The sequence below is a fragment of the Lytechinus pictus genome, chromosome 3 (assembly GCF_037042905.1).
Source record: "Lytechinus pictus isolate F3 Inbred chromosome 3, Lp3.0, whole genome shotgun sequence".
Lineage (NCBI taxonomy): Eukaryota > Metazoa > Echinodermata > Echinoidea > Temnopleuroida > Toxopneustidae > Lytechinus > Lytechinus pictus.
This window is the reverse complement of record NC_087247.1, coordinates 25,018,468-25,162,646: the sequence shown is the minus strand read 5'-3', so window position 1 is coordinate 25,162,646 and position 144,179 is coordinate 25,018,468. Positions and strand designations below refer to the sequence as shown.

The 144,179-nt window shown below is 35.9% G+C and overlaps 1 protein-coding gene and 3 long non-coding RNA genes across 4 annotated transcripts; 3 read left to right on the top strand and 1 right to left on the bottom strand.

Annotated features, from left to right (window-relative positions):
- The first annotated feature begins 17,002 nt into the window (after positions 1-17,002).
- LOC129256434 (uncharacterized) lies at positions 17,003-23,221 on the top strand. The gene is made up of 3 exons (XR_008584010.2): positions 17,003-17,107; positions 18,588-18,633; positions 20,732-23,221. It is a non-coding gene; the product is annotated as an uncharacterized LOC129256434 (long non-coding RNA).
- Positions 23,222-67,006: 43,785 nt separating this feature from the next.
- LOC129256435 (uncharacterized) lies at positions 67,007-76,311 on the top strand. The gene is made up of 4 exons (XR_008584011.2): positions 67,007-67,044; positions 71,782-71,890; positions 73,263-73,320; positions 73,635-76,311. It is a non-coding gene; the product is annotated as an uncharacterized LOC129256435 (long non-coding RNA).
- Positions 76,312-83,700: 7,389 nt separating this feature from the next.
- Positions 83,701-119,123, top strand: LOC129255756 (semaphorin-5B-like). The gene is made up of 15 exons (XM_064095934.1): positions 83,701-83,730; positions 84,696-84,838; positions 96,824-96,894; positions 97,355-97,434; positions 99,663-99,710; positions 104,196-104,272; positions 105,265-105,339; positions 108,182-108,243; positions 108,558-108,770; positions 110,126-110,272; positions 110,756-110,950; positions 112,510-112,671; positions 113,442-113,630; positions 114,324-114,545; positions 116,133-119,123. Exons 1-15 carry the CDS (start codon positions 83,701-83,703, stop codon positions 116,465-116,467), a joined length of 2,049 nt encoding a protein of 682 aa, XP_063952004.1. The 3' UTR covers positions 116,468-119,123.
- Positions 119,124-132,715: 13,592 nt separating this feature from the next.
- LOC135153094 (uncharacterized) lies at positions 132,716-137,357 on the bottom strand. Its single transcript, XR_010293002.1, has 3 exons — positions 137,136-137,357; positions 135,259-135,442; positions 132,716-134,180 (listed from the first exon to the last, which is right to left on the bottom strand). It is a non-coding gene; the product is annotated as an uncharacterized LOC135153094 (long non-coding RNA).
- Positions 137,358-144,179: the final 6,822 nt, after the last annotated feature.

The window sequence follows — 144,179 nt, the reverse complement described above, 5'->3', positions numbered from 1 at the left end:
AATGAGGAATTGTATAGATAGGAGAATATTGGCCTTGAAAGAGAATTGGACTGCGGAAAGGAATTATTCCATATTGGAGGCATTTTAGTCAATTTAGGAAAGAGCGAAGAGGGATTATAGCCGGGCGACATGATGATATGTAAACGATGTTGGAAAAGGGTTGATATATAGTAACTCAAAAGGATGGCCCGAAAGAAGATTTTAATATATCTTTTGTTACTTGTCCATGAAATCTGTTTGGATTTATTTGTAGCTACCATTATGCCTAAAGTGCTTGCAATATCTGTATAAAACCTCGTAGATGTGCCATATTAACTAGATTATTCTCCCATAAATCATACGAAATCCTCCCTTTATTGAATCAATCAAGCAAATTGGAATGAACTTTTGAACCCACCATCATTGTTTAATTGGTTTTTACTCGATCCGAAGGAATTACATTACACACACCTCTCACAATTTCATATTTGTATGTAGAATTCATAGAATTCTGATATTCTAATGGAAATTTTGTTAATTCACTCATCTACAAATACTCCAGTCTCTTTCAATGGATTAGGAGTAACAATTTGCATCCTATGAAATAATATCACGAATCAGAATTGAAAGGGTCAAGTTGAGATCCCTAATTCCCAACAGGAAATCGACGATTCTTCCCACTCGTACAAATGCTATTATACGACTGATCTTTTTAAATGGCAAGATGTTTGCCTTAGTTGGTTGGGATGCTAAGCCCCTTCAATTAGCCCATCCTGATGTAAATAATTAATGGAGTTTATCAGTTACCAATAGAAGCATGCCAATAGAAGCGTGCAAACAGAAGCATGATGGGATGAAACGTGGCCTTGACTCCTCACCAACCTCAAGTTGAAAGGCCTTGGGAATAGGAAGGTGAGCTTGAAACTCAAAGGAATTAGACAACACATTACATATATAGGTACCTTAACTTTATATTTTGTGGCTACATGTCCACCCTTTCGATATGTAACTATGAGGTCCCTTTCTACCTCCATGATATACTGTAATTTCCATAAGTTCACTTCATAAAGCTGCCCAAGATGATGACAAGAAAAGTTGCTGCATACAATGGATGATTTTTTTTTTAAATAGGAATTTCAATAACCACTTTGATTGAAATAAGAAGGCAGACCTAATATGTTAATAAACCCTCAAGTCTCAGAAGTGCATCTTATTATTTGCATCTTCATTGTGAAAATGGGTTTTTTACCTCTAAAAAGAAGTAAAACATGTTCTTCATGATGTGTACACATCTCATAGAGAATAGCATGATGATTGTTGAAAAGAATTGCCTGTTTGCGTATGCTTCAGGCATGTCAGGGAGGAACCATTCCTTTGTAGATTCTTCAGGGCCCCTTTGCATAAAAGTTGCCATTACGGTAACTTTGCTGTGCATTTGTAACTTGCATGGAATCCTTGATTTTGATTGACTATTGATCAGCGTTACTATGGTAGTTACCATTGGAGGGCAATGGTAACTTTTATGCAACAGGGCCCTGATCCCACATTCTGGCAGGGAACATGATTTGGTCCCAAGAGAAAACAATGTACCCCTGTTACCTCTTTGAAGCCATCATGATGTTTGCTAAACAGCTCAAGGAGTTGTTACTACTCTGTGAGAAGTGGACCCTGAGAGGGGGATGAGTGCAGGATTTGCTGGAGATGTTGGTGTTGTGGTTTGCATGGAAGTGGACAGAGGCCAAGGGAGATGAAAAGAAAGAGGGTATACACAGTAGAACAGAAGTAGTTTGCAGTCTTGTAACTTCGTTTTGAATGGGAGACTTCCTGATTTGATTGACGCGTGCTCTCTCCCCCTTTCCCTTACTTTCATTTTTTTAGATATATAAAGTTGTGTCATATAATTCTTGGAATTTTGATTTTTTTAAATGTCAAGTTAGATGCTATCCATGTATTCTTTCCAACATGTCAATAGGCCAAGTGTAGACACCGTTTTTTTAGATTGTGTTTCACCTATGTTGGAATGATTCCTGCCTATTCTGTTTGCTTCAATTTTTTAAAAGATATTTGAAAATCAAAGTGTTTTGTATCATAATTATAGATTTTTATTTCTCCTTGTAGAAAATGCATTTATTGGTAACTTAAATGAATTGTTGGATTAATGAGTGATATTTAGCTCTATAATCCCTGCACTAGATCGGCTACTTCAAAATTGCTTTGTGTACACTAGAACAGCACTAATGGTAGGTAGATGTGGTAAAAGAATAAACATAAGAAGATAGTCACCATGAACATTATGCAATGATTATCTCTGGTGTATTGTGATTATCTTGTAGTATGTATACTGTTTTCCATAGAGGGTATTACTACTGTAATACCTTAAACAGCGCCGATGGGTTACATTTGGGATTGATGAGGAATTTATGATAGCGAATGCAGCCAGGATGTCTGCATGTGTCTGAAGCAAGTTATATTGTTACACCATTCTATCTTTCAAGATCATGCTTGTACTGTCTTCAGTTACAAATAGAAAGAGGCTCTTGAGTAAAGCAGAAAAATGGATTAAGATGAATTAAAATGTTTTCCTTATGATATCATGAATAAATCCTCAGGATTGATATTGGTATATTAGTAGTGTTTGTTGCAAATTAGATATAAAAAAGAAGTGATATAATGTAGATCCATGAATGAGTAGTTCTTCATATTTTTTATATTTCCACTATATGTATGTGTGTAAATACATTGAGAAAACATGGAAATGGAAAAGATCAAAAGCTTGATATCATGCAGATTCAAAATTTCTGACAATTATGAGACGTGACATTTTGAGGGCGATTTGATATACAGCTTTGTTCATCCATCTTATTAGCGCATCAGGCTTGTCCCACTCTGATTGTAACTTTAAATCTAATATTGCGAAGGCCTCCCTTTTCATGGCAACATTCATAATTCTTTCTGCTCAATGTCCTGCTTTCCTTTCCCATCGTTCTCTTCAGTTCTAAGAATGGAAATGCAGGCTTTCGATGGGCCTCTGCCTGATTAGATAGTTACTTTAGGAGCCAGGTAGAAGGGGGGGGGGGGGCAAACCAACATCCAAAACTATTACTCAGAGATGTCTTTCCTAGTAAATGCATAGGCCTTATATCTAATATAAGTGCCAGAAGAGGCAAAGGGTTTGTGGGGCTATTGAAAGTTTGCTTTTCTGTATTCCTCTTGTGTTTTAAGTTTCCCCATCAAAGAGCATCTAATTGGCAGTAAAGTATCTATGCTTTTAATCTTGACATTTGTGCGCTACTTAACCACTTGGAAACATTTTAAAAGCAGAAAGTAGATTTGTCGGAACATCTTGTATGACGAGGTAGATTTCACTACTAGAATTGCCAAGTTATAGTCATTTTGCAACCGTAATACTCCACTTATGGTAATATGGCTTTTATAAAAGTTTGTGTTGTATTATCCACCAAACCTGCTTGTTTGAATATCCATGTATAGATTTAAATTACAATATATAGAGAATAATTAATTCCCTTAATGATGTAGCCAAAAGGACTCTTGATACGTATAAATGATACTACTTAAATGAGTTATGTGCTGTAGGTATGTTATGAAAATGGGTAGATTTTAATTATCATTCAATAAATGTTAAAATTAATTTTTGTTCACAAAATCAGAGTGCTAGTTGGTACAATGTAGTTTATTTATAGTGCAAGTATAGTTTCAGGGATTCTCCATTTTAGTTGTGTCATGTTCACTGAATCATCGTTGCCAGTTGATACAATGTGGCCATGTATCAAGAACAACTAGAATACAAGGCAAGGGAGAAGAGGATATCTGTTTTCAATTTGATGCTAGGAGACAGGTAGCTTCTAAATGAATAAGGGAGAAGGGGTTTATAGGGGGCAGGTTTACAGACATTACACTATGTGACTCATGAATATCCAGTGTCATGGGCAATGCAACTACCCCTAGACACAAACCCTTTTAGTCTTTTTGATATCTCTTGAAACCTTATACTTTGATGCGATCGTCTATTATGATTTATTTTTCTTCCTTAATCTCTATTTTTTCCTGGATCATCCTGTCTTTAAATACTAAGGAATATTTTAATGCACTGTACAAGATACGCATACCTTCTTCACCTACTCTGTTCTATATCTCTTCTTCCTCAAAGCACTTCGCAACCTTTTTTTTCTCATTAATTCAAATATACTCAGTACTTTATTCGGTTCTCCCCCATTTCAGCTGATTTATTCACGGTCATCCCAAAACCTAGGTGGACCGAAAATCTCCAATCACTGTCTGTATGGAAATGTTGGCCTCTGTTTCCTCAAACCTACTTTTTTTTTCATTTCCTTCTATAATATTACCCCATTTAAATAGACTCATACTCTATAACAAGATTACTACACAAACAGGTGGCCAAAATGGAACATTTTATGAAGTCCTATAGCAAGGCCTACAGCAAGTCCTAGCTGACTTGGACTCAAGTGGACAAAACTGAATGATTCACCAAACTTATTTGATTCAAGCAGGAAATTGTTCATATTCAGTATTTCAATTAGGAAACTCGATCAATTGGTGTATCTGTCAATGTAGGATACACTAGGATATAGGGCAAACACTATTCAGGCATATATATTTCCAAATATATGCCATGATATTGTGTGCAGACTCTACCCAGTATTTCCATGTTTTTGATTAATAATATATTTGTTAAAAAATCTTTTAATTTTTTTTAATGTTTAAGGTGTGGGAATCAATTTTATCTATAGGCCTATTATATTATTTCAGCAATTTATATTCCAAACACCACACATAAATGCTCAGATAGAATTATTATTTTATTATTAAGTGTTGTCAGTATTATTATTGTGATATTTCATTCTAAAGAAGAAATTCATTGTTTACTCATAACTTTCGTTGAAATAAAAAGGGATCATTATTCCCCCCCTCCCGGTCATCTGCATGTCTCTTTCCCTGTGTATCTCATCCATGCACTCTTCATGCATATACCTTTGATATCAAAGCATATTTTCAATTAACCTTTGATAACAGAAAACCCCGTCTTGCAATATTTTACATCGTAATTGATTAAAATGATTATTAATGACTGTCCTTGAGGGAACTGACAGTGAACACTGGTCAGCATTATAGCTTCATCTTTGAGGAGGTATTTGCCTTCTGCCTTGTGATATTGTGAAATCCAGGTGATATATGAAACATTTTAATATATATACATTTTCCTTGTCTGACCCTCTCAAATATATAAATGGGTCTTATTCGGTTTACATTCAAACAGTATCATCAAAGGGAACAAAAAATAACTTGAATTTGGTAAGAATGAAGTTGCCCATTGAATTGTAATATTTATTTTATGTGTTTGAAAATAGAGGATTTGGCAGACACTGTTTTGTTGTGATAGCAATGATAGTTTATATAAATCTCATTCAACTGTCAAGGAAGTGGAGACAAGATTTTGTTAATATGTTACATGAAAGAACAACTAATCAAAATGATGAAAATAGCATAATTATGTTGGGAAATATTAGTCATCTCTATTCGTTGAAACCTTATCAATTTGCAGTGTTTTTGAATGATTTTTTTTATCGAATAAGAAAGAAGTACTTGTGTCACATTTTCTGAGCTGCTTGTTTATTGATTAAAAAATGAAATTGCAATTGGATGAATAATTAGAGTTGAACGTTGTCTCCAATATATTTAGGTAAATGCAATTAATTTTGAAGCCATTTCAGTGAACACAATCATGCACGGATTTATTTTTCATCCATAAATGCCACATGATTATCGTAGATAATCTTGCTTATGATTTTCTTATTTCAATCTCACATGATTATTATTATAATAATAATAATAATAGGCATGTCCATAACATCGTCTATCTAGAAATATTTTATTCTGATGTGCACAAGAGAAATTAAAAGTTTAAGAGAATTTTGATCATAGATATGCTGGCTCATGATTTGTACATTTATATATGGCAAATACTGCTAGATATAAGCTTGCAGTGCATATACCATTTGGCATTAACATGTTTAAGTGTAGAGCTATCTTTAAGCGAGTATATTGCTGTTTGATCATGGCTTGGCCACCCAATCTGAATATCATACTAAACATTACTTTTTAATGACACCAAGGAGTATACTGATTGTGAACTGATAGTGTATTATTCAGATCACTGATGTACTGTGGCCGAGGATGAAGATATACAGATGTCGTCACAATTATTAATATTCTCTTACCTAGTAGGAGGGAAGTATGGATTTGTGTAGGATTATTGTAGGAAAATCTTGATTCATACACTGTGTGGATGTATTATGTCGTGATTGATAGGCATACTATTGTTTTGTGAAAATGATCTCATACATTCATGATCAAAGTTACCAAGGTCACATAAAACCACAAAAAATATGAATTGTTCTACATCTACTTAAGATGATTTGTCTACTGAATAGAACTCCAATCCTATCATCAATTTGTATCAGTGTGATAAAGAGATTTTTTTTAAACATGAAATTGTAATATATTTAAGGTATACATGTATACATTTTAAATAAAATTTTATGCAAGAGCAAACACTTCAAATATGACATAAAAAAGCCTAATAGGAATGGGGAGGGGGGAAATGTTCCCACTCACATTGGTATGCTCAAATCATTTATTGAAATAAGCGGAATGATTTCTACCGCTGCCAATTTCAGCAATACTTTAATTATTTTTGCAAAATGTATCTATGCAATAACAGGAAGTCTTTAAGTGATATTATGTGAAAGGATATCTTGAAAATATTTACTTCAAAATAGAGCCTCCTGTGCAAACCATGGCAACCAAAACAGACATGGTTGGTTTGGAGTTAAGATTGGGTAAATAATTTTATAAATATACAGAAAGCATGTTAGTGGGAGTGGGGAAAACATGTATTTTATATATATTGAATAGAATGAGACAATTATGTTGAGGTTAATGAAACAATGAAGACACATAGCTAGTTCCTAGCCAATTGAAGATAAAATATTTTTGATTAAATTGAGTTGTCATGTCATACAGATTAAAACTCTGATAGTCTCGATTGAAGGCATATTGTGGGTGCATAATTTAGGAACAGTTAGGAAAACAAGTTACAGCAAATAAGATAATCCTTTGCCTGTAAACAATCCAGTGATTGATATGATATTTATTATTTGCTGAAGAAAATGAGGTTTGCAGATTGACTCATAAGAACAATGGGAAACACATTTTAGCTGCAATAATTACACCAAAGATGCCCAGATTACAATCTAAGACACCGCTTGGTGTTCATAGTGGTAGACACAAGATTGTGATATGATCTTGATTGTTGGCTCGTGCATGGTAAATAAACTTATAGTTTGATAGAAAGGATAACCGGCTGATGGTTATCCTCATTAAATTGTCCAGTGATTGACAGTTTCAGAGGCTGTCAAGATTTTATCTGAACCAGAGTTGCTTATGAGATTAACCTTCGAATTACTGATGTAATGATAGATTGTAAATCTGTAAACAAATTATATTAGTGGGACTGTATAGGTGCATCTACCAGGAAGAATAATCAATCTCTTCCTCATTCATTCCATACATTTACTGAAGGTATCTGAAACAAAAGCTTGTTTATTGAATTTATGACAATGTTTGTGCCATGCACACATCTTTCAGACAATCAAAACAAAAGTACATTACTCCATAGCAGTGTTTAGTATTGAAAACGAATCAGGTTTTTATGAGATTTGCTTCTATGTCATTTGATTTTCTTTTTGTTTGTATTGACAAGGTGAAAACCAGCCAAGTATCCTTGAAAAGCGTGTTTGTTATTTCATGGTGTTGCTGGTTTGATTACTGCTAACAATACAGGGATTGCCACACATGAGTTGAGCTGTGTTTTGGTTTCCGACAAACTATTGGGGTGGAAATGGAGAGAAATAGGAAGAATGGGAAGGGGAGAGAGAGGAAAGGAATGAGAAAGAACAAGGAGTGGTGGGAGGGATAGGGATGGGTGGACTGAAAAAAGTGATTAATTACATTAATCGGAGAAAAAAAGATAACAGGTTAAACACCTTTGTGCAATGCCTATGACCTAGATATGCTGGAATAGTATGTGGAAATATGAGTCACCCCCTCATTCATATGTCAAAGCATGTCTAGGCAATTAACATCATGGTAAACAGAGTCCTTTATTCAGTCAAATGAATGTTCAGCATTCTTGGGTGTTTTGAAAATAGCAATCTTGTAGCTAAATCAGAAAACCATGCCCGGATCTGTCAGAAAGTTCATCAATCTTTTTTCATTTTACTCACTGTTATCAGGAAAGGTGATCTTGCCCATTACGCCCACATTGTGACATGAATGATGGTATAAATTCTCTTAAATATATTACAAGGTGTAAATATGGTATAAAGACAGTGTTGTTCAAATATCTATACTTCTCCATTAAACTTGCTTGACATTACCCACTCTCAAGGCATATTTAATCCATCTTTGATGCAAAGCAATTCTAAAATCGATTGACATCAACTCACATACTTTTTCACTAGTTTGTATCACTTCAGGAGTTGAGGGGTTACAGCACTTAGGGGTACAAAGAAGGCTTTCTACTAAGATAACTAACATGCCTTTTACTGCAATGTCATTCATCTTTGGATGCACACGATCAAACGCCTTTCACCATCGTAATCAAATCAGCTATCTGTGACCGACATTTCTCTAGCTATGCAGGAAGCATTACTATTTCACATTGGCAAAGAATTCATAGTTATTTCTAAGAGATGTAATCAGATCATGATAGATTTTAATGTAAACTAGTCTAAAATATGATTATTGGAGCAAATGTTTGTGCTGCACTTTTATCACCCAAACTGCTATGTCACGATGTCACCATTTGCATTTTTGTGTCGATTCAAGTTAAAAAAAACTGATTAAGATACTAAAAAGTACACATTTACATCTATGTTATATAAGGCATCTTATCAGAAGACAAGAACATGTTTTGAAGATGTTGTGAAACTATTTTAAAATGAATTTGAAGGTTGTGATGAAACTTCAACTTAAAGTTTTCCGAGGGTAATGTTCTTCAGAGGAATCTTGTTACCAGACAAGGTACATCAACAGTTACAGGAAGGATCCATCTGTATTTCAGGATAACGTTCCAACGAATGTTAAATTAGATTTAATGGTGTAATCAATGTAGTTTCCGGTATTCAATTCACTCGTCGACTCTTCCTTCCCCTGGCTCCAGCGAAGGCAAAAATCCAAGCTTTAATGAAATTAATCTACCTGAGTTTCTGCAATGCATGACGTCATTGGGCGATCAAAAATCCTTTCTAAAACTGTTGCGATCAAACGAGCAGCCTGGCCTGTTGCAGTTGGACAGTTTGGCCCGGAGAATCAAAACGTTTTTCCGCATTCGGGCAGATGTTCTTTGCGTCTGAGTGTCCACATATCTCTCATATTTCAGGCTGGAGGATTTGCGCTTGTGTGTTTTGCGGTTAGACTTCCTCCATCGTTCAATCACATCTGGTATTGGCATCAATCTTTTGAAATGAATTATAAAATGTACTGTGGTGATGACCAGGAGTAATAGGAGAGGGAGGGGTGGGGATCAAAGAGGGGGGGGGGTGCCAATAATATATACATGATTGGCTCATAATGACTCTGCATTAATTATCTACCAAAGCAACACTAAGGAAAATCAGTGATTGAAATATGAAGTAGTAGGCTTATGAAGTAGGAAGCTCTATGTCAATTAATTGAGTATTAAGAATTTTCCTAAAAGCTTTGTTGGGGAGAGGTACCCTGATGATAATTTTACTACTATATGAATAACACAAATGTTGCAACTTTTAAAACTTTCAGTGAATAATTGAAAAATAGGATAAGGTATGAATATATTCCAGTACCGGTAAACCCATGCCTACTGCGCCCAATTCTTACCTTTTCATTCATATAATCTTGTTGGTTGTTTTCGGGTCAGGCAGTTTGCGCAACAAATTAATTGGCAATGACAGCTCTACAGAGCGTGACACATCGGAGAGAAGCAGAACTATAAGGAAAATACATCACACGTAGGGCCTACTCTTCTCTAAATAACCAGATTGAGTATGATGAATGCATGGCAAAGTGATTGGCAGAAGATGTCTGTAGAAACAAACTATGCATGGATTCTGGGTTTGGGTTCTATTTTCAAACAATTTCATTGCCGGTTTTAGCCCGGTAATTCGTGCCGGTCGAGCAAAATGTAATTTGTTGTGGGAGATCCATATAGCCAGGGGTATATAGGCTGGTAGTGTGATGTCTTTTTGGCAATTTTATTTGATTATTGGTCGTGCAGTAAAGCTGTTTGTAACAAATTCATTGCATTCCTCTTCATGTGGTGTTTGTATCTGGTATGAGTTTGTTCTCTTTGGATCCAATAAACATTGATTTGTTCTGTTTGTAACCTGCAAATAGAATGAGGAAAACCGTTTGTTTGTGTAAATGGTTTGAATTTGTTCTGTTCCTTTTGTCTGTCAGACTCCAGGATCAAACCTTTAGTTACACTCTCATCTAGGTTTAAGGCAGCTTTAAAGTGTTAATTTGTGTATTCCTACACTTGATAGAGAAAGAACTGAGAAAAATGAGCAGACTGTCAATAACCCTTCAATAAGCTAACATGGTTGAAAGGTTTGAAATTCAATTGAGTTTCAGAGAATGGCAGGCGCCAGTAATTCACCAATACTGGCCAAGATCTACAAATTTTACTTCATGCAGACAATGGACAATCTAACATAAGAATAGCAATCTCTCTAAGAGTTCCAAAAATAGACCAAGAGAGAGTGGACGCAGATATTGAAAGTTTATTGAAAGTTTGAAAGAAATTTATGGATACTTAAATACTTATTTATACCTAATTCTTATATGTCTCCAGAAAGAAACAAAAGCTTTTTCAAGAAAGAAAGAAATGGTTGCAGTGTTAAATCTCTGCTACATAGTTTTGGAGATTGTGTGTTCATGCATTTGACCAAAAAAAAATCATACGAAAAAATAATCATCGAACATATTATCAATTCATGTGGGACACACAAAAAAAGGAAGATATGAGATCTTAATGAAAGTAGTATTAGCAAATATCCATGATGTGGATAGGTTGAATGAATAGATAGATAGAATTAAATAATGGTTTGAATGAGGAAAAAAAAGAGAGCAAAGAGCATAAGGAGAGGGTAGGAAGGAATGAATAACCATTTAGGGTAAGTTTGAAACGATGCATCACAAGTAACAGACATGAATCGGATGTGTTTTGGAAGAAGAGGAGATTTGTTACATCAACTGCCTGATGTAGATCTGGTTCACCTCATTAAACATGATGGGGACCCTTTCATCATATCTATTATTACTTCTTATACATGCATAAACCTGATGAAACCATTCACTCAGTCCTCCTTAACTGACTGAACTCAACTTGAACTTTTGCTCATCCTCAGTCTCTCTCTCTCATTCACTCTTTTTTTTCTTCTCCCCTCTCTCCCACTCTTTAGTAGCGACTTTGTACTGTAGTTTCTCTCTGGACAGTCCTTCGAGTTATCTAATATTTCTGGTAGACTTGTATTTTTATAGCAAATTTTTTTTGAAGTAATTTTCCTTCACCTGGGGCCCGTTTCATAAAAGACTTATTGTAACTTTGTAACTTTGCCATTATGGCAACTACCATGGTAACCTTGATTATGATTGGCTGCTGAGCCCTGTTACCATGGTAGTTGCCATTATGGCAAAGTTACAACAGTTGCAAGTCCTTTATGAAATGGGGGGGGGGGGGGCTGATCTCCCTCTTCTTCCTCCCATGGCTTTCCTTATTTTTTCTTTCTTTTTGCCCTATTCTATTTCTACACCACTTTCTATTTTGCCACTGTTTCCCTTTTGTTCTTGCTCTCTTGATCATTTTTTGTTTACTTCAAAAGTCATTTTCCTATCTGAAACTCTTTACAATCTTCTTGTAACCAATCTTTTCTCACAATGCCACACCCTTGGTCCTCTTCCACTCTCTATCATCCACTGATTTGAAGATGTTCTCCCAATGTCTTTTGGTGACTTTCACATCACCATGATATATCTTTGTGTTATTCTGCCCCTAGATTAACCTGTGGCTTGTGGTATAGTGGTTTCTCGGCCACAGGTAAAACACCATTTGATGAATTGCCTTCTGTGGCATGGGGCTTGTCACCGAAGTGAAAGCTCATCTGATAAACGATACTTGAAATGGTTTTCTACCCTCCCTTTCTCCTCTGGGATCACCATCTATTCTTTATTTTTATCCCCTTGATGAATTGGGATTAGAAATGAAGATAAATCTTATTACAGATTATCAGCAGCACCTTTTGGTAATACGATACTAATTCGTATCTTACACTTCGATACCTTTTCCTAGAAAAGGGAAAGTAAGAAAAAATGTATGTCCCGTTTTAAAGACCTAGCATTGTGACTTAGTGAAACCTGTGAAGGGTTTGAATCCAATTTAATCCAGTACAACTACAATCCAAGATTACCATTATCACCTTTTGGTAATGAAAACTTTTTGATATGTGATACCTTATAGTTTCTTAGGAAATGTAAGATGTGGGGGGTGGAGTCTATCTTGGGTGCTAGATTTGTGGTTTTGTTGAAACCTCTGGAGGGCTTCAATCCAGTTAAAGAAACAAGTTCCTCTCTGAATAGGTTGTTATATGTTTGATCTCTGTTGTCTCTGGATATTCATTTTGTTACCTGATACCAAAACATGAAGAAATCAGCGAAGACAGCATCATATTCATCACAACTATTCTTGAAATTTCAAGCTAATTCCATATTGAAATCAGTATTTCTCTCACTAAGAACTATACAAAAATAATCAAAGTACATTTTCAGATGATTGCCATTGTTGGCACAGGTTATTAGCCAACTGTAATGAAAGGTCAATCAATTATATGTAGTTGGATTTCATGACAATCTCAAAGGGCAGCAATTCCATGACTTAGTTGGAAGAGTAGGCCAAACCCTTCATTAGCGAGAAACTTCTTCACTAATTGGTGCAGTAATTGGTTATCCTTTGGATGTCTGCAAAAATTTATAGCCCCTTATTGTGTACACAAAAAGGTCAGCATGGTCTTTCTATAGATTCAAGGCATGTTCTCCTGTCTGAAGTTATCTCAGAGACAAAGACTACTCATAAAGATATTTCATGGAAACTTTTGCCCGCTGTGGTGCACACCAAAAAGCTTTCTGGTGGTCCTCTATCCAGCGGATAGAGGGGCAATTTGTCTGAATTAAATTTCTCTGTAAAATTGAGAGATATTCAAACGTGATTCAAAACCAAATCTCTATCGTTAAATTTCCAAAACATTGCTCCTTGTAACATACTTTTTATGTGCGTTACAACCCTACATGTGTGTGCACCTGTTCTTCAGATAATGTACCACAGCTGCACTCCAAATTGTCGGCATGGTGTTACGTACTTCAAACAAAAGAAAGATTGTATGAAGATGTAAGGAAACACTATAATAAAATCATTTAATTTAAAACTAGTCTCTACTCCCTCTATCTCTTCTTTGATTTTATATTGGTTTATTTATAGTTCATGATAGTCTCAAGTCTCAACCAGGAGGTCTACATTGTGGAATACAATATCTATTTTCTACTCTTTATTTGGTACTGATTATTTGATTTAAGGATCCTTTTTATTGATATTTAAAAATAGTTAGCTACCATACCCTATGAAATTTGAAGAGGTTGTTTTAGAGCAAGACACCATTAGATAAGTTATTTGGATGTGACTCACATTCATATTCATACAGAGTTGCATTTGTGGAATGGTAGTATGAAGAGTGCACAAGGAAGGTGCCATGAAGCTTTTTGATAGTAAATTCCACTGCTTGTATCCATTTTGAGCTTCTGAAATCCTTGCATCTGATGGTCTGAGGGCAAGGATGTTTCATAAATACTCATCTTTGTCGTGAATCCCTCTCTAGGTTTGTCAGTTCAGAACCCAATCTCCCATGGTGATTGTTTTCACGCTGCCCGGAGAGAAGACTGCAGGGTTTGGGTTACTGTGAATGGCAACTTGCTTGCTCAGCTCATGCATCAAATCAGATACCCCGTAGCTTCAACAGAAAGATCCAAACTTTTCTAACACTGATTGTTCTTTAAAGGGAAGCGATCATCATCAACAATAAGGCATTTTTATTATCGTATCAGTATGTGTATCATTATTGATATAGTTGAGGTGTCTTGAAACTCCCTATTTTGGTTGGCACCTTCTGTTTTAAACTCAGTTTAGTTTTATAGGTATTCATAAAACTTTTTAAAAGATTCTAAAATATTGATTCACTTTTAGAAATTCAAGTACCACAGTACATGAGTAAGAAGCTGTCTTTTAATCTAATCTAGTTATTAGGTTTAATAGTAAAAAGGTTTCTTGATTTCGATTCGGCTTGATGTAAGAGCAAAGGGGGGTTAGAGGTTAAATGTTAACCATCCCCCATGGGGTAGGAAAACCCCCCATTTTGATTTTGGAAGTTTAGAAATTTGTTTTGATAACCGTGATACTTCAAGCTGGGAAGGAAATTTGCAACAAATAAGCCGTGATTTGGGTGTAATTTACTTGCCTAATACACAGAGCATATCTAGGGGAGTTATGGAGAGAGAGAGGGGAAGAGATTGTGTAACCCTATCTCTTGAACTTGAGCTGTGTGGGCTGTGGGTAACATGAATTCCATTTCAATTTTCATAACAGTATGATACATGGCAAAGACAGGTCATGTTCTTTGTATGGATTGGTTTGAAGATAACTCATGAATGTAGCCATGGTAAAAATGATGACAGTGGCAGATTATCTTCATCTCGGTAACATTGCATGATGGGAGGGCTGGTTGTTGATTGGAAGGGGCTTGTTTTGATTTTTAATAGCAATTATATTTTTGAGGGGTGACTAGTTGAGCAGGTGTAACTAAAGAAAGAGGGGAGGGGAGTGGGTGGGAGGGCGGCACCTGACTGTTACAGTAAGAGGGTAAATTGATACTCGAAGTGATGAATAGAAGAGAGGAAAATACGATAAGTGACAACAGTTGAGGTGTTGCAGTGAATAAAAGAGACAGGCTCAAGATAAATAAGATGTGGTTTGAGTTATTTTATAGGCTTCTGTGTGAAAAGAGGTGGATGAACCCGGTGAATAGATACTTTGAGAGCTATCTGGAAAGATGGCAATTTTCATGATCATGCTTTGTACAAACAGTTGAAATGGATGCTATTCACACAGTTTTAAGTCAAACCCTTGTACATTGCATCAGAAGAACGACCGAGAGTTACCTCAACAGATTGTAGATATGGGGCAAACCACACTATTTGGATTGTACGGAAGGGATGTATCCATCTCATAGCTCCGTGATTTATCTTAGCGCATTAAAGATTGATGAATAATCTTGACTTGGTTTTTTTTGGGGGGGTTATTGGTGATGATGCCCACAAAAGCTGGAAAAGGCAGCTAAATAAAGGTTTTCATGTAGATTATGAAAGCTCGGTCAATAGCTCACTATGATTTCTATTGAGGTGGTTGTGTCAAAGAAAAAATCCTCAAAACTATTGCGTGATTGTCTCTTAGCTATTGGTATTAAAAGAGTTTTTTTTTGTGCATTTTAGAACCAAGAGCTTCCCAATTGCTAGCGATCCTTTGATGTGGTTTCTTGTCCTTATTTACCATACATGCCAAGCCCCATTAAGTCAGCTACAAGTGTGATAATGCCCACTATCACCAATTGAGAGGTGGCAAAATCATAATCAGCCGTCAATGGTCTTTGTGCGTTCCCTGTGATATATTACACCTTGCGTTGTTCAAGGTTTCCTTATAATGAGCGTGCAATTGTTGAACTTGATGGGTTAGGGTGTGAAACAGAGTGTCAAGCCATTGTTGCATGGAACCAAACATAGAAAGCCTTACATGGCTCTCATTTCTCAGCTCATTTGTGCAGCAGAATATGGCCATGGTATTTATGGATCGTAATCTGTAACACAACAAATGAAAGCACGTTCATGCCAATTTGAATCGGTAATATTTACTCTAATGCGATCGCTTTTCTTTTTTGAAGTCACTCACCTTTGGATAAGGTGCTTAGTTTCACAATTATCTGGGTCTAATCCAACCTACTGATTTTTCTAATTCGATATTGCAATATTCATAAAAGATGAAAAACCTCAAATTGCACGTAGTTATCTCTGAAGGATTTCCATTTCATTCAGCCATCTAAATGAAATATGACATGACACACGAGAGAGGATCAACTGACCACATTTTGATTTGCCTATTAAAATTTCTATTTACTCAGTAATGTGGAATATGTAAGATTTGGAAGCCAAACAAATGTTCCATCATATTTGATCACACTGAAATTGCAATCTTTCTTCAAGATGTGGCAGATTGTTTCCATTTTGATTGAAATTATATATGGTGACCTTAGTGAACTTGATTTTTTTTATTGCACTTTGTGATCAAGTTCAGCAATAGTAACACTACCTTTAACAACACTATCATCATCATAATCATCATCGTAAAAAAAACCATCATGATGATGATTGCTTCTGAATGATTGCTTTTGTTTTCATAAGGCGCATTCAGTCCTTCCCTATTTCCATAAGATTATATTTAATTTTCTATGAAATTGCAAATTAGGATGCGATGTCCCAGGTCATTCCACCCAAACTACGCAATTTCACTTTGCTTTAACAAGCATCATCGTCATCATCGTCATCATTGTCATATTTCCAATCATCAATCAGCGTTCACCTGTATTTCTTCACAAAATACATCAGTCTTTCCACATCTTCGTTAGACTGTCTTTCGTTTTCCATTAAATTGCAAATTAGAATACAATATCCCTGGTCATTCCACTCCAATCGCATATAGGTCGTTCTCCTCAAAGTGGGTCGAAAAACATTAATATTGAACTGATTTCATTTATGGCCAATTCATTATTCTATTCTATTTTCTTGTGTCTGCAGATCTGGAGAGCAGTGGTCTTGCACAGTACAGCCAAGATGGGGTGAAGGACTTCTCACAGATTTACACAGACACAGAGAATGGTCAATTACTGGTTGGAGCAAGGTATGTTAAATGTCAAAACTTTTTATGAATTCTTATTTATTCTTCTTTTTTTTTGTCATTTAAAATGGCAACGAGGCAATCATACATTGTTTCTATATGCAGAATGCAATTGTATTCTACAGTACTGGACATGATTTGGGTAGTTGTATGAAAATGTAAAGAGCAATGATATTAAATGTTCAGAACATACCATTTTCTTAGGTTTTTTTTATACAATGGTCTGTAAATTAGGTAGTTAAATGTTTTATTTATTTTTTATTGAAATATGAAATGCATTCATGTTATTTACTTTCTTGATGTTGCATTCACACATTACCAGTAGACACAAAATTCCTTTTTTTTTTTTTTTTTAAATAAAAGTAGCCTCTGTTTAAAAACCAAACAAGTCTGTGTTTAGTCATTGTGTTAATGAGAGATTTAACAATTCATTATTTCAAGAAAAAGATATCCCTATACTATCACTATATAAAAAATGGGATGAGTATCTAGAATCTGGTAGAATTTTTTCTTTACCTTTTTAAAAATACCTTCATCTCATTCCCCATGCAATCAAAAAATGAATAAAGTGAGAATGTGTTGCAGATCCTTTGTAGCAATATCATCACTTCATCTTTTTCTTTGTGAAGACTAACTCCTTTTTACCAACGCAGATTTTGTAAATCAACATTTTTAAACACTACCTCAACACCAAACTCTAACTTCAATGCCTTCTTGGAAATAAAAAAAGAGTCAATGTCCCAACAAACATTCAACTCTTGTCCGAAGAACCACATCCGAGAAAGAGAGAGACCATCATGGGGGGATGTTGCCTTGGAATGATGCTGTTATAAATGACCACATTTTAGTAGCCATGATGGCGTTTAATCTAAGCTTCGACATGTCCCTAATTGTTTGGATGAGCATCTTTCCTCGGGTAACAAGATCGTCTTGATTGGAATAGAAATTCAAATTGTCGTGTCCCAATTGGATTTTTGAAAGATCTCCCCGAAGCCGGCCAAGGGATGATTGCGCCACATGAAAGTTTCAGCTTTCACGTGGTTGAAGACATGCGCTCTTGATTGAAAGAGTGTAATTACACCAATACATACAACAAAAGAGGAGTGAATTTTAGAAATTCTTATTCCAAAGTGGTCATTTACGAGGAAAAGTGGATGAATACTTATTTTTCCCATCTCCACTGTGATCTGTCTTTCTTTGTGCATTTAGGCTGTTATTCATTCGGAAGTATGATAAAATGTGATTTTGTGAAGATAAGATTGCTTTCTTCTTTAAGTGGTCATTAACGGAGAAAGGTTGGTGGACACTTTTTCTTCAGCTCTTCTCCATGTCTTCCTTTGTCCTTTTACACTATTTTCAAGTGATAACGATCCAACTCTTGTGACAATCAATAGGGCTCTGTATAAAAAAAAAACAGTCTGTATGTTTCATCATGATATAAGCACTTTTGTTATTTAAATAATTCCTCTCTCTTTCCTTTCAGAGATACATTGTTGAGACTAGACCTTGACACATTAACAGAAATTGAGGTGAGTGTTTGATTTTTTCTAGAAGTTCTATGAGAGATAGAAATTGAGTCAATTCATGTATTGGGATGGTATAGAGTGATTCTCTTAAATTCTCTCTTCAAAGATTTCAAGGTTTTTGTCAATTATCCTATGACTGGTAATTGGGGTCAACTTCTGTGCATTTTGTTAGATGTACCCACCACCCACGAACCTTCCATAGAATGAACTGTGCATCATTTACGCATGCTTACTAAATTACCCTGGTCAAAAGCTTTATTTCTTTATAGGAGAAAATAAAGTGATGATTGCAATTAATGAATTTGGAAATAAATACTTGCATTGAAAAGCAATGCCCTTTTAGGACAAACTTTTTGTCTGAGGAGATAGTAGAACTAATGAAGTTATAGATTGATTTGACCTTTAACATTTCTGAAAGAAAGAGGCATTCAGAACTTTTTGGCCCATTGTGTAGAAAAGTATGTTGGTTAGTGCAATTTGAAATATGGGAGAATGACTTGGGGTAAAATAAATTAGTTAGCTCTTTCCCTTTTTGAGGACATACTCATAATATAGCCCCCATCCCACATTTGGATTATTTTGTTCTCCCAAAGAGCTCTTTTATGTTACTCAAGATTAGTGGAATACAATTCCAAGCTGAAAATTTGATTGTAACTTAATTTATCATTAGGAGAACTGTTGCACAAAAGTGTTCTATTCTTCCTCAAGTTATGTGTTATTTGTTTCCCGTAAAACTCCATGGGATTCCTGTTTTTTATGCACTCAATTTATTAATGAATTCTTTATCTTTTTATATTTTCAAGTTGTATATATGTCCCAGCTGTATTCAATGTGTGCATTTAATCCATTTTAAAGATTCAATATCTTATTAAGAAATTAGATATTATGACTCAATGCCTCAGTCTGTGCTTATATCACATCCCTTTTGGCAATGTTTAAAATCATGATATTGATAAGTCACATGACTAGCAGGTACGCATTTTCGTCTTCTCCTAATAGTAAGACTACCTATCTGCTTAACCATTTATTGATAGTATCACCCATTTAATATCACACCACTTCCCAACAAATATTGACTTATTCTACTAACCTCCTTTGGTCCATTCTCTCTCCATGCACATCTCAATCAAAGAAGGGAATATTGTCACTCAAAAAATTAATATCTTTGGCAAACATTTGACTTGCTCATTCTATTTCTTTGAACTCACTGACTGTGGCTTGTGTGAGACCAGCCAATAAATTGGGGTCACTATTGGCAGTGAGCAAACCATGCGTTCTAATAAGACTTGGGGTAAAATGTGTTTGCATTGCTTGGAATTGTTCTTGGGTGTTGAAAACGAGATGCTCGAATGTTTGGGGAACGTCAATTGCAGGTAGTTGGTATCAGTTGTAAGAATGGATTGGCATGAAGATGATAGGAGAGAGAGCTAGGAAGGGAGAGAGAGGGATTGAAAGAGAGAGAGGGGAATACATAAAGAAGACTAGTTATGTAGGATTGAGTTGCAATAAAATTGCAAAGAGCAATAAAAAACGATACCAAATAGAATCGCCAATACTCTTAATATTTTTGGATATAAAAATCTTATAAATCATATAATGAAGAATGATTCGTTCTTGCTAATACTTGGTTGAAAAACAGGCATATGACCAATCAATAATTTTCTAACCGATTTTTTTAAATATTCATATGAGAATTAAGCAAATATAAAGAATTGAAAACAATCCAAAATGTGACCTATCCAATTTAGAATCAATACGGATTTGAAATAGAAAAGATACCATAGGAGATAAGAAGACCATTGGTGATAGTGAGAAAACACAAAAATACATAAGATGTGCGATCAAGAATGAGATTGATGTATGAGATTGAGATTGAACACCGATGTTTGCCTATAGCACTGGAAGTTCCTTTAACCTACTCCATGCTTGCTGTAGAAATAAAAGATACAGTCCTTGACGACTAATATCACATTTATTATTGTTCCATCAAATTTGGGTAGCAAGTTCATGGCTAGTTTGGAGCAAGGAATGCTCGGTCTTAGGAACAAATCTTATATTTTTCCACATTTGGTACATTTTTTTTTGTTCCGTATTTTTACAGAAAGCTGAGTGGAAGCCTAATGAGATAAATACAGCCATCTGTGAGAGCAAGGGCGAATCTCAGGTAAGCGGGGAAACCTCTTGATCTGTGATGTATTATTCTTGTATGATATCTTCATGGCTTTCTAAAACCTTAAAAGCATTAACTTGAAATTTGGAAGTCTTGGGATTGGCCTAATACATTATATTGCCATATAAATTGCCCTTACTGTTTGGAAAACTTAGGTTGTTATATTTCTCCTTTATAAAAACTAATTAAAAGTTTATTTTTGTCAGAGCAGATGATCTTTGGAATTGTACCTAATCTGAAGTCCTTTGATGGAGTTTGGTGCTTCCTCTATTACATCTGTGAATATCTCATATGGTATTAGGACATGGATAAATTTGTACAAGGTTGTAGAGCCCTATTTCATGGTTTTGACCACATCATACGATAGAGGAAGGAATGGTTATGATAAATAAGAAAATTGGGTTTTTGTTTCAAACCTATCTGGATTCCTTGTAGGGGCTCTGTCGGCTTGAGGGTACCTTCTAGCCTTCCCTACATACACCTGGTTCATGCCCTTGAACTGTTCCACTTGTGAAATTTGCGCAAACAAAGTGGATTCACTTCCTCGCCTATCGCATACCCATCCCCCTATGAAATCATGATTGTCAAATCCAATATACTTTGAGATTGCTGCTAAATTTCAGCACTTCATTTTGGCCCTCACTCTCTGTGAAATTCTTTCAATGGGGTTTATGAAATGATTGTGGGGACTGAAATGGTGCTATTTATCGCTTTCGATGTGATTTGACTTTCACTTAATGGTTCTTGCTTCTTGAAGTGGAATGCACTTTCCTGGGCTGTAAATGAAGTTTGCAAAAACAAGAACTGATAGAGGCAATATTTCAGTATTCATTCAAGAGAGTATAGTCAAGAATACTCATAAAAATATCTTTGTTATGGTAGCAGTGTCAATAAATAAAAGCTGAGTAGCCTTTACAGCATTTATTACATATTGAGTTTCAGAGCAAAACAAGTGCTCAGAAACTAGTTCTTGAGCCTCGACCTTTAAATAAGTTGCAAAATCATGTCTATGAAACACATTATAGAATACAACACCAATAGACAGATGGATCATGAATTTTTCTTTCAAAACAATGCACCCTTTTCCTGTCCTAGTAGTATAAGGTTAAACTACCATGCTGCTGGAGATCTTTTCCTGCAGTTTTTCTGAGGAATTCCATTGTTTCCTAAATGAAAAAGTGATTTACATGGAAGATCAATATTTTCTGCTACTTGCAGCACCCTCTCAAGTTTATCAAAATACCATTGGAAGTTTAAACAGATCTTTAAAGTCATTAATGACACTGATTCTACAGGAAATTAGTCTCTTGTCAAATTTTATTCAAGAAAGTTATAAACTGGAGAAAAATAACTTTTTTTCCTATAAAAATGTTCACAATTACAGTAATAAGTTAACGTGCTAATGCCCAAAAATGTTAATCTCATGATGATGTTTTAGAGTTAAGAAAACTAATTAGATTCTGGTGTCAACCATAGATCCACGTTCAAGCTGCTAACTACTAAAATGTGAAGAGCGACAAGTTCTCTTGTCAAACTTTGTTTCATCTAAGATTACTCAGTAGGCCTAACAGTGATTAAGTTCTTGTAATCTCCAATTTTTCTTAAGACTAATTTGTAATTCACTATGTGTAAGATCAGAAACAGTTTACAATATTGTGCTCAATACATGAGTCTACATCTGTGCCTTTTACAAGTATGCTCTTGAAATGTTGCATCTTGACGGGTTTGAGGAAGCCCCCTTGACACCGCCAGAAGGTGCAGCCGCTAACGCTCTTCCTGCCGATGGCAGATAAGTGCCAAGCACGTATCCACTCTCTGCCCAAGTGCAACCGGGTTCTTTCAAAGGCATTCTCATACCTACTCCAGTTTCTTTGCTCTCATTTTGACAAAAGATTGAAATAACAAACAGATGGATCACCTGTGAGGAAGTGACATTAGAGAAAGGCCTAAGACGTTGCTACCTCCCTCCCTCCGCGAGAGTTACCTCACTATGATTCAGATAGTCCTATAAGCGGCAATAAGAGAAACGAAACCAGCTAATCTAGAAATGGGATTCCCCCCTTATGCAACTGCCAAGACTTAAGGGAAGGGAAGTTAAGAAAGCGATAAAGCATTATCCAGACTCGAGGAGTGATTTCGGGGAGTATTACGTCAAGGGCCACAGCCCGGAACCAGACAACCATGTTAATTTGTTCAATATTTTATTGATAACCTCAATAAGCAATGAGTAATGACACACCTACATGTTGTAATTGTTTTTGTTTGTTCTCGGTCGATCCTGTTATTTTTATCAGATTGTCATGATGCAGAATGCATGTATCATATGTCAAGACGTTATTTGTTTTAGGCTGATGCCGAATTTATTTCTATTTATATTGTAATGATCTAGGATATGTTTGTCATCGTTGAGATTGGATCTACAAAAGGAAAAAAAACATGACTTATGGTTATTACGAGGGTCAGGTTCCTTTTTCATAAAACTTGTCAATGAATACTAGAAATTTGTGATAAATTAGCTGTTATCAATGTAAAATATTTTGTGGCAGTGACCTGTTAGTAACTGTTACTAGCCATTCTAAAATAGGGTCCAGTGGGCTAGAAATGATTTAGAAATCATTAAAAGGGTATTCTTAATAAATAAAAAAAACTCTAGGAGACATAAATTGGCATCAGCGATTTTGCAAGTACTATATTATTATTGTCTCTATACTCAAGAACATAGACAATACATAATAGGTGTCTGCTGCTCTATTGGTCCATGTGTATACGTAGTTTAAGTACACATATTTTGTACCTCAATAAGGCAAGTTCCTCTGGAAATTTCTTTCATTTTACAGCTTAATATCTACCCTATTAATGTCAAAATCCCCAGGGTAGAAATTTTCACTGGGTTTTTTTCTCTATAAACCACTTTGCAAGTGATCTCAGCTATGTGAGTCATCTAATTAGATTGCAATTTTGATCAAGATTTAGATGTCACATATTTGAAGCGTTATCCGGGCCCGGACTGTCTGAAATCATGCTAATTATATCCCACCTCTGTGCCTGGATCATGAGAAAAAATATTGATAGATCAGATAGTAAATGAATAGTCCTTGAATCATGACACATGGAAGGTGGCACATGCTAATTGAGTTTCATGGATTCATGGATTCAATTTCAAAGTTAGGATATGCATTATTTCACCCACGTGTATAAAGAGACGGGTAGGCTCCAAGAGGAAAATAACATCAATGTCCAGTATCTCTTTGACCATTTCATTCAGTTTATGAAAAGGGAGCAGTTCCAATATGAAGATTCAGATTTTGGCGTGTTGTTGCTAGGATTATGGAAATTATTTGTTTCATATGTGAATGAATAGGGGGAAATGTTTTCTTTATGATGTAAGTCTTGCTCTGCTCTGCAAAACAACAACTCAGCTAGATGTTACTGTACATTTGCACAGCGATTAAAACAAGCATGAGTTTCAACTGTAAGACACATATGCATTATTATTATGTTTTTATCTTCCTCTCTCCATAATTGCCTGAATTTTAATGTATGAATGCAGCAATTTAGAGAGCTTAGCTGTTACAAATATTGGTGCTCTGGCTAAAAGAATATCTATAACTTTGACAAATTGTTATGGGGAAATTGAAGATTATGACATAAAGATGTTTGCTAATTATACACAAATGTGATGCATCAATTTCACATTGAATGTATGAACCCTAGGAGTCAGTATGATGATGGTGTGAGGCATACTAGTTATTACAGGAAATCAACATTGTCATGCACAGGCAGGATAGCTTCTTCTTTTGCCCTTGTTCTGTCACGACCATCGTCATTAACGCTGACACGTTATATGCAGATGAGCTCACCCTCGTCTCGTGGGACGTGGTGTCTTCGAACAGACGTTTCTTACAGGATTTTTTTCCCTTTATCTATATGATCATTTTGTTTTCAAAATTCCTTTTTTTTGGGGTCTATATTGCATCAATGAGCGTTGTGTTAACCCTTTGCCTGTCAGATTTACTATCATTCTTTGTCCAATTTAACCCAAATACATTTCCATCTTCTCTTCATTTTCCCCTCTTCAATTTCTTATGCATACCTCCTCATCGCATCCTCCCACCCCCATCTTGGTTCCCTTGGTATCTGACACAAAACTCCTCCAAAAGGTCCTCTGGCTCCCAATAATGGTCATGAAAGGTGTCACATGATACCCCTCTCTCCCATAACATTCTCAAACATTCACCAATAGCAGACCAATCGGGGATAATCTCTCAAATACTTCTGGAGAGCAATTTGCCATAAATGTCAAGTTTAATACTGTCTACATAATGTTCTGGCTGAGTGACGCGAATGTTTCTGTATAGACGAGGTAGAGAGTCGAATAGTAGTTTATCCCAGTGAGAATTATGTGAAGTCGTGTGAGGCGACAGTTTACATATTAACTGTTCTTTGGATGTGATTCGATTTTTGAACCTCTCTTTGTGAAGTGGATGTGATTTTGGATGGATTGTAGAAAGTGCATTCAATTGCCTCTAATACTAAAATGCAAGGTTACGCATAAACAAATCAACATCAGAACAACATGAAAGGTATAGGAAGCTCATTTTCATTCATTGTTGAATGAAATTAAATTATACCTTAAAAATTATTTTTGTGAATGTTATTTACTCCTAATAGCAATGAAGAGTGAGGCTTATCGTAGTTTTGTATAAAATGAGGTAATGAGATGCCTTCTTGTTTGATAATTGTAACAAAGGATAGAAACACACCTTCATTCTGAATTAATGGAATACAACAGAGACAATCTTAAATGTTGATAGATTCAGTAGGTAAGTTTAGTTAACACCTTACAACCAGCCTCTGATCTGCCCCTTTGAGCGGCAATCTGCATTTGGTTGGTGTAGGATGAGGAGAGAGGTGTCAACCGACTGTCGCCCATGAATTTTTCACGAAGCCAATGAGCTCTTCAATGGCGTTTCGTCCAAACGACGTGAACAAACTACCAACATAAAATCTCAACACCTTTTTCGATCGCTCCACTTTAAAGGAATAACTGGATAGCATGTTGGTCGCATGATTAAATCAAAAGATGAGTTAAAAGCTTGAACAGTAAATGTTATGGAAACTCTTGATGTAATACGAGAAAGGCATGATTTTGTTTTAAAGGTGAATGGACAGAAGAAAAGTGTTGTTCCAAACCGCATGGTTGTGGATGCAGGTTTGCCACCCTTTAACAGAAGTAGGTCTGAGTTGCAACCACACTGAGATATCTGACACCGTGTACTCTGTAAAAACTCTTCCATTTCATACTTCAGTGGTTGCAATCTTAGAATAAGAAAGAATCTCAGAAAAGGAAATGTGTGCCTCTACACAAGAATAGATCATTCGAGAGACACAAGGGTGTTGATACTGTGTTTAACAATACATCCAAGTCAAAGTCCTTTTGTCTCTCATCAATCTGGATGAAATATGCATGGTTGTGTTGAAATATCATCCATCCATCCATCCATGCTGGGGAAAAGTGTCATGAATGTTGAATGGAAGCAGAAAGGAAAGATGGACGTTGCACCTTAGGACATAGACATGAGGTTGTGCATGAAGTGAGAGACATTTCCCTGCTGTTGCACAGTCTTCCATCACGATAAGAAGCTTTGGGAAAGGAAAAGATCCTTGCCATTGCAGCTTGATACTAGATTGGGATGGGTAAAAATCAAATTTTTTCTATTGCTATCATTTTGGTTATTAATACTGTACCTTTCATTTCTGATATATCTTGAAGCACTTGTATGTATTGCTGATCTATTAAATGGTACATAAATGCAGATTTACAAAAAATTATTACTTCCTCTCATATTGAGCTCAGATGCAGAGAGTGCTATCTTCAAGTAATATCAATGTCTTTAATACCAGGTGTATATTCTGTGATATCATTGGATACATACATGACCTCCAAGTTTCATGTGTTGAAAGGGCAATAGATGAAGACCAAACAACATTCTACATGATCATCTCTTCTGATTGTTTTCAGCTTGTGTAATGAATCACTCCTATGGTGAATCAAATTGCAGTTAATACATCACCAGAAGGTTATCTCTAGGTTTTATACCAGATGAATTATAGCAATGATTGCAATTGAGCATCGCATCCATGGCCATTGTCACTGCACTTTTGCCTTCGCTGGTGATGTTTAATGCTGGGTAATTCCAGCGGCGGAGAAGAGATAGCTAATTTCATAAGTGATTTGGAATGATGAAGGTGATGAGCTCACTCCGCACCACACAAGGAGCCCCGATCGGCTTCCCTTTGGATAATTTAGGGATGCCCTTTGTTTTTATTCTTCATCAAACAGAACTGAACCGTGACATGGCTTATATACATTAAAAAAATAAATGAAAGTATATGCAGAAATATACATTTAAGATGATAATGATTATGATAGGGTTTTTTATGGTGAAGTTAAATGGAAATGAATCACCAACTAAGTCTTACAATTAATTTCAACCATGTTATTCATTTTCATTTGACAGGTAATTTTTCTGATGGGATTGGGTGGGGGAGGGGTTGATATTCTTATTTGATTTAAGACAAATTTCCTTTGTTTTACACTGTGATTACTCTGAACCATTGTACAATGAAGGTGAAGGTGGAGCGTTGTGGCCCAGTGGATTAGTCTTCTGACTTTGAAACAGAGGGTCGTGGGTTCGAATCCCAGCCATGGCGTAATTTCCTTAAGCAAGAAATTTATTCACATTGTGCTGCACTCAACCCAGGTGAGGTGAATGGGTACCCCGCAGGATTAATTTCTAGAATGCATGAGCGCTGAAAGGCAGCTCGAGCTAAAGCCGGGGTAATAATAATGATAACATCACACCTCGGAATAGAATATTTCTAGATAGATGGCGCTATATAAATGCCTATTATTATTATTACAATGAAATAATGAAGGACATTATGAACAAAAAAGTACTATCTGATTCTTCCCGCTATGTGAGAAATGAAAGGGGAGTGGGGATGGAGAAGCCACACTCAAAATAGACTTGACAGTCGAAATGTATTTAAGTGCAAATGGGCTCAGCACCGATTTTCATGAATTTCATTCATCATTAGGTCTTACAGCATTGCACATCAAACAATGACGTCAAATGCCTGCCTTGTTTTCCTGAAAGGGCTGCCTTTTCTTTCCTGCTCCCCCTCTCTCAGAAGTCGATAGTGAAGATTATATTTATCTTGCTGCACCATTTATGGTTCTTCTGAATACGTATTTCTCTCATGTCCAGAATTATTCAATGTCTGCAAATAATTATTTCACTTGAGATCGAGAGAAGATTATTTCGCTCTGTGTTTGTCAAATTTGCCATGAAGATCTTTCATACGCATGTTTTATGAAGGTAGTTTCCCTTTTTTCGCTTGTTGATTCTCTACCTCATTGACATTGCATTATTAATGATCATATACTTATTCTGATCTTATCTTCTTTTATTCTTATATTCTTCCTTCCCTCATTTAATTCTGTTAGTTTGTATTCCATATCATGCCAGCATGTAGCTCACCATTTCATTCCAACTACATTAACACAAAATTGCAATCCTAATTTTTAAGACATATTTCCCACCAGATACCAACCTTCTCCTCTATCTCTACCTAATGTCTCCATCACCATGGCAACGCATCACGCTTTGCATATCTTGCTCCATTGGCACATTTCCTGCAGCGTCTGTAAAAAATTAGGAAGCAAATATCCATCAGATGTAATGGGATAGCCAAACAGACATCATGCTCCGCGGCCAGGGGATGGATACATTTGAAATGCAAATATTGAGATGTAAAGATACATTCATTTGCAACATTTCTCTAAGGAAACATTGAATATGAAGTCATCGAGGGGATGTCAGTATATCTCGGTGAATGGCGTGGGGAGGAGGGCCGGAGGCAGGAGGGAAAGAAAACTCCCCGTACCGTCCAATTTTCTGATCCATCTCTGTTCGATGCCAGCATGAAATGAAGGTTTTGTGGAGTGAAGCTGACAGGTTTTAATCAAAGATGTTGTGACACCATGGCAGAGGGATGCCTTGGTATATAGCCGGGGTGAAACTTGAATCGTTTCCTCAAATGAAAGAATAATAGCTGGAGGATAGCGGCCCATGTGGAGGATGAACATGCTGACAAAATGGTTGAAAATGTTCAATCTCTTTAAATGGATTTTGTCATATCTATATTAGTCTCTGTTCCCGGTCTTCCCGTTTTTCATTCTTCCTTTCTCTCTCCCTCCTTGCTTCCTCACTTCTTCTTTGCTCTCTTCATCTCTTACTTTCTGTAGCTCTTTCCTGATATTTTTGTGATTACCTTGTTATACTTCACCCATTCCCCTGTCTTCATCTCCTTTCTTTATTTCTCTACCCATTTCTCATATCCATCCTTCCTCACCCCTTTCATTTTCACCATTTCTCTCTTTACATATCACCTTCCATCTTCCCACCTCTCCCGAGCTCCTTTTTGCTCCTTGAAGGATGACAAATGGGCCACAGTCCAATATTTATGAATTCAAACCCAAAATAGACAAGAGAAATGATAAGGCACTGTCAGTCATGCATGAATCACATTGATATATTCAGAACACCTGAGAATATCCAGACAGATTTAGTGTTAGAGCTACATGTATTTGCAAGAATATGAGCAAAAGTTTGTGGAATATATAAAAGTATGTTTCTTTCATGGATATCCCCAACAGTACCCATATGATGAAATAAAAAATCTGCAACAATCTGCTACATTCAAAATGTTACAATATTATATTTTATGAGGTTGAGAAGGAAAGGGCATCATTTGAATAATGCATTAAAAGTATCCTCTCACTTTAATGTTCACAGAGAGTAAAATGTTTTTTTTTTTAAACCATGATAAATATGCCTGCAGATTTAAGTCATTTACTTTGATATTCATTCAAAATGAGTGCTCAAGTTTAATCTATTTCAAAAGGTTACGGAACAATACCTCTATATTGTCACTTCTCCTTCATTGAAATGTACAGCCCACCCTATATCTCATACACAATCTTTCTATCCTGAATGATCATTGAGCTCAAACAAGTTTAAACAAAACCCATAGCAACCATTCATGCCAGAGGAAGCATTATGCTTCAAATTTATTTGATTTATTCGCCAGCCCCAGTACATTTCCCTCGAGTCCATGCCTGCGTTGGCCAATACTCACTCACCCACAACGCCACTATATGCTTGAGGAATCTAGCTGATTTCTACTCTTTCCAGCTACCGCTTGCTCTGGGATTCCTGCAAAGGAAAGAATCTTTCTTGCTCTAGTAATTCCTGTCGCAATGTCATTTTGTAAGATTGTCAGTGCTAAAGATAAAAGTTGAGTGAAACACTAGCTTTATTCATATCACTCACGACCACAGAGGTGAAGGTGGCGTTGTGATCGTTCCTAACAATGGTGGGAAACACGGACAATCATTAGGAAATCTAAATGAATGGGGAATTCAGTTGTTGACAGGTCCCTTATTCTTCAAAACCATGTTTCATTTTACACTTATTCATTTATGATCAAATGTTTCAGACCATTAAAAGGTCAGATTTTGAGTAAATATTTTGCACTAAGAATTTGTGTGATTTCTCTCAACATTCAGTAGTCCATGCATGAATATGATCAACATGATCTGATGTGTTTGTATTTTGAATGTTGCAAGATTTGATTGAAATACGCTATCATGGCCTGAGAAACAGGAAGACATTAATTCATTCAGTTAAAAACCTTATTCTAAAAAGATGATCATATCTTTCATTATGTTGTTGTTGGTGGTGTAAAATGAAATAGAGTTCTTTACAATCTTACTAAGATTTCACCTTGATAGGTAACCATTTCCATATTAGGAGATTATTCTGTAAATATCAGTGAATATACTCTGATACACTCTGTAATCAAATGGTTGATTACAAAACTAACTTTTAAATACATGTAATATAATTCATACATTTGAGTGGATTTGAATAGAATAGTCTGATGTATTACGAGCTATGCACAAAAAATTAGCAGGTAAATAACTATATGACGGATGAAAATAGTTAGCTGTAAAGCCTGCTGCATCTCCTCTTTAAGGTGTTGTCACACCATCCCAATCTAAAAAAATCCTATGAAGTACAAGAACTATTTCTGACATCAAAATATTTATTTGTATCTATTCACACTCTCCTTAACCAGATGAAGTTACCTTAGTAATTAGCCATCAACATATTGCTTAACGCTTTCCAAAGGGTGCAATCTCTTCTTGCCTCATATCTGATGTCATCATAGTTTTCCATCTCATTGGCAAAAATACTTGGTATCTTCGGTGATTGGATGGGTGCAAAAGCCCTTTCAATCAGCATCTTGGGGATTTCCCCCTCTGCTCATCTCCTTAATGATGCATCAGACTGTGAAATGAAAATATGACATTTCTAACCTTTTCTATTCTTCACATCTGTTTTTCTCTTACAGGAGGACTGCTGTAATTACATAAGAGTCCTGCTGGTACGTAAGAATCAGGTGTTCGCATGTGGAACCAACGCTTTCAACCCGCTCTGTACATTCAGGGAGGTAAGTGTGAACATACTAGATGGTTTTACTAAATCTTTTTGAGATGTATAACCCACGAAAATAATATAAGAGTGTGAACACCTTCCTATTGCAGCAATTACACCCCTTCACATTTTGATTGAAAATCACTTTAAAACAGGGAATACTAGTAAGCAAGTGTGAATCACCACTTGCCTACTTTTTAACTTTCTTATCTGCAAAATATGTCATTATTGATAAAAATACCATGATGATATCATGATTGGGAAGTTATATGAATATTCCACGCTGATGATAGGTCCAAGGAAAAGTTTCAAGTAAATTTGTCGACATATAGATATACACTAATGTGCAACAAGGAATGCTCACATTTTAAAATTTTTCTTACAAAATTAATGCACAAATAAATACAAGGAGGTGATATTCTCTCTCCTTCTCCACCGTAACATAAGTAGCATCATGGTTTCCATGGTAATCTTAACATTGTATGTATTTGGGTTTTCCTGATGTTGGAGCTCCACTTTACGAGTCTGCTATGTTAGAAAGTATGTGAGATGGGGATAGAAATTTCGACTTATTTCACAAGCGTATCTTGCATGATGTATATTTGTGCTGGGAAGTTTCTTTCTAGAGAACATTAAGAGTGCAAATGTGTTCACCCATGCCTCAGGGTACCCCCAGGGGTCAGTTCACGGCTTCTTCTCCAATGCAATGTACAACTAGGGCCATGACATTGAATGTAGGCTTAGTGGGAGGATGAAAATATTTTTTTCTTCTTCATCATCCTTTCAGAGGGGCGCCGGTGGTTGAACCCTAAATGGTTGGTTACCAAGGTGATGTTTTGTCAACATTCCTTGCAATCCGTTGCATTCCTGAATGTTTGCTTACACTTGGAATGGATAGAGAGGTTTTTAAGGGGGAGTATGTAAGAGGTTGCGAGTTGGAAGGAGAAGGTTTTTTGTTTTTAAGGATTTAGACAGCATTAGGCGTGTTTAGATACATTTGATGAAGCAGTCAAACCAAATCTCAAGAGGATGATTTGCGACAACCATCTTTTCTTGATTTGTGAGGATACCCAACCTTTTGAAGTTTCATGTCTATTAATAGATATCCGAAAAAATCTCAAAATGTCCGAATCTGCATAGATGCAAATATATGTGCTTAGATAATCCAGAAACATGGTCTTTGGAGTGCATTTGGTGGTGGGAGGAGATAGAAAGAAGGATTTACTAGATGGATGCCTTAGGTAGGGTTTTAGGTAGCAGGAAAAGGACAGTTTGTCCTGCTGGGGATTGTCAGGAAAGTAGGAAGGAAATGAAGGTGTGATGCTAAAGAGTACTCCAGGCTATTAAAGTGTATGAAGCATGTCAACATAGGGGCCCTTGAAACACAGATCTTAGCTATTGATCTCAAGGCCGTATTTTGAGCTTGATTTCATTGATCATTGTGAACAATCAATCATCAATATCATTCATGTGATCGGTCACTAAGTTGCTTGTTGCAAGGCCTATAACCGTTTGATCATAGGACGATATTCTTTAAGTTATCAATTTTTCTCAGTTATACATTTTAACTGATCCTTAAAATTTCTAATCATTATTGAATTCTTAACCATAAACACCATTCTTTTCCCTTCTGATTTGAATATTAGAGGAAACCTTTAGTCCATCACTTTCCCTTGAGTTTATATGTAGTTTCCTATTGGGCAATACCAGCTGAACCTCTCCTTAAAGATCAGCTGCAATTAAAGTCTGTGTTTTTCCTCGCTTTCCTCCAGCCGTCTTTAACCCCTCACAAAATTAATGTCAGGCATTTTCAGTTTTACTTGCTGTTTTGAGACCCTTTTTAGTATTTTAAACATGAAAAACTACTTAAAATGTGCCTGTCTCACAATTATTTTTGCCTCACAAGCAATTCAGCAATCTGAAAACAAAAATATTATGTTTGTAGGTAAACTTTTTTTTAAAGAGCAATATCATTTATAAGAAGTGCCTCAAGACAGAAAGTTAATCTCCAAGAAAACTTGGAGAAACAATCATTCTTCAATCCTCCCACTTGGTCTTAGTAAAGAAAACTGATCGGAATATAATATAAGAGTGGGTGTTAATAACATCTTGAAACTTTCTCCCTCTTGAAAAAAAAAAGTTTGCGGTCTTGGAAAAAAAATGAACACACCCACTCACATACTCTCTTGGGGTATGTTGTAACTCTTGGGGTGCTCGTTTTTTGCACTGCACGCTTTACCATGACGTGGGACCAGAGATGCTGACAATTTCTTCTTTGTGTACTGTTATTGGACGTGAGATAAAGAGTTTATGCAACATTAATATTCTCCCACTTTGAAATACTTTAGAGAGAAAGGGGGGCGGTGGGGGGGGGGGGGGTTGAAGCTCATAATGACTTGGTGAAAAGTGTTTTGGAAACAGAAATGATCAATTTCCTATACTTTCCAATGTTTAGGAAGGTTGATTCTTTATTTTGTTCAGTCAAAGTAGTATTAAATTATTATTGACAAGATGTAATCATCTGATGAAGATGATTTTGTTTTCATGTACAATATATCAACTTCAATTTCTTTTATGACTAGTTGCTATTAAAAAAAAAGATGAGCATATCACATAGTCTAGAAAAGACTTTATTATGACAACAGAAAGTGGTGTAGTAGTGATAGCCGAAACCGAACTCAAACCGCATTCTTTAAATTTCTTCGTCACAATTTGATATAGAAGTCATTGTGGTTACAGAAATCAAAGACACCAATCTAATCTTCATAATTCTAAGGCAGACACAGAGAGCGTGACATGGTATTCAATTCAAATTCTTGATTCAATGTTACAGAAGACAAACGGTCTTCGAACGCCTCCCCCTCAAACGCTAGATTGCTCTTGATGCTGAAATACGAGACCCTTCACACAGTGACGGAGGAGTGCAAAACAAGTTTTGAAGTGAAGTCTTGAATGGTAATGCAGGAAGTTGATTCATAGACACGGATCGTAGTTGGCTTTTAGAGAAATCATTAGATCTTGAAGCTAAATGATAGGACAGTAAATGCAATTAGACAAAATCAAGAATTTAAGACACTATCACAAGTGTAACTCCTGTCACAATGAAACAGAATATGAGAAGTTGTGAGGAGATTTGTCTGTAGATCAGAGCTGCGAAAGAGTGTTAAGTGTTTGGACTGCTGGTAAATTGTGAGAAGTTGAAGAAATTAATTGAGGATTGAAATCTCTCTATGTTTTACTATAAGATGCAAACCAACAAAATGTGTCTTTATCTGACTGAATCTTAAAGAGAAGATACATTGACAAATATTCTTCTGTATCCATTCTTTCTCAACTAATTTTTTCAAGGCATAAAAGCCATGGGCGATGTTGATTCTGGGAGGCAAAACCAAGATTTGACACTGGATATATCTGGAGGAGTCAACAGAAAGCCTTTCTAATGTGGGATGACATTTTGTAGTAACTTTGTTGTTTGGGAATTGTTAATCACTGGATCAGGAGTGTATCAAAATGTAAAGGTTATTATGTTTTTATTCCTACAAAATGCATAAAAATAAGGAAAAGAAAGAAAAAGCTGCAGATGTAACCTTTATGAGGATCACAGTTGTGAAGGTGAAATGTTTCTATGCTATAGGTTTGAGATTATGTGGGAATTCCAGGCTTTCATCAAAACTCCTCTTCACTTTTCAGTAGCCTCATCCATTCTGCCTGCAGCTCTGGTTTATAGAACATGTAAATGAGTTTTATTTCACACTTAAAAACCTTATTAATTTAAACTCTGTGGATGATAACTATAAGAAACCTTTCACATGGAATCCTGCAGTATGTAGAAATGCTGTCAATTGAAAAATGTTAATGGGGATTAAAACCGTATTTAAGTCGGAGAAATTCCAGAGGCAAAAATCCTTCTCATGTCTAGGAAACATACAAGTGTCTACAGAAGGTGATGGTGTGGCAAATAAGTTTTTGATTAGTGTTTTGTTGCAGTTGTTGACTGCTTTTGATTTTCTTTGATAATAGCATTAGAAGCAACTGGCTTTTAGGCATGATATCTCATTACACTATTTTGTTAGGGGAGACATTCAATCAGTTTGAAAAATCGTGTTGTTAAAAAATCGGTTTGGAGGTACACCTCCATTTTATGAGTCAAATTAATTTTGGCTAAAACTTGGTACCCCCTAATGAAATTGTGTATTTGTGTTCTTGTATAAGAACCAGTCAGCATGTTCAATTGGTGGGTATAGGGCAATGATCTTGAGTCTTGAGTGTGGATTTGTTTCAATTTTCCACTGATAATTTTTGATCAAGGAAATTTCATCTAATATGCTTCAATCGAGTTAAAGGAAGAATGGCAGGATAAGCTTGAGTTACATGTGAAGTCAAATCCACTTTTGCTTGGTGAAATTGATAAATTACAATAGAGACACATGTACAGGAGAAGAGAGGGGATGAAAGCTGGAAGTAGTGAGATGTTGGGAATTATTAGGGGAGGGTTTAGCAGAGATAGCTTTGTGAATGGTCTCAATACCGCATTTAGAGATATTGATCTGGATCATGGTTTGTCTCACATGTGTAAAGTCTACAGGAGATTTTGTTAATATTCTAAAATCTTGATTTCTTGTGAATTGGATGGGTCCAATGACTTGTCTCTATCAATGGACTGAATTCATCAGCAAAAGAAAAACTGTATTTGCATATGCATATATTTCCACTTTAAGGAGTTGGTATATGTTATCTTATGAAGATGTAGAGATATCATTTGTCATATTTTCCAAATTGTCTCTTATTTGTATTCCAATAGCAAGAAAATTTGTGCACACATCTTTTCATAGAGAGAGAGAAAGAGAAGACATATTTAGCCCCCAGTAGCCAATTTAACAGAGACTGCTCTAAGATTTTTGTAAAATTTCATCTCCAGAGGTCAATTTCCAAGATTTCTCTTGCCGTCATTTAATAAAGAATTCTCTTGACCACTTACTCCATTGGATCAAATCCAATTTATGTTGACTTCTCTAACCGTAAGTTTAGTTACCTTACCAAACTCTATCCCTCCTCTAGTTATGGCCAATTTGATAAGCGACAGATATGGCGGCCAGGCAACTGGTCATCGCTAAAGGTCAAGCTAAAAGGTTGTCGGCTAAGAGGACCGGATGACGGCTCACGTCAGCGACATCCAATATTGGTATGAGGAGTAGAAGTAGCCGTAGAGTAGCTTGAGGAGAATGCTGAAATACAATCTCAAAGAGCTTGGGTATATTTTTGTCTTTGGGTAGTTGAGGATCATTACACTATGTACCACACTGAGGGAATAAGAGTTAATGCACTTTTCTTCATGGACGTTGATGGTTTGTAGTGACCCATGACAAATCTTCAAAGTGGACTTGAAGCCCTTTACAAGGGAGGCATGCATATATTTTGCATGCTATTGATTCTTCATCACCCTAAAATAGGCACCATAACCGGTGATAGGACATTTGCTCCTGCAACCATTGCTTCTGATTAATTTCGTTTAAGATGTTGGGTTAGGTTGGCAATAGGGTTTTGTTAGGTTTAGGATTAGGTTTAGGGTAGGGTATAGTGTTTAACCCAGAGTTGAAGTTGTTCATTTAATTAGTGTGTAGAATTTAGAGTGGAGCAATTGTAGCTGGAGGAAATGTCATGGAATCTCAGAGCCATCTTCTTGCCCTAAAATGCCAAAAGGAGTTCTCAAGCATGTATATGTTATTACTATTCATCATTCAGGAATCACATCATAGCTGAAAAATCCTTGAAGTTTTAAAGAACTTCAAGCAATCCGTCTTAAAAGCACATTTGTCTTTGCTCATCATGTTAATAATTAAAACCAACCAATGACTGCATTAGAAATGAAAAATAACACGGTAAATATCATTTTTTTTAAAATAGTAGTTCCACTATGAAGTACGTATTGAAGGCGATCTGGTAGAGCATTTATTTAGTGAGGATTATAATTCAATAGTGATCATAATTCGATAATGATCATAATTCTGTACAAAACCAGACATTAAACTACCGTACGTTCCTTACAAGTAAATTCCATACATGCTATAGGAAATGTGACACGATTAGTTGAGCAAACTGAATTTGGACGATGTGAGAAGGTTATTGATTGAGTAAGTGGATGATATTGGCCACTTCCTACCGTGCTGCATTAATGGGCAGCATGCTTGCGTTTCTTGGGCAGAGTTTGGCCGAGCGGTTAAAGACGTTGGCCATGTTCTTGGAAAGGTGTCAATGCATCTATTCATGAACACAGCTGGTTTGCCTTAATCATTTCGTTGAATATCACATCAACATGGCGTTGAATTATTCCTTGCATTCCTATTTAAATTCAAGTTATCGTGCATATTGTTTGGGTTGGTGAACGTGACCAAAATATTTCTTCTCAAATGAGAAGAGAAAAGTCAAGTTTGTTTTGTTGGGTCAATTTCAGATCATGCAAATGAAGAATCAGTATTTGTGAAAAAGTTTTGGAAGTCAACACCTAAATGTGATGTAAAGAGGAGCTCAGGGTGTGGGGTGGACTGTAATGACTGTAATGAGAAACCCTGTCATGATTTATTTTTAGTATATATTCATGGCTCTAACAGTGATAAATTATAATTAACCATCATATCTTGGAACTTTTTTTGCAATATTCATTATTGAATAGGTGATGTCTTTATCAATACATACTAAAGAGATATACATTTCTTCTCTATACAAAAGTGGATGTCCATTGTATAATCAAAAGAGTCTAGGGATACAGGGGGGGGGGGGGGAGATGGTAGACAAATTATAGAAAGCCAGATGTGAAGCAAAATTCACTAGGTTAGACTGAAGTCAATTCAATGAAAAAGCAAGAGGTGAAAGGACAGAATCAGAAAGAATCCTTGTCGGTTAGAGATCAAAAGTAGCCGGAACTGGAACAAGGTGTCATGCTGGTCAGACAGGATTGGGGAAGTATCTGAATGGGGTGGGTTGAATAAGATTGGGGTGCATGTGTATGAACCGTCTGCTTTTAAAATGACTTGTTTCATAGAATATACTTGAATTTTACAGGTCATGTATGTATTGAATGTGTATTATACATGTACATATACACATTTTATAGAAGACTTTATCTGGTTGTATAAGGCATCACAACAAAATGCCTGGAAATTTTTTTTTTTTGATGTCCTAAAATAAATCTGCTAAACTTCAGTAAACGATGCTGTGAATAGTGGCTTGTGTATGGCGTGTGTAGTTGGATCATCTACCACATCCAAGTTGGCTGCTTGGAGGAATTTATATCGGATAATGAGTACAAATTATCTTGTCTCACATAAAGCAGCAGTCAGTGAACAGGGTTATTAGTCGCAGGTCATTGATCATTTATCTTTGCCATTCCCCTTTCTAGATTTGCTTAAACCATGATAAAGCCCTTGTTTGAAAATAGTTTTCTCCAGCATTGAATCAGAGTAATGGGCGCTTTAAATGAGCGGCAGGGGTCATTAAGGGCAACCCCCAGATGAGCTTGCCCATTGTAGATACCTCTTCAAATTCAACTTGGTGTGGTCAGAACTCGATTGGAGGACATAATTAGGTTGTGAAGAGTCCCTAAGCCATCTCTAAAGAAATAAACTATCAATAATGGTTTAATCGTTTATGGGTTTAGCCCTACCATCATTGAAAATGGCTATCAAAGCATAGACCTGAGCTGAGAAGGTCTATGATTAAAGGGAGTAAAGTACCACTCTTACGGAACCTCCCCATACACCGGCAATCCTAAACCTCATTAATAATCACAGGTTTATCCAGTGCACCTTGGGATGCTGAGTTTGTTGGAAAGACACCGCTTTTCAGATAGAGTTTCTGCACACGTGTCTCACACCTGTGCTGCGGTTAATTTGAAAACTTTTCTCATACCCCAAGGCAGATGCCTAATGTAAAATTTTCTTTTTTTGCCTTGCTCATTATATCTACTTCTTGGACCCAAGGTTGTGCAATGTTACAGCATGTCATCACCAATTTGAGTTGAAGTGTTGAGCTACTGTTGTCAATTTCTCTGTTTTTTTTCTCTGTCCCCTTTCTTTCTATTAATCTCTTTTTCAGTATCAACCCTCATGTCTTTTTCTTCCTTCCATCCTTCCATAATTCACCCTTTTGAATGTCATACCTCCACTTTCCTTTTCTTTATATTTTCTTTTTGTTTTTAAAAATCTCTTTCTGTTTATTTTCTCCTTCTTTCATGTCTTTTTGAGAGTAGCATAGAAGTGAGAGATGGTCAGTAGTGAGGTAAACATGAGAAAGTGATAGAGTCCTCCTAAAATCCATCATGATTATTTTTATTTGACCAAAGAAGAATTTTTCGATTCATTTTTAATTTTATAGATTAAACAGCTTACTCATGAAACATGATTAAAGTGAACACCAAATTGCTATTTAAAGAATTACTCCATCTAATGATGTAGCAGTTATCTTCTTCTATCAAAAGAGGAGATAATATGAGAAAAAATACATAACTAGACACACCTGTCCCAGTTGCTATGTTGCTATTCTAAATAGATAAGTGGTAACCTTTGACTTGGCATTCCATTCATCCTCGAGAGAATCCAGGAATTGACTAGATATGAGTGTCATAAAATGACATATTTATTATCTCATGCTCGATATAGCACCAGTAATCATAAACTGGAAAAGATCAAAGGCTATCCTTGATAGTGTTTTAGAAATATGGTTTATGATGTCATCATATCATATTTACAGGTCTATTACAGATGGATAAAAATGATGATGTTTGTGAGTGAGAATATTGTAAATTAAGTAATGAAAGATAATTTTAAAAGAAAATGATGGATCAAAAGTAGAGAAGGAAAATTGAAGTTGATATGACAATGAAAGCCTGTTTTATAGGTGACCAATCCACTACTGAGCTGGGAGAGATTTTGTTTTTTGTCACCTTTCAAGTATATTGTTAGTTTTGCATAACCTAAATAGTTTCTGGTAATACAAGGCTTGTGAGAAGGTACTTGGATGGCCACGAATCGCGAAAGTACATACTTCAAGTAGCAAGATCTAGTTTGAAGTTCTGGTTCACCACAAAAAAGATGAGAAAGAGGGAGGTGTGTTGGAAGTGGAAGGAGATGGGTTCACAATTCACTGGGGAAGACTAGGAGGCCATTCTCATTACGCTTTCTAAAACTAGTTTACTGGAAACTGATTCAGGAAACCAGTTTGGAAGATTGCTTTGCTAGCGTTCCCACTTGATCACACGAAAGTGGTTTTCAAAATCACTTCACGTAAAGCGATCTTGTTGCTATGGAAACGCTCTCAGTGGGGTGACACTTTTCGCACGAAATTCAAAACTGCAGCGTAGGCATTCTACACCTGTCGGGTGTAGTAGCGCGCTCAAAATGTGCGAAGATCGCTTCCTGAATAACGGTTGTGTCCTAACTTACGCTACAACCAGTTTAACGAGGCAAAGTGATCATGAAAACTACATCGCGAGGTGATTTTCTGAACCGGTTTGGAAGACCGCTTCCAAGATTGCTTCGACTGTTCTTACTACACGTTAAACTTGTTTCCACTAAACTAAATTCCAGTAAACTAGTGTTAAGAAGGTAGTGAGAACGGTGTCCAAGAGATGAAGGAGTGAAGAGGACAGCAAAGAAAGGGGGTGCTTTTAATGAAACTTTTAATACTAGAATCGCAAATCAAAATGCAAACACACATATGGTTATTTTGTTCGAACATTCAATTGCCATATTTTAAAGCCCACCTACCATGTATCAGTGAGTTTGACCTAGGAAGTTGAGGTCAAAATTTAGGTCAAAGTTTAAGTCAACTTTGCCCATTTGCAATAAATTTGGCTCAGATTTAGCGCCAAACCAGTTATTCTCTGGTTTGCACTGGGTGCTTCTCAGAACAGCTCTTTTAGTATGAAATAACTTTGGTCATATCCTTTCAATGATTTGAAATTTTACATCTTGGTGTGGGCCAGCAATTACATGAACACGCTTAAAGGGACTTTACACAGACCAGAGATGTGGACCATTGATTATTGCGTTGTATAAATGATTCAGAGTCAAAATAATATATTTGATAAAGTAAACATCCATGATATCTTGAAGCATGGATAAGCGCAGCTTGTGATAACTCATTTTCATAGAAAGTGATAAGGGTTAGGTTAGTGACTCTGGGTGATGCATTTAGCAGTCCAGTATCTGTTTCCCTTTCATTTTACAGGATGAAATTGTGAGCAGCAGTTGAACTTGGTAGAAACTTGAGAGCTATGTTGTGTGAAGTCCCTGTGAGCTTCTTTCAGTGTCTTTTGGTGGCTCATACAACAGGTGCAATGGGTGATTTAATTCTCTGTTAGTGTATATTTACAAGAAATTTGTATGCCACAATACTTGGAAAGTAAATACATGACCTTGTGTGGTCCTTTGCATTTATGTTTTTGTATAATTTTTATTTGATGGGTTGAAAACCATAAGGTGGGGATGAGGAATAAGAGGAAACAGGAGGGATAAGGGATGGGTCAATGAACCATACACCATGAAGTGTGAAATATGTTTACGGTTCGATGAGTAAAGACTTCATACATGTCTCTGTCAGTTTAATCATGCATGAGATATGTTGTCTATGTGTGCAGTTATTTTTTTAAGAGATAACTTAAAGGTTATGGTAGAGGATGAGAAAGATAGAGAGAGAGAGAGAGAAAGATGAAATAGCAGTGGAATATAGAAAGAGGTAAGGTAGATGTGAGTGAGGGACTACCTACCATTCAGTTGATAAATCTTTATTAGAAAAAGCAGGAAGAAGAGAATGAGATACAGGAGGAGAAAAGTTGGAAGGAGATGAATTATAAAAAAAAATAAGGGGAAGGAAGAGGAGAAGGAAAACAAGGATGGGGAGGAGGGAGGATACTGGACATTTATTGTCAAGAAAAGGCATCTGGCAGAGAAAGAAGGGAGAAGAAGAAGAGAGAGAGAGAGAGATGGTATGGGTGTGTGATGCTGTAAAAATGAAATATTGTCTTACAGACTGACCCCTACCTACTTCTACAGTGTCAACATTGCAAAGGCTACTAACCAATCTTCACAACCAAATCTACATCCCAGTCAAGTCCTTGACTTCTGTCTAGATCCTGCAACAGTTGTCAAGTCATTTATTTTTTGCTCAATGGTGTTTAACTTCCATTTGTAGTGGATTTGAATCAAAGCTCTCACAAAATATCTTTTTAAGGGATGAAACAAATATGACATTGCATCCAAATATCGCTTAACCATAACTTAAGCTTTTGAAAAAAAGATTGAGTTGGTAGTTTCTTATTGTAAGATGTAGATTGACCTTGAAGCCTCTCCTTGATAACAGACTACTGAGAGCTAAAAGGGTGTTAAATAATGAAACAATGTCCTTATGTTTCTGAACAAGCAATGTCTCTGCTTCAAAGTGAATTCTGAGCTCATACAGAGTAGCTTCCAGCAGAACTCTTTGCTTGTGTTCTGCATCTGTATTGTTCATAGCTTTTTTGTGACCTACATTTTCCTTGAAGCCTCCAGTTATAGAATTATTGACCAAAAGAAGAAAAACTTAGTTCAACCCGTCACCGTCCACCACTCTTTCATTTGCCGCTTCCAAAATTTCATCTCTGAAATTCAACTCTCACCTTTCATCGCTCTCTTTAGATAGCCAGGGGAATAGAGCAGAGATGAAAGAGAGTGGGAGGGATGGAAGACAGGAATGATAGAAGATGGAAGGATAGGAGAATAGAGATGGAGAGAGAGAGAGACGGGGGGGGGGGGGGGGGGTAGATAAAGGAGAGGACATAAAGATGCAAGGTGATTGAAGCAAATTGTGGTAGAGACATTGAAGGGAAGAGTGATTGAAAAAGAAAAAAGAAAACTTGAGATTGAAAGGTCCCTGATGAGAATGGAAAAGAAGAGATGAGTTGGTAAATTGAATATCAAAAATGAAGAGAGAAAAACAAAATTGGAGAAAATAACAATCATTGTTCAAGAAATCAAAGAATGCAACCTTTATATGAATGAATTGATGATTATACGCTCGCTCGTGTTGGGAGTCAAATTTCAAAGTCGAGAAGACCGTAAATCCGCTTCCTTTTGGTGGTTATTCTTGCTGTCACCCATATAAAAGGAGCAAGACCTCTGCCGCTAATCAGCAACAAGGCGCTATGGTGTCCCCTCTGAAACAACCAGGGGGTAAATAACATTCCAGTCATCTGCCGTACTTGCTTCGGTCACTTCACGCCAATTATTTGCAAGGGTGCAGCCATATTTCCCCTTATCGACAATGAAACTTTTTACCCCTAAAATGGCTGCTGGGTGTTAATGTAAACTAGAAAGTCATGGATTATAAAATTGACTCTGCTTCATAGAATGTTGATTTTGAATTTTTTGTTCCATTCATGGCTGCTTTTACCGGATGGTGAAACATGGCTATGGAATGTTTTGTAAGGTTTTGATGATACTAACTTTGTAGCTTCAGGTACGGAAATGTATTACTAATACCTTTGAATACCTTGCTTCTTCATAGTGTGAGGTGGTAAAATATATATATAAGACCATACATCCAAGGTAATGGTTATGCAACTATTTTATCTCCTGTTTTTTGCAGAAATTCTATAATTGAATTTTAAAGATAGTGGAGCCAAAAACAATTTGATTTTTTTTTGCAGGAAAGATGAGAAGTAAAGATTAAGAGCTGTTTCTCTCATTCTTACTCTATACATGTAATCATGGGGAACATTATAAAGAGTAGTTTGATTAAACTTTATCCTCTCACATTGTTCACTTTGTACAGAAAAACAACCTGACAAAGATAGTGGATCAGGTGTCCGGTATAGCAAGATGTCCTTACAACCCTCATCACAACACCACTGCCCTATTCACTGAAGATGGAGATCTTTATACAGGAACGGTGATGGACTTTATGGCTCGAGATGCAGTAGTCTACAGAACCCTTGGACCTTCACCTCCACTCAGAACGGCCCAACTCAACTCAAAGTGGCTCAACAGTGAGTTCAAAGTTGTGAGAATATTCTGATAGCTCTGTGGAGCTCAAGACGTAGAAAATAACTTTATTTGTGTTATTCAAATCAGTCAGGCTTGGCTAAACACAGCGGGTGCTTCAAGTTCAGTGTAGGTGCTGGTGTTGGTGTTGCAAGCATATTTCATACTGCCTTCCCTGGCTCCAAATCCTTATCTGAGATTACCTAACTGATTCATATCACATTATTGACCTCTCAACACCTATTGAGATGAGTCCCAGGGCTAGCTTCATTTTAAGTAAAATATTAACACCAACACCAAAAGTTCAACACCAAACTTGTAATCTCCCTCCCTGAAAATACAATACCATGTTAGGAAGCCCAAGTGTTGAGCAAATTACACTGATTTCCTCTTCCTATCGAGTGCCCATTTAACACCTGGGTTGTGAGAGGAAAATGTAGATTAATGTCTTGCCAAAGAATGCTCAAGCCAGTGCAGCATTTAATCTAATTTGCACCTTGTAGATAATAGTGTTACCACTTATCCAGTGTTTAACTGTTGTTTTATGTGTAGTGTACGACTGTTAATTTCTGTAGAGTCATTAGCAATATTAGGGGAGGGGGATAACCTCAAAAAAACATGGGAGTCTTTGGATTGTAAATTGCAATCTAACAGCTTTTATAAAACTTTTTCATTTATTAGAATTTGTTTTTGATCTCTTTTTCAATAGATCCCAACTTTGTATCATCATATGAGATTGGACCATACGTCTACTTCTTCTTCCGTGAGACAGCGGTTGAATTCAGCAACTGCGGTCAGGTAAGTCTCAACCGTGTTCTCATTAACCATTTCACTTTTACCCTGACAGTTCCACCACATACAAACACTTCCCAACTAATGGGTCATCAAAAAGGGACAGATTTGCCAGTAACCAACTTCCAATGTGTCAAACAGCAACAGGGAACTACTATAGGGAACCGATACCTCTAAGGTCAAGTGCTCTGCACTCCTGTAGACCTTTCGCATGGATTTTAACACCAAATTACTATATGATACCAGAGAAATGTTCCTCCATTAAAACCTTACCCGGAAACACAGAAACAACTTCACATTTCTCCTGTGATATCAAGGCAGCAGACGCTATCTGACCAAAGAAGCGTAAACACGTGTGACCTATTTTGGGATGCTTGCTCGGTATTGATTATTTTTCCGATGCCCGCAATGCGACGTGGAGATTTCTGACACATTGCTCTGTGGACCAGAAGAGATAGGTCTGGTGTATTGAAGCTTCATGCTTACGTCAGACCATACAGTCCCTACATCTACTTTGATGAAAAGAAAGGGAATATCATAGGAATCACAGTACAGTTATCTTAGATTTGTTTGGGTTGAGATATGCCTTTCTGTCTGCTGATGATATCATGCTACTTGGGTTGAAGATGCCTGTCAACTTTCCCCATCTCATTAATTCACCCCACTCTCTTTTTTATTAATTGCCTAAATTCTGTCTACCAAAAGGTCTTCTCTTTCTAGAGTACATATTGTTATATATTTTTTCTCAAAAGAAATCCACAAAATTTAAGAAATACCTCAATAAATTTTAACTCAGCTTTGTAAGGAATTTATTTCAGTTTCTTGATGCTTAGGTTTTGGTTTACAAAATAAAGTTCTGACCAAATTATTGTTTCTTATTCTTTTTGACTAATAACACTCTCACTCACAGATTTGGACTTTGACAACAAAGTGTGTCTCTTAATCATTTGTTTCAAGATGAATTGTCTAGACTTATCATGTGTTATAAGAGAGGATAGACCGGGGGCTATTAATTTAGACTTCTTGGTGTTGATTGAAAAGATTAAAGCGGAGGATTGATATAAAGTAATAACATATCCATGGGTTTAATGCACTTGATATTGAATAAGAGGAATAAACACCAGAGGCGGTGAGACACAAAGAAAGCGCTCAACAGGAACTTCTATCTCCTCAGAAAGGTCTCGTGCAATTGCTTCTCCTCTCGTTGTCTTTGCTCGATGTGGAGATTTCAATCTGAGAAGGGGATGAATTGATTGATATATTTAGTATCGTTTGGTTTGTAGGATAACAGAATCATTCAGGGAAGTGGGTAAAGCACTCTACTTTACTTCCAATTGATTGAGTATTCTTTGAGAACAAATAAGGCCAATTGATGTTCAGTATAACAGATGATTTCATTATCTATTTTGTGAAAGGATGTTTCCATGAACTGTTATTTGATAATTTGATTGAGGCAGGAGGAATTTAGGTTTTCAAATTCTCCTTAATAAGATCGTACTTCACAGTGTATTTTTAGGAAGCACCCATGGAATAGATTACTCTAATCCATGACGGCTCCCTCTATATTACTACTTAGTTAAGCCTGTACGGGTACCCTGGAAATTCTGAATATGACTGTAAAGCTCAAAAAGACCTGTCTTATATCCCAGATATGATCGCCTAAATGTAATCATTCTTACTTCATGGCAATCACTGATTCACTCAATGAAGGTCTGATATTTGGAATGATGAGGGATGTGTTTTCAAAGAAAAATATACCACACAGATTTGAATAGATTAATTTAAGTTGATTTTCCCTTCTTTTACTAAAAAAAAGAGTCAGAACTTGCGGGGGAAAACCAAGAAATGGGACAGGTAGTCAGGAAAAAATGTAAGGAAACTGGGGTAGTGAGAACAAAATGAAATAGGGAGATTAGATTTTTAAACCAAAAGAAATTGATTGATTTAAGTATTAAGGGTAATATTTTTAAAGGTTGGAAATTAATGAATCCTATGACAATGATGATTGTGAAGGTGGAGATGATATTGATTTGCTCCTAGTCATTACTTTCCTTCTGTAAAAAACAAAAACATAACTTTTTGGTAGATGTAAGTTCAAGTTACATCAATGACATTTCAATTATTAAGGATCTGAGATATCGGTCAGAATTGATTGCTTTTCAATCAGTTTCTTCTATCTTGTTGACTCCAGCATGTATGGGGAATTAGAACTCAATTTTAAAAGTTTTCTTCTGTGTCTGCTGTGCTGGTAATCCATATACCTTTCCATGAATTACATCTTCTGCCTTTGACAATAAAGAAATATTAAATTATTTCATAGGGCCTATATTTCTTTCAAATGTCACAAACAAAATGGCGGAAACGATGTTGTGTCCTGTTTATCACATTAGGTCTGATACAGGTCAAACGAAGGTCGGGTTGACGTAGGCTTTGAGGTGGGTCTATAAGGGATGGCATGATGTCATATTGTAATGTAATACAAAGTTCAGATATGGTATGATCCATCAGTCAGTGAGCAATTGTCTCATTGGAGTGTTTAGACATCATATATAGTCTAAGAACTATAGAGCTCATCTATGAAGGTCAACTGTCATACCATCTCATCCTACCATTAAATAATGGTAGGATGAGAGTACCCTGAACAAGTGAAAATACAGCATAATTTGTCACATATTAAAAAAAAAAAATCTGTAATTTAGAACAACCAACTTAAGAAGAACACCTTGATTTAGACTGGCTGTGATATTGTGCAATTAGCCTTAATACTTTAAAGAACCCTTGATACCTGTACACTACATGATGATTCCCTCTTACGACCTCCTAAATTTTCAAGTATGGTATCCCTAAAACAAGCAGTCATTCACTCCCCACACGCTGCAGCCATCCCTCCCCGTATATCTCCAGATCACGATATGACGATAGACGGGGCTCAAATACCCCGTCCTGTCATGAAATCCCCCTCCTCAAGGGGGACAGAAGAAGAAAACTGGGATTTGATCGCCGCTGAAATCTGGTTGATTGAAACAGTTTGAATCAACGGGTATTTGCGTGACTTTGCCGTCACTCGGCGGCTTTTTGTCTGGCTCACCTGACGATAGGAAGCACACACGGTAGCGTGGACCGCTTGCTGAAATCGTAGATGAATCAATAAGTGGCTTAATCTCTTCTAAATCTTTGACTAATAGGTTGGAATTCTTGAGAAGTGAACACTGAGAAAAACACCCTATTCCTACTTAGTTTAGTTCATGGAGAAGGTGAAAAAGGGACTATACAGAGAGCTAGAAAACTGCTAATTTCAACATGATGTAAACTGCTCTTTTTATAGCTGTAAAGTCTGTTATGGGATACAATCAGGATCAGTCAGCTTCAGTTATCAGAAGTGATGTCTTCATTTATTGAAAGGAAATATGTTCTATTCGAAAGGGCATAACAAGTTTTTTATTATCTCATTCCCCTAATTTCAGTAATAATGATTTTGGTTTGCATCTTCTGCACAATTGAAGGTTTGCTTTATTTCTATTGCCTGATAATGACTTAATCATTAGAAGTTTTGGAAAGGGCTCAAAACATAGGAAAATATGATAATGTCAGTAGCAATTAGTGTCTAAAGTAGCATTTTCCCCAACTCTGAGGGATATTCTTACTGTGGGTGCAGTGTAGTCTTCCTACAGAAATAGCCCATAAGGGTACAGTCTTACGCAAGGGATGGTCCAATTATGTGTCGATGCCGATAACCACATCATCCCTCCTTCAAGTGCAAGAGGAAAGCCTTTGATTGTGTCCAGGTTGTATTGGTCTCTGGCAAAGCCTTGTAGCATAGCTCCAGTTCTGTTGGGACTTTCAACAAATTCCCATTGGATCATTCTGTCCTGCAAGAGACATGGTTGGTCGAGAGATGAGACTTGACGTTTTGCCAACATCGAAGGAGGATTGGAACTGAAATTGCTTAAGGGGGGGTCATCGCCTATGGGTAGATCCGGAATGTTTTTAGCTAAGTGAGCTGTCAATTGATTTATGACTTACTTTTCTTGGTCATTGACATGAATTTTAATTCAATAATATGGATCAAAAATATCAAAACCATATTTGGGAGCTCTTTGGTTTCTATTAACGAAGAGCAAACATATCAGACTCATGACATTCCGAAAGCCTAAACATGTCTTGATTAATCCCTCACACGTACATCTGCTAATACAACTTCTGGGAATGCGTGAGTACGAAATTGTTATGTGTTAACAATTTGCTAACTGGATTTTTGGTTTTCCTTAAGACTTGTGACTGGATTTGCCAATTAAAACCTCTCTATTATTAGCAAAGAGACATGAGAAGTCCCACATATTTCTTTGAATAACTTTTTTTTCTTACCCGCCAAGGAACGTGACAATCTAGCGTGGCTTGGAGGGGTGAGTAATCTGAGGAAGGATGCAGTATAGGGAGGATAAACGCAAACGAAACCAACCAGAAAGTTTTAATGTTCATTCTATTAAGTTGATCTGGTAACTACAGACAAGACAAGATTAAGATTTGGTCATTCTGTCCAGTTTGATGCAGCACATCAGTGTATCAAAATGAATTGAACTTCTTTGAAAATAAAGCCTCCATGACATGATTTTAGCAAACTTAAGTCAAAACCAAGTGAACTTCAATTAAGTTTGTTATCAATACAGTAGCTAAAGCTTGTCATGGATATAAAGGTAAATATTTTCAGTAGAACACAGAAGAATTTGCAATGAAATAAAAATCATAACTTATTCCAGCAGTTATCTTCTCAATTTAAGTATCCGACAAGAATTTATTCTTATAAATTGAACAAAATTGTAATGTTGAATGAATGATGTTTTCAATTATTTCACAATTTTTAGCAACATCCTGAATGAATATTAATAAAATAAATATGTATGATTTATTTTGACTAAAGAGTTTGCTAATGAAGAAAAGGACATGTACAGATAGTGAAGAGTGAATGACTTATAAAGCCTATGCACAGAGTGCACATCATGTGAGGTATAGCGATAGACAGCTATGATGATAGCACTGTTGCATGGTAACTGAAAAAAAAGGAATTGCACGAGGATCAGAAAGTGAAATAATGAAAACAAGCAGATTCTGGGTGATAGAATGACATGGGGCAAGTAGGAATCAAAGTTCAAAAGACCAAGGTTAGGTCATCAATCAGTGATCAAAATGGTATGGCTTGAGATAAGAAAAAAAGTCATGAACATAGGCCTAACTCTCTCAGAAAAAATGCATATTATTTTTCTCCCAAATTTCCCTCAATTTTCCATCTGGAGCCAAATGATTCAATGTGAATATACATGTATGATTGTGATATATGAAATGGTTTTGACATGATTAAATTATGAAATCATTGATGTTATTGAAAACTTCTGAGATACATATGGAATGAAATGGCTTGATGTAGTATTTCCGCCATTTTTAAAAGACTTCTTCTGGTTGAGTAAAGCAGGGAGAATGGACTTTAAGGGAGTTTACAACTGATTTATGTCATTCCAACAGGTTTAATACAGGGACCACAATAGGTGTTTCATAAAGCTAGTTGTACAGTTAGGATCAATTTTATGAACAACTGGAATAGAAGTGCCAATTATTGAGGGCCAAATATTTCTATTTTTAAGAGCTGTGCATGATAGAATATATACTTGCACTCGAAATGTGTATTCACATTGACAATATTAGTCATTGACTGCATACCGGTATTTCAACTTAAGCTATTTAAGTATTCATGAATGTTAAAGGTTGTTAATAATTTCACTGAGGCTTTACAAAGCTCCTCTCTCCAAACGATGGGTTTAGTATGTATTCTTTTGAAATCAAGTCATTCAGAGATTATCTTCTCACCTGATCCTCTTCTGTTTCTTTTCCTCCTGTTTTTCTTCTTCCTTCTCTTCTCTTTATATCCACTGTATCCTTATATCTCTTTTCCCCAACTTCCTCTTTTCTTACCTTCACTGCCCTTTTCATAACACTCTCTCTCTCTGTTATTCCTCTTCATATTGAATTTTATTGACAGATGTCTTGAAGATGTTCAAGCCCTTTTCAGTCATGTCTCCCTGTAATACGCTTACCCCCTCTCTCTTATTTCCAAACAGAAATCGCCCGGTAGGGGGCACAATTAGGCCACTTGCCCAATTACATTTTCTACATTTCGTTTCTCTCATTTCTCATAATTTGTCCAATTTACCGCACATGTCAAGAGTTCCCTGCATTGGTTCCCTGTGGGAGCTTCATCCAGGTTCTTGCATTGAACAGCCATGCCATTCAGTGACATCTCTGGGATTAGCTCTTCTGAAGTTGATGTTTTACTTCGCATGTGGCCGCTGAATTTGTAACCAAATTGTACTCAGAGATGTTGAAGAAGAAGTACATGCATAGGAGATGTGATGTGATGTGATCCTTTGTTTATTGGCAAATAAAAATGGCCAGTTCTGATAATTCTTGTATTTATGATTGGCATCAATTAAATTTCAGCCTGCTTCTTGAAGTATGATGTAAAATCACAACTTAAAAGGCCAGGAAGTACAATTTCTCATCCCGTTAGATTAACAATTCCAGCATGGTATATTAGGCATTGGTATAAAGTTAGATCGATTTGGTTAGATTCAACCTTTTAATGAATAGCATCAGTCACTTTTAATTGTTATGTATAGACCTATGTAATGAGTCAACAGAAAGGGAAGTAAAATAAAACAATGTTGAAGCGAGTGCTTGTCAAAAATCTGCTGGCTTTTTGTGTAAAAAGAGACAAAAGGACTATGATAATCTTGTGAATAATGGATATTAACAACCTTCTTGCTCTGAGCATGTAGATGATCATATGATATGATGATCAATGAACTCTACTCAAAACACTGTCAACCCAAACACATGGATATTTATGTTCAGGGGCATCCATCCTGTTCCTAAAAGAACCCTCTAACCTGTACCTAAGTAAGATAGTATACCAAGTAAATACCCCAGAGGAGGGTTTACAGGGGTAATGGATGTACCCTATTACACTGAATAGGGGGGGCAATGTTACACCTCTCCCTTATTTATGAGCATGACTTGCTGTGGCCATACAGGATCTGAGTCAGTAGTGTGATGTTTAGGACAAGAAGTAGTTTTTACACTTTTTGAACTTCTGGTGGGAAGTTTGAATAAGGTTATTATGTTATATACACACATATGCTTTAAAATCAAATGGAGGACTTGACTTGTTTCTTGGAGCTAATTTTGTCTGAACTCACCTAATTGTATCATTGAATTAATGTCATTGAAGCCATTCGAGCAAAATTTTAGAAATAGCAATGAACAATGGTAGTTCTGACATGCTTTAAATGATGAAAATTAAATGAAAGCACTTCATGGAAAAAATTGTAAACACAGAAAATCACAGGCAGGTACAGACATTGATTACACATTAGTTCAAGAAAGGACCTGTCTACTGACACAATTCATTGCCTATTTATCTAAATTACTGGGCATTTACTCATTTATTACACTACAAGATCAATTTTGAATTTATATTAATTTCTGTGTACCAATACTTTGTAGTAATTTTGGTGGATATAGCGTCATCTATCTAGAAAATATTCTATACCGAGGCGCGTTATTATTATTACCCCGGCCTTAGCTCGAGCTGCCTTTCAGCGCTCATGCATTCAAGGAAATAATCCTGCCAGGTACCCATTCACCTCACCTGGGTTGAGTGCAGCACATCAAAGTCCGAAGACTAATCCACTGGGCCACAACGCTCTACATGATTCTGGATTATTCTCATAATTCATTTTATGATCATTATATCTTTAAAAAGTGTTAGCATGGCTTAAACTTCCATACTAAATCACAATTTTATATAAATAATTTATTTCAAAAAGTCAAGTAAGTGGATTTTTTTTCACTGGAGTCTCTGGAAGAAATATTAAGTCCACATCTACTGTAGATTTGAGACTAGAAATACCTGTTTTGACATTTGCAATAAATATAATTGACTTATGAAGGAAATGTTGCTTACTTAGCTATAAACTGTGCCTGACCTGGCAGAAAGTATATCATCAATGAGTAGACATTTTCAAACAAAAATGTGGAATGGTGTTTATTTGCACATAATCATTTGAAACAGTCTCTCAGTATACTTTTGTCCCATCGTACCCTCTTAAATGCTTTATAATTCCTTTAAATCAGCTTCTGTTTAACCAAGCATGCCAGACTGTTGGGTGATAAAACTGATCTGGAACCATTTCTCTCGTCACGGCTGGTCATATATCAAGTCAAATGGTGCAGATAAAAGGGTGCATCTTCCAGCCAAATTGAGGGTGAAATTTATTGCTCTGTCCTTTTAAAAATGATATAAAGGTTGCCAGCTGGTGCTTGCTATTAGTTATGGTAATCATTTTCATACATTTTGGTTGCCTAATCAGTTATTGCCTAATTTCATTTATAATTTACTACTTTAAAGTAAATATTTTATATTTTGAAGGGGTTTGAAATGACTAAAATTTCATATATTTAGTATCTTAAAAGAACCCTGTTAATTTCTCTTTAAAAAAAATCAGTTTGAAGTTTCTATAATTGTAATTAAAAAAAAGTGATTTACATTTTTTAAAGAAGATAAATGGTAAAAATGGTACCCTAATGAAAGAATCATCACTGTTGTTTGAGTCATATTATTCTTTTGAAAATGATAATTGAATTCGGTAATAAAATAATCTCCTATGTAAATCAGGTAGTGAGTATCTCAATTTTTTTCAATGAAATTAGAAGATTCCATAAGGAGAAAGAAAAGCCTTTAACCAGTTCTGATTTTGAATGTTTAAGTTGAGAGTGCCAGTACTGAAACCTACCACTATTCTCAGTTGCAAATTAACGACCATTCCTGGCATGTTTGCTTTGCTTGACTCTCACTGAGATGTAAATAACGACCATAGTCCAGATGTTTGGCATGAACATTTCTCTTCCTAGATATCATGTTCATTCTTCATCCTATGTCACCTCGCTCTCCATGAAATACATAATGCGAGAATTCAACAAGAATAAAATAGTCTTAAGTGCATCCTACTTTTTTCTTACTAAGGGAATTTTCGTCTTTCCACTTCCAGCTCTTAAAAAAAATTATTTTCATTTTGTTTTAGATATACCTGAAACAGATTCATTTTGATATTTTAAAGTAATATTTATGTCAATATCAACAATACATCTACTGTCCTGATTAATTGACCTTAGAGGATGAGACAGCCTAATTGAGATATTAGCCTAAGGTACTCCAATTTCCTTTTTTTATCAGTGACGTAATAAGGTAGTGATATGCAAACTGTGAATGATTAAACTTAACATTTGAATTTAATAGTTGTGGCCAGTTGAATTGATGATCAGTTCAATTGGCTTGCATACCTGTCTATGGCTCGTGTAAGGGTTATGTCGTAATGGATCATATCAAGTCATGCTTGATGTAAAATAGATAAGTCATCATACCCTGGTAAACTCTAATGGCTGGAGACCGATCCACTGGTCATTTCAGGTTAGTAAGAATAGCTGAATATATCTGTTCCATCAATCTATCTAGCACCTCTTAATATAACCTACATCTCCTATGACATTTTAAGAACTGCACTATGAAAGGACGGAGTGATGAAACTCGAATCAGTAAGCTTCGACTGATGTAAGTATGTCAGGCATCAGAAGAGCTATATCCCTTTTTAACCATGTCAGGTCCATTTAAGTTTCCTAGTTGGGAGGATGCTAACTAACGTGTGTACCCTCTGCATGTATTTTGTGTTGTCCTTCTGGTTCTTAACTCTATCTTCTGTTGAGGACCAGAAAGGCATTGTCCACTTTCATGATAAATGTTTTGCTTTCCGTGCTCTCAACAGATGTGTGCAAATCATAAGGTGCTATGTGCAGTATAGATTTGCTGTTTTAAAGTTACGTATCTCTGAAGATCAGCAAAGTCTTTAGATCTCGACTTCATCAGATTAGCAAAGATATGAAGGTAAAAGCTTTTTTATTGGAAATACAATTGTCAGTACTGATTTGGTGATTGTCTTTGTAACCTTATCACTATCATTACAAAGCAGATTTTTCCAATTGAGCCAAGCTATTTATATTGTCATAGTCACATTTGTAAAGGTCCTTTTGAAAAGATAATGAGGTTTGAAAATGACCATTGAAACTGCCTAGAGGTTGGATTGTCCATATCCTTTGATCTTTAAGATCATTTTTTTGTCATGACTAACGCAAAAATTATGAGTATCCAGTCGGTGTTTCCTTTAATCATATCAGGCTACTTGCTGAAATATGGGGACCTAACATTCCCCCTTTCTGTGACTTAGCCACCCAGTGTTCTGTCGGTCAATATTTCATCTCTAAGTTCTGTTGAGTCAATCACTTGTCATGACTAAAACCTGACTCAACTATCAAAACCTATAACATCAGTGTGATGAATCCAGTGCACTTTTATGAAAACAGTATTGCTATAAAGTCCAGGGTCCTGTTTTGATTCATAAAGAAAGATACTTGGTAAAATTAGCCTATTACACCTAATGGAAATATCCAGGTGGGGAGAGACAAAAAAAATAGAAAATTTAGAGAAAATTATGATATTGCTTCCAAAACCCATTGGTTCCTGAAAAAAGGTGTCTTTTTCTAAAAAAAAAAAAAAAAAAAGGAGAATACAGTAGCAATGAAAAGGAAAAAAAAAACCTCTCAAATCATCATCAATCATTACTATTATCATTGTCTTTATCATCACAATCAACATCATCAAAGATGTCACAGATAATCTGATGATGCATTTATACAGTCACCTTGTTTTTTTTTCCACAAGGAATTAACCATGCACCTTAGTAGATAGCAATTTCCCATTTTGGTATCTTATCCTTGCCTCAGTTTCATCACTCTTTTCATCCCCCTACTTCTATTTTATGTAACACATGGGAGCTTTTCAGTCATCATGACTAAATTTATGCTCTAGGAATCGAAAGTGTAATTTGTGCCAAATACTGCATCTTGAATCCTTGATACGAAGCAGATGATGCGTCTCCGAGGTTTACGTTTATCCATTGTGTTTTAGTCCTGGTTGATTTACTATCTGATATATCAATGACTAAGTTTCCTCTCTTAATGGGGTGTGATGTTTAGTTGTTAACAGGTTAGCTCCATCCACCCCCTCCTTCTTCATTGTCTTCATCTGGAATTCCAACACTTTGTGAAGAACTAGACTTGCATGCACATGGGGAAATGCTTGCATTGTCATTCTCTCTGTGCTCCAACTCCTCTTTCTTTTTGCCATCTTTTTGAGTTCCACCATTTGGCAAAGAACTGTTGCCTTTATTGCACGTGGGAAATGGTTGCACTGTCATTGTCGGTTATCAGATGTTAGAAGCAGGAAGATAAAAGGCCAGAGTGGAGTTCAAAGAGATGTTTGTTTTAAGTTTACATGGCTAATCGGTAACATTGGATCTCTATACGTCTGCAGCATCTCTTAGTTTCAGGATATCATGCATGAATCATGATGTTTGTTGTCTCAGACATAAAAAAGTCATTGTTTATCTTCCTGTTGTGGCATATGCAGGTTATCATTAAAAATGATTCATGGTTATCTAGAGATCTTGGCAAAGACCTTGCTAATACGAATTCAGAGAATCCAGGAATCCAGACATGTATAACATGACAGTTGTTGGCCTTGATGCATATGTAACCTTTCATATCCATGACAAAGTCAAAACTTTCTCAATCTCATGTTTACACAAGTCCAAACTTATCTGCCAATTGGTAAATTGATATATTGTCCTGTCTTGGTAGTAGCTTGAATGCAATGTGACTGTAAACTAGCTTTTCTAAAATTTTACTCTGGCTGGAATGGTATTCAACGGGTCAAGACTTTCCTGGAGAAAGGACAAAATGATATGGGTGATGTACTTGGACTTGAATTGTTAAGAGTGATGCAATGTTTAGATACAAAATGGATCGGTCATTTGGATATGGCTTGTCATGATAGGTAATGTTGTCATGGAATTTATTGAAGATCTCTTTGAAAATGTAATCTCTACCGATCTCTACCCCCCCCCCCCCCCATTCTATGTCTCTTTGCATGTGATAAAATCAAGATATCATTTTAGTAATGCGCTGGCAGGGTATTTAGCTCTATAATGCAGAGTCACATGCAGGTCAGCATGGTGCTGCCCAGGTTTACGGATTTGCCGCAAATTCTCTGAATTCTAGCCGCGATTACAGCAAGAATTCAATCTCACCCCAGACCATGAAAGATGGGTTTGTTTGCCCCATCTTAAGATACATCTTCTGAGGTCATCCAAGGCTTTGTAGTGTCTCCAGCAATTTGTCTTTCGGGATTTTTTTTCAATCTGGTTTGCCTGTTTACCTAGCTTTGTTGTAGCCATGGTTACTGATCACTTGGTACTCTGGGAGAGTTGAAAGGAATTACATGTTGGGATCCTGGAGAATTTCAGTTGTAATTGATACTGTCGGAGATCACTCAAATGACCCTCTAAATACTGATAATTTTGTATTGCTACATTTCTATTTACAAGGGTATTTTAGGTCACTTTTTCAGACAGATTCCTACTTGTATCATTTCAGTATTATAGTTTAGATTCCATTTTTTACCCTTACTGTGGCGTGAATTGCTAATGAAAAGGTATAAATGCTTTTGTGTTTTTCCATTTTCACTAGGGATAATTTTGTTTACACATTGAAAGATAATTTTATCTGTGTCTTAGTTTTTTCAAATTACATCATTTCCTAAACATTTAAAAGCATTTTTTGTTTTCTTAGATAATTGAAAGACTCGATAAAACTTTATAAAACTGGAAGACCTCTGAAAACACTTTAGAGCCAGAAAAATACCCAAGCCTTGCTTTGCCAACTCACATTCTTCATGATGTAGTGGGTCATTGCTCTCATTGGTGATGTCTAGCCAAAAAATATCAAATCTTTTTGATAAATTTTCTCTTTTTCTTGAATGTTTGATTGTCCCTGAGGGTTTATAGTATTCAGTCAGAGAGATTATAGAGATATTCGTTTTCAATATGATAGAGGACATCCACAGTTTGATATTCTTCCTAAAAGCTGGCAATAAAATGCCAATTATTTTATGTTGGCATGGTAAACAAAACTCTTCTTTGGATGGAAAGTTTTCTGGTTTTGTTATGGTTCTGCTGTAGTATGTAATGTATTTGCGAGACTTGTAAAATATGGAATTAAATCATCAAGGGGGTCATGTGTGAATGGTAATATTCTAACATATTCAATTATCGTTGATGTTGTGCTTGTTTATTAGCTGTGGTTGGCATGTTGTCAATATTATGATCATTCTGTGGTGGATTCTTCATTACGTGGGAAATGTTGGCGACAAGTCCTTGAATTGACAATGACTTTGCCTGTGATTAGATTAAAATATATTTCCTGTTTAGCTTGCTGTGTAATCCAAAATGTCATGTTCGACCTCTCAATCTCCTTTTGCATCTTTTTTTCTTTACATTTATAGTTAAAGATATTAGCCCACTATCGCGTGTGGCACTGCCAAAATATGCAGTGCATCTCTGTTCCCATAGCTGCCAACTTTTTCATACAGCATGAGTTTTTGCAAGGCCCATCGAGTATCTGTTTTTCTCTTTGCATCTTTCGCCCATGAATCTTAGGACTACGGAGAAATAGATAGTTTATGCGTGACTTTCTTCTTTGTTTTGGCCATTTCTGCTCTTCCAATGGAAACCTTAAAATGCAACAAGTAGTAACCAGACCAACGGAAAGGTGGAACAGGGTGGCCGGTACTGTCCACTGTGAAACGCTGAGATCTTTTTACTTCCATACATTCAGTCCTGGAGCTATTTTGCAGAAAACATTGTTTGGTTACCTACAAATATGATTACCTTCCTGAACTGGAGATTATTAGACTTTTTCAACCATTCAATTTTTAAGAAAAACATCCTGCTTGAATCCCATTCTATTGTGCATCTTCTTTTTGTTGCAAAACATAAGCTTTATTTTATGGAATAAAATGATGAATGTTCAATCCCTAGGGTAATTCATGTTTACATGCTTTCTTTCACTCAATGTCTGGAATATATAATTCTTCTTCCAATCCAAACAATCTATTCTCTCATTCTTCCCAAGCTTTCATTACAAAAAAACCTGTCATAATTGTCTAAACCAGATATTCTTTGAGCCATAAACCCCTGGAGAATTCATATTTCCTGAAGAAGTGTTCTTTGTTATATATTCCTTAAATCATGGCTTAAATGAAGAAAGTAAAGGGCCAAAGTGTTATGGGTTTTCACTTAAATAGTTTTAATTCAATACTCTGTTACTGATCACTGAATACTTTTTGAAAACACCCAGAGGGTTTACATTGCATGGACATCTATTTAGTTTCTATAAAATTCTGACAGAGGAGGAGGAGGAAGGGGGGTGCTAGAGCCATTAGCTAGCTTTGAGGTTTCTTCATTCGAGAACTGATAGCTGTATTCATTATTTAGTTATCAGTTATAGAAGAAAACTTTTGTAACTAAAGAATTATTAGGAGTTGGATTTCATTGCAATTGTTTTCCAGTTGTTCCTAACCATACGTTTCCACAGATATATGAGTTGAGTTAGGCCTTCGGTTTAATTATTCAATAGGTTCCCAATGTTACTTGGAGAAGAAAGTTATAATTTAATCAAAATTCAATTAAATTGAGTTAGTTAAAGAAGCACAATGTAGCTTTATGTTTTAGGACTGATGTGGAGGTTTTGAATTTCCTGCTTCCATAGATTAAGATGAAATTATCTATAGTATAATTGAAAGCAATGTTATTATTCTGGTTATGGTTCAAAAAGCAAAAAGAAAATCCCTTTGTATTATGCTATACCCAAATGTGAGATTAAATGATATATATCTTGAAGCAATATTGATCCATGGTTTTCAATGTCTAAATCAAGTATGTGTTATTGAGTTATTTTGTTGAAACTTCATTAAATACAAATTGAAATTACTCTTCATGTCCGGAGAAGATACAAATTTGATTACATGATAGAAACCTGAGCTTCTCTCTTTTATCAAATTTGCAATTTTACAATTTACTTTCCACAAATTTTTTTTTTCTGTTAAAGTATGTTTTGAAGAGGGAAATTATTTTCAAAGAGAAAAATCAATTGCACAATGTTTTTGCTTGAAGAATGGGCATTACTTTTGTTTTTGGTGATGATTAGTCCTTTCATTTTGTCTCTCACTCTCCATCAGAGCTTGGTTTTTTTCTCAGATATTTTGCTCACAGCTTGTTATTAATCGAATTTCAGAAATCCTAGACGCTTTTAACAAAACTCTGAAGAGGTTTCCAAACAGAATTCATTCCACTTAAGCATCTTTACCAAGCGTAATTATTCCCAGTCACATCTTTTCATCTAATTATTGGCACTTATTCCATTGTGCAGGGCTTGTCTTCCATGAAATAATTCATAAATTATGGGTAATTTATACTTTTTGACGGCATGCATTGTATACAGAGAGAGAGAGCTGTGATCGATGAGAAGGCTCAACCTGGACGCGTCGTGGTACACCTCGCTTTTCCTCGAAACAATTTTGAGCGGTTTCATCGTAGGACATCGATTTCCGTGTCAGATATCACCGGCCATGCTGTTCCGAGATGCTAGCTATAATCACAATCAATGTAGCCACATTGTATGAGGCTTTTATATACTCCTTCCTGTTATCCCACAATTTTTTTTGCAACAGTTTCAAAAGCAGGGCTTGAAGAAATTTGTCTATCTATCACCTTTCCAACTGGGCTCACCGTTGCCTTTTATTAGAAGCTGTCCGTTCTCACAACATGAGATTCTTTGTAATCTCAGTAATTTGCAACTGTTTCAACTCTGGCTACCCTGTGGTGAGGTAATAAGTTTGTTTCATGATTAATCAATTTATTCTGTAATTGATTAATTGAAAACATATACAATTTGGAAACTTTTCGGACCACCCTTAGCCTTGAATCCATTGAGTTGTAGGTTTCCTTGAACAAGATTCAATTTTAAACAACATCTAATATTAAACATTATAGTCTTTTTCAAAGTGTATTTTTCTAAAGAAACATAGAGGTATGAAAAGTGATAAACTTTATTTTAAATGATATATTCTGGAATGTATCATTTCACCTAAAAATCATCTGAAATTGATTTACTATTTTCATTACTAGATAAAACTCTTTGTATACTTCATTAGAATACTATTTGTCTAATGTTTATTATTAAATATAGCAAATATCTTAAACCATGTCAAAATTCAAGGAGCAAGTTCCTTCTTCTTAAAACTGAGATTTGATTGAAAAAGAATCAAGTCTTTTATTTATAATGCATTATGAAGTAATACTGTGGCAATTCTGTGATGATCTAATAATTTGTATGTAAAGCCTGGATGAAGACTTGCAGACACACTTTAGTTCCTTCATAGTGTCGGAACAATAAAACTTGCAACAGTTTCAGGTATGGGACACCCCAGGGATAGGCTTGTTATGACTAAAATTGGATTATTATTAGAACCATCAGATATTTGCACGAGATATGATTTCATCTTCACAGTAGGCCATCATCCGATTGCAACTGACCGCATGCTTAAAGTGAAAAGTTTGACCAAATGGTTAGTTTGGTCCTATACAGCAAGCAGCAAATTCACATTTATTCACATTGAAATGCCCCTTTTTTTTAAATTGGGAACTTCTAATTAGAACTAATTTGAACTGATTTATTTTTGCTACATGGAAAATTAAAGGTGTATTATTGAACAGTATAAAAACAAGTCATTTATCATGTTGGGGAATCAGTGCAAGGACAATAGAGAGTAATTTAAATGTTCTCAAAGAATTTCTTCAAAATCGCTTGGGATAAATCTGAAGTAAAACTTTGTGAAAGATAGACATGTGACCTTAAAAACGTTCAAAATCTAATTTGTATGCCCAGTTGTGTACAAATGTTGGCCTGATAAAGGAGTGTCCTAAAGTTGTCTCAATAGTACCCTTGTGTGTTTTCCTTTGTGTCAGTCCACAGACTCTACCTTTAATCTGAAAGAAGTCACTTAAACTCTAGCCTTAAGCAATGACCAGTCTCACTGACATCTGCTGTAGAGAATTCATAGGGTGTCAAGAAGTCCTGTAAATTTCTTGTGGAGTACAGTCAAGGAGGGTCCATACTCCAGTACACTTTGTGCTCTCAGAAATCACCAGTATCTCCAACACTTGATATCCGCCATCACTTCAATTGATGCAATCGCAAATTGGACACTTTTTATTTCCTCGTTTGTACTTTCAGTAGATTACAGATTGAATTCCTTCATCACTTGGGTTAAGGACCGCCCCTGATCTTTCCTGAATATTATTGGACCCCCTCCTGGTGAAGTGAAGGGTGCTATGGCATTGACCAAAGAGAGGACCAATCAAGCACCTGTTACCCCTTTCTCAAGCACCATCACTTCTGATATAGTCTGATATTAATGTGTATATTTGATAGCTTATTCCAACCACATATCCCCCATGTGAACCAATTGACTCAACACTATTTATTTTCATACCAGGGTCAGACAATATAACTACATATTTCTTGATCTCACCGATTATTTTCTGTTAATCTTATGTCCTTCATAATCATAATTCATCACCCTTTTAAAAAACTGTATCTTATTTCTCACGCTGTTCAACTTTATAGACATCCATTCCCCAACCCTACCATAAACAGTTCATAAACAATTTCATTGCCCACTTTTTGAAATGAGATTAATATAAAGTAAGAATCAGGATAAGATCATCACTTTTTGCTTGCATTCACATATTATAATATTTCAGATTTTTAAAAAAAGTTGCCCACTTTGTGAAATGAGATTAATCAAAATAAGAATCAGACTAATATTATCATTTTTTTGGCTTGCATTCACATATTGAAATATTTCGGACTTGTATAAAGTTGGCAGGTAGCTCTGATATCCAAAATTGATAAATTTGCTCAATCAAGTATATGTTCCGTATGATTATTGAAAATAAAATGTGAGATAAGAAAATGTAATTGTTCCACATCTACATCAGATAACGGTTCTCAATTTGGATATGGCTAATGGTATATGCTTCACTCAATATTCAAATTGGTTAATAGAAGATAAACTGATAAATATGAAAATTAACCACACACATTCAGAAAAAGATTCATCCTGGATTAAGCTGTGACAGCTCCAGTCGTAGCAACTAATAACTTCTAATTTTGATGAGAATAGGAGCCCAGATCAGGGGGTCAGTGAAGTTCCGGTCAGAACTGGCAAAGCAATATTTTTCTGGCTGACTGATAAAATCAACCAATATCAGGCTAAATATGCCGACTACATCCACTCAGTGTGTTTATTCAGGATTCTCGGCCAAAATAAACTTGGAAATGGGTGCTCCGACTTGAGCTTCAGGCAAAGAAGAGGTTAAAGTTTAACAGACCAAAAGTACTTGTCAGAGTCGCTCAAATAAACAAACAATGTCATTGCTAGCTATATCTATATTAGCATCATATGAAGATGCAAGGGGAGAACCAGGAGTGAAAGAATCTGACCAAAGTGATGGATAAAATAATTCTGTTATCTTGCCCGGAGATTAAAAGAGTGCCTTAATGTTAAGAACACATATTGAACTTGGGTGAATAGTTTGATTTCTTTCATCATGTCCAAGCAAGGAAGTGCCTCTAGCAAACCTCAAACCACTACCACCTTGACCACAAAAACCCTTCTTTAGGGGATTAGAACTAGGTCTTGTTTTGAGCTTTCTTGATGAAATATCTCTCTCTCAAAAAGGGAGCTCTTATCTGATGGTCAACCCTTGTCCATTATAGCAACTGTGAAATTGGTATAAATTGTGTACCTTTTGCAATTAGGCAGCAGGTCCCCAAGAGATGCATGCTTGTTTGCCTGGCACCATTGTCCAGCTGCTGAGAGGGGTCAAGCAAATCAGTGAGCTGAACAGCAAGAACGGAGAGGGGGCAAAGAAGATAGGGGGAAAGGAGAATAGAGTAGGAGAGAGCAAAAGAGAGACAGAGAGAAGGACAGACAGACATATTATGTAGGATATGTATATTAGAATGGGAAAGACTTGATTAGACTTTGGGTTGCAATGCCCTCATTCAACTATCCTTCAATTGACCCTTGACCTGTAGTGACCTTTGAACCCCCCCCCTCGTTATTCGATGGTCAGTGGTGTAGATAGATGAATCAATTATGATGTGGCTCTTGATTAGGTTTACCTCAGGGAGTCTGCTTCAAGATTGGGACCAGATTTTTTCTACCCCTACCAGACACTGATCATGATTACAGAGAATTATTAAGAACAAGGGGAATAATCAGAACCCCAATAATGGATTCAACGATGAATAGTATTGTATATATAACTTTTAAGAAAACAACAACAATGTAGGACATTCCAACTTTTGGTTCTTAGATGGGTGCCTGTTTCTAGACTGTTTCAAACAGTAAGGAAACTCATGTAAAGTACTCATCCTGAACTATGAAGTTTAAAATCATCTTTCCTGAGGATGATGTCTGCTTTTCAAATTTGTCAGAAAAGGACGATAAGGGCACTTCTTCAAAGTATATTCTGATATTCAAATGGCATTGATAGAAGCTAAACATAATCTTTCATTTCACTGACATTGTGAAAATATGTTGGAGGTTTGTTTTTGCTTGGAAAGTCTTCATCACATCATTATAAAGGATTATTATCAGCCATTTTCTTATAGTATACCTTACCCATGCCTGTCAAAGGGATTAGTACCATTTGAGAAATCACATAGCTGGCTAGAATAAATATTCCATTTAATGTTGTGTAATTACACCCCTTAAAAAACAACATTTTTGGTGTAAACTATCATCATAAGATTAAAAGTAAATAAAGAGAGGTAATTTAGAATAGGAAGTCATTGTAATGTTCCATTATGTGGCTGGCTTTCAAGCCTTCTGGAGCTGAAAATGGAATCCCCTTCATGTAAGTGTGGCTCTTTGAACAGACAAGGTTTGTCATTAGGCCACAAAATTGGGCTATTTATTTTGTGTAATCACACAGATTCTCACCAAACAAGTCGAGAGACATTAGAAATACTTAATAATCCCCTTTGCATGAAATATATCAGACCAGACATTTCTTTCATGATACACTTTCTCATTATGTTCACTTCCATCTTGTCTATCCATCTCTTTCATAGCATCTATCATTAAAAGTCATTCCTGTAAAGGAACTTGCAATTCTTCAGTATGATTTCACTAAATGATACCGTTCCTTTAGGGTGTTTGCATGTTGTCCTAGTGTTGAAAGCCTCTCCCCCCAAAAAAGTCTTGTAACTCGATGTTGAAAAAAATACTATCTGGCACTGAACAGACAATTTGTCAGACGTGCGATTTAATAAACAAGAACGATGCCTTGTGTCTAAATTGTGGAGCAAGCTACATGTATGCTCCTCAAGTTTGACCCAATGTTAATGAGACTTGGCACACACATTGTTCTTGATGTGAAGATATGCAAGAATCATTTTCCGAAGGTTTCTTGAGTACTGTATTGCAGTGATTACGTCATATTACGGTGTTGCCATTTCCTGATTTAGAGCGGTTGTGATAGGACTGGTGTAAATGAATGACATTCATTGATATTTCTAGATTATTTAGGTTCAGGATTATTGGAGGGTGGAATGTGATACTAAAGGAAGGAAGAGAAGGAAAGAAGGGAGGAAAGATGAGAGGAAGACGAGAGGTTTACCTGAGGATCAGTTGGGAATAGCAAATCCCTTGTCGCGCGGCATGTACGCATATTAGATATTACCAATGTCATTAACCTCTTCATTGCCATCAAGATATGCGCGGACCGGTTCTTATGCTTAATTCATGAAATCCTTGTGCCATACATTGTAAAATGTTGACTATGTCGTTAAAAAATTTATGCTACCGTCAAGATTTGTGGAAAACTGATTTTATGCTTAATGCATATGAAAATATAATTGCACCAAAGCAAAATACGTTTTGGATAGAACTCATGTCGTAAACCAATTTATTGTTTTCTTGTGTTCATTTTGCATAAAATCCCTGCACCATCCAAATATGCATATCACCAATTGCAGATTATCTGACAAAATAAAAATAATCATTAATGAATGCATTATGGTTATAAAAAATGATACTGCGTATTTGTATAACAATGTACACACATTGTAAGTGTCTTACTGTCTTGTGTGAATTTTCACCGTCAGTTTATTCTCCAGTAAGATCGAATGTTGACCTTATACTACAAAACATGACAACTATGGAGAATACTCTAATTGATTATTAAGTGATGTATCATGACCTCAAATATATAATCCTATAATGTCATGCAGTATAAAGCCCATGATAATTTACTATAATATTTATTGAATTCGGTTCCATGAATGCAGATTAAAAGAAGCAACTGCCAAGTCTGCACGTTAGGTGATGATGCATTGTTTCCTCGTCATTAACCACAAGAGTTGTACTAGAGGATTGTGGGAAGACGGGCTTTACGCACATTGAGGTTACATCGGTTTGGATGATGAGATGAAAAAAAATGTGCCTCGGTGTTCCATTTCACTGCACTTTTGATAGTTTGATGACATCAGAAATAAGTCTTATGTAAAAGACTCATATCCATGGAAAGTTCATGTTTTGAAAGTCATGTAAAATATGATGCTTCCCGGTGTAATGTATTTTACACGTAATATACATGTATAATGTATAATAATATTAAAATTATGCATTTATTTTTTAATGCTTTGCAATTTGCGTGTATGGCACAAACAAAATAAGAAATTAACGTTTCTCTTTTTTTCTTTTCTTCAGATCATCTACTCAAGAGTTGCTAGAGTATGCAAGGTAAGATGACAATTCTATTTTAAATCGCTTTTCAGAAAACAAACATAATTTCCATTCTTGTTTCCATGGCAACCTCTTTGAATAAATCTACGTCATTTAGGATATAACTTGAGGGTGATCATATTTGGGGGTCATAATAATGCTGAAGCAAATTTCTTCCACTTTAAACAATAAATATAAACACTCTTAAATTCAGTGTATCTCATTTTCTCACCATTCTCTGATGGGAAAAGGAAAGTGCAACTGCATGACTAATCATACTTTTAGTAAACATTTCCTTCCAATTATTATAAACATAGAATTTAATAGTCTGTAGCCTTTTGCATCTCTCTTCATGCTTGCTTGTGTTTCTCCACCTGTCTTTACCATTGAAATCCCCTGACCAATTACAATGTACTTCAAATTGAAATATTCTCTCAACATTTTACAAAAGCCTGACAATTGACAAACTCCCCTAATTTGCCTTGACAAAATGAATAGAAAGTTTCCTACTGGTTTAGTCATTATCAAGATTAAGGGCAAAATGATGAGGACTAGGGGTGAAAATTGCACCCCTTATTTTATCATTTTTTTGTTTGCATGGTGTATTTGACTTTGGTAGTAAACACCACCTCCCGCAGTGTTAGGAGAAGAGAGATGTAATCAAAATATGAATAGTTCATGTTTTTCATCACTTGATTGGGGTGGGCAAACTGTCATTCTTTCATCGCTCATTATCGTGGGTCCCACTTACAGCGATTTATGTTGGTATAAGTGGTGGGAACGCAAACAAGGGAGCAAATTTGAGGACCAATTTCTTTTCCAGATGCGGTGGGGTTAAGTCGCGGAACATACAAAACAAGCTTGGGTAGTAGGTTACGCTGCAACGTAACTGCAACTGTCACTCTCCAAGTTCAAAGCAAATAGACCAAATTTGCCTCGATGTTTGAGGGTCAATTCAGGGAAGGCATGCAGACTGACGAAGAATCCAGATCTTGGCACACGTGAATTTGAAGAACATGTTTCATTGATTTCATGGGGTAGACCTATTTGAAGATTTAATCAGAAAGTAAATGGATGTTGAAAGATTCAGACACATTTACAGCCAAACTGAGCTGCAAATGAGTAACAGTTTGCTTGGACCGATAAAAAAATGATTACAATCGAATTCTATATTTGAAAAAAAAAATTTGAAGTAGTGATAAAATGATAAATTGTTACATAAATGAGAGGTTTGTGTCTAGGGGGAATGGATATCAGGTTTATCCTGTGCCAAAAAAATCAAATTTTAACAAAGAAAAATTGGTTGAAGAATGTTCAACTTCCTTGAGATTGGAACATTAGATGGTACTCAAGTATAATTCACACTATTGATCCTTTTACCAAAGCTTTAGACAGGCTTTGAATAATCTATCACGTGGAAATAGAATTCTTGAGTCTTTCTGGTGTCTGAAATCCGCTCAAACTTTTTTTGGCGATTATCATCATCCAATGACATTATTAACAAATCATCTCTGCTCTGCTACCCTATATCATCTCTGTTCTGTCTGGTTAGATGAAAGCTCTATTGAGTTTGTTTTGTCATTTATTGGAAATTTAAAGAATACACCCTGTATTTTAGATCCCCATTAGCAGGTAGGATCCATTGTTACAAGCTTGTAAGAAGCTTCCCAAATGTCTCTTCAGATGCAGAGAGGTGTGAAATCCATGCTCGGAAGTGACGCCCTTTTGGTTCTCAAAAGATTATCTCATGGAGAAAATCTCACATTTCTTTGGCATAATGACATCTTTAGCTTTTTAAGTGATGGAATAACAAACTTAATCCTTACTCAGTTTTCCATTAAGGACATGGCAGACACGACATTAAATGGCAAATTTGCTGCATTTTCATTGCTACATTGAATTATCTCAATGGTTTCCTTTTTTGGCCTTCTCAGACATGGCTTCGGGTTAAACATCCATGAAGCTTTAAAAGAATACCCGGTAAATCGCTACGTAAAAGAAGTACACTTTACCTTTTCATTATGTTTCAAATGTTCATCTTTAATTTTTTGGGGGAATAAATATGCAGAAGCACTACAAGAATGTGTATTTTATCCCTTCTCGTTGTTTAGTAGATTAAATCTTGCTGAAATTAAGCATCTTTTCAAAGAGGAATAAAAGTAGTTGAGCGAAATTGTTAGCTTAAAAAAGTGTTACTGATTGCGGAAGAGATCTGCATAGAAGCACTTTATTATGCTGCATTTCTTTTTTTCCAATTTTCAATGCCTAGGGAAAAAATATTCTATATTTTGAGCATGCAATTTGTATAAGGCATAAAAATGTATTTGAAAGAGGAAAAGTGGGAAAGAATGGAAGCAGACAAATTTTACACCATGATGCACTTATTTTTAATGGAAAATGTTTACTAAATGTGTTTCCATGGAACCACTATATCAATTTACTGAGTAGTCTCGTCATATTTGTGAAGTAACTTCATCAATCCATAGATAATGCAAAGGAAGATGAAATACAAATTTTGTTTACAATCCAATAAACCTTTAAAAGCATGGAAACTGAAGTGCATTATCCTTAGGTTGCCATTTACCCCTTTTGTGAAAGTACATTGTGTCACTAACATCATGATAGGAGAGGAAAAAAAGAAAGGAAAATCAAGTTCATGTTGAAGAAAAATACTCTGTGTTAAAGTAGAAGTGAGACATGGGGCTCTCAAACTAAATCAACCATTCAGATCTTGATCAGAGTAGCTGCTGCTCTTCGTGTAGCCAATTTTCTTATATTTACGCCACATTACCATCTTGTAAATTGTAAAAGCATGTTTGATTGAAAAATAATAATCCTTATTATCCATGGACATGCTATTTTGTAAGCGACCCCTATGTCATTGACATAAAGAGTCATTTTTAAAGCATTTTGATTATATCGTTGACATTAAATGGTCACATACATGTATGGAGTAAATATCTATTGATGCATGTGTTGGAATGATTTTTTTTTGGGGGGGGTGGGTCCTACAATGAATACTAGTAGGTAGAATATGCTACAAAATAAAAATGGGTTCTCAACAGATGTTTATGATGTGAGAAAATATCAACATTTGCTTTCAAAGTAAATCGCATTCCATTAGGGGAGACAAGGTTTTGAAAACCGCTAAATCTCGCCCCCAATGTCAAATACAAAGTTCCGCTCTGAGGAAATCCTTCCTTATAATTATTACATAGGCCTATTAACATTCAGTCCATAGATTAATGGCTCCTGTGAGACCCTTTACTGGTTTCAGTTGAGTTGATCCAATACTCTGTTTGCAACACTTGCTTCTGAATTCATTCTTATATCTCCAAAGATGTAATGTTAGGGTATAAGGGTTGTTAAAGGGTTTTTGGTTCAGAACAATTTTCAGGGTAAGGTAAGGGTTTACACGTTGGGTCTGGGTTTATTTGAGTTTGGTTTCACTGTAGATTTTTCATTGGAGCAAATGTTGTGGATACAGATGATGAATTATGATCAAGGTTTCTTTTGTGTTGTGTGTAAGGCAAGATACTGAAGCAAAGAATGTGCTGAAGGTATATTTCTTCTTGGAAAGAAAAATGTTTGTTTAATTGATTATTCCTTTTGGTACATGTATTGTATTTTAAATCCTAATCTCTATCTCTCTTCTTGCCCCTCTCTCTGTCATTTCTGTTTCTTTCTATCTCTTTTTTCTACTTTTCTCTCTCTTTCGTTTTTTTTTCTTTCGTTTTTTCTTTCGTTCTTTTTTTCGTTCTTTTTTTTATTTTTGTTATTTTTTCTTTCTTTCTTTCTTTCTTTCTTTCTTTCTTTCTTTCTTTCTTTCTTTCTTTCGTTCTTTCGTTCTTTCGTTCTTTCGTTCTTTCGTTCTTTCGTTCTTTCTTTATTTCTTTCTTTCTTTCTATCTTTTCATCTACCTGTCTTTTTTGTCTAACTATCCTAGCTCCTTCATTTCATCCTTTCATTCCCACCTCTCGTTTTTATCTCACTATCTTTCTGTCTTTTCTAGTCACTGTGTATTTCTCAATCTGCCAACAGCACTGATTGCACTTCAGTATTTCCATATTGTTTGCTTATTCTTTGGCACATATTCCACATACATGTAACATAGCATACACATCAATGTTGTAACGATAACAAAACCAATGACGTTTGTTTATACAAAGGACAAATACCCCTGCATTAAATCTGCCTTATGAATGACAGATGTAAGGCTTCGTAATGCAATTAATATTAAAGATTTGTTTAGATTGGATCTGGAGTGAAATGTTGGCAAAGACTGGCAGTGGGACCTTGATGATCGGTATGATTGAGAGAGAACCATTCCTTACTCTTATGATGGGATCATGTGAAAATAAACAGAACTAACAATGTACGCTTTCCAACTCTCCTTCAGGGAAAGCATCAAATCTGTATTCATTTGACAGTCCTTGCATTTCTAGGAACTTTCCAAATCTGAATTGATCTGATTATCCATTGAAACATTGGGTCCAAAGTACACATAATGTTACAGTTTGTTTCTTTGTTGGCTGAGAAATAGAGAGGAGAAATGGCCTTACACCTTTAGATTTTATTCAGTCATGCTCATTTAATCTTCTAAGGGCATTTTAACAGATCTTAGTGAAATTTCTTCCCTATGATCAAAATGAGAACAGACAGAAAACTGACCGAAGATCAATAAAAATGATGCCATCTATTCTAAAATCAAATATTATGTGTAATGAATATTCCATGTATTTTTATGTCTTTCAGAGTGATAATGGAGGAAACTTCTTGTTGGAGGAAAACTGGACAACCTTCCGCAAGGCTCGTCTCAACTGCTCTATCCCTGGCCAGATTCCATTCTCATTCAATGAGATAGGTATGTACATTCCCGATTTCATGTTGGATTGATTCAATGCTAAAAAAATGTCTCAATATCTCCTATTCTATGTATGAATAAGACTGAATAATTTGTGGCTCATTATCAACAAGAAAGAAGTCGACCATTTTAATGACCACTGTCTAGTTCATGAAAAGATGGCCCAGCAAGTGGTATTCTCTATAAATGTCCATAGCCACCTGACCATCTCTATGACATACAAGACCACCAGGAAATCCTAAACTATATTTATAGCTCGCTCCTCTCCCTCTCTTGAAATCTCGCCTCCTTCCTATATACCACCAATATCTTTCTCCAACAAGCATCATTTTTTAAATGCATGTAAGATCAGTGTCTTACATCTTGTTATTTTGGGCTAAATTTAGCTGGTTTATGCGCTGACGTTGTTTATGCAGACATGAAATCAGTCTGGCAATCTCAGGTAGCCATGTTCACATGAGACTAGGATAGTTTTAATCAAAGATTTTGTAGTAAGTTATCAATAACTACAGGATTTATATGTGATGAACCATATAGTATTGTAGTTTGAATTAAAGAAAATCTATTAAAAATCATTTTTAAAAGTGATTAAATGGATGTGAAGTGATCCCCATAAAAAGTGATCCCTGTCCCCATGCCCATGGCGTCAGCATTCCCTGCTTAGATGTCCTGCTAAAGACTGAGTTTCTCTTGCCCATTTGCTATATCAATATGATTTTGGTGTCCCACTTTCAAACCTATAGCTACAAATTAGTAGTATTCTTAGAGTATTCAGATATCATCCTATGAAATGATACAGGCACAACTGCATCTGTGTAGTCGCTTAGTACAATTTTCTTCAAATTCTTGACCTACCTGAAAAGTCAACCTTTTTTTTCATATGAACCCAACTTTTTTTTTTCTTGGTTCTGTCCTTTTAAGTGCTCAATCTGATCCCCACAGAGCCATATCGACCAGATTACGCTTCAATAACCAAATTGGCTATTGATTTTTCTCCACTTCGTTAGTTATAGAACAGGATTTTCTTTCCAAGATGCAAGTACCCGTAGAAATTTGACAATATCTTTCAAATATAAGAAAAAAGTCAATAGCTTATACAATTGGTTTATATGAATGGAGTATTTTATGTAGATGTATTTTTGTGTATTTTCAAGGTTTTTTTTAATAATTAATCTTCCTGTGTATCATAACTTCATATCATTATGGTGAGAGCTTGAAACTTACTATGTTGTTTGACCATTTTGTATTTTCTTTTACAAGTTTACAATTTTCCCCTTTTTTCAGGGGGAAAAAGAACCATGCACAAAATTGTGATATGTTTTATAACTTTCTGAAGAGCATTCTTGTCGATATTCCCTATTATTCTCTACAGAAAGCACCTACTATGACAATGAGACTGGAACAATATACACAGTTTTCTCAACCCCAAGGTAAGAAAATTCTCCTGGATCAATATCATAAATACCTTATATATCTATACCTATGTAATCACATTGATAGCCGTCGCTTACATGGGTTTGAATCTACATCAGAAGTGAATTAGACTAAATAGAGGAGTAAAAACTGTTTGTAATGTAAAAGCAAGAAGAAATTTCCATGGGAATGATTTGAATTCCATCAGTAATACATATGACTTCAAGAAAAACATTTTAAAAGAAATTTACTTCCACCATATCCAACAATTGCTGTAAACAGACACACGACAGAGATGATGATGCCCTTTATTTCCCTTCTGTTACTATAGCAACAGCATCCATGGCTCAGCTGTCTGTGCATTCACCTTGGAGGCAATAAACGAAGCCTTCTCAGGTCCATTCACCTTTCAGCCCAATGCAGCATCAGCGTGGATCACCAAACCAAACTCAAGCCCAGAGGTAAGCTCAAGCTCAACATAATTTTTTTTTTTTAATTCCCTGATATTTTTCTTCTTTTCTCCTATTTTTCTTCTGCTCTCCCTCCCATGCAGTAAATCTTTGTTCCTACATTATCTCCTCTTTTACCCCATCCCTTCCTTACCTTCTCTCAACCTTCCAATCCCCTTTTCACTTTTCTTCTCACTCACTTTCCCTTTGATCTGTCCCTACCTCCTTCCTACACTGCTTCTATCTTCTTTAATCTTCTCCTTCATCTCCTTCTCTCTCTCCATACCTCTTGCCTGTCAGTCCTTTGTCCTTCTTTCCCTTTTTGTTATTCCTTCCTTCTCCCCTCCCTACTCCTTATCTTCTTTCCCTTCCGATTTCTTCCTTCTCCTTTCTTTCGCTTCCCTCTAATACTCTTTCCCCCTTCCTTATTTTTGTTTTGATATCTCCCCCTATCCATTCCTTAACATACTATCCCCTTCCCTCATCCTTTCTTTCCCCTAGCTTATTTCATCTTCCTGTCCCTGCATGGCCCTTATCTTAACCCCTCCCTGTTGCATTCTTTCCCTTTTTCATTTCTTGTTTTAGCAAGAAGCATCATGTTCAAGCACCATTCTCGCCCCAGGTATAACCAACTGAAAACCAGCATACATGAATGGCACATGAACTGTACGATTGATTGACATGCCAAATTCACGTTATAGAGGCTGGCAAGAAATATACATATAAACCCATTGATTCCTGGAATCTAGTAACCCCAGTATTAACCAGAATTAGAAAGCTCAGGAGTGAATTGAATTCATGTTTATGGTAACTGGTCTTTAGCCGAAAGTTCATAATACGTTATTTCTGTTTTCGAGAGAAGTAAAGTAATATAAAGCTGGGTGAATTCAAACCAATATGCACACCTTCTTTTTATCATTAGAGTCATATCTAAACCAAAAAAAAAATGTCACCCACTTGTATATAGTGATATAATAATGAATTTTTTGAGTAATATTAGATTGAATAGAAGAAATACAATATTATTGCTGACAATAACATAAACTGCTTAATGCAATCCCAAACTATCAATTCCAACTTCCAAATGGGAATATGAAGGGGATGTGAGGGGGTGGGTAATCCAGCCTCTTTTATCTCTGTCATATTTTCTTTTTACTCAAATAGTGAAGTCCATAATGATTTTAAAATTCTCATCATCAATAACACATCTGGATCTGTGCATCTGTCATTCCCCGGAGAAAAAGTGTTTCCATAAAGCACCCTAGATCCGGTCTTTTATTTTGCTTTACTCTTATCTCGGAATGAATTCGTTTTCGATGAGTGATGGTGGATTCTGGATGATAATCGCAGGATTTGATGCATTCATAATGAGGATCATTAAGAAATGCATTCTTATTGAAAGGTGCAGGTATCTTGAAATGCTAATAATGATGCTGAATTATTACCAATTGTGAGATAGTTCTTAATTGTTGAATGTTACTAAATGCTTAAGGGTTACAATATGGGTATAAGGTGAAATTAGTGTGTTTACTGGAATCATTCTTATTTTGGTAAAAAGACATTTTAAATTAAATATGAACAAGAATATAAATTCTTAAGTGGAAAGGCCAAAAAATATATTGCGGTCACAATGAAAGTTTGATGAAATTATTCATACAATCGGATGATATTTGCAAGCTGGTTAATATCACAAAAGAGCAAATTATGTTTTTGAGCATATTAGTGGGCAAGTGGGAGTATTATGCAGACCACCCATCTTAATATAATTTGAAGAGAAAGGAACTGTTTATGAAAGAACTGCCCCAATTATGACGAAAGTGATATTTCAAATTGTAAGCCATCTGGAAAGTGCTCGAAAATCTTCCGTAGGTGGTCAATTACTGTGTTTTATAATTCTGCCTTTTGAAATGCTCTAAAGGAACAAACAAAAATGCACCGGCTTTTATCTTATTACAGTTTGTATTGTTGGAAATGCAGAAAGAAACTTTGGTTGAAATCCCTGCTTGAAGGAGAAACTTGAACTCAGAAAAAGAAAGGATAAATTCTGAACGAGAAGAGGTTCGTCCGTCCGGTCATTGCCCTAATTCTCCATCGAGACTCACTCCTACCTAAGCTTTATATCTCAACATAGAAATTAGATTTGTTCTTACAATATTTCATTTTTCGTTTTTGTGATATTTAGATGAGAAATGTCTCAGTGGATTTATTTAAGTGCTTGGAAATATATGGACAAATTTCTGATTGTAAATATTGTTTTGCTTGTCTAGAGTGCAATGGGCATAAGATTATAGAAAAGAAATTATATACTGGTAAAACATTCCCTTTCATGATTAGTTCAAAAGTTTGCTGTTGCTTAGTTTATCGAAGAAAATACCCTTCAGTGATTCAAAGTTTGCAACAAAATTAAATTCCTTTTTTAAAGGTAATAGTATATCATTTTTTTCAGAAAGTGAAGGAAGTATTTGCTAAGTCTTTTTTATCTTTTATATTAGTTTCCCTCATAGAAATGGAACCAACCTAGATTATAACACTTCATCATTAAAATCTTAAGAATTTTCTAAATCATGGAGAGAAAAATCATTGTCTTTAAAGTATTATCAATTATTGGAACAGGTATCCTATTTCATTTTTCTTCTTCAAAGTTTGAGTATTTGAGGAACTTTTCACCCGCCCTAAACATCTCTATCCTTTATTTTTTCATTTCACTTCCCCAAGTCTGACTCTGATAGTATCCAACATTTCCTTTCTAGAGAATAAACACTGATAATGCTCTCACTTAATCTCCTAGTTTATCATAATAATATGTTTTTGCAAAGTACATTTTAAGTTGTCAGATGCTATATTCGGTAATGCTTTATTCCACATCAAATGAGAGTGACATATCCTTGAAAACTCAAAATGAGATGATAGAAGAGATTTGGAATGAAAAGGGATTAAAATGTAATGAGGATGTAGGGAGGAGCTGCATGGAAATGTGAAGAAAGGTGTCTATTCCTCAAGATGGAGGGGTATTCATCGGTTTCAAAAAGCAACAAGAAAAAGTGGAAGATTTCAGACATGATCTGTCCTTTCTGTCATCAATATCAAAAAGAAAGGAGGAGATTATAAAACACCACAAGGATTTTAACTTTTATGGGATTATGTTCAAAGCAGACAATCCCTTCAAAATCAGTTGTTTGTAGATGACATGAAGCCAATTTGAAAGCTTCAAGAAGAGAAATTTGTTAAGAAATACTTAAATGTGATAAATATGACAAGTTTTCTTCTGTAATCTTCAATAGATCCTTGAATTATTTTTTTCTATTGTTCTCTTTACATAATTCATGGATTTAAACATAGATAAAGTAATAGACAGATTGCTTGTTTGGTCTACATTGTATGAAATGCTTTATTGCTCAGATTTGGGTGGAATTTTATGAGATCAGTAGATATCGTTTCTCTTCCTGAATGCTATTCAAACTGGGATGAATCTAAAGGAAACTTCTATTTGGAATGAAGGGAAAAAATAGACGGGTTAGAAAAAGCTGTGACATTAGTCGCCTTTCCAGAAAAGTGCTTTGTATTGTTGACTGTCAATCTTGTTTCCCTTGTTGAATAATTTCTTTGGTTATGTTATCATTTTGATATTTCTGTCAATCAAACATTTCATTCAAAGTCAGGTCCCCTGATTTTCCAAATCCCTTTAGATTTTTACCTTTAATTTTATTTATTTGCACTTTCTTTCAAAGCTTGGGTTAAAATGTTTTCTTAAAGATTGCTGTAAAACATTTCTTCAACTGAATGAATGTTGACATAGTCTAGTTCATCAAAAGAAAAATATGTTCCATTTAATAAGTGGTGAGTGTTTTTATACAAAATATGTCAATAATATGAATATAGTGGATATGTAAATGGGGGAGGCAGATAGAGAAGAAGGGGGACACTTAGACTGTTCTTGTAGATGTGTGATCATGATATATTTTTACACTTAACTCCTTCATCATACAATTCTAACAATCCTGTCAAACTACTGAAATACCCAAATGAAGAAGCTTTGCTTACCAGAAAGAGCATGATTTTACATTTGCAAAGGGCAGCTTGTTCAAGTTACGATGCACAAGAAATGTTGACCTATTTTACCCCCCCCCCCCCACCTCCCTTTCTTCCATGTTAAGTGAGTCAAGTGCTTTGGAAAAAGCAAGTTGTCATGGAAATCCAATGCCACTAAAGGTATCACTTTTTGAGGTCAGACTGTCAAACTGAAGTTGTTTGGAAAGCGGAGAGATCTCTAGACTAATATTATTTGCAGTTTAAGGTCACAGTTCTTACTCAGTCTGAAGTTAGTTGAAGCATATACTTAAGATGTCTACAGGTTACAGGATTAGCTTGGTCTAATTCTTCTAGATCCTTCCTTCTGATCTTACCCTCTCCACCCTTCCTTTCCTTAAAAAAATTTCCTCCCTTTTTTAAATTCTGGCCTATATACCCCTGTACATCTGCCTGTCTACCTCTCTGTATTGTACGTGCCTTTACAGTTTATATACTTTCCTCCTTTATACTTCTGTACACTTTCTTTCAACCATTCTGTTTGATTTTTCTTAGAAATCTGAGCTTATCAACACAAACTTTGAAAGTTGTTGCTTGAATATGACCTATGTCAGTTAACACTTCTTGATCTTTGCTTTGGTACATGTGTGCAAGAGGGCATTTCTTGAAGAACTGTGCCAGTGAAAAAAAATTCGGACAATTTCACTAATAGCCAATGAGATAAAATGATTTCTATTGGACTTATATCGGAATTCAGTTTTAAAATTTATCCTGGGTGTGCATTTACCCACATTTTATTTCCTTGCACAAGTGAACGATAACGAAATCAGGATTCGACTGATGATGTTCCATCCATCATCAATCCATTTTTTTCTTGTTCCAAATCTCACTTTTTATGCCTGCACTCCCTCCTTGAAATGTTTTGAAAGCTCTCTAACCCAAACAGATCATGAAAAAATATCAGGAGCTAATATATTATTGTTTATACACACAATCCCTTGTCGGCTTCTCCATAAAAGGAAGATTCCCTCCTGATCAGAAAGGAATCCCATTATCTAATAACACGTGTCTGTGCATCTGTGTAGAGATAAATCCTTGATCATGTTTATTGCTTATGCCTATAAATGTGTTCGGTTTGAAGGGTGGGCCGAAGGTTTGTTCAGTATGGTTGTTTGTGATGGACATAACTGCTTGGTCAGTGATTGCTTGACCCTCTCCAAAATAGCTAAAATATACAAAAGGTGTGGTCTAACCTACTGATAATCAGCCTGTCTGTCTGTCTATCAGATTTTGTCTCAATCTTAATATTCACATTTGTATAAGCTTTCTTAATTTTTTTTTGTAGATCTGTAAATGAAGGTCCTACCTATTTAAGTCCTGTTTTAATTGATTTTTGTTGTTGCTTTTCATTTTTGTTAGGGGGGCTTCTTTCTCTACAGTTCTTTACAGGTGTATCCTGGATGGGACAGGCCTTCCTATCTGACATTTCTTGTTGCCCTCATACTTACAGTAGCAGTATTTTTTTTTTTTCATTTTTCTTTAAACCTACACCCCTTCCCCTCTCTACATACATGACATGAAAAGGCACAATTCTAAACCCTCCCTTTTATTACACTCACTGCAAAATGTCCATGTTTACCCTTGAATGTACATGAGTTTAACCTTGTAAATGATGCATGACCTTCCTGTGATAAGGTTTTTCCCTGACTCTTGATTTACAATCTTCCATTCCTAGAAGTAGCAAAAAAACTGTGATTTTAATCGCTCCCCTGATCTTATCATTTGCCCCTGCATTTTGCAAATCTTGTGGGGAAAGTGTGGTTTATTATGTACACTGTTTATGGCTGAATACTTTTCTTCTGTTTTTGTAAATAGAGCTAAACAGTTTCATTTCCTGAAGTCAATGAAATTGTTCAGTTGGGAATGACTGAGTTTCATATCAATTTCTCAAATTTATTTGATTTTTCATTGTTTATCTAATGTAAAGAAACTTTCAGAAATTTCAAAGGAAAATATGACAATCATATTTCAAAGACACACTCACATTTGAAGAGGTTTTCTGTTTGATGGATTTTATTATCATTTTTCTTCCAAAAACCAGATCGCATGCTTAGATAAATGCATTTATCCAGAGAAGTCCACCTGTCAACTCCTTCATTAAAAATCCAATGTTACAATTACACTTAGTCTCATCAGTTTCCATAAGATATAATTTGAGGAACTTTAGACAAATAATAGCACCAATCAATTTGAACATTTTTTTATATTTTCCACTTGAGGTCTTCTATCAACTAAATAAATCCTTTAAACAATTTGAAGTTGACATCTTGGATACTAATCCTAGTTGTACAAATGTCTGAATATGATTCTGTAGTTTAGGTTCTATGCATCATTCTTAGATGACATCTTAACATTGATAACAAAAAAATCCTTTGCTACCAATCACTCTTGTAGATCCTAATGTTTCATCTTGCAATTTCCTCAAATGAATCTATCTGGTCAGATATATTGGGTGGATCGAAATTGAAACCTGGCCGGGTTGGGTTTCACCAATCATTGCCTTGTTCCACTTCCATCTCATCTTGGCACTATAACATACAAGACACAAAAAAATTGTTCAATCAATTCAGCATAGAGTTAAGTCTTATGCAAGCAAAAACTATGAAGAAAATGAAAATGTTGAAATCAGCTGTAAATACATGACTGTACTGATTACGGTATCCCCAATCCCTGTTCATATACACTGATGGCATAACAAGTATCAATCTTTATATGAACTACTAATACAATGCAACCTGATGGCTGTGTGCAAACTTGATTAAGAATCATATCATTTGTTATTAATGACAAGCTGTGTGAATAAAGACCCATTTTTATGAACAGTCTTTTCAAGAAGGGAAATAAATTAGAGAGAAAGTTGCTAAAAATCAATTGCTGTACTGTGGTTACATTTTACAGTACTTATAACATTGGAAAACGTTGCAAGCTTTCATATTTAAAGGAAAGGAAATAAGAAACCCATCAATACCTCCTTGTTTCAAAAGACACACTCCTGGTTCATTTGAGGAATTTCTTTGCAGCTTTATAGAATTCATATATTTCCGAATGGCAGTATGCATTTATATTGGGAATTGTAAAATGAATGCTATTGTCTAGGATTTCATCTTGTCATTGCCTTGATCCACTTCTACCATGGTTCTTCTGAGAATCTACTCAATCATTACCTTGTTAATACATTCTATCAACTTATTCTAGATTCTCAAACAAAATATATGGGCCAAAGAAAAGATGGATTGAATAAGAGGAATTGTAGTAGTGCCTGAGTAAGGTTACATTTTGTCATAGGTCTGGCCCATTTATGTCTTGTCCCATGCATCGGACGCCATATAATGTCTCTGGGAGTATCTCCTTCCTTTGCTATGGACAAAATCAAAGATCCTCAAATTTCACAAATTTGTAGGGGCCGGGGTCTTGTTGAATAGCTTTATGTCAGCACCTACTCCCCCTGCTGAACTATTATTCATTACAGCTATGTAGTACATATTTTCCATGTCAGATTGATTGAAGAAATTAAAGTGGATTATTTTTAAGTATCAGACCTTTCTTTGAATGAAGGTCTACTGAAATAAATATATCAAGAAAGATATTGCGTCTAGAAGGTAAGAACCTGCGGATAGGTTACAGTATGTTAACTGTAACTTGAATGCTAAATCTTGAAGTTGAAATAAATCTTGCTGCTTCTTTGGCTATTTTTATGGCCTGCTTAATGCACACCTGATTGGGAAGTATTTTGCAGACTTGTTCCTCTTTCCTCCATCATCTTGATATACTAAAAGAAGAAACAAGGATGTGAAAGGATCTGACATGACCTTGTATGGCATGATGTTTTAGCCCTGAAACAGGCACCTCTCATCATGACCTAGATACTGACTGGGACATTTTAAACTGCAAGTAAAGTGATCAGATGGATGGACGGGAGGGGAGGGGGAGTACGAAAGGGGTGGGGGATGAATGGATTTGAAACTTGGATAAAGTGATGAAAAATAGGGGTCTTAAGAAGTCGAACATCGGCTAGAAACAAGCCTCAGCCATTCTCCTCTGATGATCCCTAGTGACCGTAGCGAAACCGACGTCTAACAACGCAAATGTTGCTCTAGAGGAGCTTAGTGGGAAATGACTCCAAAAAGGGTCGGGGAAAAATAAGGGCAGCGAAATGATTATCTAATGGATTTTGTCGCGTTTGTGCAGATAGAGCCTTACTGCATACAAACAGGGTGCTAATGTGCACCACACGTGTCATCATTTGTGTGGAAGGATCTAGCGGATCAAACGAGGAGGCCATACCAACGCATCTCTCTCCGGCGCTCCCTTGGTAGCTGGGGTGTTGGGATTCGATCAGAGCACTGCCATCAATCAGCAGCCCAATTAGGTTGCAAATTTGGTTTTAAGGCTGATGTGATGTGGGTTTTAGAACATTTTGTTTGGTTGGGAGGGTGATGCTTCTAATGCTTGATATAACATGAAGTCAAGCCTCATGACGTGACAATGCCTAGTTGATGAGCTCTGTGTACGTTTTAAAGTTCAGCAGGTTTTCTTTATCTTACGATACTGTAAAATATCAGGGGGGTTTATAAAAGAGGAAAGAGCATGTTCTTAGCTCATTTCATTTAAGTGGCAATTGATTTGTAAGTTTTTAGCATGTTGTAATATTCAATTCATATGGATTATCAGAAAAAAATCCTCAATAGATGTTGAATTAAAGTAAGAAACAAATAGGCCCTATTCCTATGAGATAGGAAGATGTCATATGCATGATATTCATGTGTTTCCTATTAATATTATCTTCCTTTTGTCTGGGCCTCTTTAGCAAAACACACCATCTTATCATGCTGCTAATGGTTATTGCAAAGTGGGACTAGCAATTCACTTAAGATGCCCTCTCATTCACCCTAAGCGTATCTCAGCCCATCTGTCATACTATTATCTCTATGTCTTAGCAAAGCTCTTGTATGTGCCCACCATGTAAACCTAAACAATGGTGTGTTATTTGATGACTTTGGCAAAGGGTTATTTCAGGGAAAAGTTTGGTTTAGGAGGAGACCCTCATTCGGCTACATCAGGGAGATGTGCCCTTACAAAACAAACCCCCCCCCCCCCTTAGAATGAAGGGTATGACTATTTCATTCAAAATTCTAAGAATACCCTGATGTGATGATAAAGATCACATCAAATGTTGTCTTCCTGCTTATGATTACCCACAAACACACACACCCCCACACACGCACCCCCACACACCCACAATCAACTCACACTGTGTTCTGTTTACCCCTTGTGTAGTGGTGGTGTCTCATTCCATGCTGAATTTCTTCACCTCATACTATCACTCCATGGAGTAGGCCACCCAATGTCAGAGGGGGCGGTATTTCTTACCTTCATATGGGATTTGTGCCAAAAATGTGACATGGAGCATTACAAGAAAATACTAGGCTGCCTGCTCATAAATGTTTTAATAGTTCTGCTCACATGGTATCACTTACCTTTATTTCTTCAGGTGCCAAAATATTTTGTGTACCTATAAACTTTATTTCCACAAATTTGACCATTCTGGTAAGTTTGTTACATTCAAGGACACAATTTGTCCTTATTTGATTTAGTTTATTGGCATTTCAGGGAGAAAGCGAAGTAATTTAGTGGTAGCATAAGTAGGACCAGCTAATATACTTGACTGTTGAGGCATATTGGCTGAGGCCTGTTAAACTTACATTCTATCCAGACAAAAGTAATTATGAGATTGGAAGGAGTTATGCTGATGACAGCTTTATGTTTTTTTATTACAATGGGCTTATTTCTTGATGTATTTATCACTTTGACATTGCTAGCCTTTTTCTTTGCAACATCAATTTATAAAATTTATTACTGATCATGCAATCTCTCAGAGGAGTCTCCACTCTGGTAAATGTCTTATGCTATGATAGGTCCCAACCAACATAATTATTTCTTCTTTTAGAGGTTTTTTACAAGAACTTAGGGATTGATATTTTTCGGTGCATGATACCATTACTATGGGGATTTTCCTCCATTACACCAATATCTAGTTGTTGGAATTACTTTGTAAAATAACATACAATTGTAAAACAAAATTGTCTTATTCTTACATGTTAGTACTTTTAAAGGAGTCTAGCAACTTCTGGAAATATGGTCGTTAACAAATAATATTGCTTAACGCAAGAAGCAATGTATTGCTTTTTATATTAGTGGAATGCTTGCTCACTAAAACATGTATTGTAAACAGTACTAAAAATATTTGGCATAGTAAAATTGGTTTGTTAATTTGTAAATGGACAAATCTTACATTTGAAATATGCCATGTTGATCATTGCTGTCCTGGCTGTATTGTTTGAAAGGAAAGAGTTGACCTTCTGTTCTTCTTGTTGCATATGTTCTTCCTGTAGTACTGTCACAAATTTATGATAATTGGGCTCGTCTCTACAAAGTCTTGAATGTTTTAAAACTTCCTTCAACTTATGGCACCCAAAAATTTATTGGAGTTTTCAACAGTTGTTTATGAGATAATTGAGATATTTTTATGGTTCTAGTAGTCACAGTTATGTCAACTTCCATTAAGCAGCCATGCATCACATTGTATAACAGTGATCAAATGGTGCATTATTATTTTCTGCAAGTCAGCACAGGACGTTACAGCGAGCAATGATTGTAAAAGGTTTTTTCTAAATTGAGGTTAACTCTTCTGATAAGAGTAAAAGATGACATAATCTAAGCAAAATTTATTGCTAAAATAGGAAGCATTTTTTATTGGTGAAAATAGCTGCTGGCAACATATTGCAATACATGTATTTCTCTGTAAATCAGATCTAAAAATTGATGAATTTTATGTGAATGTTTCCCTTATTTTGCAGGGTTGCAGCGAAGTACAGAGCAGCCTGATCAGACCAGGACAGATCGATAGATACCTTGTAGATGCCCAGAGATATCAGCTTATGTACAAATCAGTGGAACCTGTCAGCGGAAGACCACTCTTTGTCCAGGGAAAGACGAAAAGGTAGGAAAACTAGACACATTCAATGGCTTGTAAGATCAGAAGACCCCCCAGTTCTTTAGATATAGGGTTTATGAAATCAGTCATATCTTGGTACTGAGAAACCATAAATGTGTGTAAGTAAGCCTACAGAAGACAAGCTTTAAGTTTAGATCCCCATGGGACCCAGGGTTGAGGACTGCCGCCTCACCATGGTGCACAAGTCATCGTCTTGGTTTGGAACCCTGAAACTGTATAACAAAACCACTGCTTAAACAAGCCAGCTATCATGTCTCAAATAAGTTTTCTCAAATTGGACTTTTATTGTTTATTTAAGTGATGGTAATACATTAGTTCGCTGTGCAAACCCTTCACTCGAGTTAAAGGTCTGAATGTGCAGCCTACTCATGCCTTGTGTACTGAAGGCCCTCTCGCTCAGAATTGAAACAGCAAGTTCTTCCATGTGCTAGTCTTTGCGTGGAGACACACTTGTTGATCAAAGTTTCAATCAGGGTCTGTGCCTGCAGACTAGTAAAACATATTATGATATTAAAGTATACCAAAGATTTGAAGAAAAAAAAATATATATAGATGTAGTAGATAGAGAAGTGGTATGTGTTTGAAAAGAATAAGAAAATAAAACTAACTAATTTTTAAATTTCCTGTTGACAAAAGCCAAGTTTCAATAATGTTGAAAGCCTGGCCTGTCCCTATTAAAATGTTCTCCTTAACAGTAGAATATGTAGTAAAATCATTACACAGTGCTAATACTAGATTTTTGTGAAATTTAGAGAGGTTAGATACATGACAAGTTGAAAAGCTTTGTCATGACTTAGTTGGTCCCAGCTGACCTGTAAATTTCACATCAGATAAAGCTTGTTGTTGTGACAGTTGTGTGCTAACCTGTTGGCTCTTCTACAAAACCTTGTGTCAAGTTTATTCCTTCAAAGGTATAATACCTGTTGTCATTTGCCCTCTCGCCTTGATGAGTCAAGATGAATTATTTGTAATCAGTGGTATCTCAGCAGGCCTACTGTTCTTTGTGTTCAATAGAAATTGTGTTGTCCTTTGGTTAAGCAAAATTAGTTTGTTGTCATGCGGTTAAGCCCTCTTGTTTGTTCTCACCTTTTGACATTCATAATAACATTGACCTTGAAGTTAATCTTTATACCTAACTTTCTGCGGACACTTTATACTTCTTGACAGAGTAAGTTATTTTGATGAGAATATAGGCCTAATATCAGGCAAAATTGAAGATAAAGTAAGTGTAGGCCTATATCTGCCCCAAAATTTAATTGTAAAACTATTAACAGAAAATGGTACAAGGATACATTATGTTTTACATTCAAAGATTATTAGTTGATTGCACTATTAGTGGGGTTACAATTCCTGAGATGATGAAGGTCCTATGTATTAGCATTCATATTTGAACTTTGGCTGAAATTCTATGCCATCCTCATTTTGCATTATCATCCCCAGCACCCTTCAACTGTGTTACCCCTGTCATAATGGAGCAACTCTAACAGATGCTACCCCTGAATCTGCCCCTCTCTTCCCCACCCAACCACTATCTTGTCTTGAAAAATACCCCCTACTCTGGTTAACTCTGGTGATTGGGTGTGATTCAGCACCCCAGGTGGAACCTCTTGGAGTGTTCTTCCACCTGTTGCCCCTTTCCCCTTGGCCCTCTTCCACCCCACTTGCCTCTTTGTTGATGTCGATATTATTGATTGGTTTGTCACTCAAAACATTGGATAAACTAGTATAATTTCATTGCTTACCAACACCCATTTCTTCGGATCTTTCCGGTCGGACTTTATTCCAGTGGTCATTAAAAAAAAAAACGGCTTCTTTTGTTAAAAATTCGGTACTCTAACATCTTTGAAAAGTTTCAAACCTATCAATTGACGACATGAACCAGAAATTTAAGGACTTCATAGTCAATTGGTTATCCCACTGTACCTTTTGAAGGTGCAATGAATAGGCCTTCTTATCATTCTGTCCCTAGAGACTTGCAGAGATGCATTTCTTTGTAGTTATCTTGAATTCATCTGCCAAAACTCTTTATCCAATCCAAGGTAATCTTGTTTTGAATCTTCTGTGCTTGTCTCCAAGCTGCCGCTAGTAATCTTTATTGCAAGTGATTTAATTAATCTCTTTCGGTGTCCTTAAGATTCTCCAACATTCTTGGGACCTACTATAAGTCCCTGGTGTTGATGCAATGTCATTCCTTGGCTCTTATGTCTTCACAGATGGGTGTGAGTCATTACCCCTCGTGGGCTGATTCTTTGGCGGGACGCACCTGTCCTGTCCCCTTCCTATCACACCTCCATCTATTTATCTTTTCTGGATCTTCTTTGCCTTCACTTCTCACTTGTACTTCTTGGATCTCCATGGAGAACCAGTGCCAGGTGAGCCTGGGAAAGTTCTGCTGCCAAATTTCTGAAGTAATAAAATGAAATTATGCGGAGTCCTGAATTCATAACAGGTTTTGTTAATGTAGTTTTCGTGATAAATATTCATTAGCTTAAACAATAAAAGTTTTTGATAGTTAACAAAATAACCATAGAAATACACAACCAATGAGAAAATGCTGAGGGGATTAAAGTGGAAAAATGTTATGGTGCTTTTAGAAAACATTTGCCCCTGGGTTTTGTAGCATCTAAGTGCCATGCAATTAAAGAATTGTTTGATGTATCTGAACTTCTGAAGGATCAAAAGTGATGTATCAAAAGTGATATCTTAATTGTCTCTCATGGATTTAAAAAGTTGGTATTCTTATTTGTGGGTAGAATTTTTCATCACACATGCTCTACACAATTTCTTTTCAAACTTTTCAATTTGTTCTTCGTTTGTTAATAAGTTGGGCATGTCACGAGGCGAGAGTATGTCAAATGGAGTACCTGGGGAAAGCTTTGACTAAGACATTGTGTGTGACTAGTGCAAGTGATTCACAGCATAGCTACGTGGCTGGATCATGGGGGTAATTAGAGAGGCTTTGTTAATCCAAGATCAGGTGATGATACCAAAATGAAATGCTTGCTCACTAACACATGATCAAGTGCATGGAATATTCAAACATGGATTTAACTTCCTTAGAATACATTGCCTGCAATGTAACAGTATTTTGATACATTTCTCTCTCTAAAAGAGTTATCTTGTATTGATGGTGTATTTGATAGTCTCTGATTTATCAATTGGACAAACTAATCATTATTTGTGGTTGTAGAATTCTTTAAACTTTAAGGAGATAATGTTTGATATCCCCTCATGAATTATGAAAGAAAAAATTCCTACTATTTTTCATTTCTGCTAAAAATTCATATCCGAGCCAGTAGTAAAGTAGAAATTCATAAATAGAGATAGCTGCATTATGAAAGTGTGCGATCACATAAGCATTTCAATAGACTTAAAGGATTTGGTAATTGCAGGAACAGAAGGACATGTGAGAAAACAAGTAACAAAGGCAGGGATTTTTTGTTTTGTCAATACTTTTATTTTCATGAAATTCATGCAAGAATCCTTTCATCATTATGAAGCTGTGCATTTGCAGAGAGATTTAAACACAAATCTTAGATTTCCTTACATTCACACCCTCACACACATCTTCATGTGTGGTTCAATTTCATACCAATTGCTTTTCATGCTTCCATTTTTTAGAGGAAAGGGGTGAGTGTTAGGTAGGATTTTCTTTCATAATTTTACATTCATATAAAGCAATGTATGTGATGATTTCCAGTAACCACTGCCAATCATTTCACACGCATTCATCTGAAATAAGAATGATGAATTTAAAAAATCTTTAAACACAATAAAACGTAATGGTGTTTTATGATGTGCAGTAAGGTAAAAAGGAAGCATATTGCCTTAAAAACAGAACAAGGTAGCATGGGGAATTACAGAACCAGGTGCACAGATTTTTATAGTTCATATCATATTTTCTATGAAATAAAAACCATGTTTTAGCATTTGTTTTGGTGCGAATGATATGTGCAGAGTACAGATGATATCAATGCCCTAGATGCTGGATCAAGAATTAAACCTGCCACACAATCTACCCCTTGGGTGTTCTATTGTACTTTTTGTTGAAGCGTTGGCATAATTATAAAAAAATGAAGGTCAGTGTAGTATTCTTATGGAAAATATTGTTCAATTTACATCAAAGTTATTGCGGAACATTTGCGGACATTCAACTTGAGCAAATGAGACCATTTTGAAAGTAAAGTTTTGCTTCCTTTTGATAATTTACCACTTGATTAAACTTCTTTAAAATTGATAGCTTAGAAGAATACAATGTGGTTTGAAGCTCTTGCCATCCATGAATTTGTAAATCATGATATAAATTATTCTTCCTTTCTCGGTGCAATATCACTTTTCAAGTATTTTTCAAAAGTCTGTTCTCCAACCCTTCTCTGGTATTACTTTAGAAGTGAGATGGGGTAAGGGTATTCTTATGCAGAACTTTTGATCAAGAAAGCATTATAAAGCCCCTGCCATTCCCTACCCACCTCTAATCGCATCTAATCTACAGAAGCACTGCTAAAATCAAGGCTGTTCACCCAAAATGTTGGCACCAAACCCCGAGATAGTCCATCATCAGCTAGGGTGCTGGACCCTGGCAGAGAGGCTTTGGGCTACAAATCTTGGACTTCCTTTCCATCCAGACCCTACCGACAGATCCAAAATTTGAAGCTTGCTCCAACAACTATTGTGTAGCCAGCTGTTGTCATGGTGATGAGATGGGGTGTTAAAGGGGGGGGGGGCTTGAGAAAGAAAGGAAGGTGGTGGTGATTTTCATAGAAAAAAGGGGACAAAGCTCAGAATTTCCTTGTTTCTTCGACTATTGTATACCCAGCTGTTGTCATGACAATATATTGTTTTTGCAAAAGGAGGGAGAGAAGCTAGAGAAGGAAAGAAAGTGGTGAAGATTTTCATAGAAGGGATAACCGTAACTTGTATACCTGAGTGAGAGTTATTGTCAATGATCAAAGTTGTTTTGTCTCCCTTTAAACTCACTGTTTTGGTTCCTGGAACAAACAGCTGTCATTTTCAAGTTCAGCTGCTTGATTTGCCAAGGTCATAAGACCCTGCCCCCCCCCCCCCTCTCTCTCTCTCTCTAGGTGGTTTCAGACCGCCTCGAAGTTCCAGGTATTCTCTGATCGGGAAATTTACCCCGATCAGAAAATACCAGGTATTTTGGCGGTGTGAAAGCAAACTACGCGTAATATCCCCGAAAGAAAATACCCGATAAATAGTAGGTACTTGGCGAAATTACGAGAACTTTCGCGGGGATTTTTCCAAGGTCGTGGGTATTTTGGCGGTCTGAAAGCAAATTACAGGAACTTTTAGCCCAGCGTGTCGTTGGGTGCGGCGCCGTGCATGGGTTGCTGCTGGGCTAGTGATTTTGAATTTCGCGCCTTGCTGCTTATCAGACCATACTGCGCATGCTCGTAACTTCAGGAACTTATCCCGAAGGGTATGTTTCAGGGCGGTGTGAATACAGGAATAATTAATGGGTATTTTTCAGCCTAAAAAAGTTCTCGTAATTTAACGGGGATTCTTGTGATCGAGGCGGTTTGAAACCACCTTCTGTCTCTCTCTAATTTATGTTAGTCTATTATTCATTCCCACTTTCTCTCCTCTTGCTCTCTTTCATTTTCAACTTCATATTTTGTTGGTCTTTTCGGGTTTAATTCATCAGATATTCTCTCTTCATCCTCCCATCTTTCTTATGACTTATAGAGCATTTTTAATATTGTTTATTTGATCTTTTTCCAAGGTGAATCCTATTTTATGCAATGTATGTCATTTAGTGTGGTTCGAAATGACTATGATAGATCAGGGAGATCTCCGTGCTATCAGAGTAATACATCAGATCAACTTCTCAATTTCAATCCAGTGTTTCTTTGGGTCAGAAAAGTTGTGGTATAGCTGAAGTTCAGCTTGAAGGTCACTGGCCATCAGAATCTGCAATATCTGTTTACATCTTTTAGCAAGAAAATGGTTGCTACTTTTGCATTGAGACAGTTTACTTTTGTTAATAGCATTGTGATTGAAAATTGAATATTCTTGTTTATTTTAGAACCATTTTACTGAAGTGGTATTCAATATTTTTTGATGGATAGGCCAAACAGAAAAATCAGACAATTTTCACCAAATGAAGAACTTTTAATATGACAGTAAAAAAAATTGTGAAATTAAGCATTTGTTATTCGACCGGAAGGCATGTCAGAAAGGTGTAGAGATGATGAAAAATAAGGCTCTGATTGAGAAACTAGACAACTAACTGAGACAAGGAGACAATTAATTAATCCATCAGACAGTTGTGTGGTTGGGTCAATACTTGGAATGAAAAAGCTTCTTATAAAATGGTCTTCAATAGAATTGATTATGTGTGAAATTCACAGAAACATAAAGAATGGAGTTGCCACGAGTTGTTTGATATCTGAAATAGACTGATATTTGTCTTTTGCTTACTCTAACATAGTATACAAATAGCGAATAGACATGAGTGCAATGGTATGAGATTTCGCATTAGGTGAAAGAAAGATGTTGCCACGAGTTGTTTAATATCTAAAATAGATTGATATTTGTCTTCCCTTTCCCCTTTGTCTTCAAAACACTTGCTTCCCTTTTCAAAACTGGAATGCCTTTTGAAAACTGAATAAATTAGGTTGTATTAACCTTAAAAGGACAAAAATGAAATGAATAAAGGACTAAGGAATATTGAGAATTTGAGCAAGAAACTCGTATGATTTCATTTCTTGTCAAGAATGGCTTTTATGAGAGTTGACAGAATTTAATTTGATAGTATTTTTCTTCAGGTGTTTGCTCAGGATTGATTTCACAATTGGGTGGGTTGGTCTCATTTTATCCCTCTTTTTGATAGTTTTCATAGGGTTAGTCTCATCTTGGGGGCATTTACAGTTCAGCTCCAATTATTTGCTTCATTGGAAAGTTGGAGTAAAACCAACATGCTCTTTGAAATACACGATCAACCCATGAAGTAGTATGTAATGGTTAGTTCCATTCCAAGTTCAATTTTGCTATTGATTACCTACTTGAATTGTAGATAACACCTGGCATTTTTTTTCAATGAAACAGGTGTGAAATTTACAATAATGTTCAAAAGGAACTCATGGACATCTTTTTGGAATCATTCTATGCATTTAGGCCTATTTAATGTATAACTTAAGATGAGCCTTTGGTATGAAATGATATCTAGGTGAATTGTAGTGTAGTTCACAGAACTCTGTTATCTTTGAAACTAAATATCCTTTTTATTTCACTTGTTCCTCACAAGTTTTGAACTCTTGAGAGATTTCCCTTCATGTTCACCCTATCCTTTTCTCATTGTACCCCAATTAAACTTGTTGCCTGCCCCATCAGATGTTTTCAACTCCTAAGAAAACAGCTCCAAATTTAGCCTGAAATCGAATATGACAAGCCACACATGAATTTCTATCCAGTTTCAATAGGGGCTGTAGACTCCTTAAAGAAATGTTTGGATTTTCTCCCAATTAACCTAATAATAATACCATCTCCAAAACACTAGAAGCTATTAGGCATCATGTTACCTCTGAGAAAATCTTTTTTATTTTTGAACATTTTTGGGGGAACTTTGTTCTGATCAACCTTGACAAGGTGGAAGTTTATAGGTATTTTTCAAGAACCGCCATCTTAGCCCATTCATTGATGGAAGAAAAGTTTCTTCATTTCCTTTCTGAATTACCATATTTTATCAATTTTCTCTATGGTAGTTTTATGATCCTCTCAACACCATCTTTATCACCTTTGGACCATTTTAATGATAATTGTTTTTTGGTGACTCCTTCGTTCTCCTTTTGGTCTTTCTCTGTTTTTCTTTCTTTCTGTCTGTCTTCCTCTCCCTCTTTCCCTTTTTTTTGCTCTTTTCTCCCTCATTCTCTCTCTCACTCTCCCACTTTTATTTTTCCTATCAAGAATCCTGCAGGCTGTTTTACTAGTTTTAATGAAATGTAAACCACCCTCAAACACACCCCCATCTTCTCTGCCCAAACATCCGCCTCATGGTTCCAAAGTCATAACTTTCATAAATTCATACATCGCTTTAGGATATTATATATTCAAATGTCATTTCAATACGGCAGAAGGATTGAAGGTTTGCAACAATATATCAAGTTGGCAGGTAGCTGTTTAAACTATGAAGTACGAGGAAACAAGGACTTCCCCTCCTTTTAGTTGTTACATCATAAAACTTTCAAACAGTCCATAGTACATATTTTTATTTAAATGATGAAATTCATTTTACCAAAAGAGAGTTGGGTACAATTTTTTTTTTCTGAAATGATACATAGACAGATTACAATTTAAATCGTGTAATGCATGAATCCAATTGGGGGGAAAAGAGTATATGATCAAGATATTCTATCTGTATGTCATGCTAAGATTCTCATGATAAAACCTGGCTTCTTTTCAAATTCAGGTGAAGATTTCATTATCCAATGACATGCCTAACATGGTGGGGGCCATGTTCCAATTAGTTTCACCTCACACACGGAAAGTTTTCCGGAATTCAGTAACAAGCCCCCCTCTATTCAACACAGCAGAAAAGCCTGTCATACACTGTTCTCTTGACTTTATCCTTTCAAAAATACCATGAAATATTATACCAATATTCTTTTCTGGATCCTAAAACTTCCTGGTCTTTCATCAAGTAATGAGGAGCTCTGTCGGAGGTGTTTGGTCTTAAAACACTTCCACCACCAGTGATCTGCACTAGCAAATTCATACTGTGAAGAGATATAGAAGAATATTTATGCTCGCTCTTTGCATGTTGTTTTTGGCAACAAAAGTTCTTATTCTTAAAATGACTCAAGCAGTGTAGCTCACTGTCGATTCTTAGGGAAGGAGAGAAAGGCAGAATGTTATCCAACAAAAGAAAACCCTGCCAGTCTCAAGGAAATTTCCCATTTCTAAGTATATTCAATCTGGTATGATTGACAAGTTCTTTCCACTTTCTTATTTTCGATAAACAGATGGTTGATTCTTAAGGAACAGCAAATGTTTAAATCGTAACATCCCAAGGCAAAATCGAAAAAATTTTAGAGTTCTTTTTTTCATTCATACTGTAGAGAATACATAATATTTGTTTCCTGAATGAACATTGACCCCTTTTCATATGAATTCCTATTTACAATGGTAGAATATTAATGCTACATCATTTAAAAATTATTTGAAATAGTAGACCACTCACATTCTGTGCGATTTCTGTACCAAATAATATCATTTACATTTACAATAAAATTCTGTCCATTTTACATCTATTTTGGGAAACTAGCTATAATTCACAGGAATTCCAAAATTGAAATACCCTTTTGTTGAAATGACTTACCCAGTTTAACATCTCAGTGTGACATTTGAACCCTGTCACCCTAGAAATGACACCTTTTGACCCAACCACTGAGCCCCTACTACCAAGCCCCCCACCACACCCCTGTATACCAATCAGACTCTTGTGCCCCACGCATTAAACCATTAGTCATCACACATTGATGAATGATGCTTTCTTTTATGTGCTTTTTTTTTAGTTAGAAACCTGTGAAATGTTATAACAGAAAGTTACTTTGTTAGTTTTGAAAGTGTGGGAGTGCTACAACTCAAACCCTAACTCTATTAAGTTTTAGTGAATCTGTTTTTTTCTTTCACCCTATGGTATAAGAATGAGTCATTGTTCTGCCATTGTGGTATTCTTAGTTATTAAAATGATATTATTGGTATTATGCATTGTGGAACGACCACAAAATACAGCATATCTGGAAAGTCTTAAATTTTCATCTCTTTATTCGCCTGGTCTTAGAAGTTTGACCCGTGTTTGTGATTGATGTGTCTCCAAAGATCATTCAAATTTTCCCACTCATATCAGAGTTATATTACAGTTGTAGTCTCTATTAATGATAGCTATTGCTAAAATTAGAAGTCTCTAGATGATCATTCCAAAGTATTGATATATGTGCCCTTCCCTTAACTGGGGTGAAAACATGAAGGGCACATATCCACCTGTTTCAGATTTAGTTTTTACCATATATTTTTGCTAAACCCAACTTCTGTGGCCATATGCCATCCAACCCACACACTCAATTTCTATCTACTACTCTCATACTGCATTGTACATGAAATCCATCACCTGTTTTTCTTAAAGTTTCGTCTCCTTTAACCACCCTAACCAAATATCCAACCCACACTGCCCCAGAGAATTTTGAGTGGGGGCAATACCACAGCACCCCCCCCCCCAAAAAAAAAGAGAGAGCGAGAAAGTAGTTCATAACTTGCCCGTGCACCTGGAAGCAGTTAAGAATGATATAGCATTCATATTTCATTCCCCTGAAAAGTCTTCAGATTTTGACATATCGCATTTCACCCCTGTTGCAAATTGTTTCACGCTTTGTTAAGCGTTCCACTTTCTTGAAGCAGTCTGTTGTAAAAACAGACATTAGTGACCAAGTTTAAGGTGGGAACTTTGTGTTTTTGTTTTGTCTCTACATTTCCCAACAATGTTTTTAGAATCAATTGAGGAATTGAAGAACGTGACACTGACCTGGAGTGAACTCGTGAAAACGCTATATGAAAAAATAAAAGAAATATCTAGGAATACACGTTTTTAATTTATTTATTCTCTTTCTCCTTCTCTTTTATTGATTGGGGCAGCAGTTTTATATTCAATTTCATTTTATTTCAAACCTTTTTTTGTTGGATTTTCAACTTGCTGAAAGAGGTTTTGTGTTCCTGATGAAATATGGATGCTAATATTGTGTGGCCTTTTCTATTACAATTCAAATTGAAACAACATGGGGGGTTTAAGTCTACACTAATCGAATGCAACCTCATGACTGTACAAATCTTGACCAGAACTACACATTTCAGACTTTTGATTTTGCTTTTCCCAGAGGTTGCTCCTGAGTCTAAACTCTCAACTCAATCCACTTAGGCTCCATAATTAGTTTCAATAAGGAAAGGCTTGTCTGAAGTAGTGATGTGACATCTAAAAAGCTAGCTGTCAAAATGTTTCCCTGTATCTGTTGTAAGCTTATTTGTTTCTGGTATCAAAATTAACTAAATATTGTTCTGATATTCAACTTTATGGAGTGTACAAATTTGAAGATGTGATGCTCTCCTTATTTTTAATTCTCTTTACTTTAACTCCTAGTGTTGTGAAGTCACAGATTCCCACCAAAGAAAGTCAAGTTTAAATTTTCTATCGTGTTAAAGAGTTCTAGACTTCTCAGTTTACATCAACACTTGTTTCTTGCAGTGGAATGTTATCATCACCTGAAAATCTCAAAGTTACTGGCTTGTTTCATTTCTCCATCCCCCTGAATTATGCTGCAAGTCTTGTCCTCTCAGTGAACCGTCTCTTCCTGTTATGAATCTCACACAGATAACCTCTCTAAAATGTAATCCTGATCATACCATTTCTACCATGTTTCAGGAGACAGAAAATTGTCTTTTTTTTTACTAGTAATACAATTTAAGAAAGGGAATTCAGATCCTAAAATTACTTGTGCTCCTTGGCAATCATATGATAATCAGAACTGATCAAGTATACTTCACCTTAATCTTTCGACTATGTTTTTTATTCGGAGAAACATTGGTTTGCTGTGATAATTGAGCACAAAACATTTGAGAAAACAATGTGAGAACTTTTTTATACTGTAGTCTGTGAACTTAATTTTCCATAATGTTTCTCCACATGAAAATTTACTTTAAGATTTTCACAGGTATTTCTCATGTATTTGAATTTACTTCACATTTGTAAAGCACAGCCCAACTATTGTCATTTATACTTTCTGTTATCTAACCATGATGAAGATGGGCTGCTCTTGTTAGAAAGGAGGATGACTGCACAACAAGAGAGGAAATTATTGTGGGAGTAATTCTTTTTATCAAATTCTAGCAATGTCCTTATTACATTTATGTAACTTCCTTTAATAGATACAATAGAAGTAAAGATGTTCTCTCATTTCTTTTCAGATTGGATAGGATTGTCGTGGATACTGTGCAGGGAAGGGATAAGGTCTACAATGTCATCTTCGTTGGAACTGGTAAGAACTCCCAACCCTTGGAATAATGTTCATTTTAGTTGTTGTTCAGACCCACACAGTTGAGTTGTGTCCTAACTGATAAAATGTTTTTATTGGAAATGTCCCAAATATACACATCTGCCAAATCATACACTCAAATGGGTTTTTCCAGAAGAAAGACAACAATTGTACATACAAAGTTCTTGGAATTAAACTGTGCCATGGTAAATATAAGAATGTTGATTCCTTGGAAAACGACATTTCTCATGTTTCAATCTAAACTGGTAAAGGTTGAAAACCTTTTTTATTAGGGTAAATATTCTCAAGCCTGCAGTTTTTGAAGTTTTGGCTGAAAAATATATTTAGTGCTATTGGAAATATACAAACAAAGTAAAGTGTATTTTTGTTTGGTTTTGCTTTTTCCTCCTAACTTTGCAAACTTTTTTTCTCACACCAGTCTGTATTTTCTCTCTTTTTTCAGAGGATGGGAAGATCAAGAAGCTAGTTAACCTTGATGGCTTGGACAATGCTTGCATTGTTGAAGAGCTCTGTGTTACGCCTGTAAGTGTCAACATAAAACCTCCCCGCAGTAGTAATAGTACAGTCCTCTCACTTCTTTCAAGAGTTTTATCAGATTCTTCCATTATTTATTTATAGCGGTTCTTCCTAAAGGGAAGAGCAATATGAAACTACCCATTCTGTAAGGATGTGTTGAATTCTTGTTTACTCTTTAAGAGCAGAAGAAGCATTTTGAAATGCATATGGTAATCACAAATAACATAAGTAATTTATGGGAATGACTGTTTATGCTTATCTTTTACTTTCTTGATGAGGAAACCTGTCTACCAAGGCTAGAAATTGAGTCGGCCCAAATTGTACTTGCAGGTGGCACTCATTTACTGCCAATAGAAACATCATAGAGATGCATTTCTTAGTGAGATATTCTTTTGAACTAAGCGTATTTCAAAGCGCCTCCTCTGGGCCAAAACAGATGAGCATCGATGCACCTTTCGATAGCTTAAAGAATTGTTCTTTTCATTGGCGGGTATTTGTGACATGAGAGGAGGAAAACTCCCACCTGCAGTAAGAAATGGTAAATATTGTATCTTAATTTTAAGAATCTTGATGGCATCTGCTTGTCTGTCAAACTCCTGAATCTTAATGGTTTTGATGTGAGCAATCCTGTGGGCAGTGTAACCAATCAGTATGTCACTCTTCAAAACGATGTTAGAAGATGTGATCTGGTGACAAACTGTCTTGATTGAGGTCATCAAAGGTCAACCTATGTTCATCTTTGCCCACTCACCATATACCTTTATATGGATGCATTGTAGAGAGGGCTGGAGGTTACTAACCCCTTCCCTATATAGAACCTCAAATCACTACTAGTTCTCAAGCATATAGTTCTCTTTCTGAAAAGATTGTGCTCTCGCCCCTTTCAATTTCTTTGTATTGTTTACCAAGTGTTATATCCACCCAAAAGTATGGGTCAAGACTTCAAGATGAATGATTAGATGAGTGATATTTTGAGCAAAATAGTAACTGATTTATGAATTAATTTTGAATTTCGCTATTGGTGTAACATTTAATGATTAAGACAATTGAGGTGAAATTTCATTCTATTATTTAATCCCATTTCTTTAGGGGAGGGGGTATTGTTTGAATAAATGAGATGAATCAGTTGGTTTTGTAACACTCCAAAACTAGACCTCAAATGACACTTCTTTTGCAAGAAAAATAACCTTTAAATACCTGTGGGTGAAAATCAAATCATTTAAGAAGGAATTTATTTTTCATTTAATTTCTGCTTGAGATAAACACATGCAACAAGTGCTTGAAATGAATAGATAAATATTTTTAAGAATTATGTCCAAACATTGTCAGTCATAGAGGTCCAAAACCCAGACAATACTATAAAAATGTCAGTATTTATTTCAAATCATCGCCATCAATTGGTTTATGATGACTTTGTTTTTTCCCAGTGGCAGGGGCATTTAAGGCAATAGTTGTTTTTAGGAAAGTTTGGTAGTCAAAGACCCAGAAACGATGACATGTGAGTCATTCTACCAGTAAACTTCCTCTACTTGCTCTCAAGAAAAATCGGGTTTAAAGTGCTGATTGAAATCAATTGTTAATTTTCCCACAGTAAGAAAATAAAATAGTTTTATCGATTTTTAGTGACTAGATTATGCCTTATAAGACCTCATTATATGTTTATTTTCATTTTACAATTAGCATGTGTATCTTGTCATATTGCTTCTTACTCTTTTACCTTTAGCGAAGTCACCCCATGATGTATCATTGTGCTGTTTTGGTGAAAATCTGCACCTTTAATTTCGTTTGAAAATTGAGAAAAACAACTGTATCATGATTCATGCTGTAGGATGTTGGCATGTCGAGGAATGGGAGGTTGATGTTGAAAACATGGGAATCAATTTAATTTGTGAATGTTAAACACTATTCTGACTCACTTTCAAATCTCTTACTTTCTTTTTCTTTGTCCTCTCTCTCTCCTCACTCTTTCTCTTGGCCCTTCTCCCACTCTCTCTTTCTCTATCTGCTACCCCTCTGCATCTCAATTTCTCTGTCCTTCTTCTTTTTTCCTCTTCTTTTATCTTTTTCAACCTTTCTCCTTTCTATTTTTTGACTTCTGCTCTAGGTTAAATGCTATTTTATCATTTATGATAAATCATTCTATGTTGAATGGATTATAATTATGAATTATGATATAGATTATGGATCAGAATTAGTTAATGATATTTCCTCTGTTTCATTTCCTCTTTCCTCAGATGCACAAGTGTGATCCACTCAGGACATTGAAAATCAGCAAAAAGAAGGTAAGAGTCACTCTCAAATTACTTCAAATGATTGAATATGATGTAAATTTGTAGAAAAGGAGACTGCATGTGAGGTATTCCAATCAAGTCTTAATCCCTAGCTGCTTTCACCTAGGTATGCTAACCTGTATCCCAGGCAATATTAATCAGGCTAGATTTGCGTGGAATATTTCTGATGTATATTATGAGCTCAGGTGTAAAACCTGGTGCTTTATCTCTTTCCCATCGATTTCATATATCCGCCATCCGCATCCCTCGGAAAAGATCCCATGATTCCATTTCCAAGGCAGTGAAAGCAGTCCATTGTCGCTCTCCAATTTGTCACCAGGCGTGAGATACATTAAGCCGCTACATGCTGTGTGGGTTTATGCATGTGACATGAATGTTAAGACCATTACAGGCATTTTCACTCATATGGCTATATCCAGATACTGTGTTTAAGACGCTTCATGACTACCATGGTGTTCTTTTACTCTATTTTGATTGAATGAAAAGAAGTGTTTGTGTCCATCCAAAACAACAAATTGTGCTCAGTAAGCTACAAATTGAAGTATATAGCCAATTTTGTGTGTTTTGATGAAGGGGGTGTACCTCGGGATACAGTGCAGTATAATACAGAAAAAAAGGACAAGGTCCCTTTCATTTGTAGGATAAAACCAAGATGAATGCCATCTTTTACTGGACATGGCAGTTTACATCTTCTTTTTCTTCTCAAGTCCCATCTTCTTACTTCTACACAAATAAAATAAGTATCCATCTTCATTCTGGGCATATCAAAGTGCATATTTGCTGTACTGTATTCTATTTCCTTTTATTTCGTCTACCCCTTAAATCCTATCCTTTATATTTTTCTTGAATGTTGATGTAAAACTATTGAGTTTACTTTTGATTATTCCTTATGTTTTTCTGTTTCCTTTATTATTATACTGTATTGGGTTCATTTTTTTCACAAACAAATAACTTAATTCACAATAGTGGTAAGACAAAATGGTCAAGACAGGAGATAGAGGGGTAGCTCTACACAATGTTATTTGTATCCTTTATTCCTGTATAGCTGTATTATCTGTTTGTAAGAGAAATATCTTCTGAATTGCAATCATTTCGCTACCTATTGAAAACAGATCGAACAACAAGAATGGAAATATTTCCCAAGAGAAAGATAAGGAAACTTCAATATTCATTTACTGGCATAACGTTAGGTCAAGGTGTTTGGGCACAGACTTGACTGATTCCCCAAAGATGAGATGAGAGAAAATCATATTGAAGAGATGCACATCATTGCCACCGTGGAAATGTAACTCGCTACACAAAGCAGTGTGTCCATGATGAATTCTAGTAAAATATAATCCAATTTATCAGAGGTGAGAAATACAGTCTCCAATCATAGACCGAGGAAAGGATAGACAGATGGTGCGATAGAAAACAAAGATGGATAGATAGTTGAAGTGAGAAAGGAGACAAAGAGGGAGGGAATATACTACCACTGCCTTGTGAGGTGGAATATAGAATAATTTTAGACAAGGAAAGGGCACACATTTAACTGTCTGGGAGTTTATTATTCTGTATTTGTAAGGGATTTAGGAGAAATATGGAGGAGGAGATGAAGAGGGCGTATATGGAGATATAGAATAAGGCATCAAAGATGATAGAGAGCAAACAGTTATCTAGGTAGGATAAAGTTAAAAGGATTCCAATACACTGTCTAGCAGCTACATCAATCTGTCTTCTAACGATAACACCCCTTACCGCTACCAAAAAGTGCATGCTAATCCCAGAATGGATGGGTTCTGGAAGATGATGATGCGGGAGATGCTCATTTTCTCATCCCGCATCCCAGGTGCGTCGGTCGAGGTGCACTAATGGTGCGTGAAATAATGTCTGGTTTGGGACGGGAGAAGGGCGAGGGTTAGACTGACTCATTCTAAACCATTCGCTCTGATGGGGGGGTACAGAGCGGAAATTCCAAATGAAAAACATTTTGAGATTTGGATGAGGCAGTGGTCTCCGGGGGAAGATTTTATGATTGCATGTTGGCAGACTGTTATGGCAATGTACTGTATTTCCTTGAAGCAAAGCCATTGTTTTTTCTTTCATTTAGTTTGTTTTGATAATTAAGATTTTTCTATTGTCTGAATGTAAGAATAAAAATTAATATGGAGTCTCAGTCCAAAGTTTCACGATGAGATAACTATGATAGATATATAAATGAAGGCAAAATTCAATAAGAGTGATGTAATTTTGTAGATAGCTTTGGAGTAACTAGATTAAAGCAGTTTTTTCAGAGCGATTTGCTTTCATTTGACACCAGTAAAGATTTTTGTAGTGTTTGTGTATAAAGAATATGATAAACCATTCTCTATTTTAACATAATAGTGTATGTACATAAGAAAATATATAGTTCTTATTTTCAGTTTTGTAATGTACATTATTCATGACCTAGATATTTAGGTAATAAATCAATGCAATAGCTAAATACAGAATACCAGAAAAAGTATCATTGAGATTGTTTCTTTCAAGCCTTTTCAGACTAGAATTTCAAAGTTGCAGGATCTAATAATACATTTAATGATCTGTATAACTGCATGATAAAGAACATCGGCTCCTAGAGAAGAGTATATCTTTCCAGACTGATAAACGGAAACATTTCATTCTGATTAGGGTTTGATTGTATCCAAACCATTTCCTCCTATCTCTCTCTTTCTCTCTCTCACCACCTTATATTTGCTCTCATGCCATCTGTTCCTTGTAGACTAAGTCCATTCTAAATGAGAAGCAGAGGCAAAGGAGCTCAGCTAGACATAGAAGCACATTTCTAGGTCAAAATATTTCTTATATTTTGAATGAGAAAACATCCATCCTCATCCTTTTGCCAGTCAAATTCTACATCATCATCCTTTGGTGATGTCTTACTTATAAATTTGATTCTCTTATGATTACTACATCTTTTTTGGGGGGGACTTTCAGAATTGAGAAAAGGACTTATAAGTATTTCTTTCTGTCAATGCTGTTAATTCTTTTCCAGTCTATTTCTTGATTATGTACGCCGTTCTCATTTAAATTACTAAAATTGCTTTTAATGATAAGTGTTATGTATTGTATCCTACTCATATAATATTACATTATGTTTTCCCCAAATTTTTATGACAAAATTATTCTAGACGAACCTTTCTAACACTCCTTTTTAGATGAATCATTTTATTACTTTTTCTTGGTCAGTCTGTCTCATTCTTTCTTTCAAAACAAGTGTTGGTCTCTTTCTGTCTTCTATATAATATTTTTTCTTACTACCATCTCTCCTGAACTCTCAATATGAGTTCATAACGAGAGCAAGGTGTGAGAGAGGGTTAAGTTTCACACCCCTGTTAGCCCCGGATTTGAAGGGCCGACATTCTGGTTTGGTTCAATCCTGTTTAATTGAGAATCGTTCTTCTGTCTTGTGTTAGCTCTCAAGAATGTGAGCATGAAAAGAAAAACTAGCTTATAAGCATTAAAAACAGCAGTGGTTCTGCTCAGCTTTATTCTCTTTCAAATATACCTTTGGAAAATAAAATATGATAAAAGTATTTTTTTCAGTAATTCTTTGGACCTTGAATATCACTTTTCTTCAGTTTGATAGAAATTGGAAATATATGACTTTCTACTCAAATAAAAATGAATAAAAAATGGTCAAGCTAAAATTTTACCAGACTACATTGTATTTTTATATTCATTCATCTATACAAAAACTTTTTATATGAATTTCATCTTTATATGATATATATATATATATATATATATATAAATAAATATATGTCTATATATATATAAATAAATGTCTATATATCTGTCAAAACATTTCTGATATAGTTTTGCAATTCTAGATTGTGATTGCATGGCGGTGTTAGAACTACATGACATTTTAATGAAAAACTTAAGTTGATTGCATACCGTGCATCCTGTTTTTTCCTTCATGTCTCATCAATAGGTATCTTAGAAATTATCTTCTTGATCGTAAACTACTTCACACCCCAACCCAACAAATATTCAAGATAAGTTCTAAACTTGGCCATTCCCCAGGTATATCAAAGACATTAATATCGATGGACACATCACTGATGGGATTGTTTTTCTTTCTAATGAAGATGATCGTACTCTCAGGAAATTGGAAACATTATTTCGCTGGCTCCTTGAGTTGAGCTGTTCGTAATGAGCTTATGCCATGAAGTGAATATATCCCTGGAGAATAGGAGGAGCAAACTTCTTTTAAAAACCCACTTTCCCAGCAAGGAAAGAAATTCTGTGAGACTTGAAAACACCCAACTGTATTTATAAGGGGGAAATATGTTTGTTCTTCAAACAAATGGTAGAAAAAATAAATTTGATTTATTATTCATTCGATAATGCAGCATTAATATTTGTCTGGCTCCGAGTAGTTGTATTTTTCATATTATTAGATTATCCATCATGTGTGATCTTCTATTATTCCCTTCTGTGTTTTTTATCCAGAATGCCCTCTATGTCGGACTACCAGAGGCTATCGTCAAAGTACCTGTTGAAAGATGTCATCAATTCACCACCCAAACGTAAGACTAAACAATTGAATTAGGGCCAGAAGGGCATTAGAATGTGTATCATTAAACAATTCAATATCCTCCCTACTCTCAACAACAATTTTCAGGAGGAGCTTCCATTGTGATGTATTCATTCAATCTACAGGATGTTACTGTGAATATAAAAGTAATATCATAAAGCATTTGTAGACATAGAAATATATAAGAAATTAAAAGGGAAAAAGAAGAAGTGAAAGTAGGCCTGATGATGGTTGTTTAACCTGAAAGTGACTGAAGTGGGTTATTTGGGTTCAGTTTCCTTCCATGGAGAACTTCTTAGTAAGGGTCATTATAAGTATATAACTGCAGAGGCCTTTCGGTTCTAAGACACACACATTAGCCCAGTTTTCAGGTCATTCTGTTCAGGTCCTGTCACAAATCGGATCCATCAGAATTGAATATTTTTGAACCCCAACACGATTTACATCCATTCATAAAGAAAGTCTAAGAGTGAGTGGGAGCCGGTGTATGGGTGTATGGCATCAAGATGTTGGATTTGTTTTGTTCTCTGTGTGTTCTACAACTCATTGACTTATTTCTTCAAGGATTTTTATTCTTATGTGCCTGATAAGTTACAATCATATGAAACTGGGTCACGTTTTGTGGCTGAAACGACTCTGAAAGTAAGAAGATGTCAACTAACATGGCAATGCGTGGGTTGTTTAATTCATCTCTAAATACTGGCTAAATAGGTCACTTTAATGCATTATTATAGTCTACAGTATGGAGGTTGAATGACCATCTCAGAACCATGTGGTTCTCTTTTACTATTTTTTTTCTTCAAAATTTGACAATTTCAGTCACCCCAATTCACATTCAAGATTTAACCTCCCTTCTAGACTTGTAAAAGCATGCATAAGAATCTGATACATCGTCTTCTTCTAATCCTAATTGTGATTATTTTAGAACAAATATGTGTATTGTAAAAATTGTTTAACATTCAATTCTATATTTTTTTTCAACAGTGAGTGTCTGAATGCTCGAGACCCATATTGCGGATGGCATCAGCTTAGATTAGAATGCACAACATATCCTGAGGAGTAAGTAATCTTTATCCATTCTATGTAGCTTGCTTTAAATATTCCATTATGATCTATGAGATGAAAGATTTAAAGACAACCTATTAACCTCCACAACACAATTTGGATTTTTTAGATTCATTCTTAATTCATTAGCAAAAATCTCACCCTTTATGTATAGGCCTACTAAGCTATTAACGTTAATAGGTACTTCAATGATGTCCATATCAATGGATAATGAAAAAGGGGACAACATATCAAGAAATAAAAGAGATATACCAAAGAATAAATAAATGAAGAGAGATGTAGGCCTATCCATAAACGAATATGCATGAAAATTTTAATTTGCAAAAGTGAAACTATTACACGATTTTGGACAATGAAGTTGTGTATATCTGTATATTTTTTCCCAACTGGGAATAATTTGGTGATGTTCCATGTTTTTATACTCTTGTCCTGTGGTGCTGTCTAACAATACTATCATCACAGGGATCAAATAATATATAATATACCACACCAGGGAGATTAGACCATATATCATTTGATATCTCTATATGTCAGCAGCAATAAAGACCCTCCTATGCTGTTTGGAAACAATCGGACAACAAACTCTTTCCAAATGGCTGATGTTAACTTTGTAATAAATGGTCATCCAATGAAGTGAATGGTGGACCACCGAGGATGACATTTTTCACATATATCTGCATGTAAACTATACTCCAAAACAATGTTGTAATATTCAGTTTCACTTCAAAGTATGGTAAATAAAAGATATCAATATGTGTATATTATATATGCCAAGTCTATGCTAGTCTGCCATTGTGATGACATACTGATGCTGATATGCACAGCAATTCCTTTCTTGATATAGTTGTTTATTATTCATGATATATTACATGAATATGATGTCTGTAATGTAGTCCTCAAGACTTGCAAATAATGAAGACATTCAGCGGAAGGGTGGAAATCATAAAAACCTGTTGCAAACATCTGTATATGGGTGACAACATATCTTAGAGGTCATTCACAGAAGGCATGACCTAATGCCTTCCTAATTAAGTTATATTTCATAGAGTTTACATGGCCATTAAAGCCTTTGTAAAAGATTTTTACAAAAAAAATAAGCTTAACTTTTAGCCAATAGCAAATGGTGTAAAAAATAATTTTCCAGTATTGTTATCTCATAACAGCCAGACCAAGTTGTCTTGTATGGTTACGTATAGTTCTGTCATGGTTTGACTTGGTGCACTATAAACCTCAGGCTTTTCATTCAAATTAGGTTGTTTTTAGATTATAATAATGCCTACTATATTTTTGCTATAAGTTTGCATACAGCATACTTTACAATTCACTTACACATATCACATCGGCTGAATGTTGTCAAACTGATACATTGACTCCAAAGTCTGCTAGTTTGAAGAGAATGTAGTATGAGCATAGTCTCCAGGGGTGCTTGTATGAGTAGAGAATGGACCGGATGTATCATAATCCATGTCAGATTATATTGGTGTGAAGAATGCTGTTTGATGTGACATGAATGGGTTGTTCACAATCCCAGTAATACTCGGCTAATTTTCATCCAGACAAGAATTGAAATGGGGAAACAAATCTAGCCTTTTGGTATTTATTTAGATTCAGCAGACATTGAATCACTGCGGTACGTCACTGGCAGAGATCATTCGCTAATTCCAATATTTCTTTTAGTAGGAGCAATTCAAGAGGCATTAATGTGACATTCGCTTGTGTATCGGCATGTAACGGGACTTCCTGTGTATATTCCTGATTAAACTATTTTGTCATATTTTTCCACATTTCAGTACTATTATTCTTAGGGTTTGAGGTCACTCAATTTTGAAAACAGATATTTCCTTTTAATGCATCTTTTATGAAGTAAATAGCTCTTCTAAAAAATAAAAAAAGAGAATAAGTCATTTCCCTTTTGCAGTTGTAGTATGTGACCCGATGTAAGATCTAGACAAGACGAAGTACATTTCTGAAGTACTTGAAGCGATTCAGCAAACAATCCATCCATTATTCTTCCCTCCATCTTCTAATGACTTCTTGACAGCATTACTTCACAAAATCTAAAGGGCACTGCGCTTGAAAGATAAAGCGGAAATGTTACATCAGAAAATGGAAAAGGAACATTCAATTTGAGTCCCATCTGTAATTTCAAAGTGTTTGAGAATGAAGTAGGTCTATGTTGCAAGTGAACTTTGTCTGACCTCACCCCAGAGATAAGATGTCGCCTCAAAATCAAGTTTTGATTAAGGTCTGTGAAGCATTTTCCAGAGGGAGTTTGCCGGCTAAGCCTAAAGGGCATTGGTTACATACATGGGGATGATGGCTGTCCGATAGTCTTTCTTCTCCAGACTTAACCAATGTGAGACATGTAAACATAAGAGAGATTTTATTCTTCAATGGTTTCTTTTTCTAAGAAAGAAAGTATGATAAAATAGAAGTAAAAAAGTGTTGTATTTTTTTTAACATCATGACAGTTGAAATTTCTCTCTAACCAGGCATTGACATTTCCAAACAGATTGTAAAAAGAAACCTATGTGTATAGTGATGAAGATAAAATGAACTTCTTTCATATTATCTGTATTAGAAAGTCAAAAAGGGGCCTAAGCTTTCGATCCTAGCAGAATCTTCGTCGGAGGCAAAATGACCATTATTATCTGTATGTATCTATTCATGTCTATTGTTAAGTGTCTCTTATTTACATTGATATTGATCAGTGACTTTATAATTTGATTACAAATATGAATCTCATTGCTTAACAGAGGATAAGAGTAAAAACAAGATGAATTGAGGAAAGAAAATTAATTAATAAATCTCTTTGTCTTTTATTTCCCCCCTGTAGTCCTTTAGAGGTTGAGGTTTGGATACAAGATATCACAGGATGCCCTATCATGGACAATACAGGTAGGATACTCTTCATGTTTGCTTCTCAAGAAATCAAACCACCGTAGCAAGCTTTAAAGAAAGTACGGTAATTGCTGTGAATAGGATGACTATATTGTGCCTTATTTGAAATTTGTTATTGTTAGGCCAGTACCTACAGATATCGAATATACAGTAACAAGTTCATACCTAAATACTCTGTAATGTTATTGTGTTATCATGCATACTGAATAGCGAACTTTGCTCCATTGAAACAATATGCCTAGTATGAGAATGTAATCACAAATCAGTGGAAAACATATTTTCATGATTACATTTGTTGTTTAATTCCTCAGTTGATGGCAAATTTGGTGAGTGGTCCAACTGGACCCAGTGCTCCGACCCCCTAGGACTTGAAGCCTGTATGTGCCGCTACCGGGACTGTGACTCGCCGGCACCCAAGTGCGGGGGCACTACATGTATAGGAGAGTATCAGCAGGTCGTCAACTGTACAGGTAGACCTAGTGGCCACAGCGGTCCAGGCACGGCAATTGATAATTACAGGCCAGGTACTTGAGTGCATGTTGTGCATTTTGTCATTTCATCCTTCTTTCTTTCCTGTTTTCAAGGTTTTAGCATTCTTTAACAGCAAATATATTGTCAAATCCTCTTATCACAAGTTTGCAAGTTTGGGTCAAGACAATTGTATTATTTACATAATCCTGAATGGGATGGTGTTATGATACACATTCATATTCATTAATCCCACCGCTGCCACCAAAAATACAGGAAGATACCTCAATTGGAAATAAAATATGTTACCTTCATTTATTATTGGTATTTTAAGACATGCCTTTCAGCCTTTATTAAGACTTTAACATTATATGATACTTCCATATCTACCTCTGATAGCACATTAAAAAGAGGAACATATTTGATAAAATTAACCTGCCTTCCATGAATACAATCTGTTTTGGCCATTATTCTGTACATGATGAGCTCTTTAGCTTTTTCTCATTGATATTTAATGGTGATGTCCAACCTTTATTGGTTTTGTTTTACTTCACAAGAACACCATGGGACCAAATCATCAATAAGTGAGAATAGATGTATAATACATGTTCATGTCTTTATTATCATGCATGAATCAGATTATCTGCATCGTCGCTTCTTCAGAGACAAAACTTTCTTGTTCATATGAGTTAAATATGTATATCTCTCAATTCTGTCTTAAATTTTTCTTTCAATTTAATTTATGATTTATATTATTTGAAGTAAAAATTGCATTAAAGCATGACCCATAAGCAACGAGTCCATGAAACTAAGAATTATATGGAATCTTCCAACTGTGAAAATACTTACGATATATGCATGACAAACAGCAAAGGTTGCATCATATGAAATACAAATACCTATGATCTGTTGAGAATGTGCTTACTTTTGAAAGAAATTTGCTCTATTATTTTGCATCCATCAATCATTGTATCATATCATGGTATCATGTCTATGCATAATCATGAACGTTCTGGTGGATGTAACAAATTTTGTTTATCATGTGCTTCAAAAATTTGTTCTTTTCTATTGTAATAAATTTGTCATTCTTGTATTGAGATTGACAAAAGCTTTTACCATAAGCTCCTGTAAATCTAAAAAAAGATTCTGTATGAGACCCACTTGGGAAGCATTTCATGAAGTTATTTGGTATGAATATCAATTGTTATAAGCTACTGAAATTCTGGCATCTCATTGGAAAGAAAATTGCTTGGTGAAAACCACTCAAAAGGTGTTTCATGGAATTCTGTCATTGTTCCTGAATTAAGAATAAATACATAAATGTTCCAAAATATTTTTCAATGTTACGACTATTAATAATATTGAAAGCATTTTTAATTGTTGTAATTAATTCTTGATTTGTATTTGTTAGGATTCTGGGGTGAATGGAGTTTATGGACAGAGTGCTCTGCTCTGTGTAATGGTGGAATTCAATCTCGTGTTAGAGACTGTGTTAATGGACAGGCCTGCATCGGTGATTCAACTCAAACGAGAGAATGTAATAAACAAGCATGCTCAGGTGAGTACTAGTCTTCAATCAATGAAATCTTCTGAATCAGTTGTATTTTTACTTTCACACTTTATCAGACAGCTCTAATGGTCTGACACTTATGAGTTTAAGTAATTATAAGTAAAAGATAATGAATATGGAATTTTAAATAAATTTGTTTAACATGTTACCTGCTGTGGTAAGATCTCTGCAAGATAACAAATAATAGATCCACAGGTATTTATTGGAAGTTAGAGAAAATAATATAATTAGGTGCCCTATTAGGGCACTATTTTAATAATCATTGTTATCAATGGTAACTTATAAGCTAATTTAATAATGGTGGAATCGGATTGGTCAAGTTCAAATTTATCATTAAATTCCATCAACTGGTATTGATCACATTTGATACAACAGTCGAGATCTCCAAGATTATGTTCCTTTTTTAAAATAATCAAATATCTTGCAATTTTCAAGCAAATGATTACAACCACTCTACCTGTTGCGTTACAGAGGTTCGTAGACCAACTGACTGGACTCCTTGGTTGGTTCATAATGTGTCTGAAGATGGTCTTCTTATGCAACGCTTCAAGTACATCTGCAGAGCTCAGGTGCCAGCGAGGGATATGGTGTCTGTCGGTAGGATGAAGGGACAGTTTAAGTTCTGTCCTTTCAGCAGTACAAATAAAAGGTGCTGGGGTGATAGTGGTAAGTAAAGCTTATCTTTTTACAGCTACATATTTCTGACAAATACAGAGTCACTCCTTCCAGTTTTGAATGAATTCATTAATTTCTCATGTGTTTCTTTTTCTATTAAAGATATAATAATCTTGTAATTTCAGTACCGGTATTGCTTTTCTTAAGTCAATTATTGTTTTTATTTCATTTTGATTCCCAGCTGACTTAATTCTCATTGAATGAACAAAAACGTGACTGTGATTTTTCATAATCAAATGAACAATGATTCAAAAAAGAGGGAGGGGTAATATTTTTTTGAAGAGGGCTATTTTTTTATTCTTTTCATTCCAAATTTTGTATGTTTCACTGTCTGATGACCTTGTACCTATTTCTGGACTGAGTTTTTTTTTTATTCTAGCTTTTCTCATTTAACATGCTTATGATTGGTCTTCCAATGTCTTACAAATGTCAATAAATCAACATTTGGAAGATCATAAGTGTAATGTGGATTTGATAAAGATTTGGAATCAAACCGTGGCTTCAGTTCTACAAATGGTTATGACGTTAATATATTCAAGGATTTTCAATCCTGTAATTTGAAATACAGAAAGTCAGCTAAACGATTGCTCCAAGAACCTTTACAGAGATTTAATGTCCTTTTTTGCTTTTAACATGTAATATATGTTTTATTGGTGCGTACATCATGTTCCCATAACATGCAAACTTTTCAACATGCTTTCTTGAACTTTTTTTTTCCTCACAACAAACATATTACATTAAGATAGTTTAATCTAAGCCGAGATGGAATGAAAAATAAATATTCCTGTTATAAAAAGGAACAATTATTGTTAGGTCGTAAAAAGTAAATGTATATTCTGTCAGTAAATTTTGGCATATTTGTGAGAATTCTGGAAATTGATTTCATACTTGTTGGAAAAAACAAACTTAATTACTGATATTATTAATTTTTAAATTATTTTCTTTCCAAATTTGATTTGATTTTTTTTTATTTCATTAAACTCTGCATGAAACTTATGACTTTCATTTTCAAATTTGGCTGCACTAATTGGATGAAATTCATCTAAAAATGGGTTATTGCAAAAATTAAAAATTCTAACTGCTCTGATTGCCTAACAACAAAAAGAAGGGAAAGTAAATATAAAGGATGCTTGACATGATAAAATAAATAGCAAAAATAAAACTAGAAAAGGTGTGAAATTAACATATTAAGAGATTTTAACTGTTAAACTGTAGAAGATAAGGAAAGTAATGAAGCGATACCCATCAAATACTAGCACACTTTTAAATACAATGAAACACTTGCACATGTAAGAAACATTTAAAAGCAATAAATATTTCCAGATATTTTATCACAACAAAAAATCAAATAGATTTATGACTTTGCATTGTATTTCATATTTTGTAATCAAGTAAAAACAACAGGATATTGCAATGCATTTTATATAAAAAAATAAAATAACGAAAAAATGCAATACGATATATGGATAACACTTTAGGCATATCATTTTTGACTAATCCCTCTATCTGTCCATCTCTCTCTCTAATCCTCCCTTCCTTCCCTTCATCAGAGAGTTTTGGTGGGTGGACCATGTGGTCTCCATGGTTACCATGCAGCTCATCATGTGGCCAAGGTGTTCAGGTCAGGCACCGCGCTTGTTTCCCTGATAACGCTGATTGTAACGGGCAGTACTACGAAAAACGAGATTGCTTGACCTATGTTCCCTGCCCAGGTAATTGGACTAACTGTTATTGTTGTTTTTATCAGTCCAGTCTGTGCATGTGTGTGTGTTGCTTTCGCTCCTCTTACCTCTAAGCTTCGCCGTAAAAGTAACCATTTTGTACGACGCTCATATGTGATGATTGAAAGATTAACCACGTTTTGCAATCAAATTTATTTTGTTATGCTCCCATTGGATAGGCATTTCTGTTGGTTAGATTTTTCGAGATTCTGTAGAGCACTTGTGACAGATTTTTCTTTAGATGTTGTAGGAGGTATTTATCTCGTAGAAATAGATCGTGAAATGTAGTAAGTAGGATAAATCTGTATGCACAAACTTAGTTTAGTGTTACTATAGAATTGTAGAATTATGTGGTAGCATAGATTTGCAAGACCCAATAGAAGGGGAAAACTAAAGTAAATCAATGCAAGAAAACGTTTTGTATAAGAAAAGAGATGCAAAATTTCAATAAATCCTTGCAACTTTAGGAAAATCTATATGTGAATGAACACAAGTCGTGTACTAATCAACAATTTATTCAATTTTTATTTCTGAGATTTCTTTGATGTTGATACATGTTAAATGAAGTGGGGTCTTCTGAAATGATTTGATCCTGCATTTTCATTTTTTCAGATATAATGCATGTTGTCTCTAAAGATGTTCATAGAGCCAGAATATATATATTTAGTATGCTTTATTTGAGTGTACATATTCATATTTACGTCACACTGAAATTTAGAAATAATCTCTAATTTCCAACGTGTCACCCATTTTGTTGACAGTAAATGGAGGTTGGGCTTGTTGGGGAGAATGGAGTGAATGTTCGGCAAGCTGCGGCAAGGGTATCAAGCAGCGTTACCGTGAGTGTACACACCCTCTCCCACTCAACGATGGAATGGAATGTACGGGGAGTAACATGGAGGAAGTACCCTGTGATGGGGTGGACTGTCCCAAAACAGATGTATTCGAATGTGAGTCAATCTTATCAAGTTCACCTCTTCTGTTCCATATTCTAGATTTATCGATTTCTAATATATGTAGTCAAATGTACCTTAGTAGGAATTGATAATTAAGTTAAAAATATGAATGTGAGTTGACTTTATGATGCACTTGTAATTTGTCACCCATAGAGGGCTTATTTTATCCTTATTCACCTCTGTGGTGTCGCCCTATCGTCTACAGTGTTCTTATCTATGGATGAATTCTTCCAGTAATCTCTCATAACCAAGATCCCAAATGGTTCTTGAATCTGCTGCTTGAAATGATGGATGAATACAACTTCATTATATTTACAAATTAGTGGACATGAATCAGTGATTTTGACCGAGTTCTACAGAAAAGCCGAGTAGTAGTTTATTTTCAACAGAATGTGACAATCTGCATGTTATTTTCTACTTGTGGTTGTAGTTTTCAGATTTTTAAAGTATCAAATCAAGAAACTTGCTATTCAGAAGAAATACCTTTTTGTAAATTTGTACCTTTCTATACTTAAAAGATTAATAAACAGAAAAGTGGTCACTATTCAGAGCAGTTCTAGCCAATCTCATGAGAAGCAATAAGAGTTAAAAATGCTCCACTGTATAATAAAAAAACAAACTTAAAAATAAAGGTAAAATTATGCTTGATTCTTATTAAACTGTGTGTTTTTCTCTCTCTCTTTTCAGTACCCAACTGGCCAGGTATATCAGTAAGAACCGGTCAGCGTGACCCATCTGGGGTAGCAGGTGGGGCCATAGATACCAACCTTGGCTGGAAGGAGTGGAGTAAATGGTCTTCATGTAGCCACAAAGGGCGCCGTCACAGGAGCAGAAAGTGCGAAAGTGCTATGCCACTTTACAAGCAATGCATGGGATGCGTGAAAGAGATCGACTGGTGCTATGAAAACGGTAAGTTTTATATATATATATAGTCAATGCCCCCTCCTCCAACAAAAGGGTCATCATAGATCATTTCCCTATAAAAAGTACAAAGAATTATGATCATGAATTCAGTTTATTCAAATTCAATTTATTATTTTTAGATGAAAAAAATGTAAGTGGTAGCACCTCAAGAAGATTATGCTTGTCGATCGATGCAAGGCGCTCTCTTTTAGAACCCCCTTCCCCCCTCCCCGGAATATATGAATGATTTAATTTATTTATTAAACTGTATCTGTGTGATTAGAAATGACCTTGTATATCTATGATACTTTTTCCTTCAAATTTTCTATCTTATTAGGGCAAAATTAGACTTTAATTTCCCTCAATCTAATAAGCGGTGTAACACATTTTCTGTTTGTATAGGACTATACTCTAATTATATACTAATAGTTTGCTGTAGCAGCAGATTAAACAAACTGTTTTCTCAAAGAAAATCTGACATTTTGTGAATTGTACCATGCGGTTAACTATACAGTTCAATAAATAGGGGAAGGCGGGGTAAGTTGAGCATAGGGGCAAGTTGAGCCACCACCCCCAGGCCAATAATGAATGAGTCAGACATTGCGGTGGTGTCATGTATTGATGACCCATTACATAACCATTTACCCCACCACATTGTTTTTGACTTTGAAACAAAAAGTACTTTTTTAGAGGGGAAAATACAAATTTTAGCCAAAAAAGTAAAAAAGGGTGTAAAATAGATCAGTGTTTTTTACCCACACACGTCTTTAAATATAATAAAGAAATAAGAACAATATTGTTAGTCCAGGTATGGATCTTCATTCTTGTCATAGTCTTTTACATGATGGATGCATAAGAAATGTGTGGATGTGAAAATATCGCATTAAGTTAGGACTGGGGTACTTTGAGCCAGCCAACATGGGGCAAGTTGAGCCATGGTAATTTGTATGGTAATGTATAATAAAAAAGAAATAAACCTTGAATAGCCATTGATATGCAGGCAGAAAGGTGCAAATTTACTTTTAGAGGATGTTTAGTATTTATAGAGAATTAGCAAGTGAAAAGACTTGAAATAAAAAATTGACATGCTGGTTCTTCCCACATACATTTTGTACATAGTTTTTGTGGCTCAACTTACCCCACAAGGAGGCACATCTTACCCCACAGATGGGGCAAGTTGAGCCATGTGACATCGGTTTTTTTCAAAGGTCACAATGAATTTCAGTGTGGGGTAGAAAGTTATATATAGGTTAAAAATATTTCCCAAGAATCAAATTTAAAGGAAAGATACCTATTTCTACAATATCATTAGTCATATCAATTCTAACATGCGAAATGCAAAAAGTGTCACAACTTACCCCGCCTTCCCCTATTGTATTGGACACTTGTTATCAATCCTCTGGTTTAGGGATGATAGACAATGCAGTGGGCTTCAGGAAAGCCAGAGATACCCTGTATTTGACACAGCTGATGAACTAAACTTTTGAAAACGTACCTTCATTCAAACCAAAGCACATATATCCATTACGTTATACATGTAGATATGAATAATGAGGGTATCTGAATATTATTTTGTTCTTCTCACTTATCCAGAGGATACACCAGCCTCTCCGTTCCAAGCTCCAGCTGTTCAGAGGCTTCAAGCCACACCCAACTGTCCCAACCAAGACGGAACCATGGAACCCCTCTACTTCTGTATTGTAGCCATCGTAGCAGCTGTAGCAGGGTCAATCATGTCACTCTCTGTATACATCTCGTGGCAGAAGAACAACAAAAGGCGGGATCAGACCCAGCTTGACTATGACGATGAGGAGGATGACTTTGGCGACATGGCACAGTACTCCGATTCTGAATACTCCTTTGATGGCAGTGAGTCTTCGCCGGCACATATCACCTCAAATCCAACAGAACTGGAAAATGAGAGATGAACTTGACAAATATCCTCTCTAGACTCTTTTTATATGTTTAATGATTTGAGTGTTCTCACGAGATATGGGGAAAGTGGACTCTTTTTCTTGTGCTGCATCTCAAGAAGCCGTTATCCTCCTTATGGAAGCAACTTCGACCTCATGACTTGATGCGCGTGACGATATTCTTGCACTTATTTATATATACATATATATATATTCTATTTTTCCCTTGTGAAGTTCAGCTGTATTCATTTGGTGTATTGTCCTATTTATGAATGTCAGTAACTGACACGTTTTTAAGCTTGAATTGTGAAATGGACGCAAAAACTCTTGTATCGCTTATTATTGTCGTTGACTGCCGAGGAGTGTTGGATATGTTTCAGTGGATTTAAGAGATAAGAGGACATGTGAAAAATCATCTATGCAAATTAACAAGGACATCGGCTTTGTGACATCAAGAGGAATCCAAACTGCTGGAAGAAACAATTTTACATCTCTTTATTTTCAACATTATTTAAAGCACTACATTTTATCAAAGAATATATTGGGCTTAAGTAATGGCATGGGTTTTATGTCTATCAGTATGAAAGAATTATTTAAAAAGCTAACACGGTCAATAGTCAGCTTATGCCATTATGTTGGAATCAAGCAATAAGCACTGTGGTTATATGTGGTTTTATATATTTGCATTTTTTTGTTCTTGTTTTAACGTGTAAATGAAAAATGTATCAATAAACTAGGAACATCAATCAGAACAAATAAAAAGCTTGTTATGTTGTATTCATTTTAATATGCTTCTCATTGCATTGTTGAGTTGATATATTCTCCATTGATTATCATGAAACATATGGCTTTATATGTTGTATATAAACTTTATTTATATGAGCAATATCATTAATATGCTGATATTGCATGTAATGTTTGTCTGTTACCAAATATTGTGGGCACAATTTTGGTCATTATCATATGAGTTGTTTAGTGTATTACAGTTATTTTCTTGGTTACTAATTTTGGCTTTTTCGTTGCTGAATTTTCCTCCTTAATTTCTGTGATAATTGTGGGAATAGCACTGTCAAGTATTTTTTTTATCTGATGACTACTACTACTCTGGCCCTTCATATTAGTATTAATTTGTATGAATACATTAACTTGATAAATGAATTGAAAATACTCTACAAATGATAATTACCTGTTACAAAAGTAAGTTATGCATAGTCTTAAAACTAATTATGTTTTTTATTTTTATTTATTAAAGTCCTAAGACTATTATGTCATCTATCAGTTTCAATTTCTTTAAGATATGTTCTTCATCTCACTATATCAATATGTCTTGATAATGCAGATGAAATTTTAAACTGTTATCTGTTTAAATTGTTGTAAGTGTACTCTATTGAATAACACAGCAATAAAGTTATATAGTTCAGCTCTTCAATTGATTTACTTCCATGATTGAGTTAAGGATTATTTTGTATTTTAGAAAACTGTTTTAACAGTGATTATTTTTAGTTTCAAACCTCAATTATGCATTTGGCAAATCCACCCACTCTTGAAATGATAAAACCAAGGGAAGATGTTATTATTATGTATTCAGTAATATTATAATTTAAGGGAAATTGAAATAAAATCATGATTGTATTAAAATTGTGTACAAACCCAGACAGCTATATATGGTATTTATATTATTGTAATATATATTGTAATGAATTGTATAGATTGCCTTGTATTAAATGCACATATCTTTGTACTAGGGTGATAATTATTAACGAGACTCTAAACAATGTGTTGTTGTTTGTCTCCAAAGATTGAATATTTTTTGTCATTTTGTATGTGTATATAATAACATGACACAGATATTGTGTTCACAAAAGTCATTTTTTGATGAATTGTATTGAAACCATTTGAAAAGGTTGGCATTTGAGCTTATATTTCACTTTTTGTGTCATGAAAGGTACTTAAAAATAGAACAAATTATGTAAAACATTTTTTTTCCATGGATTTGGATTGGGAAATTATTTGAAATGTCAAATTTTTCAACTAATATTTCTTCTTATGCATCTCACGACTGCTTTATGATTTTTTAAGTAATACACAAAATGATTGGATTTAGTATATATTTCATTTGCAAGCAACAAACAGCAGCTAAAGATATATGGTAAAGTCTCTCTCCTAAAGATTCACAGAGGTAGTATAATATCAATTTTCCAAACATATTGTTATAGCCGCTTTTCCCCGAAGGAGCTGGGTGAGGTAAATAAGATATTAAACATCGGATGTCAATTCATTTTCACTTATAAGTTGGGAGGCTATATTAACTACTAAAGTCTACAGGTACATATATAATTATTGCTTCGGATTGTGAATGAAGAAAATCAAATGCAGTAAATCAATTCCCCAGAGCTAAAAATTGTACTGAAATGGGAGCTTTTTTATATATATCTGTGGTATGTTTTGGAGATCTTTTATGAAAGATGTCTCTATTACTTTACAAGAGAAATATAAAGAGGATGATAGAATTTCTAATTGATCCTGGGAATGATGTTTAATTATGTTTCTGAAAAAGATGAATGTCCCCTGTATTAAAACTAATTTACTTATGCAAATGCGAAAAAATGTCTTGTTCTTGTGTACCAGTATTTTACCTCTTTTTAGTCAATAAAAGTGATATGCTCTTCTACACGATCTTTGAGTTGTCTGATGAATTATTGTGTAAGAATATCAATATTGACTGCTAACTAGGGTAACAAATCCTTGTTTCTCAAATCTTGAAATTGTGATATGTTCACAAGAATAAGAAATTAATGTGGCTATCAGTCGTCCTCACATTTTAAGAAATTTTGACAGGGCAAGAATAGACTACAAACAAAAGTTTAAAGATATCATTTTAATCAAATTTGAGATACAGGGGTATATTGCTCCGCCAAACTAACTCCTAAGATCTTGTAAAACAATCCAATTAACCCCACATCCCAGGGGAGGGGGGCACTTACATTGACGAGCGGATACCATGCGCGACCAAAAAAAATGTGTAAAAAGGATGTCGTTTTCAAGATAGGGCACGTTATAAGTCCATAACGTAATAAGGGTGTAAAAAACACTAAAATAATGAAAAAGGGTATCTATTTTGCTAGGGTAAAAAGACTATAATGTTCCATAAAGGATGTACTTTTTGCCCCAACAGTCAACACTACGTGTTTAGAGTCCGATTTGCGCGAGGTGTGGGAGGTGGGGCCCTATACCAAACCCAATGATGTAGGTAAAGGTAAAACCGACGTCCGTGACATATAACAATTAAAATATCGCTGAACTTGTTTAGAGGTTCAATTCAGGGAATACTTGCCAAGGGTCATGATCGTTTTGTTTCCAATACTTGTTAAGAATAGGGTTTCACATGCCAATACTGTTAATACTGCATTTTCAGAATATGGAAAATACTTGTTTAGGGTGCTTTTCGGGACCCCATGGTCGCGCATGGTATCCACTCGTCAATGAAAGTGCCCCTGGGCCTCACATTCACCATCAAACACACACCTATTTATTGTGTACATGAAATGCCCTATACAAGAAATATCAATCTTGTCATTGATGTCAATTGCAAGACAATACCAAACCATATGAAGAAGATTGTTTGCAAGATTGATTTATCCCTTAGTGTTGTGGGGCATCAACATGTATCAAAATTTGTTAATGCCACAGAGGTGGCAGGATCTCAGTAGCTTTTTACAATAGCTTGTACCTTAAATAAATAGTCCAAGTACATTAAACATGTGAATTGTTGATTGATAGCTGCCCTGTATTTCTCTGTTAGTCTCATCCCATTCGTAACCAGCAGGGGCGGATACAGGATTTTCCAAAAGGGGGGGCAAAATTTTCGGAGGAAAATTTTGACAAGCAAAAAAAAAAATGTTTTCAACCACAAAATAAGGATATTACGTACCCGAGAAAAAAAAAGGTCTTCAATTTCAAAAGAGGGGGCACACCTCTGTTTTAATGGCATTTTTACATTACAAATTTTAATTTTGCTTCTCAAAAGGGTGGGGGGGGGGGCAAGGACCGGCTGTGCCCCCCCTTGATCCGCCATAGGTGACCAGCCACCCCAAAACCAACAATAAATTGCCAGGGAATTAGGTTCTCTGTAGAGCCAGCATAATAATGTATATTTCAGCTAATTATTTTGCTTACCAAATTTGATTAGCACTTTTGTTCTTCTTTATGACAAATTTTAATGTAGAGTTAAATATAAAGAGACAAAATCTTTAGTTTGCAAATGAATGTTTGAGTGAACCTTGAACTTCAAACCTAAAAATAGCAGGGCCCGCTGGGAGAACAGTTTTCGGAACTGAAGTGGCTACCCTGGGTAAATATGCTGTTATTATTATCATTATTATTATTAAACCTTCCCGAGTTTCCCCCTCTTATTTTATGAATCTCCCACAGAATTTCTTCTGCATTCAATCAAATACTTGTATGGGTTATAAGTTTGACAAATTACATATAATTCGAAGCTTATGGGATGTGCTTCCTCAAACTCGTGAAAAAAATCACAAAATTCATTTTGGACCATTGCACGACTTAATGTTTGTTTTAGGGTGTTAGGTCACGCATGGTCTAAACTAAGTTCATCTACAACCATAGGCGGCGGAAGCGGGGGGATGGGGGGAGGGTCCTGTCCCCCCTAAATTTGAGGTGGGGGGACCGCCCCCCCCCCCCCCAATAAAAAAAAGGTTATCAACCTTTTTTTTTTGCTTATCAAAAAATGTTGGTGGCCCATGGTGGTATGAGACTCTCAACTGCTCGTTGACCAAGTGAATCTTAAAATACCATGACAACATGCATTTTGAGCATGTAAACACAACTATTGATTAAAATGGCTGTCAAAGATTTAATATTTCTACTGTGGGTTCGAAGAGCCGTGGACTATTTTCTTTTCTAAGTGGTATTCAAAGTGCAGACCCGTAGCAACGATTTTTTTTTATGGGGGGTGGGCTCTAAAAAGTGGACCTTTCGTCAGCATGCATTTTTCTCCTCAGGACTTGTGTATCTGACGCAAGATGGCAGTATTCAAAGCCTCCAAAACAGCCGGGTGCACTAAGTACTGACGGAAAAAAAATCACAGCCCATATCGGGATCTAGCGGATTCAGCTTTTCCCAATAGGGGGGGGGGGGTATTTTAATCCACATTTTCCCCGATTATCCGCGAAAAACCAAAGGGTGAAATTTTAAGAACATCTTAACTTTTTTGTTACAATCAAGATAAGATATCTCTAAAGCATAAATAAACAATGGAAGCGCGAGCTAAAAATGCTTGACATTTCAGTCTAAAAACAAGAACTACTTCTCAATAAACAAATTAAAACGAGTTGAAGCACGAGTCCGAGTTAAAAGTTTTGATAAAGTGACCCGAAAGGGAACATGGTAAGCACTGTAGAGACATCATGAAGAATATAAGGTGACTGTATGAGAACGCGAAGCGCAAGTGAATGGGGGCGATTATAGACCTAAAAAACGGGACATTATAAGCAACTTTGTACTCAATTCAATTCAATTCTTTATTCCATTTCCATTCAAAACATAATACAAAGTAGTATAAATCAGGTACAATTTTACAGACGAGCATTCTTACTTTGTAAATTAATAGGAAGAGTATCTCACTAAACAAAGCGAATGCAAAGCGCTGAAAATATTTGATAGTATGCCTACTAATCTGAAAAGGGGTAATTTCATAGACTGTTTATGGGATTTTGGGAAGAGGATACGTATCTTGCTAGTCAAATAATGCGAGCGCGTAGCGCGAGCTAAAAAAATCATATTCACCACTTTTTCTGGAATATAGCTTACCCCTGGAAGTTAGGAAAGCACCATCCGTAAACAACTTTAAATCAAAGCTCAAAACGCATCTATTCAATTAATAACAAGCATTTTAGGAGTCCTTTAAAGTGCAGTAGAATATATATATTTCATGGATTAGTTTTTGCGCTATATAAATTTATATATAATTTTCTTCTTTATAAATGAATGGGATGCGTATCTCGCTGAAATGAAATGATGAGATTGCGAGCAGAATCATTTGTTCATGTTGACTTGAAAATGGGATATTTTAAGTCCCATATCCTCTTGAGCAGATTATTACGTCACAAAAGGCAATATGAGCGCGAAACGCAAGGGATTTCTTTTTTACTTTCTCTTCCCCTTTTTTCTTCACTTTCTTAACTTTTTTCTTTCTCTCCTCCTCTCCTGAACCAGCCTGTAATATACAACTTGCTGGGAAGTGACTCTCCCTTCTGGGGCCATAATCATAAAAATGTATACAACATGTATATTGCATTTTACTTTTAAAATGATTCAAACTGTTTAGTGGTGTTACATCTTATTCTTAATGTCATTACCTCTGCACGAAAGCAGAAATAAGATCTTTGGACAATCTTCTTTCAAATTAGGGGAGACCGGGGTTAGTTGGAACGCGGGGTAAGTTGAAACATTGTAATTTTCTTTAACGTCTTTAAATAAATTTCTGCAATACTGCCCTCAATTTATTGTCATTATCAGCAGCCATCCACCATATTACAGACAACACATGTGCAACAAGCCTGGTGAAGTTAAAAAGGAATTTTTGTTTTTTGATCTTCTGAGTAATTTTTTCTCTTTCAGAAATGTTTGATTATCTCAGAGAAGTTTATAGATCAAGTTGGCCAGTTTGGGGGTATAATAGACACTTATACCAAGCTACAAAATGAGGTCATTAATATACCATGGTGAAGTCCATTTTTGTGCTGTAAGCTTATAAACGTCAAATAGGCCTCCAGGGTTAGTTTTATGAATAAAACATTTAATATGGGGAAAAAAATATATAAAGTATTTCACACTCTTCTGAACACGTATTGTATACCATGCTTGTTTTGTTAATCAGTTAGGTCTGAATGTGCATTTAAGGCCTATTGTAGGCCCCTAATGCAATATTTACCCTTATCAATCTGGGGGGGGGTCAATTTGAGCCCCCCCCCCCTCGAGAATTTTTGTTCACTACGCCGTCGCGTGAATTTTTTTGTCTACACTGCTTACTGACTTTTTACTTTCAAGTCTTGCGCATCGATTAAGACCAAATTTGCGATGCCTGTGTGCGCGGTTTCGAAATTATGCAACATTTACGTGCATAAACGTGATTCCATGTACAAGGTCAATGCAAATTGTGTTTTTCAACCAAAAGTAAAAAATGTATGATTATTTTTTACTTTTGTTGGTTCAAATAGATTTATTTTATGCTATTTATGATCGCAAAAGAGTCCCGACAAAGCTCATCGGAAAAAACAAAGGTTCGAAAAAACAAAAATACAAATAAAAAAAAACAAAAAATACATAAGAAATAATATTTTTTGCAATTTTTGGTGGATATTTGTTATAAATGTGAAAATTGATACTCTCACCAAAAATTAGAGTTAGAGGCAAAAACATTAAAAAAAAAATTTAGGGCAAATTTCATAAGCTTATTTGCATAATTAATGAAAAAAATATAAACAATTAATTTTTGTCTTATAAATTTGATGCAGAAGTACATGGAATTGCTGATAGTACATGTAAAATCAAACGCACCCAATTATGCGGAATTCTACTACACTGTCTGCTTGCGTGAGTGGCTGTATAATAGAAAACATAAAGTTCAACGAATCCACACTTTAATATTTTGAACTTGAATAAAATAAAGCAAATAGGCTAAAACCATGTAATATTACAGCTTTAAGTAGTTTTAGTATAATTCTTAATTGACCATGCAGTGTTCCAACTTACCCCATACCATGTTCCAACTTACCCCGTATTGGAACGTTTGCGATGGTCTTGTTCAAGGTGGATTTTTTCAGTAACCATAATAGAGTTTAAAAATTTTATGGGGTACATTTGAAGCCCTTAGATATGTGCTTTAAGCTGATATATTGATTGTTTCTCGAATAAAATCTATTTGGATTTTACAGTCATTTTTGTCAAAAATGTTCCAACTAACCCCGGTCTCCCCTATAGTTTATATCTTTTTAAAATTTGATTATAGCAATAAGAGATGCAGTCCTCCCCCACTCTCCCTAAAATAAGTAGCTGCCACTTTAGACTCCGTTTTTTTGTTCATAGGCGGATCCAGAAGAAGGCCGAAGCGGCCGCCCCTCCCCTATCGGACGGTGTAAAAAAAAAAGGGGGAAAAGGGGAGGAGAAATAAGAAAAGGAGAAAAGGGGGAAATGAAGAATACAGCAAATTAAGAGGAAGAAGCTAATAAAATAGGGTGATGGAAAGAATTAGAAAATAAAAAGTCTTTGATTTCACGATTTAAAATAGATTTATAGATTGTTCCATTTTCAAATCGGGATATCAAATATGTTTTGTGCATATATATATTTTGTATATACTGAAATGAAAAAGTGACGTTTTAAAACTTGTTCGAAGAAAGAATTCATGAAGAGAATATGTATTATATTGCGTATCTCACTATTCAAAATACAAACTAGCAACGTCTGGGGATAAATTTTGATATTCAGACCACAACTCAGGGCATTTTATAGGGCGGGGGGGGGGGGGGGTCGAACTGAGCAACAATGTGTGTTATCTCTCATTGGCTTTGTATGTGTTACAAACGGCAACTCTTAAAATATACCTTCTGAGATAACTATTGCTATTGTCACATGCAGATGATAAATAAGCCAACATAATATCATTTGCATAGCTAGGGAAACTATAAAATGTTTCTCTTAACATGCTTAAGGAGAAGTGTATATACATGCTCTGCTAACTGCTAACATAACTCATAGTGTGTTATCACTCAAATGGGGGTAATGCTCAGTCCAATATCCAGTTAGAGGCACATCCGGCCCGTGCCCCCCCCCCCTTTTTGAGAGACACACAAACTATTTTTAGCATGCACATAGGACCTATGTCATGCATACGCATATGTGGACCTTTTATTATTTTTTTGCTTGTCAAATTATTTCTGGGACAAAATGACCTTTATTTTGTAGTGATTTTTTTTTTTTTTTTTTGGGGGGGGGGCTTGTTGAATTTTCTTGTAAAAAAGCCCTCTCTTTTTGAAAAAAAATTCAGGATCCGCCTTTTGTCAGGCAGGTATAGCCAGGGGGCTCTCTGGGTTCCGTGGAACCCCATCACCTGCCAACAGCCCCCCACTGGGCATTTTACCCGATATTACCCGGGTTGTAACAGGCAAGGGTGTCGATCGGTATTCTTGGTTGGGGGGGATGATTGACACAAATGTTCTTGTGGATGGGGATCTTTCAACATTACCCCCACTAAAATCACAAGTTAGGACATTTGGGAGTGGTTGATCTGCATGGTGTTCTTGCAGTGGCGTACCGTGAGTCACGGCATTGGGGGGGCACCAGCAAAATTTTTGAGTCACTTAGCAAGCGCGCGAAGCGCGCTCAGTTGCCAGGTATACTGACCTAATATAGGGACATTTTAAGGACAGTGCCATTAAACGGATATGTATCTCACTGCTCAAATAATGCGAGCGCAAAGCGCGAGCTGAAAATTTTTGGTATGCAGACCAAAAAAGGACATTATAAGAAAATTTTTGTTATCATGATACATACCTGTCTTGCTAAACAAACAATGCGAGCGCGAAGCGCGAGCTGAAATTTTTGTAAATATTGACCCCAAAGCCCCCCCGTAGTTACGCCACTGTGTTCTTGGAAATTCTTTCATTGTTGCAGTGTACTGTACTTATATAATTTTTTTCAAAATTCAATTTGTGTTACAAGTAAGCCTATTCTAAACTCATACGAAAGAAAAAATGACAAAAATTGTCTGGACCATGTACAAAGTGATCTGTTTATTGAACATGATGTATACAACTTCTCTTTTAAATCTAACCCGACTGGCATTATCTTTTTTCTTCTTAATGCATGATGATAAAATGCAGATTCGGACAAATTAAGACTACACTGTAGCACAGATTACAAACTGTGTGGCTTCTAGTGCGCCATCGGGCCCCGCATCGGGCTTACCGTCATTCCTTAGACGATTTTAACCATGGATTTTAACATGTTTTAAATGCTTTATAAGTGCATGAAACAAAAACAAACATAAAAACAATCAAAACTCAACTGTCATGTTATGATATTTCTCCCAACATTTTCTTGAACCATCAGTGTGTAATATCAGCTAATATATGTGTTAAAATGAAATTTACGTACCGCATGAGTGTGCTCATATAGAATGCAAAACTGTCATCCCTTTCCAAACTCAAAACAGATTTCTTTTTGCCAAAATAAGAAAAAATCAATCAAGTTTAGTTATTCAAGTCCATAACAATAACAAAAATAACATGGAAAAAAAACATCCGATGTTCATATCCGAAGATACGCTTTAGAGAGAAATGAATGATTATTCTTTCTGAAACCATTAATTGATTTCACTTATTAAAAAATTGTAAAAATATGATCATATTACCACTGGTGGGATGGAACACCCTATAAACAAAAGTTGTTTTTCGTCAGGGTCCTTTTATGTCATGTGTTAAAAAATATCATATACATAAACATTTCATTCTTTTTCATCTTGAACCTCCACCCATCTGTTTAAAAGTCCTGGAAAATAATGTTTTTATTTAATAACAATATACACAAATTGCGAGGGAAACAAACTGATTGATGGCATACTATAATCATCACTATAATCATCATGATCAAACTTTTCATTTTTTCATCATCATTATTATAAATTTTCTACCCTAAATTATTGGGGGGGGGGGATGATAATACAGGCCATCCCCCCCACTTGAAAAATTGAGGGGGATATATCCCCCCCATCCCCCCCGTGATCGACACCCATGGTAACAGGTAATAACGTAGTTATTACCACGGTAACACCAGTGGGTAGTAACGGGGAAATAGTAGACCAATCTTTCCCCGTTATTACCCGGACCCGATATTACTCCATTTACCCAATATTACCCAGTATGATGTAACCGATATTTCCAGTTATTTTCATGATATCACCACCTCATATTACTCTGTTTACCCAATATTACCCAATTAATGTCGGCTCATTAAAAAAAAATTAGTGTCATTAGGGTCATTGAAGCACATTTTTACAACTCCATACTCTAAGCCATATCATCTTATCCTATCCTAAAATCCTACATCCTAATCCTAATCCTATCCTACACCTATCCACCAAACCCTGTCATTTACTTCTATATATTGAGCGAGTTTACAACACTTGACAAATTATGGTTAACAATTATTCAACCCTAAAACATTTTTCTAAAATTAATGTCATGATTATGACTAATATGATATATAAACTACACATTTTTCTGAAAATTTTCTGGGTGGAATAATTGCATAAACATAAACACATTAATTATTACAGCTATATTAGCTAAAAATTTGGCCATTTATTGTAGTAATGAATATTCTAGCTAAAAATTTGGCCATTTATTGTAGTAATGAATATTCATGAGTAACTAATATTCCCAGTATTTTCCTGATATTACCATCTGATATTACTCCATTTACCCAATATTAATGGGTTCCGCATGGGTTGGAGGTCTCGTTTCCATCTGAGTCCTATCTGGGCACCATGTGGGTTCAAGTATATGTTTTCATCTGGGTTCCATGTGGGCCCATATGGGACCCAGATATCCCAGATAAGAACCGTATGTGATCCAGATACTTTGCTGTCTGGGAATGGAAGCGTTTCAACATTACCCATTACCCCTTATCAACCTGTTTGTAACTGGGTAAAATGTTGGTTTCATCAGGGTGATAACAGTAATTTTTTGGACTTTGAAAATTTCGCTGGGATTGCTGTAAGATTGCTCTTATATTACTAAAGTTTGCAAATGTTATAACCAATCAAAGTCATTCAACATTACCCTTATTACCCCTCATCACCCTGTTGTAACTAGGTAAATGTAGGTTTCATCAGGGTGATAACAGTAACAGGTATCAACAGGAATTATAATTTCGGTAATAACATGGTAATAACGGTAATATTTGGTGTTACTCAAATTTCCGGGTGATATTACCGGTAATAACCGGTAAAATTGGTAATCGGTAACAAATTGCCCAGTGGGGGCCAAAACAAGATGAGAAAAAGGGAATAAATAGGAAAGAAAGGAGAAAGGAGGGAAAATGGGGAACGACAAGAGGAAAATAATAAAGGAAGGAATAAAGGAAGTGCTACCACTCGCATCATCATTGCCTTCCTCACAATGTTCCTACATTTTCATTTTAAACAGTCCATCCCAACAAAAAAAGTTGATTTTAATAGAGAAAAATCCAACAAGCATAGCACTGAAAATTTCATCAAAATCGGAAGTAAAAAAAAAAAATTATTACATTTTTAGATTTTGCTTAATTTCACAAAAAAGTATATGCACATCCAGGTCGGTATGCAAATGAAGGAACTGATGATGACATCACTCACTCACTGTTTCTTTTGTATTTTTATTATATTCTAATTTCCTCCTCATTGTCCTGTGAAACAAAATTTTATTTCTCCCTGAACTTGTGGAATTACCATTGTTTAACATTTTATGGTTCAGCTAGTAAACTTGGTCCTTTTTGTCAAATCTTTACAAATTGAAATATTGTATAACTCAAACAATAAAAACTAAAGAAATAGTGAGTGATGGACATCATCATCGATTCTCTCATTTGCATGTGACTAAATATTGTGCATATATAACTATTTTGTGAAAAATAAGCGAAACTTTGAAATGTCATAACTTTCTAATTTTACATCCGATTTTCAGCATGATGCTTATCTGATTTTTCTCGGTTGATTCAAATCAACAGTAGTTTCTGAGGTGGACTTGACCTCTAACAAATTTCCATTATTTGAAATCTTGCGAAAGATATCATGTTTTCTGATTTTTTTTTATAGGAAGACATTCAGAATGTCATTTTTTTAGGTCAAAACCTCAATAAGCTCGCGCTTTGTATAAAAAAAAAATTGATAGGCCTACATATCTTGTTCTTTATCAAAAACGTGCTTAAACCGTCAGTTTTTTCAGATCGGAATACATGTTTACACACACACAAAATTGTCAGTTCCGTGCTTCATATGACTTGTGTTCGCACATACGGTCACTCCAACTAATAAAATATGCTCGCTCGTAAATTATTAAATGCATGTCGATGATGTCGGTCCAACTATAATAGTCATTAATTTATATGACACTCAAAATACAACAGCCATCGAAAATTATATTGTGATAGATGAGTATTACGTACGCGAAAAAACTTATACCTAGTCTGTGTCCGGACAATCGGATTTAAACAGCCATTTGAAAAAGTTAACAGCAAAGTTTCATTATATTTTTAGTGTAAAATCTTAGGCAATATTATATAGGCCTAGAAAAAAAGTTACAACTATCAAATTCATAGTTTGTTAGCAATCCAGAGACAAAAAAGATGGTTTCAAAATTTTAAAGTGTCCAGACACCCGACCCGATGACGTGGGGGGTGCCCCCAATTAAAATATTCAGTTGGTAGCTCAATATTAGCTATCGTCGATCCCCCACTGCTCGGATCGGACCGGGTTTACGCTACGGCCATAGCCATACTCACTAATCTATAGTGATTAGTAGGTCGGTGATTATAATTCATTACATAAGGCACTGAGATGTGATTCCATCTCTTTCATTTCTAATCTGACGTGTCAAAATGTATTTATGAGAATGGGTTTTTTTTTATTGCGAAATATATCAGTGGCACCGGCACGCAGCGCACGTATATATGCATTATGCATATAACCATAACGTATAATGTAAATGACGGCGCGGCTAGGTACAGGTCGAGCGAGCACGTGCGCACCTAGAACTCTATGACCTAGGTCGAGCGAGCACGTGCGCACACTGTATTGTTGTTACTAGTATTTTATTTTCTGTAAGAAGTATTCTCCCGAGTATTCTCTGCCAAAATTCAGTCGGTAAGTTGGTATTTGGAAATTTATCGGAGGGTATGGGACGGAAGGGGATATATGATGCGGCATTATCGTGGTTAATGTCACCAGTCCATTCATTGCCGTTTATTTCGTCAGCGGTGGTGACATCTTTCCACTCCCATTGACTTTGGTCTTTGTACACAACGATCGCACACACACCGACACACACAAGAGAGATGACAAATTTCACGATAAGGCCTATTGTTAGACCTAATTATAGTCACGTATTGTATTACCGGACACTATTATGTTATGATTCCGGACGCGCATATTACTGCGTTCTAAAACAAATTCGGAAATTTGTACTGTAACTTTAGACTTCCGCAATTCAATTTCACAGAGCAATACATAGCCTCCCTGATAGCAGAAACTGGTAAAAATGACGTCATAATTACGTCAGTTTAACGACGAGTGTCACGTCATTTTGACGTCGTAACATGACGTCTTATTGACGGGATCTTGCACCCGCGAATAACGTCATTATGACGTCGTATATTGACGTCTCCAAGAGTGACTACGACGTCTTAGCAACGTTTTTACAACGTTTTCCTGACCAGTATCAAGGGTCAGATTGACGTCGTGTATTGACGTGATTATGACGTATTCGAGAGTCAACAACGACGTCTTAATGACATCCGTGCAACGTGTTCCTGACCGGTTTTAGACGTCATATTGATGTAATTATGACGTCTTTAAAAGTCATCTACGACGTCTTAATGACAACTTTGCGACGTATTCCTGACCAGTTTCAGACGTCATATTGATGTAATTATGACGTCTTTATAAGTCAACTACGACGTCTGAATGACGACTTTGCAACATATTGCTGACTAGTAATAGACGTCATATTGACGTCGCATATTGAAATGAATATGACGTCTTTTGGAGTCAACTATGATATCTTAACGTATTCTGACGTGATAATGACCTAAACATTAAATTCTACATGCAATGTACATACACACATCACTTCAAAGACCTTGTCATTGAGGATTATCTATATTTGGTGAATACTGAGGTGGTCTGACAATGTCCAGCATTCCCAGTAACAATATAATGATCCTCCATGCCAGGGCCTTGCATAACTTGTCTTAGTCTCAAGAACATGACCCCCCCCCCGAAAAAGAATATATACAAAAATGGAAAACGAAATCAAATACATGTACGCATTTCAATTACGAAATCGTGGCAAATATTCTATTAATAAATAAAAGTTGCATAACATATTACCAGGAAAAAAAAAGGAATACAAAATGTTGAAAACTCTAAATAGATTGAAAAAAAAAACACTTTTCTATGAAAATGCAGTATTAGGGTCAAAGGAATGAAATTACAATGTTTTTTATACCAATACATACAATTGTACATGTATAAATACACATTAATACATAACAGAGGCATAATGATCTCCCAGAATAAAGCTTTTTCGTTGAAATTGTAATTAAATATACCTTCAACTTTAGACAACTATGTAATGTAGGTAAAAATATACTGTATGTAAAAAAAAAATACCCGAGTTGGAATAGTTTCAGGATTTATGGAAGCTCGCATTTGGGTGAAAGAATCATACATGTACATTAATTCTTATGAAATGTTTGGGTTGTATTACACTATCACTTAGGGCCAGGGGTAAAAGACAGTAGTTGCAGCAAACAATTATTTCTTCGGAAAGTCTTTTAAATTAAGGTTAATTGTCAAAATATTGTACATAATCTAGATCTGGGCCCTGTCTTACAAAGAGTTACGATTGATCCGATCAATCATAACTCTATGGAAATCCATCAGTGTCATAATTTTTTTCTACGAAAAATTTGCACAATGAGAAGCGCAGCGAATTTTTGAGAAAACAATGAATGCATGAACATACATCATAGCTAGAAAATATTTTGAACAAACATGCTTAATAGATGTTAACGTTGCTGACCGTCCATAGTTGCGATTGATCGGATCAATCATAACTCTTTGTAAGACGGGGCCCTGGTAAATTAATGTAAACTTGTATCTTTGTAAAATCATGAATTTTGATCTTAAAATCAATAATTCTGATGATCACTAACACAGAAAAGCATATGTGGGACAGGACAGTGTATTATGATTGATTTGAAAAATACCCGACATTTGATAGAATTACATGCTTATTTTGCTCATTTCTCAGCAATTACACATTTTCTTCCCGAGCTTTTTGGCACACATCTTTTATATATACATACACTTTGCTGGTAATTCTGTTGGATTCTGTTCGAACTCATTTTAAGATAGTTACTACTAGAGGTGCGCTATTAACTTAAGGCAACTATGTAATGTAGGAAAAAATATACTGTATGTAAAAAAAAAAATACCTGAGTTGCAAAGTTTTCAGGATTTATGGAAGCTTGCATTTGGGTGAAAGAATCATGCATCAATAAGTCTGATGAAAATAGTTTGTGGAACTGTTGTATTACACTATCACTTAGAAGGAAAAGACAGTAGTTGCAGCAAACAATTATTTCTTGAGAAAATCTATAAAATCAAAGTTAATTGTCAATATGTTGTACATAATCTACATCTGGTACATTAATGTAAACTTGTATCTTTGTAAAATCATGAATTTTTTAACTTAAAATCGATAATTCTGGTGATCGCTGTAAACACAGAAAAGCATATGTGGGACTGTGTATTATAATCGATTCGAAAAATACCTGACATTTGATAGAATTACATGCTTATTTTGCTCATTTCTCAGCAATTACGCATTTTCTTCCCTGCATGTAGCTACGTAGGCTTTTTATGTGAGCTGAGAGATTTCATACCAGATTTCCTTTGCTTGATAAAGTTCTTATGATAGTCTGTGTATCAGCATAGCATGTGTTCAGTGTTTTGAACCCACTGGAAATTGTGCATCATATCTTTATGTATGGAAGTCATTTTGCGTCTGCAGTCTCCATGGTTTTTTCAGGATCTATGTGTTGACTAGACCAGTCCCATATTGATATTTTCGTGCTGTGTCACTTTGGAAGGCCATCTCTAATTGGTTGACTGGTGAGTTGGCAGATGCACAGCCCATCCCACTTTTCAATTATATAATTACGTAATCTCTAACATGTCTAAGATATCCACCAGATCAAGAGGCCGCTTGCACTCGGCTAATGCATGTACACAATCCTCTGCTTCATCATTAACTGGATCTAAACAAAGCCCAGCATACCTAGATCATATTGATACAGTCGTTCAAAGAGCGGTGGCCGTGGCAATGGAACGCGAGAGACAAAAACTCAATGATGACATGGATAAGCGTGAAAATAAATTGCGTGAAATTCTTGATGAAAAGCTCACTAGTCTACACGTTCTTGAAATATCTATCGATACTAAATTGAAGCAACTCCGTGATTTTGAAAAATCGGTTTCTGATAACATGACTAACACCATAATGCTTTGTCAAATAGGCTTGACCACATCGAGCAGTACTCCTGTCGCAATAATATCCGTATCCGTATGAGATTGTTTGAAATGTAGCAAAGCAGATTGGTATCGATCTTACTCCATGTGACATTGATCGATCCCATCACCTTTGCCGACCAACTAGCAGTCATGATGTTCAACCCAAAGGATCATACCCCGGCCCTGTAATGCCAACTTAGCAGCTCCACCAATCAATGTGAAATTCACTTCATACAGGCCGAAACAAACGATGATGAAAAATAGAGGAAAATGAAAATGCTCAGGAACAGATGACTGAGTGCAGGCAGGCAAGGCAGTTCAGGTGGGATGAAAATTTATTGGCAGGACACCTTCCGTTTCAAATTACAGCATCTGCAAAAATAACAGAAGAGGAGAAACATAAAAACTTTTTCTACATAAACTATTTATTAATCTTCATTAAAAACTAGATGGTTTCAATATTAATTTCCAATTTATTTTAAATGATTAAAAAACGATGTGGGGTTTGTTACATATTTTATACTTCAAATATTAACATGTTAAGTCAAGTCGGGGGGGGGGGGCATGATGCCCTCAAGACCTTTAACCATCTCTGTATAAGGAAGGAAATTTTAGAATCAATTTATTTGACACATAAAACATATTATTTTTTTATAATTACAATTTTAATTCATGCCTTTTTTATGTGTTTTAAATGGTTATGGGGTAACCAGGACTGTCAGGACCGAGAATTCGAACTTCGAGGCTGAAATACAGCCATTCCCTATGCCTGATTTGGCTTAAATTCAGGTCAAGGATCAATTAAATATATATTTTGCAAAAAAAATCTGACAAATTTTGAGGTGGAATTAGTTTTCTGGCATCGCGAGATCGACCAATGCAAAATTTTATTAGCGCCAATTTACCATCTAAACTTGTCATTGAAATTAGAACGTCCAAACCGATCTAGTACCAGTACTAGCACAATGAATCAATCAGCTATGCATGTGAACCAATTCTGTATTTCTTGCATACGTACGTCACTCGAGTTAAAGTTCTTGTCATTGCGTTATATAGCGTGGGAATTGTAAGAAAGTGATCCTTCAAAATTTTTACCTTCCAACAATTAACATTTTTAAGCCTTTGTATGCATTTAGAGTACAAAAGCTTACAAATTGGACAAATTAAATGTTTGCCCCAAAATTATTGTGGGAAGGGTGGATTTTCTAGGGAAATCCATCTTAGTGTACAAAGTTCTACAGGCAACAGAGACTTGTCTAGGCTCCGTGAATGAAAATACAATGAAAAAATATCACAGAGTCCTCGAAGTACAGTCAGGACCATTAACAGATTATAAGGTGCCCCGAGTTTGTGCACACCCAAATCTGCGTGATTCTGATAATAGAGATTCCCAATGATCCCCCCCCCCCAAAAAAAAAGGCTTTACATCTGAAATAGCCTTCTAACTTACCTACTGCCCGATGCCTCCTATCATGTAGGGCAGCAACGAAGGATCTCCACTCCTGGCATCCAGCGATTCTTGGCCTTCTTCTGGAAACTCCCCAAGGCCAGGTAATATTCACTGACTTCATCTCCTCCTCAACTCCTCATGTGTGACACCGAGACAGGTGGTTTTGTGTCTCCCTCTCTTTCTCCTGAAATGTCAAACAGATCTATTCATTAAAAATCTTACTCAAAATGGTGCTTTTGGTAGAAAAATAATGAATATAGGGCATTTCATGTGACGGCCTTAACCCTTATTAAACTGGGGGGGGGGGGGTCAATTTGACCCCCCCCCTCAACAAATTTCATCACTACGCTGTCGCACAAAAAATTTTGATCGCGCCGCTCACTGACTTTTTACTTTCAAGTCTCGCGCAAATTTTGAGACCAAATTGGCGACACCCGGGTACGCGGTTACGACATTACGCAACATTATGTAAGTGCATGTCAGACCCAAAATTGCTCATAAACATGATTTCATGTACAAATCCAATGCAAATTGTGTATTTAGCCAAAATTCATAAATTTATCATTATTTCTACTTTTACTGATTAAACTTAATTAATTTTGCCTTGTTTATGATTAGAATTAAGTCTAGAACGATTTCCATCGAAAATACTTGTAATAAAAAACAAAATGTAAAAAAACAAAGAAATACATGATTAAAAAAAAAATAAAATACATAAGAAATCGGTCTTGGTACCAGATTTTTTTTCATTCACAATTGTTAGGAATGCTATAAAGAATATTTTCACCCAAAAAATAGCATTCTAGGAGCTTTTAGTGAATCAGAGCAAAAAGTATGATTTCATGAATAAATTAGCTTAATTAATTCATATAAAATAAAAAAATATGAATTCAGTGAAATTTACCAATGCAACTACGTAGATTACGTCATTCTCTACCATCATGCAAATTTTCGTTGTGATCGTGCAATCCACGGCCGAGATCTTATAAGGGGGGGGGGGCAATAATACCCCCCCCCCCCCGGGAATGACAAGAATCAAAATACCCCGGTAGATTTAGGATTAAAAAAATTGTCAGTACGGTATATCATCGAGGATCTACAAAGTAGGATGGGGGGTCGGGTGTCCGGACACTTTATATTTTTGAAGCCTTCTTTTTTGTCTTTGGATTACACTAAAAATACGAATTCAATAGTTGTAATCATCTTCTATTTTGTTCTCTATAATATTTCCTAAAAATTTTTACTAAACATTTATGAAACTTCGCTTGTAAATTTTTCCAAATGACTTTCTAAAGCTGATCGTCCGGACACACAACCTGTCCGGACACACAACAACTGGGTATACATGATGTAGATCTGGTACAGTTACATAAACTGAACTTTGTGAAATCTTGAAATCTACGCTGAAAAATGTTCAAACTGAAGATCACCAACACAGATAAGAGCACGTGGGACAATTATTATTGCTCTGATTAATGTCGGCCCGGCCCGACGCTTGCCTTGGCTCGAGTTGACCCGAATCCTGTGCTTTTTTTGCTTATTTCGCAGCAATCACACAATTTCTTCCAGAATCCTGGCTTTGGCACATAGCCTACCGGTATATTATTTATAATCTATAGACAGACACTGTGGTGGTCATTTCATTGGATTCTGTACGAACTCATTTTGATATCGTTACCACAACTGGCATTTACCTTAAAGTGTGCACTGTGTCTGTGCAGACTTGGGCCCTGAGCCCACCAGCGCAGCCTGTCCTATTCAGCATGCCGGCGCTCGGGGCAGCCACCCCGGCCGGGCAGTGTCAGTGCACGAAATCTAAAGCCAAAGGCAAGCCGCGCTCCGAAAAGAAAATCTTAGAAGATGGTTATCTAACTTACTGTTTGGTCTCCTGCGAATGCCTTCGAAGTCGTTATCCAAATCTGAACCGCGTTCTTAAAGTAGTAGAACTATTATTAACGGCCATCTTCGTCGCACTTAATTCTCGATCCAAAATTAGGCTGCAACATTTAACGGCGAAAAACGGGCGCATTCCTTTTTCAAATTAAATGGTTGCGACTGCGCCAGTTGCATGCAGTGCAGCGCGCATGCGCAGGCTCGACGCCCGGCGGCGAATTAATTCTGCGGATCATTAATTTTTTATAGGGGGGGGGGTGAGCTAACTAGATAGGGGGTTTGCATGACACCACTTGCGAAAAAAAAGTTTTAAAATAGATACAAACTTCTTTGACATATAAAGCTTCCTCTAGTTTGGTTTGGTTGGCAACCAGTTAAGAAATGATTATTTTTGCCACTGCTTTTGAAACTTTTTTTCTTTGAAGAATTATATACTTTACCTAAAATAAAAAAAATTCTGTACTATTTTTTTTTAGTTTTACTTTTCCTTTTATAAGTAGAAATAGCCTTGCTAACATGGCAAGGTTGAAAAAATGGCAAAATAGTATGTGGCTTTGAAATTAAACTTGTAAATTTCCTCGTCGTTGATTGGTAAAATTTGATGTCATAATCACGTCGTAATGTGGTCATATGAAAACGCAAATTTCTTTGTCGTTGTTTGGTAAATAAATGATGTCATAATCACGTCATAATGTGGTCATATAAAAATGCAAATTCATTTGTTGCAGATTGGTCGATAAATGACGTCGTAATCACGTAATAATCTGGTCATATAAGAAAGCAAATTTACTTGTCGTAAATTGGTCAGTAAATGACGTCGTAATCACGTCATAATCTGGCCATATAAGCGAGCAAATTTACTTGTCGTAAATTGGTCAGTAAATGACGTCGAAATCACGTCATAATCTGGTCAAATAAAAATGCAAATGAAAGTTGCCATTCTAAGTCGTCAAAATGACGTTGTAAGAACGTCATAAATACGACGACATGAATACGTTAATGACGTCATTACGACCGTGTCTGCTATCAGGGCTAGGCCTAGAAGTAGAACAAGATTGCATAAACAAGGCGAAAAATCAATTTTTTACCTAATTATCTATAAGACTAGTCTAAATGATAGAAAATGCTTAAAATATCATATAACATAGTTTTGTATTAACAAATGAGATATTTTCTAACGGAAATATGGGCCTGATTTGCCGAATTTCAATCTCGTCCACTCTTTCGATCGAATGATCAGATGATGAGGTGTGGTCACTGTGGTGTATTGACTATTGTGGATGTGGGTGATCGTCGACGGCTAGTTCTCAAGCCAAGGTAACCGTGCGCGAGGTTTACCGTGAGTAGAGCCGTCGATCGGCAGCGCATCGATAGAACTTGAGTTGATGAGCGTTACGATACGAACGCGAGCATATTATTATTGGAAAGTGCCATGGAACATGCAGCTAACACTACAGTAGAGGCGCACGGCCAATATGGGAGACTCTCTCCAATAGGGGAGACAATCTCCCACATTGGAGACTTGCTTTGCAAAAGGACAAAAGAAAAAACACCAACAAAAACATGATTTTTTTCCACCCAAAATTTTGTTTCACTGAGGTCAAAAGCCCATTTGTTTTGTGTGTGATTGACAACAAAAATCCTTATCAAAACAAAAGTAGACGGTGAATTTTTAAAGTAGAGGGTGAAAAGGGGTAATTTTCCATGAGGAATCTGCTTATCACATTTTTATTTGCCGCCAAGCTAATCCTTTTGCAGCAAATGTAAACAAAGGAAATTGATCTCCAAAACTGGAGACTGTCTCTGAAATTGGATACCCAAATTCTTTACAAAAGTCTCTGATATTGGAGATAATCTCCCACATTGGAGACAGTCTCCAATATTGGCCGTGCGCCTCTACTGGCTAACAAGACAAAATAAAATAAGTTATCAAACACGAATTTATTACCAACAATACATCTGCTCAGATTCGATATAAAAAAGCAAATAATACTAGAATTTACTCATGATATGATATAAGAAGAAAAAAATCACAAAAATTTGTTCTTACATCATTATAATCAAGGATATCTTTACCCGTCCGGCGCGCGTCCGGAATCATGATGTAATTTGTCGCGCACGAAAATAATTGTTTTTCGTGGAGGGGTACGCGGCAAGTGCGATGCAAAGAAAATGGTTGGTAAATATAAAATAATTTTATCATATTCATAATTTTCATAATATTTGGAATAGCAAGTTTGAGTTTTTCTTGATTTTATTTCCTCTAGTTGTCATTTTTAAAGCACTAAAATAAAGGTGTCCGGCAATAGGATACACTGCCATATGATGCTGAATCGATGATAGCGCGGAATTTAATTATTCACTAGTCCATTCTGTTTATATATTATTGTTTTTATTCAGTCATTTCAGTGACGTCGTCGTTGACGAAACTGACGGCTTTCCCAATAACACAAGCTTCTCGGCCATACCGTACCGGTAGTACCGTACATGCATAGACTTCGTACACAAACACGCGAGCGCTTAAGCGCTTGCGTGTTGTAAGTTAGTATCTGCACGTGCACAATTCAAGCGAAAACAAAAGCTAAAGCCTTGCCCTAAAGTTTAAACTAAAGGGCATTGAAGGGTGCTAATGCAGTTTCGCACCGGCCGACTTAGAAGTTAGAACAAATTTCCTCACCAGATATTGTTTACAAATGTCACTCATGGCAAGTCTAACCCAGGGAACTCCCGCCCGCACAGCGGGTGGGAGCCCAGGAGCTTACCGTGTATTTGACCATACTCACGGGACTAGGGTGATTTATGGTCTAAATATTTCTCCAAATGAATTGTGAAAACAGAAATTATGCACTTACCACGATTATATGGATGAAGGTCCAACGAGTGGCAGTTTCCTGACATCTGGGCACAGACTGGAACCTCAAAAAAACGAAAAGTTCTCTCCTTCTACCCCCGTCTCGATCGGCCATTTTTGTTATGAATTGTAACAAAATGGCCGATCGAGACTGGGGTAGAAGGAGAGAACTTTTCGTTTTTTTGAGGTTCCAGTTTGTGCCCAGATGTCAGGAAACTGCCACTCGTTAGACCTTCATCCATATAATCATGGTAAGTGCATAATTTCTGTTTTCACAATTCATTTGGAGAAATATTTAGACCATAAATCACCCTAGTCCCGTGAGTATGGTCAAATACACGGGGAGTTCCCTGGGTTAGGCAAGTCTCTCAGACTACTCATTCACATTTCGACTTCGAGATCAATGAACAAAAAGTCGATATCATGTAGGCCCCTACCATCTAAGATGACCTCTCAAGTCGGTTTAATCAGCCATGCCCATGGATCAACTCTTCAGTCAAGCGGCTTTCCAGAACTCCAGAAGGAAGAAACGCGCCTTCAAACGGGCACGGTGTACCGGGCAGCAGGGAGATTTCCATAGATATCAAAAACTTAAAAAGTCTTCACAGGTGGCATGTAAACAAGCATACAGTGATTACATTAATCACATGATAAATCCAGACTTGTCCTCAAATCCCAAGCGCTTTTGGAGCTTTATTAACAGCAAGAGGAATGATAACACTGGAGTAGCACCTCTGAAAGCTCAAAGTGGAAGGACTATTACAGACAGCATGAGGAAGGCTCACATCTTGAATGATCAGTTTACTTCTGTCTTCAACAAGGATGAAAACATGACCACCATAAAGGCAAGGGACAAAACCCGTATCCAGACATGGAACAAATCAACATCAGTCCTGATGGAGTGTACAAGCTGCTATCAACACTGCAGATACACAAAGCAACAGGTCCAGACGGCTTGCAAGCGAGACTTTTGAAGGAACTTGCGACAGAACTCACACCTATCCTCACTATTCTCTTTCAAGCATCTGTTGACCAAGGCATTATTCCGGATGACTGGAAAAGAGCTAATGTAGTTCCTGTCTTCAAGAAGGGAGAGAGAAACAGAGCAGAAAACTACAGGCCAATCTCGCTGACCTCTATTGTGTGCAAGACCCTGGAACACATTGTCTGCAGTAGCATTCTTGACCACCTGGATAGCCATAACATCTTATGTGACGCCTAGCCCTAGCATTGCTTTCGCAAGAAGCGCTCCTGTACATCTCAGCTCTTACATGCTGTTCAGGACCTTTCCAAGGGTATTGATAATGGCGATCAGCTTGATGTGATTCTACTGGACTTGTCAAAAGCCTTTGACAAGGTTCCCCATGGTAGATTGATGTACAAAGTCAACTATTATGGAGTCAGAGGCAATATTCACTCATGGATTGAACATCTACTCAGCAACCGCTCCCAGAGGGTTCTTATTGAAGGAGTTACATCTCATGAAGCCCCCGTTCTATCAGGAGTGCCGCAAGGTAGCGTGGTCGGACCTCTGCTCTTCCTCCTCTTCATTAATGACCTCCCTGAATATGTATCATCACAGTCTACGGTGCGCCTCTTTGCTGACGACTGCATCTTGTACAGAAAGGTCAAGACAGAGGAGGACACTAAACAGCTTCAGAGGGACCTGGATGCTCTTCAAGTATGGGAAAATGACTGGCTCATGCAATTTCACCCGCAAAAATGCCAAGTTATGCATGTTACCAATAAGAGGGTAGTTATCAAGAGTTCGACACCATATTGCATTCATGGAATACCCCTGGTGGAGGCTGATAAAGCAAAATACCTTGGTGTAAACTTCCAGGAAAACCTGAAGTGGAATCACCATGTAGACAAAACAACTAAGTCTGCCAACTCAGTCAGCAGCTTCCTGCAGGGAAATATCAGGGACTGCCCTCTCAAGACGAAAGTGTTGTGCTACAAAGCACTTGTCCTTCCAGTACTGGAATATGCTGCTGTGGTATGGGACCCATTTACCCAGAGGAACATCTCAAAACTGGAAATGGTACAACGCCGTTACGCCCACTTTGCTTTAGGAGACTTTCGACGTACCAGCAGCGTATCAGATATGCTAAAGCAACTCCAGTGGGCTACGCTTCAGGAAAGAAGGGCACAACAGAGAGCTAGCATGGTCTACTGCATCATCAACAAGCTTATTGACATCCCGGATGACCAGTTTATTCCATCAACTGGACCATGTACACATGGAAATCCTGATAAGTTCCAAATCCCATATGCCAGAACACAAATATATCAAAAAACATTCTTTCCTGATGCTATCAGAATATGGAACTCACTCCCAGCATAGATAGTTCACAGCACCTCCCTCGCGTCTTTCAAGCAGGAGGTGCAGCAAAGGAGGCTTCGTTAAGGCCTCTTCTGTTTTTAGCCGCACATAGTTTTGTAGAGATTTTTACTCGCACTATTCATCTGGGCACTTGACAAGCACGAGTACGATAATATGCCAACGGCAGTCTGTACTTTACAGGAAGAAGATATGCCCACTGCTTTTCCAAATATCGGGAACGGCTCACTCAAGGACAAGGGTTCATTACATGCCGCTGCTCACAGAAAAATCAAGTCATAGAAGTCGTGTGTTGTGGACACCAGAAGTGAGATCGCAGCACGCGAGACCCACTAGTTAGAAATCCACTGCCAAACGTGGTTCATTGTGAGAGATAATAGTATACTAATACTAACCTCGCAATACGTGTAAGTGGGAATGGCTGTACATGTTGTATTTTTGGCTCCGATCTCGACATTATCATTTAACGTTAGTTCCTTGCTTAGCCCTGGCCTTGGGCTTGGCTTCGTCATAATTTTTATATGGACTGGAGTTAACGGCCAAAAGATTTGCTTGCGGCAGCTCACCCGTTTGTTCGCCACATGCATTTTTGCATGATTTGGTCGCAAAACTTCAGTACCGTATGTAAGATATATATTATATAATGATGTGTAAATTCTTACCAATCTTGCTGAGGTAAACTGGGGAAAGGAGTTGAAATCTTGTTTGATCCAATCTAAAAATCAAAATCAGACTTCCGAGATACACACACGCGATGCAGGGAAATGCTTCGAAGTGGGGCGAACTTGAGATGGAAGCTCAACACAAACGTGTGACGATATCGCGAACACGAACTAGCTAGCCAGAATCGTGAATCACAAAGTCCTTAGTTCAATAAAAGATTGCACTTTCCCGTTGTAATAATAATTGATGTAGATGAACACTGAACAAAAGATGCAAATTTCCAAAAAAAGCTGTAGGAATTACGCTCAGTAAAAGTTGATGATAGCGAAAATTGTATCCAAAATATCCAAATAGTGACATGACCGCAAGATGGAAAACTCAGGAGCACATGTGTAAAGTGAAGGGTTTGCCAAGTTTTTCCATGTGCGATTAAATGCCTGTGATTGGCTCGTGAAAACAATAAGATGTTCCGTGATTGGAGTCACTAAGAAAAACACTGTTGTTGGCTGTCTCCACGGATGAAATAAACAATTAGCAATGTTGAAAAAAGTTGTGACTTGATGAATGAAGAAAAAAGTCGCTACATCTAGCACCCCCTAGAGTGATGCGAGGTGAAAAGAGCAGCAATCGATGAAAATGTAAAAACACGTAGAAGTAGTATATACAAATGTACAGTATCATGTACGAAGTGTTTTTCATAGTTACTCCAATAAAAAAAACTAAGAAAAATACCGTTGTTGGCTGTCTCCACGGATTAAATAAACGATGTAATGAAGAATGTCTAAAATGTATTTGCAATGTTGAAAAAAGTTGTGACTTAATGAATGAAGAAAAAAGTCGCTACAAGTTCATATCAAAATTAAGGCAAAGCCAAGCGATGTCTGACTGAGATTTTGAACGATAACGTCAAGATAGAAGCTGAAATACATGTACAGCCGATCGTGATATTCAGAAAAAGTGGAGGACAGATAATGTTAAAATGTGAATGACTGGCTATGACATTCACCATGGACGTAGACTACTGCTTTCATTTACCTTGGAAGTAGTCTAGGCCTAACAACAGGCCTACTGCTGGGAAATTTAGTTGGCCGGTATGAAACTGCCAGCTAAATAGAATTTTGATTCGTTATGAGGAGGAATCAGGTGATCTGACTGTGATTCTCATAACGA

What these genes read in the sequence shown, in the direction of transcription:
- LOC129255756 (XM_064095934.1), top strand. Translation starts at nt 83,701, where the DNA reads ATGCAATCTCTCAGAGGAGTCTCCACTCTG. An exon ending in TCAGAGGAGTCTCCACTCTG is followed by an intron (nt 83,731 to 84,695) that starts GTAAATGTCTTA and finishes CTTATTTTGCAG; the next exon opens with GGTTGCAGCGAAGTACAGAG. An exon ending in GACCTATGTTCCCTGCCCAG is followed by an intron (nt 112,672 to 113,441) that starts GTAATTGGACTA and finishes TTTTGTTGACAG; the next exon opens with TAAATGGAGGTTGGGCTTGT.